The sequence below is a fragment of the Magallana gigas genome, chromosome 10 (assembly GCF_963853765.1).
Source record: "Magallana gigas chromosome 10, xbMagGiga1.1, whole genome shotgun sequence".
NCBI classification, from domain to species: Eukaryota; Metazoa; Mollusca; class Bivalvia; order Ostreida; family Ostreidae; genus Magallana; species Magallana gigas.
This window is the reverse complement of record NC_088862.1, coordinates 30,197,227-30,341,405: the sequence shown is the minus strand read 5'-3', so window position 1 is coordinate 30,341,405 and position 144,179 is coordinate 30,197,227. Positions and strand designations below refer to the sequence as shown.

Below are 144,179 nucleotides of genomic sequence, written 5' to 3'. Positions count from 1 at the left end.
TGGATTTATTAAATACTTAACAATAACAGAGAAAACTTTCCAAACACATTCGCAAGGGTGTTTAACATAGAGAGCAAGAGAGGAGAATGAGCAAAAAGAGAGATATATAGCTGTGAAAATGAGACAGAAAAGAACAAAAAGCAAGAGTACCTGTATAGCAGGGGAAATGTAAAATGAATGAGAGAGCAAGTGTACATGTTTAACGTTGACATTCATAAAAGTGTTTTTTTTTACAGTATTATTTTCGATTGTTCTGAAGCTGTAATGATTCATACAGAATGTTTAATGCTGAAAACTGAACCGTTTCAAGGTTATAACACCCTTCGATTTTGTTACCTGAAACTCGTGTCCGAATTTTGTAGTCTTAGACTGTATGGATATAATTTTGCTTTATGTGCAATTCAATCTTTAAAATAATGCATTCACATGTATATCTGAATTACATTACACCCCTGCGTAGAAATCGTAAATAAAATGGCAGAAATGATATATAGGTATGCATGAATTCATCTCAGCTCTAACAGGGAAAATCAGGAAGACAGGGGCGATACAAGAGAGAGAGAGAGAGAGAGAGAGAGAGAAAGGAGAAAGAAAGGAGAGAGAAAGGAGAGAGAGAGAAGGGAGAGAGAGAGAATAGTTTTGGGGGTATCTATATAATGGTTTCGTGTTTCTTAAACCACTGTCAGAACCATTTATTTATCCAAAAAATATATATATAGTTTTACCTAAAGTAACATATGTTCTAAATCTAAATTACTTATATAATTTGGTATCACTTTTATGGAACAGTATTTGGAGAAATGGGTTTGACATAATTGAAATTGATTGAGTTAAGACATTTATTTCATTTAACATGCAGGTTATGATTAAAGAAAACAAAACCCTCTGCACCATGAATAAAGTAGGCACCGCATATAAAGTGCTTCCGTGCTCTAACTGTCCGGGAAATAAAGAATACTATTGTGAATCGTGTCCATGTGACCTGTGTCTCAGGTGTAAAGAGAAACATGTAAAAGATCTCAAAACTGCAGACCATAATGTTGAGACATTTAGTGAAAAAATAAACCTTATCCATACACAAGAGATCTGTGTGAGACATCCGAACAAAGTCTATGAAAAATACTGTGAAATTTGTAAAATTCCTATGTGTGTTTCTTGTTATGAGGACAATTCGCACAGATTCGGAAATGGGCAAGGACTCCACCGACTTCTAGATATAAACATAAAGCGACAACAACACATGGAAACAATCCACACCATCAGGAGTGAGGCTCTCGTTAACAGACATATTCTTCTGGCAAGAATCAACGCTGATTTCAAAATTTGTCACACAAGAGTCACGTTCTTTCAATCTCAAATGATACGAAAGTCAAAAAATCTTAAGGAACTTATTGACGTTGTGTTTTGTGACTTTGATATCAAAACCAAATGTTTAAATCAGGCGAAAGAAATGACCAAACTTTTAGCCCGCCTAAAAAAATATGTACAAAGATATGAACAATCAGCAATTTGTCCGTTATCATTCATAAAAAGAAAACACCTCCCTTTTATATATCTTGAACTTCAGACCTGCAAACTATCCATGGCCAAATTACTAAACAAGGAGGGTTTGATTCAGTCACTGTGTGAAATCAAAATTAGAGAGGGAGGACGCAGGCGTTTAGGAAATAGGTTTCCCCTGAAATTGATGTCTGCTCCAGCGATCCATAAATTAATTACAGTGAAGGGTGTTCATGATTTTGAACACATATCCTGTGTGACGTCAGATCGTGCTTGGGTTAATGATCATGAAAACAATCTCATATTGACAAACACAACAGGTGTGACTTTACATTATGTGATGGATTTATGTAGTTCTGGGTATGGATCACACACAGTGAACAGTGAAAGTGAATTGATTTATATAAATAGGACGTTTAACATCCACAAACTGTTAAAGGATAGGAAAACAACAACTACAATTATAGAGAGAACAGACTATACATGGGAACCACGGTGTGTGACTTGTTCCCCGTCCACTGGGGATCTATTCATTGGGATGTGTTATATACATACAAGGACAGGCAAAGTAGCCCGGTACAACCAGAGTGGACAACTGACACAAACCATACAACATCACAAAAAAGGATGGGGATTGTTTAGACAGCCAATATTTATAACAGAGAACAACAATGGGGATATCGTGGTGTCAGACTTATCAATTGCTGTAGTGGTGACAGATCTTTGTGGAATACATCGTTTTTCCTACAATGGACGTCCACCAAATTCAAAACTACAGCCACTTGGAATCTGCACTGACGCGCTGTCACACATCTTGGTGTGTGATAGTGCAACAAACACAGTACAGATGCTGAACGAGAACGGTCGGTTCCTGAAATATCTACTTATAAGATCACCTGGAGATCTTCAACCACACAGCCTCAGTTATAATGCCAATACTCACTGCTTATGGCTTGGATCGCCGTTCAGCAGCACAACGATGGCTATATACAGATATATAGAACGCCAAAACGTTCTGAAAAGTAAGTTTGATTCTTATCTATGAAATTGTATATATATATATATATATATATATATATATATATATATATATATATATATATATATATATATATATATATATATATATATATAAAGCACTAAAAATGGCTAACGACACGAACAATAAAAAATTCGTGCCGTTAGCCATTTTTAGTGTTTTATATATTCAGTTTACCGGCTCTATCTATATATCTATTTATTAGATCCAACACTTTAAAGATGCTCAGTGTTGTTGATTCTATTCAGTGCTTTATATTTTCAGTTTACTGGCTCTATCTATATATCTATATATTAGATCCGACACTTTAAAGATGCTTAGTGTTGTTGATTCTATTCAGTGCTTTATATATATATATATATATATATATATATATATATATATATATATATATATATATATATATATATATATATATATATATATTCACTTTCTTTCCCTCTAATTAATTGCATTGGTTGTTGTGAGTGATATTTACTAATAACACGGAAGACTCAATCACAACAATTGGTGTGTATAAATACATTCAGTATTTCTTCAGTAGTTCTTGAAGAACATGTACTGACTCCTCTCTCGACTTCAAACCGGATCACTACCTGGAATTGTACTTACGCTGATTATTGTTTCATTGATGTTATTATTATTTGACGGTTAAATGAATCCAATTGATTAATTTCTTAGTATATCGAGAGTAAATTCGTGAAATTACTGAATTTTTTTTGGTGTAATTAGAATTTAAAACGCTGTGCACTATAATTTAAGTCAGCATAATTCGGCAGTCCCATTGGCTCTCCGTAATGTCGCATTACTCGTTGAATAAAACAGCTTTTTAAAAATAAATCATATTTGTGGAAAGGTATTGTTAAAAACGTAAATATAAGCATTGAATCATTGTGTTTTGAAAGATGTGGTCAATGGTGTGTGCAAACAAATTATCTTGCGCGCGTTATTCAATTTGTATGCACACACTTTTGCAGTTATTAGACCACATCTTTCATAAAATAATGATTAAATGCTTTTATATATATATATATAATCCACAGAGAAATTCACCTTTTTGGAGCTCCACCTCCGCCCCGGCCGGGGCTTGAACTCACAACCTATGGAACCCATTCTCCTAGCAGTGAGCGGCCACCGCGCTAACCACTGGGCCATCTAGGCAAGACAAAAATCTTGCTTTCGATGACGAAGGGAAACTAGCGCGCTGGTCGCTCACTACACGGTCGTTTAAGATACAGGTGGAATGCAGTTAAACGACAATTTTAGAGGATCGGGACGATACACATTGCATAGATATATACATATAATAAGCACAAACATTGCAATAACTCTCAAATTGACATATACCTGCCCATAGTGAATGATAAAGACATTTACATGTAATAGAGGAATGTATGTTGAAATGTCTGCCGTTTTTTAATTTTAACTGTTGGCCGTCATATAGGTAAGGACAGGTTGTACATCTTGTTTTTGCATTTATGTACAGCTGGTCTTTCTCCGATATTTTCAAATTTGGCAAGGGTTAAAATCTTTTTCAGAGACAGCCGTAGTCGCTTACTTTTAATGATCTGAAATTTGATCCATATTATGACCCCGTTCTTAAAGTGAAAGGTTGCGTTTTATGATTTGGAAAAACTTGTTTTTTGGGTTGTGTGTTGGACATATGGAATAAAACATTTTTCCACTTTCTGTAGTAGCCCATTTATATCATGGCGGGTTAATTTCGTGTTCAACTGGTGATTTGGGATAGTTCCTTTGTTGTAGTAGGTAGCATAGATCACCCAGTGTAGATTTTTGCCCAATATTATATAGTACACAGGCGCCTTGGTAGCAGGGTAGAGTTTTTTATGCATGGAATTGTGGGTGGGGAAACTCTCATTTACCACTCTGTTGCGGGAAAAATAAAATTTGCACCTGGATTGAAATGATTTGAAAATGACTTGAAACTACTTGTTAGATTTAAGGAAGAACTTTAAGGTTAAAAATTTTCCCAAAATAACACCCATATCTTTTTCTGGTCAAATAAAATGTGTATTTGAACCCCCTGTGCAATGTCAAAATTTTACTCATTTTAGTCCATTTAGACTCCACCTTACCGTGTTCCCTAAAGAGAGATGACCCCCCGGGACAGGGTGCAACCTGTAATCTAACGTGTCCCCTCCCTGTCAGTCTGCACCGCCCCATCTCCCATCCATGTCATTTTCACACTATTTCACTTACCGTCTGCCCTATTTTCTTCTTGCACGAAAAGTGAGCACACCTGTCAACAGTCACCGTTTTGCATCCCACTTCCAAGCGCCTCCTACAACACTATTGAACCTACATGTTTCACATCAAAATACAGGAATGACTCCCTGCTACAGCGGTAACAACGTTATTGTTGACAAGCCTATCGTGTTAAATAGTTCGTGTAACTTGGGTGATCGTTCATTTAACGTGCGGGATCGTGCGTGTATCAGAAAAATTAGTTTGCGTTTTAACCGTGCGTGATTATGCGTTTTTTTTTCGTTTTGTAACTTTTTTACGGAATGATAAAAAGTACTTGTCGTTGTTTTTAGAATAAATACTGCCTATTTGTTCTTAAAACAACAACAAGTACTTTTTTATTTAAACAATGCAACAATGTGAATTTAAAACATTTTAAATAGAAGAACATTGACAATTGTTAACATTCATGTATCATGTCAGTGCTGGTCATTTTAAACTATTCTCTCTTCCATTGTTAAATACATATAGTCTGTATTTCAACAACTGATTCAATCCTTTGTTCGGTAGAGTTAATTTTGCATACATTTATAATCAGCCTATATCAAGCATCGATTTTATCTTGACACATAATTTTAATGATATTAGCACGAGAGACACATTGAGAGAAAGCGGTCAAGCGAACCCATTCCCCGTTTAAAGCTAAACATTTATCTTCCAAGTTATTTTCAAAATGATAATATGATTCGCATTCCTCTCTGGTATATTGTTTAAACATGTTGATGGAGTCAATAAAGAAATTCGAACAAGTGAGACAAAGAAGAAAAAACAGATCTCGTGAATATGCCACTTAATTGTTATATTATAATAGTCATTATCTGTTGTAAAGATCTCTTATAAAGATTATTTTATAAGATCTAATGTTTATATTTTATCCCTTCTGTTTCACTATTCATGTCTGATGTTTGTAGATCTGAATCAAGCCACTGCTGATGTGGAAGAGTCACTTAGTCAAAATCTGACCACAGAAAGAGATAAAACCACAACAAAATACGATTGTCTACTGGATTCAATGTCTCCCTCAATGATTTTGTTTGTTTTGCTTTGTTTTGTTTCTCTTATTTTGTTTTGCTTTTTTTTTCAAATTTATTTTCCCCCAATTCCAAGTCTATAAAACAGTATAAATTCTTAACAAAAAGTTAATAAAAAAAGAGAGGGAACTATGCATAATGAAGAAGTATTGTGTGTGTATGTTTTTTGGGGGTTTTTTTTTTGTCTATTGCTCCATACTCGACCCATTAAGCCTAATCATGTGAAATTGTGTATTTTTTTTATAAACTGCCTTTTGCTTAGAACATAGTAAAAGAACAAACTTTTTCCTTGGAACTTTCATCTTATCTGTTAACTTGTGTCGCTCCCATTGCTTGGTTTCCGGTTAATTGTTTCGGCACTAACGCAGTGTTAAGTTAAACCGTTAAACTGCCTGGGACATAATGCAGCCATCAAGAAAAAAAAGGTTGAATCGACTTGATGTCCTCAATAGAAGATAATCAACAGGACATTCTTTCTCAAATGTAAACACGAGGGAAATTCTGCAGGGAATATCAAAACCTCAAAACACTTTGCGAACTTTATGATTCGATTAAATACACATAGGTACCATATAGAAGAACTAACCAGAGAAATCAAAGACGCGATGGTATAGAAGATAGACTAGAAGAGGTTTTCGAACTGGCGAATGACACATTCTATTCCCTGATCAATTTCAAAGCTTTATAAAACTTGCAAGAGAGATCAGCATATGGAAAGATTATGTGATTAAACCAGAATTCAAAGTCAGGACACAGAGACAGTCAAGACTTGAAAACGCACAAAATGAAGATCAATTTGCTATTAACGTTATAGATAAAACAAGCACTGAAGGTTCCATTATAGAGACTCTAGCCAAAACTCGGAAAGCCGAATTTATGACGGAGCTAAATATACGCGCGCGAAAAGAATGTGTACTGTCTGGTGATAGCTACTCTCTACAGAAATGAAAACAAAAATATACCTAAAAGTTTCCGAGAAGAAACTCTGTCCGTTCTTAAGTAAACTGCATAAGGATGAGGTTGATGAGGAGAGTGCATATTTTGAAGCTAAAACGTTATTCTAAAGATTGTCATACCAAAAGCTGGATTAAACAAGCGAAAAGAAAAGAACAACTTCCGGAACCTTAACAAAAACGCACCGAGAAAAACATTGGGACAAAACTTAAGGGGGAACAGGACATTGCAGTGTAAAATGATTTGTCAATGAATTTCTTTGCTTTTTTAACACATTATCATTCAGATGACAACTACAATATATTTTATTTTTATGACTACTTTCTAACCTTGCTTGGGATACATTTTAATAGGAATTATTCCCCTTTTCTGGCATTATGCATTTTTGAATAATCTCAATTTCTGCAATAATTATCTTATTTGGTGGAATTTATATGCAAATTATATTCACAAATTTTAAGAACGGAAGCAAATTTAAAATTACTTGAAAGATTAGCTTTTATGTATACCATAATCATAATTTTATCAAGTATAGCAGAAATCAACACTTCAAATTTTCAAGTTTTTTATTTTGAATTTAATCAAATATGAAAGCAAATAAAAAAAAAATTGCCGCTGATTTTTTTTATTATATTTCGTATAACAACCTTAGCATATGCTTTATAACTTATAAAATTGTCATGGCAACTTTCTTGGAATTCAAGTGAGAGACTACAATTAGAGTGTCCCCTACCCCTTATTCTGGAATCATGACCTTTTGTGACAGTGTCTGTTTTGAACCATCAAAAAAGTAATGCGCTATTTAGATATATCAACGAACATGAACATATCATTATCAGAATATATATATATATATATATATATATATATATATATATATATATATATATATATATCGTTATGATTTCAATGACCACTTTTGAGCCGCTAAGTACCCGAAAAATCTATTAAATCCTGTTCGTCGTCATAATGGATAAATGACATCATAGTATCATATAATCAAATCAATTATGACGTCATTATAGTATAAACCAAAGCATCATTGCAATGGTAGTCTTGTGATCAGTGCCCTATACCCCTTTTAAGGCGACATACTGGAATATACTTAAGATAGCAAGGTACATTTTCGGATAAAGTACCCAAGATTTTTGTAAAATTGAGAGTTGCTGAACTTGATGGCTTATGAGTGTTGCTAAAATTCATGGAATGGTTTTTAGTGAGTAACATTAGTAGTATTACTAATACTATTAAAGAGAAAAAAATCGTTTACTTCTTACGCCCCTACCGCATATTCTTTTCAAAAAAGTGTTGATGTCTATTTTCAACATCATTCAACAAACAGGGTGTATCCGGTGTCTCCTACAATATCTGTGTGTATTGAGTTTAGACCAATTGTGGCATTATACATGAGGAGTCAGTAGACGACGATAAAGGTGGCGCGAGACGGAATCTGTTACAAACCTTTACTGAAAATCACTTTTAAAACATCGCTTATTTTATTTCTGTCATTGATAAATTTACAAAATGGTTTGAAAGCAAAATCGTGACCTATCGACTTCCGCATATCTAAAATTCTGGACCGTCTGTGGTATAAGGTTTACAGATGTTTGCTTCATCCGAACACTCTTGACTAATAAAGCCGTAATGACATGCGTTTCGCTGATACAAAAGTAAATGTACCTGTAGTTTTGTGATCGGTTTTTTATTTATATTGGGATATACCTTATGCTTTTCATTTATTATGTACTGAAATAACTATTTCTTTCCTAAACACTCCTTATCTTTCTCGTTTTTTGTATCACTTGCCCTATCATTAAGGCTTGTATTACTGCTTTTTGTTGGGTATATCAGGTTTGCATAATTTACCCACAAACGTTTTATTGAATTCCTTACATTGGATTTTTTTTAAAAAACATATTCAATATATTTTAAATTATTTTTTGGTTATTTCACAAATATCTTATTATGTTGAGGGTTTTTCTGTCATTGATAAATTTACATTGTGCAAATATTTCTTTTTTACGTAAGTGCCGTCAGCAGTGCAGAAAGTTTTCAGTAACATAGTGTTTGGTCTTAGGCTGGTAAAATTATGCAATTCATTATTGTAAAATTAATGTTATCACAAACTTTTCTATAAATTGTCTATTGAATAAATGAACCCGTCAATTAAAGTTAGATTTTTAGCTCAACTGAAATGAAATCTCACGTGAGCTTCTTTGATCACATTTCGTCTGTTTATTCTGTCGGTCTGTTTATCTGTCTTTCTGTCTGTCCGTTTGTCCGTAAATTTTTCACATTTGCAACATTTTCTCCTAAACCACAATGTAATTTCAACTTAACTTAGCCCAAAACACCCTTAGGCAAAGGAAATTCAGATTTGTCTGTCCGTTTGTCCGTAAATGTTTCACATTTTCAACATTTTCTCCTGAACCACAATGTAATTTCAACTTAACTTAGCCCAAAACACTCTTAGGCAAAGGGAATTCAGATTTGTAAAAATAAAGGAAAAAGCCATTTTCTAAGGTGGGGCAATTAATGATTATCGATTTTTTGTCTAAGAAATTTACAAAAATCTTCTTCTCAAGAACCATTTGGCCAGGAGAAATGAAACTTACATAAAAGTGTCCCCAGGTACATGTAATGAGAATTAAAAGTTGTGGAAATCCATGACTCCCTGGGTGGGGGAATAACGGGGGTTCAAACTTTTACATAGAAATATATTGAGAAAATCTTTAAAAACATTTCTCTCAGAGATCAATCAGCCAGGAAAGCTGAATCTTGTGTGAAAGCATCCTTTTGTTATGTGAATTCAAAGCTGTGGAAATCCATGACCCCAAAGGGTAGGATGAGGCTACAGTGGAAGGTCACATTTTTGCTAAGAAATATAAAGAGTAAATCTTTAAACAATTTCAAAACTAATCAGCCAGGAAAGCTGAGAAATGTGTTGAAGCATCCTCAGGTAGTGTTTAAATGAAGTTCTTAAGCTCATGAACGTCTACGAATAGGAAGGGGAGACAATGTGATCAAATTTTTACATAATACTATATATCAAAGAAATCTTTAAAAATCTTCTTCTCAGATACAAACGGACTGGAAAGCTGAAACTTGTTTGGAAGCATCCTCAGATAGAGTAGATTAAAGTTTGTTCAAAACCATGACCATCATGGCTAGAATGGGGCCACAGTGGGGGCGACGTTATAAAGGAATATATATAGAGAAGAGCCTTTAAAAATCTTCCCACAAACCTTAGGAATATATAAAGTATTTTTTTTTGAAAATGTTCTTCTCAGAAACTAACCAGCTAGAAAAGCTGATACTTGTGTGGAAGCATCCTCAGTTATTGTTTATTTAAAGTTGTGAAAATCAGGACACCCCCCCCCCCCACCTTCTGCGGGTAGCGTGGAGCCACAAAAGGAGGTCAAAGTTTTTCATTAAAATATATTTTGAATAAATGTCTACAAATCTTCTTCCCTAAAACCAATCAGACTGGAAAGCTGAAATTTGTTTTGGAAGCATTCAAGGGTAGATTCAAATCCGTTCAAACCATGGCCTCCAGGAGTAAGTTGAGGCCACAATGTGGATGAGGTTACATTTTTTACATTTCTTCCAAAAAAACCGAATGGCCAAAAGCTGAAACTTTGGTTGAAGCATTCTCAGCTAGGTTAAATTTAAGTTTGTTTAAATCATGACCCCGACGGTAGGATGGGGTCACAGTGGGGGGGGGGGGACTTTTACATGGAATATTTAAGCGGGAAATACTCATAATTCCCAGGACGGTGTGAAATACTGGTACAGTACCTGCAACGTTATTTTTTACAATCCTATCCTATCGTATCGTGTATCAATCCTATCGTATCGTGCGTGTATACTGTTCTATCGTGCGTTAATTCTATCCTATCGTGCGTGTATACTGTTCTATCGTGCGTTAATCATATCCTATCGTGCGTTAATCCTATCAGGTTTATCGTTTAATTTCAACAATTCTTTCGTTCATCCTATCGTGTTAATCGTTTCGTGCCTTTTCATAAGTATTACTAAGTTGCAACTCGTTCGGTGCGCCGTATACGAATATTTATCGAACAAGAATTGTAAAATCCTATTCAACATTCCGTCAGGATACTAATTTTTAATTTTTTTTTTAGATCAAAATTATCCAATAGTATATGTAAATCCTATCTGTTAACATTGAAAATGAAAAACGAAGTTCTTAGGAACAAGGTAACATATTTACCTGTATATGGAATATATTAAATCATACGCAGAGTGTATACCTGCGTAAACATTAACTTTTATGCAATATAATTTTGTTACATCATATTTTACAGAAACAAAACTATTTATGATATAATTTATATTTAATTAAAACCCGAGTTGTATTTTGAACCCGTTATTTTCCGTGTGATATTTGATTTCAGCATGAAATGTTCTGGACAATCAGCTAGGGTGTGTGGTAATGAAAACAATCTTAACAAATCGTACGCAGAATGTGTATCTGCGTAAATATTTATTTAACTTGTCTGTAATAATTCGTTTTTAATGCACCATTTTCTTATACAGAAAGAAATGTACTTATGAAAGATTTTATATTTACTTTATACAAGAGTGCTATTTTCCGAGTGATTTAATCTCGGGCTGAAATATTTGCGGCGATCGGTTAGGGTGTTCGGTAATGAAAACAATTTTTACAATACAGAAAATAAATTGATTATTAAAGCTCATAATTTTAGTTGAAAAACAATTAACTTGTCATTTTTATACATTCTATAAATGATGCAGCGATGATCAACAACTCGGCAATTGTTACTAAAAAGAAATTCCACGTAAATCTTTATTTGTACGTGTTCTCTCTCAAATTCTGCCATTATCAGTTTGTTCGTAAATATCGTTTAAAGCGATCATACGTTTATCATGAACATCGTTTATCCTCTTTTATCGTATATCAATCCTATCCTTTCGTGCGTGTATACTGTTCTATCGTGCGTTAATACTATCCTATCATGCGTGAATCCTATCCTATCGTTTATCTTGTAAAAAAAAAAATAACGTTGCGGGTACTGTAATTCCCGGGAATTACTGGTATTTCCAGGGAAAAACTAGGAAATAAAGTATAACTACATATCATAATACTTCATACTTAGTCTTAATCAATTCTCTTGGGATGTATACAATAGTACACCTTGTCAGCAATGACATTTTATAATTATCTTTGATTTTAACAAGTTTTGACTGGCATGTAATGCATTGGTTAATATCTTCTTATGAATATTCAAAACATGGTTCATTCATACACCATTGTTATTACTTTTGGGTTTTTTAAGACTTTAGTCAGATATATTTGCATTAATACAGTTATCATAAACAATGAATTAAAATTATTTCATTTTCTGGTTATTAGGTGTATGTGAAAATGGGCCAAGCAAATGATGAAAAATAAACTGTGATTTATGTCACTACCACAGTATGCAACACACCTGAGAAACCAAATAACCCCACTCAAAGTATATATCTTCCAAAAACTGGAGCACAAAACTGTCAATAGTTAATTATTTATTTAAACATGTGTGATTATTAAATTGTTACTTGTAACACATACTGTAATTATAACAGTTTATATTGTGCTTTGAATTATTAATCTGTAAAACACTAAACTTGGGGTTCAAAAAGCTGGACTAAACTGTGTATTCTAGTATTTACAAAGTATAAACTTTGTATGCTATAGAAGCCTTTGGGAATAGGTGATCTGGTGAATTTAAGATTCATAAACTGACAGTGAAATGGCAATGTATGCTAAATTGTGTTTTGATGCTTATTGTTAATATCTTATATCCTAAATATAAAATTAACATTGAGAAAATTACAGAAATAAAAATTATAAATTTGTATTTCCCAGTATAGTGAAAATCAGTAGTATTTACCAGGACGGAAAATACCGGTATTTACCACCGGTATTTCCCAGGACTGGTATTTACCTGCCAACCCTGTTGTTAGCAGACCTATTTTTGTATTCTTATGAAGCAGAATTGATTCAAAAACTTGTACGTGAAAAATATAAATCACTTGCTGTGGCCTTCAACTCAACATGCAGGTATATTGACGACATATAATCAATTAACAACTGTTATTTCCATGCTTACGTCGGCTCGATATATCCCAGTGAACCTGAAATAAAAGATACAACTGAGTTTGCGTCATCTGTTTACTATCTGGATATTTTACTTGAAATGGACATTGATGGTAACCTAACAACAAAACTTTGTTTGCGATGACTTCAATTTTTCTGTAATCAAGCTTCTTACGTATGAAGCAATATACCTTCATCACCTGTATATGGTATTTTTGTCTCTCAATTAATTCGATACACAAGGGCATGCTCTTCGTATGAACAGTTTCTATGGCAAGGCAAGCTACTGACAAACAAGTTCATAAAACAGGATTATCAACAGTCTCGTTTGAAGTCATCTTTTCGTAAGTTCTATGGTCGATACAACGACCTTGTCAGCAAATACAATTTCCCACTGGGTTGCATACTGACTGACGTTTTTCATACTAATTGTTAGACCATAATTGATCAACTAATTGTCTACGGAGTTTTTCGGTTTTTTCCCCGATTACGACAAAGAGCATACGGCGGGTATGACCGGTCAGCAGGGGATGCTCACTCCTCCTAGGCACCTGATCCTACCTCTATCGTTTTAGAGGTCCGTGTTGCTCTGCTTTGAAATTGTATTTCATTTTATGGATGTTTAAGATGGTTGAGAGTTTGTTATTGTAATTTTTTCATATTGGGGCAATATAAATAGAGTGCTTTGGTGTCTTTGATATTTAATGGGGGTGGGGGAGGTTTTTCTGTTATTTTTGTACAGATTTATTTGTAAAGATTATTCTGAATTTTCACTTTGATTCAAGTGCCCACAATTTAGAAATATGACATCATGAAATTAACAATTTTTTAACATATTTTTAGCATAAAACAACTTTTTTAAAGCAGTTTTCTTTCAGAAAGCATTGAGCCCATGCTTGAACAAACAAAACATTTCATTAGAGATGTATCTCGCCGAAACTAATAAATTTTGCCTGTTTAAAGCTGCGCTGAGAAAAATTTCAATCTTTGACTGATTTTGATTGAATTAGAAAAATAGCGTCACTTCTAATACCATGTTCAGTCAGTGACTGCAAATAAATCAAATAAAATCTTGAAAAATATAACTTATATCAACTCTATATATGTAAAAATAAAATAACAATTTAATGTATTCAAAACACTTTAAAAAATGACAAACTATGAGGGCAAAATTTGACTTATATCATATATAGTTTGTGTCATGTTTATTCTGATATGTGAGCGTTTAATAAAAAAAAGAAACTTCCTTAATAAGAGGAAACGTTAGACTTGGTTTTCTCCCCAGTTGTTACAGATTAATATATTTTTATTGTCTTGCTAACAAAATATATTTTGCAATCCTTTCACTCTTGCTGTCAGTCTTTCAAAATCTCAGTTTCCTAACCATTTAACTGAGGCAAACGCTTAACGTTCTTACCTGATAGTTAGACTATTTTCTTTTAATCTTCACCATATCAGAATGAGGAATATGGTTAAAGATGGCAGAAGTTTAATCATCATTTAGAAGTTTGGTTAGTTTCTAAATGTGAAACTCATTAATGTTCATTAGGCAACAAATTTGAAGCAATGTACATGTACTTGAAAGATAAAACTTTTGATTAAAACCCCTTTTACAGCTGAAAATTTTATCACAATGTTAATTTATAAACGCATATGCATAGCTGGCGAGTCTCATTTCAATACAAATGCAATCTTCTGCATCATTTTTTCAGTACCCAAACCGAATTAACAAGAACGTTTTTGGTTACCTTACTTTCTAAAAAAAAAACTAGACCATTTTCGACCGAAAAATATGACGCAATATTTGAAAGAAAAAGAGGAATAATGTCCAATTGAGGATTCCGGTCATTAGGGGGCTTAGGCTGTGGCAAAAACCTGCGTAGTTTATGAATTTAGAATATTTTATATTTACTAACATAAGGAAGAAACCAATGATGCTTTGTCATTATGGACAATGATTGTAAAATTTATGGTCACAGGGTTAGAGTTAAGGAGTTATATGTCTAAATTGTATATATGATAATATCCAGACCTAAGTGCAAACTGTTAAATAGACCTTCAAGAACAAAAGTAGTTTTCAATTCAGAACTACGGTCAATGTTTTAATATCAAGCCGAAATTTATCTTTTTTTCTAATGCTTTTTACGATTTATTTCCTTTGAATTACTTAACAATGCACTGTGCAAAAAGAATCGATGTCTATAAGATCGACGTTATCAAGACCAATTTTGTAAATTCTACACTCCGCAGCGTTCTCTCAGCCCAAAATTCAAGCATTTTGTCCAAGTCCACTTCCCGTTGATAGCGACCTACTTTTGTATCAATGTAATATGTAGTTCCTGTGATTGCTCTCAACGCATAAGGAGATATATGAAGCAATTTTAGCTTCTTTCGAATCTTTGAAGGTATAAAGTTCTCTTTTAAAAATAATGTATTAGCGCATAGTTTCTGTTTTAAATGCAATTTGTAGGTACTGCTTTATACACTAATTTTAAATGAAAAAATATATTGATTAATGGAAACTACTTGTTACATTCGATTAAACAGATCGATGCAACAGGAAGTTTTTTTTAAAAGTTTGTGAGTAAGTTTCAGCTGTTTTTCTATTAAAATTATTGTCAAACGCAATCATTATTTTGAGAATCCAAAAACTCTTAATGTAGTCCTATAATTGGCACTATATGGGCTCAATCATGGAAAGCGTATGTTTAAATTAAAGCTATGCGTTGTAACAATACACATTATAAAAGAAAGAAAAAAATATAGATGTACATGCTTTTTTTTATAATTATCTCTTAGAAAGTCGTACCTCCATGCGATTGCGAAAATTATTGACCATGATGAAATTGAAAAACGTCTATTAGAACTGGGTGCATAAAATTTTTAAATATGTTTTTTGGCTATATATTTTATCACTTTTGTGAGAAATACTCCATCAATGCGTTTCACTTTGTGGGTATTCAATCAATGCTATACAAAATCAATTTGTGACAATAGAAATTTTTGAATGAATATGTGGCTTCTCTTTCAGAGTAAAAGTCACCGATTTAAACTTTTTTTTCTCTCAATATTATAATTTTGATCTAAACTTGTTTATATTTAAAATAATTGAAATGATAACATTTTAAAAAAACAAGTACTTTTCATTTTGTTCATGTTTGCTTTTCGTAGAAATCATTCTTCTGCCAATGAAATTTTGACAGGCATAAGCAAGGTTATGAACTAACAGTAAAATGAATATTATTTAAGACAAAGCAGCCATGCATGTTTCTGAAAGTGCAATTTGTCTATCAAACAATCTAGAAATGTTAATACATTACTGGTTTGGTTGACGACTGCTAATGTTGTCAACAGGGGATGTGGTCCTAGGGTCCGTTAATGTGGTTTTATTTAGTTGAACAGTTGTTACTACAAACAACAACAGTATGTTTTCCATTAATCTTTAAAATTTTAATTGTTCTCATCTTAAAATGGTAATGAGGATGTGATTTACAATTAATTTATCCCAGATACCTAATGAATAACATGAAAACCAAGTTATCTGAGAATAGTTTATTTGGCGCTTCTGGCCGCGGTGAAATTATGGGGGCTACCGCAGGGCCGCCCCCCACAAAAGCAACCAAGCAAGCAAAAGCAAAGCAACAAGCATTAAGCAAACATGATGTAATCAATAGGCAACTATGACGTAATTATGACGTCATCAACAAGCGAATATGACGTTATCAATTATCAATAAGCAAATATGACGTAATCATGCACTGGGTAAACGCAAGTGCATTAGCGTTCTACTAAATATTTTAACCTTACTTAAGCCATATACATGATATAAGCAACCTTGAATGACAAGTAAATGGACAAAAAATTTCACATGTGCATATCCATCATTATGGATTTGAATTAGGATCAACTGTCAAATATGACGTCATGAGCGTAGAATATGTGTCGACTCTTCCATTTGTGTTGAGGTGCGGTCGAAATACGCCATATGGATTTTTTCACCGCGACGTTATCCAGTGTAGCCGTTTTGATGAACCAGTGTACAGCTGCAATATAATAAAAGGAAAACCACAGCAGTATACGCTCTAAAAGATTCACATGAACATAAAATCTTGTAATATGTAATTAAGAAAATCATGCCAAGTAAGAACAAAGACCATGTGCATTCTAACATGTATGGGTAGTGGGTGGGTGGGTGGGATAAAAAAGCAAGATTATGTTAAAAATTATTTTAGCAAATTTACTACGTCTTACCTAATCCACGATTGTTTTAGAAAGGGGATTGTTCTAGAAGGGAAGTAACTAATATAAAAACAACCGTTAAAATCCAAACCGATCGTACTCAAAATTTCCGGCTAATAGTTACTGAGATAAATGCGCATATCTGAGACAAGCTCCAATATGCGATATTATCCCAGATACATAATGAATAACATGAAAACCAAGTTATCTGAGAATAGTTTATTTGGCGCTTCTGGTCGCGGTGAAATTATGGGGGCTACCGCAGGGCCGCCCCCAACAAAAGCAACCAAGCAAGCAAAAAGCAAAACAACAAGCATTAAGCAAACATGATGTAATCAATAGGCAACTATGACGTAATTATGACGTCATCAACAAGCAAATATGACATTATCAATTATCAATAAGCAAATATGACGTAATCATGCACTGGGTAAACGCAAGAGCATTAACGTTCTACTAAATATTTTAACCTTACTTAAGCCATATACATGATATAAGCAACCTTGAATGACAAGTAAATGGACAAAAAATTTCACATGTGCATATCCATCATTATGGATTTGAATTAGGATCAACGGTCAAATATGACGTCATGAGCGTAGAATATGTGTCGACTCTTCCATTTGAGTTGAGATGCGATCGAAATACGTCACTTGCAAGGGCCATAAATGCCTGTTGTCTGATGCAAATCTATTACGGGCATTTATGGAATTGCAACCACCACAATGGGAGGACCAAAGACCATTAGTGACGGCGGCAGTACCTCAACACAGATGGTCACCAGCGGCCAGAGCTTGCGCTCATTTTGTTCTCCCTCAACCTTAAGTAACGATGTAACAACCTTTTCAATGTTTTCTAGGAATGAATCATTTCCCTTTTTTGACAAATGAACACCGTCATCATGAAATAATGTTGGGTCCTTACTGTCAAACTGAGTATGTTTAATACCCCCCCCCCCATAGACGTAACTAACAATATTGCTTCCCTATTGACTCTTTTCTTGAGTCCTCCATGGCCCTAATGTCCTCTGAATACATCCAATTGAATCTAGGGAGCAGGTTTGACCATACCAATTTAAAACGAGGGAAAAGCTTGGCTATTTGCTCCAGTGTGTCTTGGAGCTTTTCCAGCAGTGATTTTAACTCAATGAGACCTAGACTATTTGCTCCGCAGTGTATAATTAATACATCTGGGTCATTCTCAATTCTTCGCAGCACACGAAGCTTGGGAAGTAACTGACTAAGGACCATACCTCCATAGCCTTGCCACCAGATTTCGGTATTAACTATTCCAAGGTTTAATCCCCCCTTTCGTTCCCTGGACGCTATGCTCGCTCTCTTGACTATAAAGGATCCTATGACCCAGACTTTATTGACACCTATGCGCACAAAACTTGGTAGATGTTAAGCTTAGCTACTATTTACTACAAATATGGAATGTATGATATAAGACTAGCCCAATAATGCTTATCATTGACGAATATATGTTAAGCTTAGTTACTACTTACTTAAAATGATGAATGTATAATGGTATATGAAACTAGCCCAATAATTCTTATCATTAACGAATATATGTGCGATAGGCATTATATTGCCATCTACCCGCCAATTGGATGACATTTTGTGTTTCGCCCTGAAGTGCTAATGTAGTAGCTGCTCCTATCCTAAAGGAGTGTGACTTAAACTTCTTACTATCAATGGATGACTTTGCCAAGACCTTAGCTAGGACCGCACTAAACTGATACCGTGTTAGTGGTTTCCCCGAAAAATGACAAAATAATGGCCCCGTAATGTTTGGGCGCACTTGCAAAAACTCCTGCATTGCTTTTACTGGGCACGTTATTCCATGTGATGCATTAACTGACAATGCCATTCCCCTACCACACTGATCGGTTTTGGAGCGTTTAATGCTTACCACCAGTTTGTTAGTTAACAGTGAAACATCTTGGCATTGGATTATGGTTTCATGTGAATTACCCTTAGATAGAGCAATTTCACCTATCCTAAGTAATGCATGGAATGCAAGGGAAATGGCAGCCTTATACAATGAGGTTTCATAATTGCTATAGCAAACAAATTGAAGGTTTGGGATAATGGTGTGTAAAATGTCCAGTATGATTGGTAACCGTGTGTCTGCTGTATTGGTGGATCTTCTCATACCTTGGAGTAGCTTTTGGGTGACAAAGTTTTTTGTGGGATCATATAATGTATGACTTTTGCATTTGAAGCTTATTGCTGCAATGTATGATTTTGCCGTCGAGTGTTTCTAGTGTTTTATTGATAGATGTGCAATAAACATGTTTAAGTGTGTGTCTGGTGGCGGCCATTTCAGTGACAACCCTTGGCCAATACGAAACTGTTCAAACGCTTGGATCCCTACCCTGTATGCCTCGCTAGTGTTCACTGACATAGATGCACTAAATAAACGCTCTATTTCGCTTGAGAGAGCAAGCTCTGGAATTGCTCCGGAATTGGCTGAGGTTGTGCGTCTGCTGCAGGTGCCAGGCTCCTGAAAGTGTCCCACTTTTTGCGGGAAATAGAGTCAGCTATTTGATTAAGTTTGCCTGGGATGTGGTTGGCTTTAAACTGAATATTGTACTTTAACGCAACCAACATTAAGGGCCTAACTAATGACATGACACGCTCTGACCTAGATGACTGTTTGTTTAAAATATGAACCAAAGCTATATTGTCTATGAAAAGGATAAGTTTTTTATTATGCAGGAGGCTTCCCCAGACCATCAATGACAACACAAATGGAACTAAATCTAGAAAAGTAATATCACGAAAAATGTCATTGTAAGCCCATTGCTCTGGCCATTGGAGAAACATCCATTGGTCCTGAAAATAACAACCACAACCTAATTCTGCTGACCCTGCACTATCTGTGAAGAGTTTCAGTGTATCTGAGGTACTCCACTCACTGTCCGGAAAGTATACCACCCCATTAAAACTATCCAAGAATTCGATCCAGGTTTTCATATCATGACGCATGGACCCCGATATCCGAATATGATGATTTGGTTTACTAGTTCCTATCATAGCATTGTAAAACCTGCGATTAAATGCTCTACTACCAGGTATAGCCTTGCTGAAAAAATTTAACTTGCCAACTAGAGATTGTAGCTCCGACAACTTAATTTTCTTCTTACCTACCCAACATTTTAATAGAGTAGAAAGTTGATATACTTTCTCCTGTGGAATAGAGACTTGCATTTTGACCGTGTCTATTTCCCGACCAAGAAACACTAAATTCGTAGTGGGCAAAACTGTTTTTTCTGCGTTCAAGGGTACACCAATTTCCAAACACAACTCCTCAAAATTTTGCATAATAAATTTACATTGACTTGTGTTAGCACTCCCTATGAAGATGAAATCATCTAAGTAATGATGAATGGTATTGAACTCTGATCTTTCCTTAGCTAACCACTCTAAGAATGTGGAAAACATTTCAAATAGTTTACATGAAATGGAACACCAAAATGGCAAGCACTTATCAAAATAGAATTTACCTTCAAACTGTAAACCTAATTATTCAAAATCCCCTGGGAATATCTTAAGTAACCGAAATGCGCTTTTTATATCAGATTTTGCAATAATTGTCCCTCTCCCCAATTGACTTATTGTTTGAATGACTGTGTCAAATGATGTGTATTTTAATGATGTGTGAATAGGGTCAATGTTGTGATAAATGCTTGCAGACGGTGGGTATGAAAGGTGCATTACCATTCGCCAACCGCCATCAGCTTTTGGAACAATACCTATGGGGGACACATGAAAGTTTAACATAGGGGGAGACTAAAAGGGGTCTGCCATTCGCCCTTCTGTTATTTCGTTATCTATTTTTTTTGTAAAACATTTGGATGCTGCTTTGCAGACATTAAATTGCTACTAAAAATTGGAAACCGGGGACCCTCATATTGCAACTTAAACCCATTAACTAGACCCTCCCTTAAAGTATGTGCTGTCTCTCTATCTGGGTAGTTAATTAAATGTTTCAGTATTTGCTGTGTCTTTAGTGGGGAAACGCCCAGTGCCCATTTGTCTTGACTGTGGTGTAACATGTCTTGACTGTGGTGTAACATGTCTTGACTGTGCTGTAACATGTCTTGACTGTGGTGTAACATGTCTTGACTGTGGTGTAACATGTCTTGGCTGAGGTGTAAATTGTCTTGACTGTGGTAAGCCTTGCCTTGGTTGATAGGTGGACTGAAACTGAGACGGTCTAAATGTAAATCCTTGTCTCCGAAATGACTGACCATTTGGGTGTGTAGGAGTTTGAGTGTCCATGTAGCGAATTAATGGATGTTTATTGTTGCATCTGATGCACTGGTGCAGATAGGCCCAATGGATTCTGTTACAAGAATCTCTGTAGTTAAAGTCAAAGCACTTGTTTGGCGAAATTGATGGACGATTTGTATTGGACTGGATCCCGGGCGTCATATACACCAGCCACAACTCACTATCTATTACCCCCCAGTTATTTGATGGGTTAATTGCCATCCGAAGCCTGTATTGCTCATCATATGTGACCCGATCCTGCGATTTTTCAGCCCCTAACCTAACGTCATGCATGTATTTGAATAGTTGGTGCGTTTTGCTAGGGTGGGCTGTAAGATATATGCATGCATAAATGATAAAGGCATCTATCCATTTCTCAATGGTTGTCAATCTATGATTGTGTTTGGGCTGGGCTATAATTTGGCCTTGGGAGTCCATTGACAATGTGGATAGTTGTAGCCTATTAGCATCACGCACAAGCAGGGTGGCTAAATTAATGTATTCCCCATTGACAATTTTTTGTTTGGTTGCATTATCTACATGGTAACCTAAATCTACTTGGGTTGATTAATAATGACAGGTTGACTAAAGTTCTTGCCAAACATTAAGGACTGAGACTGAGCACCAATGTTAGTACCTTGTGTCATTTCTGTCGATTCTTGCTGGGATGAGCCAATAGCATTTGTTGGTCCTGCCACAGTGACGGATGGCGCCACCATCATGGGTGCTGTGGAGGGCTGAGGGGAATGGGAAGCCACCATCTGATTTTCCACTGGAGGTTGCGCTACCTGCTCTGCTGCTGTACTGCTGCTTGCACGCCCTGCCCTCTCGGGCCTCTGTCGTCTCCGGTCCCCACGCTGGCTCCTCGTCGCTGACAAATCCTTTTTTTGGGGGGGGGGGGGCATTTCGCTCGGAATAATAAGAAATAATTAAAATTAGCAAAAATAGTAAATACTTAACGGATAAAATGGACGGTTTTTGAGTACATCTACATTCCGTTCTGACTATCATACCCTCACGTGGTTTTTCAGCCTGACATTAATAAAAACCATGTAAATAAATTCAATCGATCAAAAATCTTCAAAAATTAAAACCATCCATCTATATTACTTCTGGCAGCGTACAACATTACCCAATATGAGTAGAATGCTTTGTTATAACAGCCATAAAAAAAGCAAGATTATGTTAAAAATTATTTTAGCAAATTTACTACGTCTTACCTAATCCACGATTGTTTTAGAAAGGGGATTGTTCTAGAAGGGAAGTAACTAATATAAAAACACCCGTTAAAACCCAACCCGATCGTACTCAAAATTTCCGGCTAATAGTTACTGAGATAAATGCGCATATCTGAGACAAGCTCCAATATGCGATAATATTCAAACACGTGTACATGTAATAAATGGTTGAAATAAAATACAAATCTTCATCCATTACTTCAGATATGACTACAAAACTTCAGTTAAGTCGGTAAATGCATGGGATTTTTCAGAAACTTGTGATGCTATAAATTTGAACAATTTCAATTCTACTTTTAAAAAAATATCTGTTCCTTCTTAAATTCAATATAAAGTGATATACTTACATATGCCTGCTACCCCTTCTGGGGCATAAACCGCTGACAAGATTTCTCCAGATCCCTCTATCCTGTGAAATCTTTTCTACCTCCCTTCAGCTTTTACCCATTCTTTTTATGTCCGTCTCTAAATCTCTCCGCAAGGTGTTTCTTGGCCTGCCCCTCTTTCGTTTTCCTTGGGGGTTCCAGGATAGGGCTAGCCTTGTGATTTTATCTTATGGTTTGCGTAGCCCTATATATCTCCACATTCTCCTCATTATTTCTTCCTTAAGGTATCCCACTCCTCAATGTTCTTGTATCAAGAATTTCTTGAGAAGTATTCTATTGAAATCTGTAGACAAAACACACTTAAATAATACAAAGATAATGGGAGGTCAGTTTTCATCCCTCTGAGTTATGGTCTTTTTGCACCTAAAATGTGATTTCAGCCTGATTAGGATTTGTTGTCAGAATTTTTGATTAAGCAAACTCTTTTCTTAAAATGTTGTTTTTAATTATGTACAATGGTCACACTGAATAGAGGGATTACGAAAACAAAATTGCATGAAGCTGCATAAATGTTTGTATGACCTTTTTGCACTTGAAATAGACAATTTTTATAATAGTTACAATTTGATTTGAAATAAAAACATTTTGAATATCAAGAATTTTAGAAGATTAAGCCAGTTTGCCTACATATGTATTCAGTATCATTTTGACATAATAAAACATGGGGGTCAGTGATTTCAAATTTTAGATACATGGCTTCAAAGGTAAAATTATTGCAAAATTTGGCCTAAAAAAATTCAGACATTTCTATATATTTGCATGATTTTTTGCTAAACGTCTATCATTCTCTCAAAATTTAGTATAGTACAAGTCATAGAGAACCTATAGAACATGTCACAAACCTATCAAATGTTAAAAAGAAGAATAATGAATAAAGTATAATAAAAAGAAAAGTATATTGAAAATTCATAAAATTGCTTGTTTCTGTCATTTTCGACTAAAAAACCTTCCGCACGAGAAAATAGTTCCCCCCAAAACTTGTTCGTTTCTTGAATTCAAATGGATTTTCTTTACGAATGTTGTGTAATTATGAAATGATGATCTTCTTGTGAGGTTTGAATTAATAAAATCATATTCATTTAAAATATAATGAACATCTGCGCAATGAAATCAAAACATGAGGAGTGATATACCTTAATAGGGACTTGGCTTGTTCTCTGCCACACATCTTATAAAATAAATAGTGTCATTACTTATCGAAAACCCCTTCAACTTTTTCAAGTTAGATCATGTTCTTAATGTATTTGCCAAATTCATCGTTTAATATATTCAGGGTAGTGTTACAATTTTGCCTTTTTTGTACACACTGACAGAGGAAAGGCCGGTCAAGCCATATACATTGTTATCTGCTTACCTTATAACACTCGCTGAGGAACAAAATATCCATGCCTGCATTATCCTGATTATATCCTAACTGAAAAACATCTAAATCCTGGGTATCTGTATTAAATAAGCCTTATTTCGGCATTATTTACATCGCATTCCGATGATTTGTCTCCCGACATTGATCTTCTCTATCAAACATGCTTGTGACGACATCAATGTTAATTATACGTTATACAGAGAAATCGGAAAGATATTCAGTTAGAAGAGTTACTAGTGACATTTTACAACTGTAATGTTTTTTTTTATTTGGACTAGAGATAAAGTTAAAATTGACAGGTTTCTTGTGTAAAATATACCATCATGCTGCCTATTATGACGTCATATCGATCAGATGAATGTTTACTCAATCGATCCCTGAGAGTTGCCTTGTCATACCCGCGCATCCAAAGTCTTTGCAATTACGTTATTTTGTTTGCATCCTTTTATAATGGCGCTCTGGCTTTTAACAATGGTGTACATCTTGACACGTGGTTCTCTTTATTATATTTTTATCATTTTTGAAATTTTGAAATCTGATAATTGCGCGCAAAGTCCAAAATAATATAGTCCAAAATGTATGTTTAAGAACATCAACATGCCAACATAGCCAATTATTTTGAAAAATAATCAATGCTCTTTTAATATTTAGCACTGAGGAAATTACAACATATATCCTGGAAAATAAAACTTCCTTCAGCAAGTATTTCAAACATTGCAGGAAGAACCAAAACAATCATCGTGCTATTAAGAGTCATTTGAATCATAATTATTTCATTATTTCAACTTGTAAAATATAATTTTAAAAAATATTAAATATGATAAAATATAACATGTATGATAACAACTTCTAATTCAAAAACGCAAGTGGTTATGTCGTTTGGAAATGTGTCATTTCTAAACTCTCAACTTTTACCGACAATTTGTCCGATTTTAGAAACACATGTTCACCAATGTTTGCCGTTCAATTTCATTTAAAATTTACTTCTCTTTTTTTAAAATACTGACAACTTTGTCAGTGCAATATGCATGGAAACTTTAATTTACAGCCCCAATTTTTCGTCAGGTCTACGGACCACCAATCGCCCCACCCACTTAAAACTATTGTTTAATGTGTGCATCGGAATGAATCAAATAAATCTAATCATAGCCTTTTGATGAAGTCAGTACATGTTTAATAGACCCTCATGAGAGTATATCGACCTTTGACGAAAACAGACTTTTCATTCCTCTTTAGAAATGAAACTAGACGTGTCAAATATCAAAAATCTTCAACGGTATAATCATAATAATATAAAATTTATTCGCTTAAGATTAATACAGTAAAACAATGGGTTTTTGATAAATACGCTTCAATGTCGCTATTGTGATGTCACAATATCACAAGTGCTTAACCTTTCTTTTATAAAAAAAAATGAATGCTTATTTACTAATCAAAAGTGATGATTATAAATTAACTTATAGTTTGAATATAGTAATGTTTATAACAAAACTTTTTCAATGATTTTGCGAAAATAATTGATTAATCATTTGATTGTAAAAAATACAATATTATAAAAAAATTGCTGTTAATGAGGTTGTATTATCTAAGGGTTAATTGCTGTTTATTTATATGTGTCACTGAAAAATCTACAAACTTCAGTATTAAGGCATCATTAATCGATTCTCTATATTTATTTTTATAAATTCTTTTTGGATACCAGGACAGTAGAGATTTAACACATAGTAAATCACACAATAAATACAAATAATATTTTCAAATACATATAAAAACTCAAAACTGTCACCCACAGTACTTGTACAAGTACAAAGTAACAAATTAATGATTTTTGCTGGACAAAAGTTTAAAATGAAAACAATAATCAGCAAGTATAAACAATGTGATTTCTGGCGTTCGATCGCTGTCAATCGATACCAAACAGGATATGTATGATTTATTTGAGGGTATTTTTCGTGTTTTTTACTTAAAATATGTTCTCGATACTCTTTTTATAAATAAGTTCACATCTGATTTAAAAATACTATAAGCTATGAATAGAAATATAGCTATTTACAACGTAATATATACAATTTAACTGGGACGACTGTTCAAATAGATTTTATATCCTATGTAATATGTAGTTTAGAAGATTATTATATGAATTTTCTATCTGATTTAATGTTTCTTTATTTACGAGTACAATGGCCCTTGTAGATAACGGTGTAAAAAGTATTATGTAAACTATATTTTTAGAATATAATAAAAAAAATCAATAGGTAAAATAAATAATCATTCAATGATTATTTTTTGTAAAAGAAAACAGTTGTTAACCTTTTAAAAAGTCCATTTATCTATGTCATCACTCCAGTCTTAAGAATTTTATGTAAACGATTTGTACATTAAACATTTTTTAAACAAATACTATTCGTTTTGTTTATGCTGCCAAATCCTGGAACACATTCTTCTGTTCGTAAAATTTCTGACGAAAGTAAACGAGGAAATAGACAATCAATAATAGAAGAAATATTCCAGAGAAAGCAGCTATACTTGTTTTTAGAAATGTAGTTTTATAATAATGACCTGGAGCTGAAACATGTTTTGGACATTGTGTGCCGCTATTTGTATTTGTTTCGGTGCGAACGACTTTAGGTGTTGTCAAAAGGGTTTTTAGGGTTGTGTTGAGTCCGGAGCTCCGGTTAATTGTAGTCTTTTGTAGTGGAACAGTTGTTCCTACAAATATGAACAATTATATATTCCCCTTGTTTTGTAATCAATGTAAATCTATATATCATATAGTTCTAAAATGTCTTTAAAACACCGAAAAGAAAACGAAACATTATCACTATCAAGAAATTGTGTAACAGCTATATATCACTCGTCCTAAGTCTGAGCAATATTTGCAGAATATATCTGCATGCATTTATTATATAACATAGATAAATCAAAAGGACAGATTCATATTGGATGTAAATATAATAAATCATTGTAAAGCTAGAAGAAATTGACATTCGTAATCGTTGTCTTCTTTTTCTCAATGCACACTGTCTATCATAAGAATAATCTCGGTTTTTACGTACACAACTTATTCAAATTTTTAAAAAAGTTTACCTTGCAGGCATCCCATAGATACATTGCAATATTCTTTTTTGCAATCACAAATTAAATCACAGTTCCTTCCATAAGTAGGGTAAGTACATGGTGTTTTACATCCTTTGCCTACGAAACCATCTTGACACGCTAAAAACAACGGCATGATTTGCATATCAACGTGAAACGGTTATCTAATCTTTTAAATACAGTAACACAAAGTAACTATACCCAAAATTTGAAATTTCAAAAATGATATTTTATAAGGACGATTACCGATGCAGGTGGTGTTCATCTTGTCCCACTGGAATCCATCGCAACATCTCCCACTACAACCATTATCCAAATCATAATTTTAGAATTTAAAGGATTTCTTTTTTAATGATACATCCTCCCCCCATTTTTGTGATGTAAAAACATAATCATCATATGTACATGTACATGTAACATGTGATAAAGGGTTTTTGGAGAAAAAGAGGGGGAAGAGGGGGCATCCCAACTCAGAAATCATGATGTAAAACTCAAAATGTTCTTACATTAAAAAAAATTAAAAAAACATCTTTGAAATCATACAAAACAACAAGTGGTGAAAAACGCTGATTAATGTAAATAACGTTATTTACGATTGTTATGGGTACAAAAACATTAGTGCACTTGTCATACTGTAAATTTTGACGCATATTTTGTGTAGATAGAGGCGGATCAATCAATTTTTTAACATGTAAAAATAAATTTTATAAATGAACAGAGCAGAATCTTAAAACAATTATTCTATCGTTAAATCCTGTCTTTTGTGCTTGTTTTGATTCGGCATGTGATTATTTTTAGAGCGTGTATTATTTCTTTTCTAGAGTGTTTAATGTACAAGTTCGATGTGATTGACATCAGAAAGCCTATTTAAATCCGCTTTTTACAAGGGCATACACTAAACAGACCATTACATTCCTTTTGGATATAAATTAAGGCAATGTTTAATTCATTAAAAAGTGCTGCTGCTTCGATGAAATCTATAGAATGAATTGATAAATACGTTAAATTTTAAGCGAAGGTCATATAAATTCCAGCCGGAGTTTATTTCTTTGATATTTATTCTAATAAAAGATTAACTCAATAAAAATCAGCTGTACTTTTCAGAATCTAGCAAAAAAGTAGAATTTATTATTCAAATTTTTAATTCAAATACGAGCAACATATCACGTGGCTATCAATTCAGGGACCACACTAAGTGTCATTTTAGATAGCATTTACTATACTGTTTTTATTTAATATGACATTTTATATCATGATAAAATAACTTAAATAATGATATTTTCATAGTAAACCTTAACAGTGCTGCTTAATAATAGAGTGAATGACCCAATATTGAAAGGGTGCAAGACTCTGATGGAAAATAATTTTCCCATATTTGTTAACTTTCAAAATATGTTTCATGTATATATGTTTTCATAGATGAACTTAAACAAGATGGCTAGTATACATGATTTAAGATAACTCCATACTCGTAAAATTCTCTGATGAAAGTTGAAAAACTGAACAAATTTCAACTTAATAGACTTAAATTTCATCAATTATTGGAAAAAATATACATGTCATCACACTTTTTCAGATGTCAGATAAAAATGAACTAGAGCATATTTTAGCATCAGAAAACCGTACTTTTTTGTTAAAAGTAAAATATTTGTAGGCAGAAACTTGTTTATCTTTTTTAATTTTATTGTCAACTGTGTTAAAAAAACTAAAACTACAAACACATTTTAAAATTAGTTGTTGGGATTAGAAAAATTAGAAAAATTATAGCATTTAGACATACAACTGAGAGAAAAGTCAGAAAAAAAGTTATTTCCCCTTAGCATAGATAAAATCTATAAAAAATTGGAAATTTGGGATAAAATTCAGCTGCAAAATATTCTTTATCTTAACAGTATTTCTAATTACATCCATGTGATTATATTCACATAAAATAAATAAAACTATCTTGCACAAAATGTTAAGAATTCAAAGTTTTACAATAAAGTATGACATTACAGAACACTGGATCTACTTTAATTAACACAACCTCTCATTTCCAACCTCCAGGGGCAGACGGAAACTCTCCCTCAGTATCAGCAGGAGACATGAAAGGACGAGTGCACTTATGGGCCCCGGTTAAAAGTGAAAAAATGAAGATTCAAATTAAGCATATTTTTTCCCCAAACATTATCTATTGATGTCTAATCCATAAGAATTAACAAGTTTTAGCGCTGAATTTATTGTATATAAAAAGCACGAAGCTTTAAATCGTAGTAGGGGTCAGCAGACATTCGTGATTTTGTATAGTAAATAGATGACGGGCATTCATTTCAAAGCCTTTGTTTACTGTCAGCCTAACCGAGTACAAACTTGTGGAAAAGACAAAATACGCATTATACATTTAGAAAACTCCTGTGAAAGTAAGAAGTTTGTACTACATTAGGCTGGTACCTAAAAAATGAAAAACGTATGAAAATTTCAAGGTTTTTCCTATAGCAAGCGAAAGTTATTACCTGCGTGACCCATGTTTGAACCCACGCATGGAATAAATTATTTCAAACAATCACGTGGGTTCTATCCAGGTAAACGTTGCTTACTGTAAAACTTATACGTTTTAAATCACTTTCCATCATCTTTGTATGGTCAGGAATGTTTGTTTGGTCACTATGGTAATATGCTACTCCAAAGCTTTATTCATTTTTTTCACACGTAAAATAATGCATAAAGTTTAATTCTGCAAACGCGCCAATCGATCCACCAACAGAATAATGTTGATTTAAATGTCTCCTCCCTCTGATAAAAATAGACACAATTCAAGTAGGTTCTGATCGTTTTTCCGGATATAGATTATTTACAGGGACTTAAAAATCCTCAATTTTTAAAACTGTATACTAATTTTGGTAAATTTAAGCGTGCATATAAATCAGAAGTATCCATCAGAGCTTAACTATTACGAGAAAAAAGCAATTTGTTGATATTTTCTACATAAAAACGGTACTGAAAAAGGGCCCATTCTCTATAGCTTAAGTGCACTTGTTCTTTGTAAATTTGGTAGAGGGCTTCCTAGTCTACAAAATTATGAACTCGGCTTTCCTTACAAGTGTGTAAGAGTAGAGAAGATAATTTTTTAATATGATATGCATTTACACAAAAATCCATTTTGGCCATACAATGAGTCAAACCCGTACTCCAGGGGACACACTATTTACAATATTTGTAGAACTTTTCCTGATTAACAAAATTATCAAGTCATTTTTTTTACCAGATGTTTGAGAGTGAAGTTAAAAGATGTTTTAGCATAATATTCATTAATACTACTAGTATATGGCCATACTGCCTCCCCCTATGGTCTGAAACCCTGACCCATGGGTCATGAATTTCACAATTTAGGTAGAGGAGTTTGTGGACATCATAACCACGCATTCATTTTCCCCCACATCTGTGGGAGAAAAGAAAAAAGTTTTAATACATCTTCACTATATGGCTATATTGACCCCGCCTAAGGGCCTAAACCATTGACCCATTGGCCATTAATTGCACAATTTTGATGGAGGACTTTATTATCATCATAACCATGCATCTTGTTTTTAACAAATATATAGGGGAGTTAAGAAGATTTTCTATGATTAAATACATTTTTACTTTATGGTTAAATTGGTCCCATCCTAGAGCGTGAACCCCTGACCCAGGGCCCATGAATTTCACAATTTTGTTGGTTTCCTTTATGAACGTCATTACCATGCATTCAGTCACATGTGTGGGTGTTAAGAAAAAGATTTTTGAACATTTTTTTTTTTAATATTTGGCCCCAGCTGTGGCGGCCCGGGGGTGGTAGAACCATGAATTTCACAATTTCAATTCCTCTTATCATAGAAATGCTTCCCATCAGAAATGGTTATCACTGGCCAAGTAGTTTCAAAGAAGTAGTTCAAAATGTAAAATGTTAACGCACGGCGACGGACGAAAACAGATAGCAAAATGTCACCTGAGTTTACTCAGGTGACCTAAAAAAACTATTTAGTTTCTCTCTATTATATAATATGATATTCATTTTATAAATGATTTAAGATTAGTAGTTAAACATGTGAGATACATATTGATTTGAAACATATAAATTTAAAACAAGCGTCAAAAGTGAAAACGACAACGCATTTGAGATACTGAACCTCAAATTACTTTACAAAATTGGCACCAATTTACCTTGCATGTTTCAAAGATTATTTCCACACAACTTTTGCACAACAAAAAAATTGATAGTTGTCAGATTGATCCTTCTAACATGCATCCAAAATACATGCAAACCAAATGCGTCTTTTTGAAGATATGGAATAACGAACCCGAACTTACAAACTGATTGAACCCCTCTTATTATTATATTCGTATTTAGCTCAGATTTGGAACAGAATAAGCGCTTAATTTTTGCAAATTATTTTTTCCTTTCTGTGTAGGATGATTGATGGTTAATAACCTTGAAATTAGCTTAGTTAATAGTTCTTGAGAAGACAGACGATTTTAAAATCCCCCCCCCCCCCCAATTTACAGTTCCGAAGTTTTCTTCGTTTTTAATTTAAACTGGCCTTTTATTTCTACAATTCATATTTGCCTTTCTATAAGGATGCTTTGTGCCTTTGGTTGAAATTGGCAAAGTGGTTAAAGAGAAGTTCAAAATGTAAAAGTTTACAGACGGACGAACAGACGGACAGGTAAGCTAAAAACTAATTTCTGTTTATGATATAAAAGTACATTATCTTCTTGTTTTTGATAAAACTGCTTACTTTGCACAAGGTCCAGTAGAACACAGTCCATAGTTTAAAATTGTACACATCGCAACAAGGCAAATCATTTTGAAACAAATACCAAGTTGAATGTATTTGGAAAAAAGCGTTATAGTTATACAAAATTTTAATTTCCGTATGCATGACAAATGAGGAAGAACAACAAAACGTGGCATAATCTGAGGTCTTGTTCGTATGTAATATATATATATATATATTGGACCCTATCATTGTCATACCGCCTAAAAAAAATGAAGTATACGTGTTATTTGTTTTTCGAAATGAAAATCATATCAGTTTTTCAAGTAGAATATTTTTCAGTAGTTGTTATTGAAAACAAATTATATGTTTTACATGATATTGCTTGAAATGTGAATTTTCTAGTGGACGCACGATTATTGAGGACACAGATTCCTATTTGAACAAGGGCACCGTATGCGGAGCATCACCTCGCGACATGACTTGTTGTAGGGGGAAGTGCATTATTTAGGGAAATACATGTACATTTTTCAGATCAAAATTTATCAGATCAAAATAAATATGACACAAGTATTTCTAAAAACAACTTTGAATTCATAATATCTATTTTATCCCAATCCCCAAGCTTTGTGGTGTATAAGTTGGGGGAAGGGGGGTACATGTACGTGGTTGCATATTTTTCTTATTCCTAGCAGAAACTCAACACATGTACACATATGCTTTTAAGTTAAATAATTTAGATTCATTAAGAGACATTCATATTTATATAAGCATACATAAACGATCCGTATATATTATGAAAAGTAGCTGAAGATCTAGCGATCTGTAGCCGGCTCTGATGGACAATTCTAGTTTGTTGTGGTATGTCAACCCATAGTAGTAGATATGCAGCTATTATTAATATGAAACAATCTTCACGTGATAAATGTGCGATATTTGTCAAAGTCTTTTCTGAATTTTGAACTAGTTCTATTGTAAGTAATGTGGGAAATGTCCGAAAGTCGACTGCTTGTTTCGATGTTAATCGGATGACTTTAATTTCTTGCCCGCTTCAAATTTTAACATGGGATATCTTCTAACCCTCAATACAACAAGACGTTTGTTTTTTTGTTTTTTTTTTACCTTTATTAGATTAAAATCCCAATATTTGAACTGCATACGGTAGCTATTTACTTAAGGTCGTACATAAAATTACCGGAAATGTCTATTGTCGAGATGTACATAAAATTCATGTTTTAACTTTGTTTTACGATAATAATTTAAAAAGTATTGAATCAATTTACTTGGAAATCAATAGGGTTTGAATCGGTTTTAAGTTTATAAAAAATGGAATACTTCATAATCTTCTTTAGCACATCTGTCAAAATGTTCACTGCATGCGGGCGGTAAGTTGTGTTCCTGTTTGGCCGATGTAATCTTCGCCACAGTGGTTACATGTAATACAGTAACGCAGATTTTTGGATTTACACGACATATTTTCATTTACATAAAAAGTGTTGCCACATTTAAAAGAAATAGAATTTCCTTCTTTAGATAAGGCCACGTGCCGCACCTTGAATCTCCGCATTTGGAAACAACATATTTTTCTGGTGTTGAATCAAATTTTGCACTTGTTAATACTTTCTTCAGATTTGGTGGTTGTCTTTGGCTATGGAGTAGGTCAGATTTTTTAATTAGTTGTTTAAGTTCTTGATCCCGCATCTTGAAATATATTAAAATGTTTGGGATTGTAGGTTGTAAGAAAAGGAATTAAAAATGAATCTTTTTCCTTTTTTCTGGTTGTTCTGAGTATGGTCTGTGGTATTTCATTTGCTTCTTTTATGGCCGAATCTATTAGTTCTTCAGGATAATTTTGAGCACTTACATACATTTTCAATTCCATTAATCTTTGATCTTTGCTTTTTCTTCACTAACAAAAGTGCAAATTCTTTCTGTTGGTGTGCGTAGGGTGACAGGATTTAAAATTTAGATACTGATGAGTGTCCGTGGTTTTGTAATAAACATCTGTTGAAATTTTTGATTGGTTTTTTAAAACCATAATAACCAGAAAAGAAATAGAACACTCACTGAATTCCATGGTGAATTGAATATTTGGATTTAAAGTGTTAAGAAAACTATGTAATTCATGAGGATCTTCCTCGGATTCTTCCAAGAAAATGAAGCAGTCATCTGAATATCGTTTCCAAGAATGTTAAAGGTGTTGACTAATTTTTTGGTCTAGTTCCTTTTCAACATTTTGGTACAAAATTTCTTCAAAATATCCCATTACTGAAATACTGTAAGTGGGCGCCATTTTTGTCCCCATTGCAGTTTCCTTGATTTATTTGTAATAATCTCCATCAAAATGAAATGTATTGTTTTCCAAAATAAACGGTATTGAATCTAAAATGAAGTCTGGTGAAAAGTCTCTCGGGATAAGCTCTGGGTGTTTTTTTTATTCAAAATATTATAGCTTGTAATCCAAAATCATGTGGAATATTTGTATATAAACTAGTTACATTAAATGTTACTGGAAGAGAATTTGGGTCTGTTGTTTCTGGAATTTTGTTGAGGAAATCCATGCTATCCCGAATGTAACTAAGGACTTTTTCACATATATTCTTTAGTATAATGTCCACAAAATTGCTTAGTCTATGTGTTGGGTATGATGAGCCTGCAACAATCAATAATAGAGATGAATTGTATTTTTTTTAAAGAACTATGACTTAGCACATGCAGAAAGTTTGCTGGTGCTTCAAAAGTAGTTTATTTGGCAAGTTAATGAAAAATTATTCTCAAGTCGTATAAAATAAATAAATACTGTGGACGACTTGTTCGATAAAAAAAATGACAACCATTCATTAATTATTTTGTCAAGGAAATATTCTGACTTCTTCAAAATAAACACCGGTACCTGACGTTATATATCTTTGTTTACTTTTTGTTTATTTTAAACATATTTTATTGAGTAATCAAATGATTTGTGCAATAGGGAAAGCCTATGTAAACTCTCCGTAATAAAAAGTGTTTTGTCTTTATAGATATACTCTTTACCTAATGAAGGTTTTACATTTTTAATTATAACAAAAAGTACAACGTCAGGTGCCTGTCGAAGAAAGCTCTGTTGAATTGCCTGTAAGTTACTATAACCGTCAGTATAAGTTGGATATATTTATCGACAAGTTTAAAGTTTAGATTCTTTTCTAAGAGATTATGACAAGATTTTGTCACACGAAGGAATGAAAACCAAATCAATGTAAAAATTATTCTAGCCCGACTCGCCTGTTCCATTCAGAAGCAAACGGTCATCTTCTTAGCTTTATTTACATAGTATTGTAATGATAAATAAATAAACTTTTTTCAGTCTCAAAATTAAATGATTAATATCAACCTAAATTAATCAGCCACGTTTGAATATGTATCGGACAGTATGAAAATTTTAAACCTGAAACTTTCAAAATAGTGCATGATTGTACATTTATATCGTGTAGAGTAAGTTCCAGTTCAAATAAAAACTCTAAAGTTGGGTCAATTTTCAACAGGGTCAATTTTTACCGTGTCAAAGTCATCAGCGTTTGGAAAAATCTTTCTCTTGCCGTTGAAACACGACCCCGGATATACATTTTACGATTTTGGTCTCAATTTTCAACGTTGAAATATGACTCCCAGGGTTAAAACTCAACAGTAAAAATGACCCCCGGGTCAATTTTCAACCCAAATCAATATTCTTCCTTACACCGGAGCTATAAATCCTAACGTTAACATTACCACTTATGGAAAATTGATCAGTGGACTATACCCAAATGTGGATACTTAATTCACGACGTTTCTACACTTTACACACATTCCCAGCGTTGAAGTGCAGGGGATCTATTCACAAAAAACGTACGTTTAATCGTAGACGTAAGTTTGACGTAGGATATTTTCGTAAGATTTTGTTTATTCACAAAATATCGTATGTTAGACGTTACGTCAAAAAACAGTCGTAAGTTTACGTCTACTACTGGGTTGACGTAAGTCTGTAATTGATATGTTTATAGTTGAGCAATGGAAATGGCAGTTTAGGGACTACCTTCATTTTGTCATAAGCAAAGTTAAGAGAAGAAACTCCTATTTGATAACACACGATGGTTTACCATGAAAAGACAGTGCCAGAGCTCCCTTTGTCTCCAGTGTTGCAAAATATATTAATGGTGGTTGGAATTTATTTTTCTTAATCATATTTGAAGCACAATTGTAATCATACGAGCATACAACAGATAGTCACCATTCCAAACCCTACACATATAGGTATACGCCATATTTTTAACTCATGTGGTTTATCAAATGTTTGGCATAGTCAGTTTTTAAATATTGTTAACCAAAAATGGGTTTCGACGGCAGTTAAACAGAGTTTACAAGATCATTTTTTTTCAAAACTGACCTCCTATCAATATCTATCAGACCCTGACAAGTGTAAGGAGAAGTAGGATGGTTTATTAAAGCTGAACACCGCTCGTAAATAGGCACTGTCCGCCATATTTCTCTTTAATCACTGCTGTCCCTACAACCCTTATATAAGGGACAGACCTCTAAACAGTTCAAAGTACTTAGCTGTGGAGGTCTCACCTGTGTGGACGTACATTTTGCCTCGCCGTGTTACCCGGTCGCGATGAAACTATCAAATTTTACGCACTTTTTGAAGCCAGGAGAATACTAACATCAAATAAATTGGTCAATGCATTATTTACGAACAGAAAATGAACATAAGATAAGAAAAAAATGCATAAAATCTAAAGACCACGAAAGGAATTCTACATGTCGGCCACGAGGTTCAGGTGTGCAATCGGGTGTAACGAAATCGAAGGGTTTATATACCAGGTATCTGTGTGACGGTGCCTATTTACGAGCGGTGTTCAGCTTTAACTTAAAGACTGATTGACAATCCTTTCTTGACTTGAAGCTGTACCAGAAGACCATCTTCGTTGCTTGCAACGAGCTCGGCTCTAGTTTATTTGTACTCATTTAATTGAATTAAACTCAAATCGCTTAAAATCATGAGGGTTAGTTTTGTTTAATCATATTTAAGATACATGTATATTAAGGGATTTTTAAGAAATGTATAGGCCTTTGTTCTAATTTCATTAAATATAAACTGTTATGGACAACTTGAACTAGGTATATTCAGTGTCTTAGTTTAATGTGTACTTTCGAGTACATGTACTTTGACTTGGAAAATTGATCCACCACATATAATCATAGCCTCAAAGCAAAACAAAATATGATATGCGCATGCTTAGTACTCAGCGGAGATGCCTAAGGTATTCGACATTTAAGCCCTAAATTACGCCTCTTTCAGAAACGCAACTAGGACCCGACTAAATATTTGCGTAACTTCGTTAGTCGGACTGTCTAAGCCCAAATATTCACGCTTTTTTTAGAAACGGGCCCCAGGGGCTCGTTTCATAAAGGGTCGTAAGCCCAGACGAGCGGTACGCCGGTGTAAATACGAGACTAGTTGGAATATTTGCGTTTCATTAAAGAGTGCATCTCTATGTCCGACAAAAGTTAAGCCAAACTTTTACGCCATTAAATCATAGGTAGGCGGAAGCTCAGACGTACACATAAGTAAGATTATATTTTAAGAATCGGTGATTGTATCTTATCACTAATGCAATTTAATTTATTGTCAAACTTTGATACAGAGAAAAAACGATTTATACCTAAGTTCTGGAACTTGTTTGCTACCGGGTTGGTTCTCTCGACTCAAATTAATGCGCAGAGAGAGAGAGAGAGAGAGAGAGAGAGAGAGAGAGAGAGAGAGAGAGAGAGAGAGAGAGAGAGAGAAACGGATGAACAAACGGGGTTAGATATACATTTGCAATTCGAACTGATTTGATAAATACACTTTATATTTTTTCTTAATACTGGATACAAAAATGTCCCTTGAAAGTGTAACTTATTACAAGAAATGTACAATGAAATATTATGTTATGCCAAATTGTAGACTATCGCAAAATCCTTGAAAATAAAATTAAAGTGCTTTAATTTTGTTTTAGAACCCCAAAAATTCATTACAATTAAAATGCGCAACAAAGGTCAAAAACTTGTCATATTGTTAATTATGAGTATATGAATAAAATTGGTAGATATAAATATAATATTTACAACATGACAACTTTAAAATCTACACCCACCAAGTAATTTAAAAATGTTCAGTAAGATAACAGTAAAAAGTTAACAAATATTTTCGAACTTCCTGAATATATATAAATACCTAAAATGATATAGTGATAATTCTTTTGAGCACATCAAACATGTACTTTATCCAAAATAATAGTTTTTGGTTTTAAGTGAACTGTAGTGATATTTATTAAAATTGATTTGAAAATTGAAGGACGAGTTTAAGGCTATTATTTAAAAGGATTGATGGACGAGTTTAAGTCTATTATTTGAAAGGTCAAAGCTGAACACCGCTCGTAAATGGGCACAGGTACCTGGTTTATAAACGCTTCGATGTCGTTACTCCCGATTGCACACCTTAAACTCGTGGTCGACGTGTTATATTCCTTTCGCGGTCTTTGGATTTTATGCATTAATTCTTATTTTATGTGCATATTCTGTTTGTAAATTATATTTTGATCAGTTTATTTGATATTAGTATTCTCCTGGCTTGAGAAAAATGCGTAAAACATGTAACACGTCGAGGCAGGATGTACGTCCAAACAGATGAGACCTTTACAGCAATCTAAGAGGTCTGCAGTTTATATAGAGGTTTTAGGGATAACGGTGGGGAGAGAGAAATATGGCAAACAATGCCTATTTTCGGTGTTTGGCTTTAAAGTTTAGAAATACTATTGTTTAGAATTTAATTTATAGAGTTGCTATTAAAATTAGAGTCGGCTCTCTCTTTGACAATCTGGTGTTTTATTTTTTTTTATTTTGTGTATTGGTTGTTTCTGATACAGACATCGGGCAATTTGACAGAACTCGTCTGAACGTTATATCAGTTCAGGATATATATGTATTGTTCATGACAGTGTTATGCTTCCGTAATAAATTAACAGAACTGACCAATGCTATTAAATGCATTTGCCGATAATCTATACTTATAAATTAAGGCATTTTGCAAATAAACTACAAAATGCCTGCACCAGAGTACTTGCTTGCACCTTTAGTTTTTCAACACATGTGAGATGATGTCCGTAAGGTATAATTGAATTTTAACTGTTAACTGATAAGTTATTATTGTGAAATTAATCAAAAGCCTACTTTCATTTTTGATAAACAAGTCAGAAATAGCAAAAAAAAGGTGGTGGACACGCTTTGGGGGATCCAAGTCAGGGATAGTCTCGATCAAAATATATACTTGCAATTAAATAATATTGAACGATTACGGAAAGAGTGAATATATTAACTGTGAGCCTATTTAGAAAATATATTAAAGTTAAGATTTGGCAAATGTTGAATAAATAAAATAAGTCAAATCGTTTCTTTAGTGGGCGAATCTAGTTTTAATACTCATTCGCTTGCGACGACAGAGTGTTTCAAACACTGTTTGTAAAGAACAGATTATTGTATTCTACGTCTACATGTACATGTATATGCTGGCAATTGCAACTTCTCGGAAAGTTGCGATTGCTATACGATGAATGCATAAAACGGGAAAGTTAAATGGGGATGCCACCCTCTAGATTGTTTTTTCAATTATTTGAATTTTTATTTGCGAGAGCAATTGAAATTATATTGAAAATCGACCCAAATAATCAGATTTAGATAAAGATATATTAAATGCCTTGGGGTAAAATGCTGACGATGGACCCTCCATTTTGGAGGGTCCAGAGTGGAGGGGGTGGAGCTTGGTGTGTCAATCTTAATCAGGAGTCCGTTTGATCCGTCATTCCAATTATGTTACCAGAATCAGAATGGGCCACAACATTGTTTTATTTATAGGACTTTTAAACACAGGCACATAAAACTCCCCTCCCCTAATTCAAATTTGCTCATTATATACAATGAATATCATGAAAAAATTGGAGTTTATATCTGTGTAATTGTTGAAATTAATAATGGATAATGTTCTTTTAGACCTGTTAATCTATTAACATTTGTTACTCAGAGAAAAAAAAATTAAATCTCTCAACATTGAGGTGAGTTAAGTTCCTGCTCCTAGTTTCAATGGACTCAGAATAATTGTTACACAAACATAGATTAATTTATGTGTCCTGATAAAGTTCATTTTAAGTTGCCAAAATCATTAAATGTTAGGACCTAACCCCAACCCCCCATTTAAACTTCTAATAAACAACCCATATGTTAAGTTATTAGGTGCACGATGAAATTGGAATGACAGATCAAACAGACTCTTAATTAAGATTGACACACCAAGCTCCACCCCTCCACTTTGGACCCTCCAAAATGGAGGGTCCATCGTCAGCATTTTACCCCAAGCCCCTATTTACTGTTATGAAATAAATACATGTACAAAATAAAGTTCATTTTTTTTTCAAGTCAAATGCAACAAACCGGATCAAGGCAACGTACAAAAAATCGTACAAAGTATCTTTAAAAATGAAGAAAAAAGTTCAAAATATGAAGCACTATATTATAATTATGTGTACCGTATTAATTTCCGCGCTTGCGCGGGGTAACGGGGTATATCTAGTTTTGTTTGGTTTAACACTACATTCCTAAACACTGAAGTTCTCTGAATTAAGAAAAGATTGATCGAACCATTCAACTGATAAGTAAGTTAACTTACAAATATTCTAAGTGCGTGATTTTTCGATTGCTTAATTTTAACGGGTAATAAACTGGAATGCTGATCCATGTATGATCTTAACTGAATTTAATAAATTATCAAGGAGAGGGTGATCAATACAATCTGATTTTTATGTATTATTTATATTATTTTAATCAAATTGGGATTAATTTAAGATTGTATTGTTTTATTTAGGGGTCGATTCTATACAGTTACGTTTTGTAATCATTTAATCAATTAATTAAACTAGTTTCTGTTTCGAAAAAGCATGAGTTTTTCCTTTTCTTTATCTTAACTTATAAATAAAGACGTTTTTCGAGGAACTACAAAGTATCTGTACCAGAGTACCTGCTTAAACATTTAGTATATCAACACGTGTGAGATGATGTCCGAACGCTTTACTTAAATTTTAACAAATAATTTATTATTTTTAATTACTGTGAATTTGATTAAAAACCAACTTTCGTTTTCAATAGAAAGCCCGAAATAGCTTGCATATATATATATATATATATATATATATATATATATATATATATATATATATATATATATATATATATATATATATATATATATATATATATATATATAAATATATATATATATATATATATCTTTATCTATATCTATATCTATATACATATACATATGATTATATGCAAGCTGTTTCGGGCTTCCTATTGAAAACGAAGGTATGGTTTTAATCTAGTTCAGAGTATATATATATATATATATATATATATATATATATATATATATATATATATATATATATATATATAAGTACTATCAAATAATATTGAATGAATACGTAGCGAGTGAATATATTTACCGGGAACTTATTTATAGTATACATAGAAGTTAAAGGAAGTGAACATAAAAAAATAATCAAGGGCTCAAATTTGTCTGCATGATGTGTATAATGATATCTGAAAACCGTTTAGACAGAGCTTTCCTCAGTAAGAAGATATACCACTTAGAATTACTAATTCTTGCATTCCATGAGCGCTGTCACATTTATAAAATCATTACGTCCCTGCATGGATGAAAAGAATTGTAATTTTTAAACAGTGTTATTGGAGGAAGATTTTGGATCTCAGAATGATGCATTCCCACCAGCAGTTAATGTGACATGTAACTAGAGTGGAATGTCCGTGGATCAATTTTATTGTAACCTAGCTTTTCTTGCACTCGGGTATTTCCTGTTTATGAGTTTGAACATAAATAAGCACACAAGGTGCATTGCTCAGCATCCTGATTTTTAAAAAGTGTCCTAGGTCTGACAGCATAAACAGAACCGGCGTACATATCATTAAGATCTTATCTATCAAAAAAGATAAAAACAAAACAGAAAAATTTCCAGGGCATAAAAAGTAACCGTAAGAAACCCCACACAGAAAATGAAATTACAGTTTTTGTTCTGTCCAATGTTAGAGTTATCTTTCTTTAATTATTGATTTTTCATTTTAGAACTCTCTTGTGTTTTTCGGTAAAATTGTCTTACGAAGCCCGCCATTTGTTTATGCGGTTGAACACTTTTGCTCTGTATTTTTTGCTAACTTTAGCCTACCACAGAGTAAGTAATGATTTAAAACTTGTTCATTATTCTGTAAAAAGATGATTTCAACATGTTTATAGCTTTTACAGTAGCCATAATCAGTTTTATGTGTAATAATTGAAGCTTTCTTATTGGAGTGTTGTCGTCTGCAACAAATGTAAACATAGGCTTGTTTTGATTTGAACAACTTTCTGTGAATTATTTGCTTAACTTTATATTGATAGTTTTACAAGTTATCTTGAATGTTTTCTGATAGTTTTGAGCTAATATTTGTGGTTAACTATTTTTCCAAGTGTTATGCTGCAAAATTTTATTTCTATGGAAGCCCATAAGTGTCACAAGCTTTATGTATAGTGTTATTATTGATAACTATATATTAGCATCACTTAATAACGGTGTGTAAAATTTATTTTGTATGAAATTCAAAGTGTTTCATTGTATCCTTTGTTTATATTTCAGTCTTTTACCAAATCCAAATACACATTGACAATCTTCCTGGGAGTTGTTGTTAATGTACTTGTAAGAGGTTAAACATTCTGTGCAAGACCGGACCAGGGCGTCCTTACGCGACAGGGCATTTTTATATTAATCTAAATTGAGATCTACAAACAGCATTTTATTGTTGTAAACACCGCCACTTCTCCGTACAAACATCTGGAATGCGATGGTCTCATATTTCACAAATTAATTTATCTATTCATTTTTTGCACAAATCATATATAGTTATCTGAGGTTCATTTATAGAAATGTACTAAATTCTTGTCCTCTCATGACAGTACAAATTTTTTTTTTCACACCCAGGCGTATATTTTCTTCGTAACTTTTATCAACTCTTTACATAAACACTGGCCTAGTTCCAATATTGACCCAGTCGCCAGCAGCAATTTGGCTTATTTACGTCAGAGAACAGATGCATGCTGGGTAAAATGGATTACCTCCATAAACCTTTCACGGAGAGTGTTAAATTGCTAAAATCTTTTGATAGAAATAAACAAAAAGGTAACAGACCTCATTTTAAAGTTTTAACCTCAGGCTTTTAAAATTTATTAAGCAACAATTAATTTTTTCATGTTCACTTCCTTTAAGATTTGACAAAAGTTTAATAGATAACATTAGCCAATTCGTTTAAAATTCTTGAATGTGCGATTTTATTTTTGATGGATAGAACTTTACAGAATGAGGTAACCAAGAACGCGGGTTGAGTAATTCGCGTAACGGCGGAGAATGTAGGAAGAGTTCATCATGCATAGTGGAGAGAAACCTTGGACCAGACATTTTTGTTTAATAAGAATTTAAAATAAGTCACTAAATAAAATGGGCCAATTTGACCCCCTTCCCATTTTGTTTTTTCAAAAAAGTCATTTGTGATAAATATTATAGTGAAAAGATGCGGCGCACTATACAACAACTCTCTGCTTTGAAATTATGTTTGTTCATTTCAATTTTTCCTATCAGCTTCTACAAAAAGTAATAAAGCCATGAACATGTATTTATAAACAATTTCAGTTTAATAAACGAAGAAACGAAGAAAAAGAAAGACACAGTATTATACAATAATGATAATAATACATGTAATAATAATAATAGTTAGTCTAGTTTATTTCCAATTTTTGGCCCAGAGGGCATACAAGATTACAGTTATCAGAGAGAAGTGTCTAAAAGAGAGATTCTACATACAAAATAGTCCATACAAATAAATGAACATTTAACAGCCGGGCAAATGTACCTCAGATCAAACAGACTCTTAATTAAGATTGACACACCAAGCTCCACCCCCTCCACTTTGGACCCTCCAAAATGGAGGGTCCATCGTCAGCATTTTACCCCAAGCCCCTATTCACTGGTATGAAATAAATACATGTACAAAAAAAAGTTCATTTTTTTTTTCAAGTCAAATGCAACAAACCGGATCAAGGCAACGTACAAAAAATCGTACAAAGTATCTTTAAAAATGAAGAAAAAAGTTCAAAATATTAAGCACTACATTATAATTATGTGTACCGTATTACTAGTAATTTCCGCGCTTGCGCGGGGTAGCGGGGTATTATCTAGTTTCGTTTGGTTTAACACTACATTTCTAAACACTGAAGTTCTCTGAATTAAGAAAAGATTGATCGAACCATTCAACTGTTAAGTAAGTTAACTTAAAAATAATCTGAGTGCGTGATTTTTCGATTGCTTGATTTTTACGGGTATAAACTGGAATGCTGATCCATGTATGATCTTAACTGAATTTAATAAATTATCAATGAGAGGGTGATCAATACAATCTGATATTTATGTATTATTTATATTATTTTAATCAAATTGAGAATATTTTAAGATTGTATTGTTTTATTTAGGGGTCGATTCTATACAGTTACGTTTTGTAATTATTTAATCAATAAATTAAACTAGTTTCTGTTTCGAAAAAGCATGGGTTTTTCCATGTCTTTATCTTAACTTATAAATTAAGACTTTTTTCGAGGAACTACAAAGTATCTGTACCAGAGTAACTGCTTAAACATTTAGTATATCAACACGTGTGAGATGATGTCCGAACGCTTTACTTAAATTTTAACAAATAATTTATTATTTTTAATTACTGTGAATTTGATTAAAAACCAACTTTCGTTTTCAATAGAAAGCCCGAGATATACATATGATTATATGCAAGCTGTTTCGGGCTTCCTATTGAAAACGAAAGTTGGTACTATGAAATAATATTGAATGAATACGTAGCGAGTGAATATATTTACCGGGAACTTATTTATAGTATACATAGAAGTTAAAGGAAGTGAACATAAAAAAATAATCAAGGGCTCAAATTTGTCTGCATGATGTGTATAATGATATCTGAAAACCGTTTAGACAGAGCTTTCCTCAGTAAGAAGATATACCACTTAGAATTACTAATTCTTGCATTCCATGAGCGCTGTCACATTTATAAAATCATTACGTCCCTGCATGGATGAAAAGAATTGTAATTTTTAAACAGTGTTTATGGAGGAAGATTTTGGATCTCAGAATGATGCATTCCCACCAGCAGTTAATGTGACATGTAACTAGAGTGGAATGTCCGTGGATCAATTTTATTGTAACCTAGTTTTTCTTGCACTCTGGTATTTCTTGTTTATGAGTTTGAACATTATGTGTGCTACACAAATCAGCACACAAGGTGTATTGCTCAGCATCCTGATTTTTAAAAAGTGTGCTAGGTCTGACAGCATAAACAGAACCGGCGTACATATCATTAAGATCTTATCTATCAAAAAAGATAAAAACAAAACAGAAAAATTTCCAGGGCATAAAAAGTAACCGTAAGAAACCCCACACAGAAAATGAAATTACATTTTAATATTAATTTAAATTGAGATCTACAAACAGCATTTTATTGTTGTAAACACCGCCACATCTCCGTACAAACATCTGGAATGCGATGGTCTCATATTTCACAAATTAATTTATCTATTCATTTTTTGCACAAATTATATATAGTTATCTGAGGTTCATTTATAGAAATGTACTAAATTCTTGTCCTCTCATGACAGTACAAATTTTTTTTTCACACCCAGGCGTATTTTTTCTTCGTAACTTTTATCAACTCTTTACATAAACACTGGCCTAGTTCCAATATTGACCCAGTCACCAGCAGCAATTTGGCTTATTTACGTCAGAGAACAGATGCATGCTGGGGAAAATGGATTACCTCCATAAACCTTTCACTGAGAGTGTTAAATTGCTAAAATCTTTTGATAGAAATAAACAAAAAGGTAACAGACCTCATTTTAAAGTTTTAACCTCAGGCTTTTAAAATTTATTAAGCAACAATTAATTTTTTCATGTTCACTTCCTTTAAGATTTGACAAAAGTTTAATAGATAACATTAGCCAATTCGTTTAAAATTCTTGAATGTGCGATTTTATTTTTGATGGATAGAACTTTACAGAATGAGGTAACCAAAAACGCGGGTTGAGTAATTCGCGTAACGGCGGAGAATGTAGGAAGAGTTCATCATGCATAGTGGAGAGAAACCTTGGACCAGACATTTTTGTTTAATAAGAATTTAAAATAAGTCACTAAATAAAATGGGCCAATTTGACCCCCTTCCCATTTTGTTTTTTCAAAAAAGTCATTTGTGATAAATATTATAGTGAAAAGATGCGGCGCACTATACAACAACTCTCTGCTTTGAAATTATATTTGTTCATTTCAATTTTTCCTATCAGCTTCTACAAAAAGAAATAAAGCCATGAACATGTATTTATAAACAATTTCAGTTTAATAAACGAAGAAACGAAAAAAAAAGAAAGACACAGTATTATACAATAATGATAATAATACATGTAATAATAATAATAGTTAGTCTAGTTTATTTCCAATTTTTGGCCCAGAGGGCATACAAGATTACAGTTATCAGAGAGAAGTTTCTAAAAGAGAGATTCTACATACAAAATAGTCCATACAAATAAATGAACATTTAACAGCCGGGCAAATGTACCTCAGTATCATAACATATTAACAATATACATATAATATGTAGTCATAAAAGTAGTTAATAAAAATACAAAGATGGTATCATGATCTTAATAAATATTTCACTTTGAAAGCATTAATTAAAAATTCGCTTAACTTTGTAAGTATTGTTTTGTCTTCATTGGAGATTAAACAGATAAATTTGTCTTCCCTTTTTAAAAGATTAACATTATTGTTTAGTTTTGAGACATACTGGGAAACCGAATGTCTTTTTTCTTTAAATAGTACACAGTCAGTAAGAAGTGACATCCATCTTCTACACAGTTTTGGTTACATTATAAACATATCCCTTTGTTTCTTTGTATTCTTTGACCAGTATTATTTTTTACAAGTTCATACCTACCTCTTACAACTCATAAGTCGTGTGCACTTATTCTGAATCTACCAAGTGTTTTTCTTAGTTCATGGGATTGAATGAACAAAGTGTTTCCATTGTAAAAGTTTCTTTACACAAAAAATAAGTATCAAGTTTTCCAGAGTTCAGTCCCTCTTCACGTTTTAATGTCCAGTAATTTAAGAAGTGTTTTCTTAAATGTTTCTTAACTTGTTGTTTAAAACATGTGGTATTGTACTTTTTAATACAGATAGTAAAATGTTAATTTTCTTACTTAAATAGACTACGCTTTTGTACCGAGAGTTAGCATTGGATAGACTAAGATTAATAGTATCTTTATACGCATTGTGTAACAAGAAGGGAAGATTCTTTTCATAATTCTTATCTATGCCAGTATGATAAGATGCTTTGAACCAATGAACACAAATACAGAGGATATCCTCTTTTTTGTACCAAGAGTTAACATTTGGTAAACTAAGATTAATGGTATCTTTATAGGCATTGTGTAACAGAGAGGGAAGATTCTTCATATAATTCTAATCTATGCCTGTATATTAAGATGCTTTGAACCAATGAACAAAAATACAGAGGATATCGTCCTAGTTAAGAGATAATTGCACTATTTGTGCTTTATTCCAAGCTCATAAGAGTAATACACAAAATTTGATATTGTAGTTTTCCAATTTCCAAGTTCTATATAATTAACCCAAATTAAGATATGAAAAAAATATGATTTAAAATATTAAGCAATGTATTATATTGATGTGTAAAGTGTTAATGCCAGCGTTTTCGCGGGATATGATTTAGTATACAGAAATATTCATGAATTATATTAATTTGTTGGGTTTATACGCGCGAGAATTTCATTTAGGCTGCATATCACTTGTAAATACATGTATGCAATATGTCGTCATAGGACTAAAGTATCAAAAAAGGTTGTTCGTAACATATCAACGTATATATACGTAATAACGAGAAAAGCTAAAGTTTCATAGCTATTCTTTTTTACACCGACACATGTGAGAAAAAAAAATGAATGCATGGTTATGATCTTCATGAATCCTTCTACCAATATTGTTTAATTCATGACCGCTGGGCCAGGGGTTCAAGTTATAGGGTGGGGAAAATATGGCCATATTGTAAAAATGTATTATATCTTTGGGAATCTATTTTCGGATCCCCTATATATTTGGGAAAAACTAAATGCATGGTTATAATAAAATGTCCTGAAGTTTTATACCTAAATTGAGAAATTCATGACCACTGAGACAAGGGTTAAAGTCCTAAGGCGGGGCCAATATAGCCACATAGTGAAAATGTATTAACTCTTAGAGAATCTTTACCTGCATTTCCACACACGAGAAGGGTAAACTGAATGTATTGTTATGTGTCCACAAACTCTGCTACCTAAGTTGTAAAATTTATTGCACCTGGATCAGGGGTTCAGGTCGTAGGGGGGGGGGGGGGCAATAATGTTTTAAAATATTCTTCTCTACTCTCACACATCTGACATCTGTAAGATAAACTTAGTTCATGATTATGTTTACCAGGAAGCCCTCAACAAAAAAATGTAAATTGAATGTTCCCTGGAGTATAGGAGTATAGCTTTTGGCTCTAGGATGGAGCCAAAATGGATTTATACTGTTAATGCATATAATGTTTCCACTCCCACACACGTAAAAAGAAAACGGAATTCATAATTCTGTAAACCAGGAAGCCCTTTACCAAAATTGTAAATTCCATGTTCCTCGAGGAAGGGGTTCTGACTGTAGAGCGGAGCGAAAATATTCATATACTAATGTATTTCATGTTTTCAAAAATCATTTTCTTTACCTCTGCTGATACTGATTAAAACTGACTGCACAAAAAGCATAAAATGAAGCCATCTATCAAAATTTGAAATTTTCATGTCTGCCAATGTATCAATTTGAATCTAGGGAGGAGACAAAACTCTCATATAGTATATAGGGATGTGGCCAAAAGAGACATTTAGTGTTTTTGTGTATAATGTTTTTACAACGTCTACAGACACTGTATAAACACTGACTGCATATATAGAAGAAAAAAATAAAGCCGTCATCTTTAATGATATTTCATGTCACCTACATGTAAGGCAAGAGTAATTGCTGAGGGGGGGGGGGGGGGGTATTAATTTGTCTTATTAATAATATTTTATTCTGCTTAGCAATTTCAATGAAAGAAATAAGAAATGAGTAAATTCACATATCTAAAAAGAGAGAAAGAATGAAGCTATTTATCAAACTTAAGATACTGTAAAACTATTTTAAAATAGTTTAGAGGAAGTATATATGAAGTTATCTTCCCTTGCTTCTTCATAATGGATTTGTCTTCCGTTGCTTGTCAATATTAAGTAATTAATTATTGAATATAATATAGAAGTTGCATGATCAAAAGAATTATGCAAGTTTTTTATCATTTGAAGCAAAACACAGTTTGAACTTTCTGACTAAACAAATAGACTTGTTTAAAGTAAAGTAATTTAGTTGGCTGACCGAAAAACAGTTCATGTAAAATGATTTGGGTATAAGCGGCAGATGGTGAAAATTTAAAGAAAAAAAATGAATTTGAGAGGTGAGTAATACAGTCAGCTTTTTATAGCTGTTTTTTAAATGCCCACAGGAAAACTTTTTGTCTGCCCATGAGGATAAGGGATTGAATGTTGTTTTGAATAAAACTTGTATACTAGCCACCTTGTTTTAGTTTATTTTTTTAATTTTAAACCACATACCTATCTTGAAAGTTGACAAATATGGGGAAATTATTTTCTATCAGAGTCTTGAAGCTTTTCAATATTAGGTCATGCACTCTATTGTGATCTTTAAGTTTTTCTCTAAAGTTATAGTTTTCATAGTCCTTTTCGAAATTTTCAAGCAGGGAGGTGGCCATCATTATAATATCATAATGTTTCTACTCCAAAATAAAACTTTATAAATGCACATATAATACGCCTTGCCAAGTTTGTGTTTGGGCTATGGTACTCAGGTGACCGATAATGCCTACTGGCCGCTTGTTATCGTCGAAATTTGCTGCATAATTAACTTGAGACAAACAATAGTATCTAAAAAAGGAAATCGTTAATTAATTCCCCCTGCAAGTGATACACGTAAAACAAAACTAACTTTAAATTTCTTTTGTACAAAATGTTTACTTTCAGATGACTTGAGGCAATACTTGTTGATCCATCGACATGTACTTTTACACAGCGATTCAAATGCTCTTTATTTATATTCAAGTGAGTTTAACTTCGAATTTATTGTTATATGTACGTCTTTTAACTATATAATGATTATTATAATAATTATGGAAAACTTTATTTAATACATGTGTTAAAATTTTCTTTTCGTAATTTATATCATCTTTCATGAAAATATAAGATGAGTATCTTTTTCGAATCAGGTCATTATTCCATGCAACGTTGAGACTGTTGGCAATTGCCCAAACACATCTGATTCGTGGAATGCAGCTGCACAGAGGAAAAATTGTTCAGCAAATCTTTGTGGGAATAACACTGATTATCGATATCACTGTTTACCTACAGAGAAAAGCCAACTTGCAGAAGTTTGCGCACATTCAATAAACTTAGTTGGCAAGTGTCAATTACTTAAATCATCACTTGCTCTTTCAATGTTTTACACTGTGATATCATAATTAATATATGTGAGTTTAAAAAAGTCCTGATAAATATTTGTAGATACTAGTACTTGAACAAGATAAAGCCATCAACCCCCACCTCCCCCCCAAAAAAATCCCCTAATGAATTAAGTGAATTTTTCAGATCTATCAGTCCGAATTTACAAGTCATATCTGACTATTTTAGTACAGCCTCTTGTATCCCTCAAAAATTGAATGTCAATACTTTTTCTTGGATATATGCCAAATCAGTTCTGTATAAAAACTGTAAGACTATTTTGAGTTCTGTTAAAACCAAACACTGACTGATATTGTTGATGAAGCCCAGCCGAGCACAAAGGGGGAAATCTTAGCATGGGTAGTTACTGGCAAAGACTAATGACACACTCGCTGTAAGTCAATCCAAGGGAAAGTCTCTTTGTAAATAAAGGTTTATTATATTACAGCAACTTGTAAGATGAATTGCAGTCTGTTAAACTTCGCTCAATTTTATTTTTAAAATGCTAGATATCTTAAAACACTGAAGTCATTCAATGATACACTTTTGAAACAAAATTTAAAATAAATATAACATAATATCTTTCTTTTTATAGGAGTTTGTCCTTATTATGATACAGTTGGAAAATCGGTACAAAGAAGTCAAATATCATGTGTTTCTGCAAACTGCAAAGTTTACCGTTCTACAAATCTGTATAAATGTAAGTTACTTTTCGCAATGAGATTTGTATTGCTAGATTTTGTTTGAAGTATCATGGCATTAGATTCAACAGTTTAAATATGCCGTTGATTTTATTAAGTGCTTCATATATATATATATATATATATATATATATATATATATATATATATATATATATATATATATATATATATATATATATATATATATATATATATATATATATATATAATTAGATCAAGATTGCTACGTCCTAAGTCTTTATGAAGAACTGTCCCAAGGAACCACTGAAGCTTCGTCTTCGGGAGCTACAGGGTAGATTTATCTTTATGATGATATATTGATATAATAAAAAGGAAGTTTAATAATGTAGCATATCAATTTTTCTGCATCTCTTTTTTTAGAATACACAATGATGCCACGAGATATTGGATATTCATCTTTAAAGTTCTTTTTAAAGTTATCAAATGATTGTGACTGATAACGATTACTTTAACCTTTTGTTTACAAAGTATATGTTTAATCGTATCATGTATAGCAGCAGTACAGGGGCCGTGGATAGAAAACTTATATGTTAAATGTAGATTATATTTTGTGGGAAAAGCTGCATGTATTTTGAAGTCCTGATTAATGCAAAATTACTTTTTTGTCGTTTGGTACAAAGTTCGGTTTGTTTCATTGCCTAGTTTTCTTCTAATATTATCAAATAATTATCGCATCTTATTAATGCTGATTTTAACATTCATGTAGAGTTTTCATATAAGCAGGTGTTTGTAAGGAAACAAACAGCTGATATTCATGTTTTAGTTTAAAGAAATGAAACTTTTGTGTAAAACAAATTTTTTAGCTCATCTGAGCTGAAAGCTCAAGTGAGCTTTTTCATCACTTTTTGTGCGCCATCCGTCCGTCCGTCCGCCTGTCTGTCTGTCCGTAAACTTTTTACATTTTCAACTTTTCCAGAACCACAAGGCCAATTTCAACCAAACCTGGCCCAAAGCATCTTAGGTAAAGGGAATTCAAGTTTGTTAAAATGAAGGGCCACGCTCTCTTTTTGTATTAGGAATATATTGAGCGAATCTTTAAAAATCTTCTTCTCTGAAACTAATCAGCTAGGAAAGCTATAACTTGTGTGGAACCATCCTCAGGTAGTGTAGATTCAAATTTGTTCAAAACTTGATCATCCATGGTAGGGTGGAACGACAATTGGGGTCGAATTTACATAGGAATATAAAGAGAAAAATTTAAAGATCTTCTCAAATACCGATTGGGCAGAAAAGCTGTAAATTGTGTTGAAGCATCCTCAGGTAGTGTAGATTCAAGTTTGTTCAAATCATGATCCTAAAGTTAGGGTGGGGCCACAATGGGGGGGGGGGGGTCAAAATTATTACATATTAGGATATATAGAGTATATCTTTGAAAATATTCTTCTCAAAAACCGATCGGGCAGAAAAGCTGCAACTTGTGTGGAAGCATCCTCGGGTAGGGAATATTCAAGTTCCCTCAAATCATGATTCCCAGTGTAAGGGTGTGGCCACAATTTGGGTGTAAAATTTTGACATATGAATATATAGGCAAACTCTGTTAAAAATCACCTTCTAAAACACAATTTAGGGTCGGTTCACATTTACAAAAAAAATATTTAATTATTAAAAACTCTAATGTTATTATACTGTATATGGTTTTACTTTATGCAAGCATTTTGACTTAATGTTAATTCTTTAAAATTGTTCAGATTTAGGCCTCTAGTCTATTTGATATCATATAATCACTTTTGTTGGTTTTCTTAATTTTTTCTCTAACATGTTTATTTTAAATAGAGCTATAAATCTAGGAGTTTGGTTTAATATAAACTTCTTTCATATTTTAAAAAGTACGAAAAAATCGGGTTTTTTTAAAAATTAGTTTTCAATGATAACATATTAACCATACTTTATGTTTCATAGCTTAGATCAGCTGCAATTACATTTTATACTATTTTCTATCTTTAGTCTCCATAACCATGACAACGATAAGCTACAGCAACCAATTTATGGAATTTTGTCACTACTTACGTCAATATGTATCATTTTATGTAATAAGAAAGTTGTGTCTATGCGTGCCCCTATACGTATATTTCTATTTTTATTTTATTATAATAACATAGAATTGATCTTAAAACTATGTCAGTATATGCATGCAAAAAACTTGAAAGCCAAGGAAAAATTCATTATGTTTATGTCATATGTTTTTTTGTTTTTGTTTTTTGTTTTGTATATCTTGATTTTTTTAATCTTTATACCCGGTATATCCCTCATTTATTTTTTTAAGAATTGCATATGATCATTTTAACTAATTGTAAAAGTGAAGAATACTCTGCTGTCATTTGTAAACCTGTTCATTGTATATACATGTATCATTTTTGGTTACTGTCTACCTATAATATTGATTCTTAATAATAAAGAATACTTCTTTAATCAAGGAAACAAATCTTAACAAGTGGCCCATGGGCCACAACGCTCATCTGAACAGCAGTTCCTTGTAACATTCTTTTTCGTATCATATGCTATTTATATTTTGAACCCCTTTCCGGGGCCCAAGTATTGGTCCGGGGCTTATGGTTGGCTTTAACAATTTAAATTCTACTTATTGCGTAGTAATCTCACAAACTGTAGAATTGTAGTTCCGGAGAATAATTTTTTTAAACACACACACACACACACACACACACACACACACACATACGAGGGTTGTCCAAAAAGTTCGTGGACAATCGCGTTTTTGTCATTTTAAAGGGGGTTATATATACATATTGTATATCTAACTCTTTGTCATAAGATTTCAAATCAAACTAAAGTGGTTTTGAATGTTTTTCATAGAAATAAACTAAAATTTTAATGTATCAAAGGGTCGCGGAAAGTACGCACGGCCCAGCGTAAAAATTGTTCGAACATTGTAATTGAGTTTTTAGATATGAGTACTTACAGTTTTTATAAAACATTTTAAAACTTCATTATTTTCTTTTGTGATGTAGATCGTATGCTGTACGTCATTTTCATACGTCATTTGAAACTATTTTCAAACTAGCAGAGGAGTTTTAATAGATATTACGGCAAGAACATGTCTTTAAAAACGCATGAAAATGCGACGTCAGCTGACCGCACGGAACAGCGCGCAATCATAAAATTGTTTCGACTGAAGTAAATCACCGATAGAAACAAAACAAACGATGGTGGAAACAGGACAATCATCTAAATAGTTTGAGTTAAATTATCCACAAGTGGTAAAAGCGATATTTTGATAGAGTATGCGATTGTACCCTCTGACCAAACGGTGAATGCGGCATATTACTCTCAGGTAGACCCAGGACTACGACGTAATATAAACGTCGTTATAATTCACCGTCACACTGGGCCGTGCAGCCTGTATAGGCAATGTATATATAATTATAACTCAAATACAAAAATGTACATATCTCTGATTTTTATACACATACATTATTATACCCTCTATTAAAATATTATAATACATTCCTGTTAATAGCGCCATTATTTTGAATAAAATTACATGTGTCCACGAACTTTTTGTACAACCCTCATATATATATATATATATATATATATATATATATATATATATATATATATATATATATATATATATTTCTTTGCTCTCTCTCTCTCTCTCTCTCTCTCTCTCTCTCTCTCTCTATATATATATATATATATATATATATATATATATATATATATATATATATATATATTTCTTTGCTAAAATTTAAACCCCTCTTGGGACCCCAGTATGTGTCTGGTGGTCACAGCTTTAGAATCCACATTATTGATAGGGATGCTTGCATAGAAATCTCATAAATTGAAGCATTGTAATTCTCCAGAAAATGTCTTTTAAACAAAATTTCCCTCTATCATTGTATGTTATACTTTGAACCCCTTCTGGGACCCAAGTGTTACATTAAAAGTTTAAAATCGAAGATTTCTATACTTATCTGCTATAACTTCTGAATGTTAATCCAGCATATGTCAATTTTCCTATTTTTAGCATTTCAAGGAAAGGGTAATTAAAATGGGCTTTCTATGTATGTTACACACGTTTTTTTCATACTACACCGTTGAAATGTAGAGAAATTCTATGAGTTTCCAAAAAGTTCGTTATTAAGACTCACAAGTTGTACATTTTCTTTGCCGGAAGGAGTATGATTTACCTTCATTTTAAAAATGTTAGAGGGGGCGCGCCGCACGTGCCCCTACCCCCCCCCCCCCCCCCCCCCCACGCTTCCTCCAATGAATCCGCCACTGATATGGATTTTAAGCTTTACAATCTACAGTTTACACTACAAATCAAATACAAGATACGTTTGTGAAAGTTGGGTAGTATTTAAGTAGAAAGCCGAGTTGCATGCTACCCGGCTAACCAGGCTGAAGCTAGCAGCCACTAAGCCCGTAGAAGCTAGCAGCCAATAAGGAAATTCATTAAAGTACTGAAAGTACTCGAACAGAAAATTATATTTTACTTACTTATCGACATATTTTAATTAAAATCAAAATGATTAATGCTCAATCATTTGTACGAGCATTGACGACTTCCGAAACAGTAAAGCTCGCCTGGATAAGAGTTATAAATGCATCTTTGTTGGATAGAAATGAAATACGTCTATACGGGTCATAAGTTATGAAAATAATGTTATCCTGAGTGTAATCTTATTGATACAAATAGAAAAACTATATGCGTCGTATAAAGTGATATGCAAGCGTATTATGATATAAAAGACATGATAAAGTAATATATATATATATATATATATATATATATATATATATATATATATATATATATATATATATATATATATATATATATAATTAAAAGGCATCAAACGATACAGATACAATAAAAAACCCAAGCCAATCCAGTGTGGCAAGATATTTTGTTTACATCGAAGTTGAACATGTGCGTGTTAAAAAAATTTATCCTCGGGCCTTTTTACTCACCCGGAAACAACATCAATCGAAAATTAAAAAGACATCGTACTATTACGAATATGAAACAATAGAACGCTCAGCATTGTGATTTTATTCTCATAAGAAAATTATCATATGTCGCAGTCAAAAACAGCGAAAATCATCAGGTGAAATTGGGATTATTTTGTCTCAGCCATGTTTTGACTGAACCTTCGAATACAACAATGACGAAATTTGTCATATTTTAGCATTTCACAAAGATATAGGGGTGAAAAGTGGCCCATTATCTTTATTATCTTTGAAGTGTGCATCAAACGAATAACAGGGTAGTGTAGGGGGCATCTGGGGCTCAATTCCAGGTCTCAGATTTGGGCTGTAGGGGTACCACTAAGTGGCTCCCAGGGGTTCTATCTCATTTCAGGGGTTTATATTTCACTTGAGATTGACCAAAAGAACTTGGAAACACTAGGATTAGGTAGAGGACCTCAATAGGTATTCATAATAAGCGTAAAAGGGCACCTATGACCCCTAGAAGGGTTTGGTTAGCTCATCAGAACTTTGTCATATTTTTGCATTTCACAATGATATAGGGGTGAAAAGTGGTCCATTATCTTTATTATCTTTGAAGTGTGCATCAAAAAAATAACAGGGTAGTGTAGGGGGCATCTGGGGCTATTATTTCCAGGTCTCAGATTTAGGCTGTAGGGCTTACCTCAACTTCACGTTAAACTTTTTAAAAGTAGGAAATGGAGAGTATGGGAGAGAATGGGGGAGTCATGAGGACGCATGTATCATGTCAGAAATATTTTATCAATACGTAGGCATAATCAAAATATTTACTACCGAGTTGTTGTATTCAGACAAGGTATACATAGATCGTGCATTATGTAAATACATGTATGTCAATGGTCAGAATCTACATGTACAGGGAAAAAAAAGCCAGTCAGTCCATTGGTTTAAGAAATTATTATATTTGCCTTGTTTTGTTGCAGTGTATTTAAGTGTAGTTATATGGGTTTTGAGATCCATCAGGAGTTCGTGGATTACATCTTTTCCTGTATATGTAAGATTTGATTCTATGAAAAATTATACCAGGGGTTCCTAATATGAATGATTTTTCTTCTTATGTAATATGTAAACCTTCTCTGTCACATACAACCGGCTTCAAAGATTTTAGACATGTAAGCAGTCCCAAAACAGATGCAGGATAGTTTCATTATTTTGACATAAAGAACACAACTTTGTATCAGTTTTACCTATTTTAAATAAAAATGAGTTTGTTGTCAAAATATACTGATTTATTCTAAATTGCAACCATTGCAATTTAGAATCTTTGGTGTATTAAAAAGGAAATGTAAAGATATTTTCCCACTGAAGGTTTCTTAAAAAGGATTAGCCCTTTATTTTAACAATTTAGAAACCCCTTACAATAGGGATGCTTTGAATCATGTTTTAAATTAATGCTATAAAAATTATTTTAATATTGTAATTACTTTTTTATTATACATATATGGACGGCATGCGTAGGTATTGATTTTTTTACGAAAACGGATTGAAGCCATGTGAGAAAACTAGTTTATCTGTCAATAACGAACGATAGATAGGCCGAAAAACGGACGGACACAAAAGACTATAAAAAGCCTCACTTTAACCTTAGTAAAACTAAAACACCTTCAGTTGTCGTTTGGAACCAGTTTTGATGGGGATTAGAAATCAAATGAATATAATCATAAACAATATGTACATGACATTGTACAAATACATGTAAATTGAAGATCTGAAATGGTTACTCTCCCGTTCATCACTAACATTCTTTGTCGCTGATACAAGATCGCATTTGTTCATACATTTAAAAAAACTGTATTGCGTTGTTTCCATACCATGGCGGAAATTAATAAAAGATATCTATTTTACAAAAAGGGGGAAGCAGCTATGTAGAATTCGGGTTAATTGGTATGCATGAGAACATCATCTTTACTGCGTATCTCTTAGTGCAGCGGACGTTGAATTAGCCTTTAATATTTATTTTGGGGTATGAAAAACTTTGCTTTATGGCCATTTTGCAAAACAAGATGTATGTAGAGAATGGTAAAATTCTTTGATTTTGGTCACTGCTCTGATGATAAGTGCTCTTGCGTTTTTCAACGAGAATTTTTTTTTGTACCTTGGAAACGGGAATCTGATGCATGCATTGCCTTTACTGGAAGAAATGGCAACTTGGAATATTTGATAGATTTGTAAATTTACTTATCGAAATGCTGACTTTCGTAATTCACGATAAACTACATGTATTTGAAAAATAAATACTTTAAAAGGGTTCGTCAAGTCTTGGGACCCCCCCCCCTTTCCACAAAAAAAGACAAAAAAAATGACAAACTGATTGTTCCTTAATTATATCTACATGCAGCATGTGTACAATTTATTTGAACACCAACATAAGATAGTGTTTTCAATTTTCAGAATAAAAACATGTACCCTGTCTATCAGTCAATGTTTCAAAATTCCTACCGGCAAAATAAAATGCCCCCCCCCCATTATTCACACTCAGGAGAAGGTGAAATAATGGGAAAGCACACTTAATTTAGAAATCATGAGGTATAAAAGTACCTAATATAGAGAAGTATGTCTAGAATATATAGCTACTGTGCTATATTCGGCATTTTTCTTTCCAGCATTACTCTACCTCAACTGAGTTCTCGGACTCAATACATCAAATTTTGAAAATATATCATTAAATGAAAAACAAAATTTTCTTGAAAATAATATCTTTATGCTTAAATGCTATCATTCGCAAAATATACATCTAAAAACAAGAACTAAAAATATTGTTGAAAACATATACTATAAAAATGGACTTCAATAACTGAACAATTCAGACAAAATACTATATGTAAAGTACAATGTTATTTGCTTTGATGCCAGTTTATAAAATATACAACCAACAAAATTTGTGTGTAAAAATGATTCAATACAAAATACATTTCAATCTTTTACATTTGAATTAACATAATGATTAAGTGTCCCATTTTAAATTCTAATTGTTCAGAGATTCTGTAATAAAGCAAGGACATATTCTATAACAAGGAATTTTAATTTGCTCTTTTAATCGATAATACAAGTATCTGAAATACTTAAAATTGCAATCACATTGTTCTTTGGTATAAACCCTCTATACATACTGCAGTGTACATGCATCATAAATTCATAATACTTTGAGTATTTTAACAAGAACTTATCTTTGTTCATTTAAAATTAAAGTCATCACATAAAACAGGAAAATTTGGAAGCAAATTTTTACATAAACATGCATGTACATTACTTCTATATCATTCAGTCTCTTTCAATCTACATTGTTTCCACTTAAAAAAAATTATCAAGCATCAAAAGCTTTACTATGGAGTCAGACTTACTGCTCATACTTCTAGCTCATGTCCTTCAGATATACTTCAAAAGAAATGCATGCATAAAAATTATATATTTGAGACTCATGGTACACCAAGACAGTCCCTTTACAAGTGGAATATTGGTATTCCTAACCCTTATGTAAAGCATTCATCATGAATGGTTTATCAAAATTGGCTTCTTCTGCCTCATCATCATCATCTTCATCATCAACTTCTTCATCCTCCTCATTATACTCAAACAAAAGCTTTGCCAGCTGAGCCCTAGTGGCCAGATTCTGGTTGCGTCTTTCCAAGCAATGTTCACCTTGCAGGTTCGTTTCGTCATTACACGTTATATTTTGCCAGCGATTTTTCAGCGCTGGTTCTGCTGCTCTGAATATATGCAGCTTCTGGTACTTGAGAAACATGTCGATCAGAGAGAAGTGTTTGACTTCATTGGCTGTCAATGATCGCCTAGCTTTCTGGAAATCCGACACGTAAAACGAGCAGTGAAAGAAAGACAGAGGTTCGAAATGACCATATTTTTGGGTTAACTCAACCATATCTGGGTAAGGTTTTTGGTCATATGCTAAATTCGGTTTGTATTGCCAGTAAGAGATCGGGAAATAAATCTGTACGCCTGCGATTGTATTCATGCGTATCCGGTTAATGTAATCCAGCTCCAGTTCCATACCTGGAGTTACCATGGATACCAAGGTGCTGGCACTAAAGTCAGAGACAATCACATCATAGAATTCCATTTCTTTGATGGAAGACAAATTCATCTCCACACTTTTCATCATGATCTTATTGTTCGAATTTGGCTGGGACGTTATCGAGGCGACTGTCGACTTCACATTCACAAAGGGATCGGAGGAGAATTTTTCCTTCTTGTAAATCAAGTAAAGGCACAGGACAGAATTGTCTTTAATTTGGATGGCATTTCTTTGGAATTCTCCGAGGAAATGCAATCCGTCTGCCACGTCTTTTTCAAAAAGGGGAAGAATCAGGAAAACCTGAGACGTTTCTGTAACGTAGGGCATGGGAACCAGTTCAGGTTTGTTGAGGGGTCGTAGAAGGTGAAATCTTTTCAATACATCACTATTCGTGTCCTTCTCTCGTAACTTCAAATCAAGCTGGTACTCCATACCGCGCGAAGGTTCAAACCGCCGGTATCCATTGATCAACTGAAATTTGCTGAATTTGTTGTCATAAAGTCTGTTAGCTCTTTTAAAGGCTGTCTGCAGGACCTCTTGGACATCTTGCTTGTCAACTCCTACAGTAAACAAATGAAGTATAAGAAATGACTTATAATAAAGCATATACATTAACTAGGCAAGAATCACCACAAACACAAACCTCCTTTCTTAATTTGTTTTAGAATTTTAAAAATAAGAAATAAGCTTTTTTCACTTCAGTTTTATTGAGTTAACTTTTCTATTTTATTAATTTGGTATTCCAAAAAAAAAACAACAACAAATGGAAAGACCCTTCAACAAATATCCAACTTTTATTGGAAAAGCCAAAATATAACTACAGTACCGGTCATACCCAACCTAACAGAAAGTAAACCCAGACTAAACCCTGGGTTCACTTTTGGGGTTTACTCCCCGTTTACTAGAGAGGACCCACATTAAACCCAAAGTAAACCCGATCAGAAGTAGACCCCTGAGGCAGACGTTATATGAGTATTTGGAATATACAAGGGGTGGGAATTACAGGCAGTAAGATAATAAGATAAAAGATGGGTCTGCTTCACATTCAATTGATTAAAGAGTACCTTAAAAACAAACCACAAGTAAACCCAAAGTAAACCCTGAGTGGACCCAAAGTAAATCCCAACGGGACATACATTTTTCAAAAATAAACCCAAAGTAAACCCAGGGTTTAGTTGGGGTTTAATCTGGTGTTAGGTTGGGTCTGATTGGTACTGTACATGTAGGAATAGTTGTAGTTTGCACTACAAAAAGTTCATACAAGTAATTTAAATTATCTGAATTATAAACATGTATAATCACCATTCAGAGGACTCATATTGGTAAAGTCATCCTCAAAGAAGACATGAGACTCAGTGAAGTAGTTCCATCTTATGACATCAAATCTCTTTTTTGGTCTGGTGGTCTCAGGTGTACCTTAAAATTCATAAAATGAAAAAAAGAAATTGAAAAACAATCTTTTTGCAGGTTAAAATGTTTAAAGGTAGGCATATGCAGGCTTTCATTTATTGGGGCTAAAATATTTTAAACCCTTTTAGATATTAAGTGATTTCAATGATATTAACTCATCATTCTCTTCAAATTAGGAATGTTTTAATGATACACTCGCAAACACCTGGTTTACTAAAAAATTCTTATAATTCATAACTACTTTGCTCAACACGCTCAATTTATCTGAAACATATAATATTTATGAATGAAATAAATGTTTTCTTTGGTTTTAAGAGGGCTGGATTCTGGTGGCCACTTTTATACAGTATAAATCTCCTTAAGAAGAAGAGCTCTGTAAAAAGATATTGCAAAATATTCAAATTTAAGAGCCGAAAAATGTGGATTTTTCTTTACTGTTAAATAAAAGTTCATAGCTAGAGAATTCATATCTAAAATTTAAAGGTAGAAGTGATGTAATTTGTAACCATCCAGCCTCCTTATGTTAACCCTTGGGAAATTTATGTAAATCAAAGAATCCTGAAGGACATACTTAGGGTTGTCTCTAAGACCCGGGAGGCGGGGAATTCCCCCGCCTAAAGTGACGTAATTACCCAGCTATTATTGCATTTCAAACACAATCTAGCTATAAGCTAGACCTTCAGATCGCCTTCAGTAGAAGTTCTACTTTTTTATATCTCCCTTCTACTTCAATTTTTAGAAACAACCCTGCATACCGATTGGCCAAGACAAGGAGTCGATTCCATCCACGGTGTAGTAACTCAGGTTAATAATACTCTCCTTGGCTTTGTTTATCTCCTGTCTGGTCAAATTAAGCTCCAGCTGACAGAAGTATCTATTGCAAACATCAATATATAAGAATGAATTTTAATAGCTTTCGAAATTTATACCAGTTTGCTATGAAATGCCTGCAAATAAAATTTATACATGGGTAAACTTTTTTATGTCTATTTAATAAACAGTGCAAATCGAACAGAAATTGAATTTGAATTTCCAAAAAATTGTTGGCAAAAGAGCAAAGCCATATAACAGATTCGATCAAAAAACAGCATTCATGATACAGTGTATTATTCAAACAAGATTGGTTTACCTGTGGACTTTGAATAATGACAGATCGTCGGGCATGGGATAAACGGAGAACGAGGAATTAAATCGCCCGTCTTCTCGGAGTGTTGAGATGTCGTCGTCATAATCAAAGTCTTCCACCTTGTAGTGACGGTACTCCTTGTCCTATGAATAAAATAAATAGAAACAAAATTTTGAAAAATTTTGTCCAAAAATGAACTTTGAATCATCTTTCTAACTTATCAACTACAGATTTATTTCTTTGATGCTTCAACATGTTCAATATAATTAAACTTGATTATACATTTCAACACTGAGGAATTTATAGTCACTTTGATGATATGTGAAGTACTTTCTAAAATAGTTATTAAATAAAAGAGATATAATCTTGCTGAATTCTATAAGAAAACAGAAAAAAAGAGTTTAATTTTCATATATATATATCCACATGATCATCATCTGGCTTCTTTTCATATGATTTTTCCTTATCATGTTGAAACATGGAATTCATCACATATGGTTACAAAGGTGAGCAACTCTGGCAAAGTTTACCTCAAGCTAAGCTATTTTGAACTGATGTTTAACTTACAATATCAAATGTATTGTATAAATAAATAATTATAAGACTTACCCCTCCATGCTTTGAACAAGGCAGCTTAGTCGAGTGATACAGGCACTGACCAAAGATCTCGCTGGGGTTTGCCTCGGGTGAATTTGTCAGGCACCAATCTAAACCAGCAAGTACTTTCTGTAGAACTGACTGAAATAACATAAAAATGGAAAAATCTTTGTATGATCAACAATTCAATATGAGCAGTCATCATGGTCATAACATAAATGACTGTTATCAATTATTTGACCGCTATATTTAATGGCAAAAATTTATCATTCAAACTGAAAAATCACCCCTCCCAATGAAAATTCATCACTGTTAGAACTGATAAGATAGTTAAATAAAGTTTTCAAAATATTTGCTATGAAAAAAGAAATCATTTTATTTAAAAACAAATCATGAAGCAATTGTTGCTGGGTTTTTTTTAAGACTTATGCAACATTTATATACATCATGTACACTAAACATGTTAATTCACATTTGTACCTTGTATTTAAGAGAAATGAATATCAAACATGAGTATAAAATTTAAAAGACCTGTGATATAATAACACCTCCTTCTAGAGAACACATGTCAGGATTATTTTCAGCATGAATATTGACGGCGCCCATATGAATATCCTCACTGATGCTGATATGGCTGACAAGTTCAATAATCTTCTCAGCTCGAATGTACGTCCTGTCAGTAATAAACATGTAATAGTCATAAGTGTGAGAAAAATGTTCCGATATGTACTTCAGCACGTGAAGAGGTAAATGTTTGCTGTTTTTATCGGAAAAGCTAACAAGGGGCATTCCCGCTGGAACATTTCCCGATTTTGACGTGCTGAAGTACATTTGTTTAGTCACATAATGGGCTGTCGTTTTGTTGACGGCAAGGGCAAATGAATTGACAGTGTCCTGACTTGTTAACACTGCTACAAAGAGTTTCTCTCTGATTCCAAGTTCTGTAGCCACAAATCTTGGCCGAACAGGTTTCTTGTTTGGATTCGACTCAATCTTCAGCGGTTGGGGTATTTCATAATTTTTCACTTTGACAGTTGGTTGTTCACTTTCGCTTGTTTTCTCGTTTTCATAGAGTGACTTTGTTTCCCTCAATTTAACAAGTTGTTCTTGGCCTATTGTTGATGGATCACACGTTTCATCCAAAAATGGGGAAATCATCACATTGAGTGTAAATCCAAGAACTACTCCAATAAAAACTGGCAATAATGAACGAATGCCATGGTAATGTATCATACTGAAAAATGTTGTGTCCTCAAAATGATGGATGATCTAGAAGAAAACGACTGTCCACATCCCCAAATGGCAAATCTCCTCAGTCTCTTGGAAATCTTAAATATAGATTCCAACAAAACGAATACACTATGTATAGAAAAAATATTAGTATCCATCTGCTATACTATAGAAAAATAAAAAAATAAAAATTGTAGGATGATAATTAAGTCAGATAACTGAAAATTCTAGGCTTGGTAATTGTTTTTTTCATTTCGTTTTTGTAAATAGTTGAAACTGAGCGCACTTTGCTTGGTTAGCAAAACGCTTTTTCTAATAAGCATTGAATCCAGTTTATAAATAGACACAGATTAAAATAATATCCGAGAAATGATGGCAGGCGATCAGGTAAAATCTTTCGATGTCTTTCTCTCGAATGGTCAACACGTATATACCCAAAAAATGGATTAAATAGCTATTTTTTATTGATCTTATACCACTCTTTTAAACTATTGGACACCGATCAATAAAAAAGTTGAAAACATGTTTTCTTTTGAAACGCATAGTCATCCTTGTATACAACGCACTTTCGAGTTGCCTCTGTTCTCAGCGAGATGTCAGTTTTTTTAAAATTTGTAATGGACCCAATATCATTATAGGGCCTAACTCACCACCCAAAAACATGTATTTGTCAAATAGTAGCTTGCTATATTGAATGGGTTTTCGTATTTCATAACAAAGTAAAGGTTTTAAATGTTCAGTTGATGTAAGAGAGAGGACTTCATACATGTACTTTGCTGCAGTTTATAACAGGTATACCTTTTCAAGGCATGATTGGCACGTAATATCATTGACTGTTAATGTAATGCGAAAGCATTAAGGTACATGTAATAGATGCATCACAGTGTTTTGTTGATTTCTGAAACAGGAAGGCATAAATAAGCTGTACATTAGTAGGCGAATTGTATTTCTGATTGATATTTATACGCATAGGTAAAGAAAAGCGTGATTTGAATCATTTTATATGTAACTGTAAAAATGTTTTACTCTTAGCATTGCTCAGGGGAAACGCATTTGAATAACCTTTTTTTAGTAATCTACATGTAATTTAAGACTTACATTCGGCTTTCATTGCAAAGTAAATAAAATAAAACACAAGGCGCAATGCGTGCGCAATTTGTAAAATTTGCCGGATGCCTCATATGGACAGAACTGTGACCGTCCGAAGCTGATCACAATAACTCAATTTGGGAACAAAATATTAGAATTGCAGGAGTCCCAGATTAACTTTAATTTTCATGTTAATATTCATCAGTTTTTACTTGGTCTTTTAGAAAATGGAAGTTGATGGAGGTACAGCTGTCAATCATGAAGGGATCAAACAGTACTACATCAGCAAAATTGAAGAATTGCAGGTAATGTACAATAAACATCAGGGCTGTCAATCTCTTTGAATTGGGTCTGAGAAACAGACCCTTCCAATGGGAAAACCACCTAAAATTCCCAAGTTACTTATTATCTAGAATTCCAAAAATCACAAAATTTACATTGTATGTATAAAAAAAATAAACCGTTTCGTTCTTACTGATTACTCCTTGTACATTTTCCCTAAGGCCCGAAAAATTGTGCAGGAGACATTACCCTAATGATATGTTTGCATATTGAGATGCTCATGATCATATGTATCTTGCGATAAATCCTCTGCTGATATTATTTTTAAATGATTATATGAAAGCAAAATTTCCCAATTCGGCGAAAAATGTTGATAGTTTTCCTAATTTAATGGGACACAGACCCTGTACCAAGAAGGACTGTGGGAGTCCTAAACATTCACTTACCATGTTTACACAAACAGTGTAAGATATTTTGCAGAATTTGATTTAAATTACAGCTTATGTATATAAATAATGATACTTCTTTTAATTCAGCTTGTTGTCACTGACAAGACACAAAACTTGAGAAGATTAGAAGCACAGCGAAATGAACTGAATGCTAAAGGTATAGTTAAAAGACATCACTTAAAAAAAAATTTATAACATTGTTTGCAAAAGTATTTTAATAACTCAAAATGTAGGTTTTGATTCCTTGGAAAAAAAATGTATATATAGTTTTAAATTTAGTTTAAATTTTGGCTTCATGAGAACATATTTTCTTTTAAAATTTGAGAAAGGATTTATAGGTTTAGTTTGGGCTTTAGGAGTTTAGTTTTTCCATGTTTATTAAATGAAAAGCATGAAAGAGATCAAATTATATTATTATTATATTAGATGTTTTAACACATATTTTCATGAGAGAAGATCGCCTTTTTAGTATGCTGTTTTTGTTATTCTTAGGGAGAAGTTGTTAGCTTTTGATTTCTGAGTTGATTATTTTTCAATATATTTTGTAGTGAGAATGTTGCGAGAGGAACTTCAGCTATTACAAGAACAAGGCTCTTATGTGGGGGAAGTAGTCAAACCCATGGACAAAAAGAAAGTCTTGGTCAAGGTACATGTCGCGGGTTTGTTTTATACTGAAACAAAGAAAATACTTTTTTGTTTCTTTTTGATGTGCAGAAACATTGCAATCTCTAACATACAGAAATTAGTGTAACCAATGAGTAAAAAAATGTGTAATCTGTCCATAAAAAAATGTATCTACTTTGTACTAAAAAATTTATATTACTTTTGCTCATTATTATATTTAATGCAGATTTTTTACTTTGATCTGAATTTGATGGATGCACATAATAGGAATGTGTTGTCAAGAGATAATGTTGTTAAATATGCCATCCTTTTTAAAATTTCCAGGTGCATCCAGAAGGGAAGTTTGTGGTAGATATTGACAAAAACATTGACATTAATGATGTCACTCCAAACTGCAGAGTTGCTCTTCGAAATGACAGTTACACGCTGCACAAAATTCTTCCCAACAAGGTAAGTTACCAATAGAGGGAGCTGCATCTTCTTTTACAAACTCATGTTGAAGCTAGATATCAATTCAAACGAAAAATTGTGTGTTGGTTTTCTTTTAACAGACAGTAATGTGAGAATACTTGTCTTAAATTTTGGCTTTTAAGCTCAGATGTCTATTTTTAGAAAGTTTGCTATACTAAAGTGATATTAATTTTTGTAATGCACACCTCACTTCCACAGCCAAAAATTCAAACCCAATGAGAATATCAATACACTGTAATATTAAATATGATCTACATGTTCATGTAGCTATGTACTGTACTTAAATGTTTTATATTTTAATGAATTGCTAAACCAGTACACGTTTATCATAATCAATGAACTTTAAACATAATTGATATCCAATTTACGATTGATGTTTTCGTTTAGGTTGACCCTCTAGTGAGTCTGATGATGGTAGAGAAAGTACCAGATTCAACCTACGAAATGGTGGGAGGTCTGGACAAGCAGATCAAGGAGATCAAGGAGGTCATAGAACTGCCAGTCAAGCACCCGGAGCTGTTCGAGGCCCTAGGAATTGCCCAGCCTAAGGTAAGGAATAATCTAGCCTGAATTAAGGAATATTTCTGCCTAAAGTAAGGAATAATTAAGCAGAAAGTAAGGATGAATAGAATGTAGGGTAATGCATAACCAAGTCTAAGTTAAGGAATACAGTCATGTACTTTGGTATTTCTGCCAAATATAAAGAATAGCTCAGCTTAAAGCAAGGCTTAGGAATAGCCATGCCCAAAATAAGGAAAAGCGAAGTCTAAGGTATAGGTAAGGAGTAGCTCAGCCTTAAATTTGGACAATCACATCCCAATTTAACTGAATCAAAAATGATGAGTGTCGATGCCTAGAGTAAGAAATATCCACCTTAAGATAAGGAATAACCCAAAGTAAAATAAGGACATAGTCATATATCTTTATAGTGTGTTTTGCTGATATTTAAGAAGTCATATATAATTGTGTTGTAGGGTGTGTTGCTAATACACATATATACATTTTGGTTTTGAATTGTGTAGGGTGTGCTGCTGTATGGACCCCCAGGGACTGGGAAGACTTTACTGGCCAGAGCAGTGGCTCACCACACAGAGTGTACCTTCATCCGAGTATCTGGATCTGAACTGGTGCAAAAGTTCATTGGAGAGGGCTCCAGGATGGTGCGAGAGCTCTTTGTTATGGCCAGGTAACTCCATAATACAAATATACTGTAAATGAACTACATATACAATTGTCTGTGTATTTTCTTCTGCATTTTTGGCAGAAAGCAGCTTCTGCTAAATTGAGTACATCACTTAATGTCATCCAAATAAACATGTATGGTGATATTAGGAGCATACAGAAATACAATAATTCACATCCACGCTAGTTGAGCAATCATTTTATGCTAAATATGATTGTACATGCTAAATACATAGTATGTTAACTTTACAGATATCCTAGTTATCGTGTAGACTACATTCTAACTGTTATACTTGTTTGGAGGATACATGACTGTATTTTTCAGTAGAATTTTACATGTCTGTGCATAGATGTTAAAAGCAGAGAATTTGCATAATATACTTTTGTCCTCAATGAGATTTTATGTTGATAACAGTGTTAATCTTCAACATGCTCTACATGTAATCCTGGTTTTGTTTTTTATTTCAGAGAACATGCACCATCTATCATTTTCATGGATGAAATTGATTCTATAGGCTCCTCAAGGTTAGAGGGCGGATCAGGAGGTAAGGCCATTGATGGAGTAAGAAAGCTTACCCTCATAAGAAACCCTGCCCAGTCTCAACATGCTTACTGACCAGGGCCAAATCTTTTATTTTACATTTTATTGGTTTCATGAATATTCATTATTTTCATTGTAGCTCAATATCAATGAGAAAACGAATTTATCGATTTTTGGAGATATATTTTAATAAAACGGAAGAATATGTAGTTATCATGTGCTTCTGATTAAGAAATTATGCATTGGCATTATTGTGTTTTGTAAGTTCTCCAGTACAAAAATACTTGAATGAAGCGACCAATTCGGAAAAATAAAGATTTAACATATTCATGAAACTGGAGTGGAGTTGGGGGCCAAGGATGATTATTTTAAGGTTTTTTAAAAGTCATTGGTTTCTGATGATGAATGCAAGCTTAGTGATTAACAAACACTTCGTCAGATATTATTATCAAAAGAGAATTTATTGTTAACTATAGCAGTGTTTCATCATACAATGAGATTGAAGATATTTTCTCCAAAAAAAACCCCTGAACTTTATAATATGATCACTACATTCTGATATGAAGCCATAGTATATCCCCACTAGTTTTGTTTTGATCTTTAATAAGCAAGTATAAACTCTATTGTTACTAGTAAACTAGATGTTATTTATGATATATTCCTTTTGCAGGTGACTCTGAAGTGCAAAGAACAATGTTGGAATTATTAAACCAATTAGATGGCTTTGAGCCAAAGCAAAACATTAAGGTATTTACATTCCAAAGTTATACAGACCTCAGTATCTCTTTTCCTGTATAGTCAAGATGATAACTTCATGATGATATCTTGTTACGACCTGTGTATTTTATTTATTGATATCTTGAAGAGAGGTATACATGTACATGTACATGTACAAAGTTACCTCAGTATCTCTTTTCCTCTTATCTTCATAATGGTACCTTTTAACACATCATGACATGTTTTCTGATTTCTGACACGTGATATCTACAAGGTGATATCTAGTAACACAAATGTATTCTGATTTGTTGATATCTCTGACAGGTGATATCTACAGGGTGATATCTAGTAACACAAATGTATTCTTATTTGTTGATATCTCTGACAGGTGATATCTACAGGGTGATATCTCGTAACACAAATGTATTCTGATTTGTTGATATCTCCTACAGGTTATCATGGCCACAAACAGAATTGATATCCTGGACTCGGCTTTATTACGTCCAGGCAGAATAGACAGAAAAATCGAGTTCCCTCCCCCGAATGAGGAGGTGAGGTCTCTTTTTGACACGTACATTGCTGTGAATTTTCCGTTTAATAATTTTTTGTCTGCATAAAACAATGTTTTGATATGAAAAGTATGCTTGATTTTGAACTCGGATTTTTACACGTGTGATGTACAGTACTGTATGGAGGATTATTTTTTGCTCGGTGTTTTTGTCGCCCTTCTTCACTTGCAAATGGTTTCACTCCATCTTTAATTTGCCCAGACATAGTTGTCTTTAAAGAGATAATTTGAGAAATTGGAATTTACTCAGTCTTGAATTTCCTTGCTGACAACGAGGGTGAAAGGGGCGAAAATAAAACGGGGGCAAATATAGTATCTAAAATTGAGAAATTAAATGAATTTTCTTTTCATGACTTCATAGAGGGGGGGTCAAAGTTTTATATAGGAATATACTGTATAGAGATTTTTTTTTTTCAATCTTCTATGTTCTATACAACATAGTTTCTTCCTTGTTTGTATTAGACATACATCTTTCATTCTACTTTAAACAATGTGATGTACGAAAGGCTAAAATTTCTCGTTTTGAAATTGATGATTATATCTTTAAAACAGGCAAGATTAGACATTCTGAAAATCCACTCCCGTAAGATGAATCTGACAAGGGGCATCAATCTAAGGAAAATTGCCGAGATGATGCCGGGGGCTTCCGGGGCAGAGGTCAAGGTAAGTCACACAGCAGGTGAAATATACAGGTCCTAGAAACAGTATTCCATTTCCAAGATGTTTGATAAATCTTAAATTCAATTTGCAAACACTTCCAGATATGTCAAACAACTATTCTCTAAGTTGTTTCTCCATGTAGAGTTCTTTTACTCTCATTCGGATGCAGCACAAAGTATGCAATTAATAATGGTGGCGTGTTACTAGGCCACTAAAAGTAGTATGATAGACAGTTTGGGTTATTCCCCCTAATTACATACACATGTACTTACGTATAAACTTAAACAGAATTCCTAGATGTTCAGTTGAACAGAGAGATTCACATTTAAGTTAAATCAGAAATTATCTAGAATTAAATACTGTGCAATGTAACTAAAAACAATCTCCTCTACCCAGTTTGATAAAATATACATATTTTAAAAAACGCATATACCCTTGATTTACATTTGAATGGATGTTGAATTCATAATTTTTAGTCTGAAAATTTAAAGTTTTCCTTTTGTTTTGGACTGGGTTACATGTAGTTTGATTATAAAATCAGAATATCTGCAAGAAGGTTAAGATGTTATTATCGTAATTGTGTTTTATTTCAGGGGGTGTGCACAGAGGCCGGAATGTACGCCCTGAGAGAGAGACGAGTGCATGTTACGCAAGAGGACTTTGAGTTGGCGGTGGCCAAGGTCAGTAGGCTTTTTGTATTTACTGTATTCAGTTCTGTGGTTTCATCTTTAGATGTTAAAGGGACCTAGACATTTTTCAAATTTTGTTTTCCTAATTTCTAGAATGGTTTATAGGGGTTTATAGGGGTATTTTTAATGCTTCATCAAGGTTTGAAACTTAAGTCAAATAATGAGTTGCAAGCCAGATGCAGAGTTTGAAATTGTTTGTATTGTAAACAAAGCTAAACAGTGGAATGCTCAATGAAATAGGTAGACATCCAAAAAGGAAAAAGTTGATGCAGCATTCTGTAAAAATCTGAATTTCTCCGTTTTTAATTTTAGGTGATGCAGAAGGATTCAGAGAAAAACATGTCCATTAAAAAGCAGTGGAAGTAGATCTGTTTGGATCCCAGTCTTCATTTTTGTTTGTGAATGTGCATTGAGGAGGGCAACTTCTGTTACAGAGACAATAAAAGCCTCCATTTCTATCATTTCTATACACTTATCAATGTCAGTCTCAGACGATATTAAATATTCATTGTGAAATTTAAAATATTTGTTGGTGTTTTTTAAGAGAGAGATAGAGAGGTACAGAGAAAGACAGAGCCATGGGGATAAAGAGACAGAGAGAGATGTTCTTTTCTTTGTTTCAAACGTCCCGGATTCTTATTCGAAAAATCAAATTCCGACTTGAGCGCCCCCGCTCCCCCCCCCCCCCCCCCCAAAAAAAAACAATTTAAATCCACTAAAGTCGAAAAACTTAATTCACCCCTTACCCTTTCGAGATCTAGCACATTTAGCAATAATCTGCATGTAATGATGCAGGAAACTACAGTCAAACTTGTATCTCGAACTAGATGGGACTGTTTAAATAGTTCGAGATATCCGAGTATTCCCGATATTGAGGGTAAAATACTAAAAAAAAAAAGTGGTTGGGACTTACAAATCACTTCAACGTATCCATTGTATTCGAGATATTAGTGTTCGAGATATCAAAGTTTAACTATATTTTTCTTTTGCAGAAGGTGGTTAAAGTGTTCACTATTTCAGTTGTATGTACTTTTGTATAGTCACAGAAATATGTTTAACATCATTCTGTGATAAACCCTTTAAATTTGAACAGTAATTGGAAGATTTTCTCCTTTATAAAATATAAGTTATATGACTGTCAAAGTCAAAGCAAAATTTTATGAAAAACTTTTCATCCTATCGAGTGTCCACCCTTTGAAATGGTCACTATCTTAGTGTTGTCTAGTTATAGGTTTTATTTATATAAAGATTGCATGGTTTTCTACTCTGTATTCATGCCTCATAAACAACTCTATGCCTGATTTATACTCTAAAGAGAATAAAAGGGAGTGTCAATCTGTCATTGCTGTTATTTTGTTAAAATAAACTTTCATATATATATAATTTAATTCTGATTGTAACGCCTCATTTGACTGGCTAAACAAATTCATATATATATCGTATAACATACCTTGCCTACGGCACAATACGACGCGCGTGCGAAACGTATTATTCCGCTTGACGTTACGTTTAAATGTACAAATTAACATATTTTAACTAATTAATATGGGCCTTATTATCTGATTTAAATAGTAGAAAATTAAATTATAAGGAATAAATTTAATTTCTACCTATGTTATACTCGTATAACATAACTTGAAACAGTTTACGCTTTTTGGGAGTTGATTTTTAATCAACTCTCCTATGCAGTCACTCGGACAAACCGAAAGTGAAACAGTGTTTGGACCTCAGCACAAATCATTGCTTCTGACAAGACTTAGTTCTTGAAAATAATTGATGAATTCGATGTAATGTATGCTAAAGCATTGTTTTTCAAGGAAACTTATTTACAAATACCTTAAAAATAGTCAGATTTTAAATGGTACGAACAATTTAAATATTTTTTGTAGTCGTATGTATTCCTACGCCAGAGTTCAATATAGTCTCGTTCAACTCGACGCTCGGCTGTCCCCGTAAACCCTTGTCGGAGATTTACGGTGTCAGCCGAGCGTTTGGTTGAACGAGACTAGAGTTCAATATTGCTTGGATCCATACAATTTTCGAGAAATATTTCGACCACTGATACATAGTTTGATTGAATTAATTTTATCTTTAAATATCATATGGAGGTTTCTCGACATTCTAGTCGAAAAAGTTCAAAAATTTATAATATAAAAATATGCGTAATTCAAATTAGAAACTACGTATACATGTACTTGTCATGCAAAATAACATATCATTGAAAACATCGACAAAATCAACTCCCGTCAGTTCTTCAGTACTTTGATTTATAAACCGTTTCGCGGTTTATAAAGCGTAACTTTACTGTCCCAAGTTATGTTATATCGTATAACATAGGTAGAAATTAAATTCATTCCTTAAACAAAACGCGTGTTTTCATATTATTTACATCTTCCCAAGTCAAGGGTTCCTGATCCGCTCCGCTCTACATACCTTGGCTTGGCTGATGTGTAAGTTATAGAAGGTGAAATTACCGTGTGAAAGATTAAAGACTTTTTTACTGTTACGATTCAATGTATTTCTTCTCTTAATATGAAGGTCTTAAAGTTTTATAAACCGAAGAAAGGGAGAAAAACGTCCCTCTATAATATAACATTTGGGGGTTAAGCTTTGTTCGTTGAAATGTTTTAAAATACTAGAAAGATTAAATAAAATATATATAAGATTTTTTTCTGAATTCTCTGAATACCATTTTGTTGTACATATGTATGCAGGCACATGTTAATTGTTGATAATTAAGGAAATAATGATTTCTATGTTACGAGTTTGAAAGAGAAAATGTTACGGTTAAATGTTGAACTTACGGTCTAATTAAGTAAAAAATCCGAATAAAATAAAATCTTAAAAAGATAATGATGTCTTAAAGAAGAGACCCTTCGTTCTTTACAAAATTTATTTGAAAGCAACAAAGAGTAATTCTTATATTTATATTTCATGAAAATTTCACAATCATATAATATACTAAATAAAGGAATGTTCCATAAGTGCAAGCCAACCATGAACGAAATCTTAAAATAAATAACAGATTCAGAACAAATGAACTATAGGAAGCGATAACGCTGCGTACAGTGTGTAATATTAACCATGTGTTAACTTATGCCAAGATCAAGAATGTTACAACACATTGACTGAAATGGTTGAAAATTAACCCTGCAGGTCCATTTTAAATTAATACTGAAGTGGGACCTTAATTTGGATAAAATAAGCCTTGACAATGTATAATACTAATCATAAATGTACAATAAATAAATAAAAACAGCAACTTTACATTGTTTTTGGTAATTGTTGAAGATGGGACTACAATCGCATATGATGACATGAAAAAACTGGCCATGATTGGTCGTGTATTAGAAAATCAATCTCTCTCTCTCTCTCTCTCTCTCTCTCTCCAAAACAAACAAATATATCACTATTATAAATAAAACATGAAAGAGCACGTGGTTAGTATGTGTGTGTGTGTGGGGGGGGGGGGGGAGGGGGAGGAGGGGGGGGGGGTTGTTCTAAGTACAGAATTTTTATCACATGTTTGGTCTGTATCACATCATCATCACGGTCAATGAATGCGTCTATATATAACTGTACATGTTTTTATATTAAAAATGAATGACAGAAGTAGAATTGTTTTCACACATGACAACGTTATCGTTGGTAATGACCCTGTTCCTGCTCCGTTCTCTGACCCCCGGAACTCGCCGAGGGATGACGCACCACCCTCACGTTCGACCTTCGGGATGACCTTGATGAAGTAGTACCCCTGCTGCGGGGATGTGACCTAGTCTCTGTCCCCGCGTCATCGTCGGCGTCAGCAGTGCGCAGGACATCCGCCATGTCCGCCGCGCTCTGGTTCAGACGAGAAGCGATCCTCATCAAGTAAGAAGAAGCGATGGTCTCTCGAGTTTCTTCGTCGTCTTCGTCGTAGTTGTCGTCTGTTGCGTATGGCGGGGTCAGCGCAGTGGAAGATTGCAGATGGCGACGCAACCTTCCGACGCCGGAAGAGGTGTCGTCGTGTTCCTCCTGCTGATCTTCCGGAAAGTCCGGAATGTACGCGTGCGGCTGACGCGTCTCCATGTTGTCCAGTAGCACGAGCTGGTGGGCGGGGACGGGGTTACGTAGATTTTGGTCCTCTTGGGTGGTGACCTCTCCCAGTCCACTCATTTCCGCTAAAAACTGACACTCGGAAGGGACGTCAAACTTGCACGCGATGAATAACTCGTCATCGTTTGCCTCAGCAGTGACCTTAAATTGGGATTCCTTTTGCGTCACTTCCTGTTGGATTTCGAAAAGTTTCTTCAGGTCGTTCACAGATCTTGCCTTCAGGAACTGGTCGTACAGTTTCTGTAGAGAAGAACCCTGTGTAGCGATGTCAACGAACCGCGTATTGATAGCTGTCTTCTGTTCTTTAATGGAATCCTTAAGAATTTTGATCAGCGCCTCTTGTCTCCTCTCAATAAGAAGTCTGTATTCGATGAACGTGTCTTTAATGGTTCCCCGCATCTGCCTCTCTAGAAGGTCCAGTTGTTTCGAGGCGTTCGCTAGGCTGTCCGTTCGGCCTTTCATTTTGTCTAACAGCTGCTTGCTGCTGTTTTCGATCTTATCAAAACTCTCCTTGCTCTCACTCAGCGCGTCAGACACGTCCACGATGTTGTGACCCTGGTTCTCCTTGTGGTCTAACACAGTGCAGTCTCGACAGACGGGATGCAGACATTTCTTGCAGAAAAAGTTCAACGGCTGGTTTTCGTGTTTTCCACAAACATTCTGAGACTTGGCCGAAACCTGGGACAAGAAGTCCATCATTTGAATCACGCGGTGGTCCGAAGGAAGAGACTCGATCTCCGCACGTCTCAGGAAAATCTCCACTCGGCACTCGGGGCATTTCAGCACTCCTTCGTACGAGTCATCGAACCACGTGATCTGTCGTCTGGTTCGGCTGTTCTGCTGGTTGTGATCGAACACCTGCTTGAGACACGGCAGACAGAAGGTGTGGTTGCACGGCAGAGATTTGGGGTGGCGCTCTGTCTGGTCGTACTTCTCGTTACAGATGTGGCACCGCAAGAATTGCTCTTCGAACGCCGCCTCGTCTACTATTAGACTCCTCTTCACCGAGTCCGCGATGTCATCCGTAGCATTCGCCATTTTGTTATTTAGTTCCGTGAAACTACAACGATAAAACGTTCATATAGAATTAGAAACGGGCAATTTTTTTCATTACTGAGTATAGAACATGAGGTTCAGCATAAACTGTTTGCGAGAATCGAATAAATATTCTCGCAAAATAAATGTTCGTTAACTTTTTATGGTTAGAAAAATTCCAGAATTAAATGTTTCTGTTTTTCTCAACGTATGAAAGGTGCGGTGCAAAATTTGATTAAATAAGGAGTTGGGGGGATGCATACATGTGTTCAAACTGTTTAAAACTCGATGTACGATAGATATTAGTCTGTTTGACAACTTAATGTAAGCGTATTCTCGGTGGGGGTACGGTCAAAGTTTATAACCTATGTCAAAAATGTAAAAACTAATTGATGCCGAGTAAACTTAGCCTCACGCGGGGCACTCTCTCTCTCGTCTAAAAAAAAGTTATAAAAAAACTTCAGTACTAGTACATGTACTAAGTACATGTACTAGTATATTATTTTTTACGGGGATAAAAGCGGATGGCAAATGGCAAGGATACTCTTACTGGGATAAATAATTAAAATTAAAGGGGGCGTATGGATTAATCTCTTCCACTAAGTATGATTTGAATTAGTACATCTTAATTCTTATAGACTCATATGAAACTTTATTATCACAAAGGGGTAAGGACAAGGTGACGAAGCACCAAAAGGCAAATAAATCACGTTTTGTAAACAAAAACACCGCTAAGTTCATATACCTGTTGCCGATCGGTGAACCCCCTAATCAATTAATCAATACCAGTATTTGGCAAAAGACGTTGTGCTTTGTATATGTAAGGAAATGGCACAGTACTCAAACAAAGGAGGCATAGATAAAAAAAAATATACACTCCACGGCAAAATCGACACTCTGGACAACTGTTGACGGTTTCAAAAATTAAAGAAATACAAAATTTTGCTCAGATTAGTCTTGATTATTTTAACACCAGTTCTAACTGTGTGAGCATGTTAACTCTTATTCTTCGTATGACTCAGAGTTTCAATTAAAATGCACGTGAAGTAAACACGTGAAAACACATGAAATTCATGAAAATGCTCTTTCCTGTGGAACTTACATGAGGCACAAGTAGTTGTATTAACCATTATAAAAATAGATTTTTTTTTTAGAATTATATTTATTAGTAGTTTAGTTCACCCTCTCTTTAAATTCCACATGGTTTGGATGTGCTGATGACACATACAGGTCTACAGGAGAGCTCAATTCAATTCAATTCAGTACAGCTAGCGGTCAACATAAATTTTACAGAGGCCTTGTCCAACAAAAAATGTAATATTCTGAAGGACAAGAACCTCTCGTTTTATTATATTACAAGTAGCAAACGAAAACTTTGTATATAGTCTTGATATTTCTTATTTATTTGTTTACCCCCCCCCCCCCCCCATTATTACTTGTGTAAATGTATATATTTGATGTGACCCGTTAGAAAATGTATGTATGTGTTACCGGTATGTTCAATCTCTATGTAGAGGAAATAAAGTATGAATGAATTAATGAATGATAGGAAGCATAAAATCTCCCCGTCCCATTTAGTGCAATTAACACATCAGATTGTCAACATAATTCTAGGACAATTAAAGTTAATAATATCAATGTAAAGTTTGCATTAACACCCATGTAGTCAGATGTGCAGTGTATTCATTGACATAGCAGTAGGATAATTTAAAACCTCTTTACTTCCTGAAGCTAAGGCATTTTAATAACACATATCAAAACATCTTCCCAAGTCAAGGGTTTCTGATCCGCTCTGCTCTACATAGGGTTTATGCAGAGCAGAGCGGATCAGAAACGCTTGACTTGGGAAGATGATATCAAAAGTGAAATATAACTGTTATCCAACAAATAATATATTTCATAAGATTTTAAGTTGGGTAGAGAATGATGTCTTTTATTTTTTATTTATAAATTTATTATTCATTTATTTATGTATTTTGCTTCCTTTGACCATTTCGAGGAATTTATCTTACATAACATCAGATATCGTTTAATCAGATAAATACACAGATTTAGAATTATAACGTATGCAAATTGTCACATTGTAAATTTTGCATATACATGTAACTCACCCAGTATATTCAATTTGAACAAAATGCTTGTTAGCAGGCTAACTATGCAATTACGATGGTGGTTGTAGACGGATGGGGGGAGGGGGTCGAGGTGGATGGCGGAGGGGGGCACGAAGTAGATCTTAATATTATTATTTTTTAAATTTTCCCTGATCTATGTGTGTTATAACAAGTAATGACGTTACTAAATTGTGTGTGTTATGATGAAGTGGGGGTGAGTCTGCAGTGACTACATGCATTTTTATAACCTTAATACTGTAATACATCGGCCAGCTTAATCGATTGAATTAAGGTAACAATCGGTTTTATTTTTAGATTTAATTTTTTCGGTAAAGAGATTTAGAAGTATAATAAAATTTTAAATGAAACAAAGAAAGTTTGTTACAAAATTATAAAGGATTATAACAAAATTAGCTACAACAAATTGTGTTATTGTTGTTAATCATTGTTTATTTTTCACTTATCTATTTTACACTCGTCTGCATGGAATTTAATTAACATCTGTACAGAGAAGCACAGTTGCCCTCAGACACTCGACCAGAGCCGTGCTGGAGGGATTTGGTCACTGACTTTCTACGCGGGAGTGATGTTTTGGATGTACCAGCACCTGATGACAATTGACCATGCTATGGAGATCATAGAGAAACATTTGGTGCTATATACATCATTACTTTTGACGTTGTCGCCTACTTCGTGGAACTCTATATGACAGGACCATCAGGGTAATGATTGAATGTCCTATCATGTTCGGACTTGGCCAGAAGAGATCAGTAATCAATTAACCATCACTGAGAAAGAGCATATACTCTCCAGCCATCCTAAAACCTTAACGACCACAGACTGTAGAGCAACTTCTCCCGTCAGAGACTGTGTTATTTGGTATGCCTGTTGCTTGGAACGATAACTGTACCTCTATACATAATACTCTGTTTCCTTTGTGCTGTCTTACAGGATTGTGTTCCATATATTAAACATTATTTATATAAGATATAAATCTCTAAATCTTTTATAAATCTATTTTAATCATAATCTATTTTAGAGAGAGAGAGAGAGAGAGAGAGAGAGAGAGAGAGAGAGAGAGATTATCTGATTATATGAATTTCTTAATAATAAATTAAATGAATTTCTTACCCGATTTATTTCCGATGTTTTCTAGTATACCCCTCTATGATTAATGTCCTATGTTTAGGTCGTAGTTTGTTTATATGGAGGTAGCATTTAAACATGAATCATCAACGTGTATTTTTGCTGCTAGGCTACTGAAAAACATTAAATTTATTTCAATTAAAATAAGATTAACATTTATTTTTTACAGCAATAATGAAATGCATAATACAAATGTCAAAGATTATAACTGAAATAGTAAAGGACAGAAGTAAAAATTCAGGATTCAATGTTTACACGTTAATGAAGTATCGCCCTTACCTTGCATGTTAAAACCTGTCCCTCAAAAATCGATATTTCCGATGTTGACAAAATATTGCTAGACATTTAAACAGGAACGATAACTCGGACGCGTTCACGCAAAGCGATTTCCGTAAATCAACAAATACATTCTGATCGAATTCTTAAATTTTACGCAGGCACAAAGAAGTCGCAGGCCTTTTTTTTAAAATATATTTTTAAAGACAATTTTTTAAACAGTTTTATGATTGATGAAAAAGATTATTATATTTATCTTAAAAAAAAAATCAATGTAAAGTTGCTATACATGTCAAAAGCTGGGTCATCTTTTGTTTTTTGTTTTTTCCCAGAATTCCCTAATCCTGAACTCCATACATGTATATCAAATATTATCACATCAATTCAGTGAAACCTTAAGGCTATTGAATGAAGTACATTTAGATTGATATATTTATCGAGACGTAATTTGAATTTTACGAGAAAGAAGACATATACAGAGATCGCCAATTTCAATTTCAATTTCTTTAATGCAGAAGACATTCGTCTTATAGCACTGGATATACATGTAATGGTGAACAATACAAAAATATCGGCAAAAATGGACGGTCAATCCTTACAAATCTTGTCTCTTTCGTACAAACTCATATGTTTACAGAATAATTTGTATTTGGAGAATGACATACAGGTTACTGAAAAATACCCACTCTATATATATATATATATATATTGGACGGTCCGCCCTTACAAATCTTGTCTCTTGCCTACAAATGTTTACAGAATTATTTTATTATGTGGTCCTTTAATTAAAATCATAAAAACTAAAGCATTAAGTTTTAATTCAATACAATGCAACAAAAAATAAAATATGGTTTGAAATGCATAATCTCCATGAGAATAATGATGAGTTGAACTTTGTATGAGAATAATTTGCAAATCAATGTGTTCTCCATTACTCTATACTATGGCAATAATTATACAATTACCGTTACAGTAATGAACTCGACTTTTAATAATAATAGTAAAGTGTTAAATTTCAAAACGTGTTGCTGAAAAAATATTAAATTTTACCATAAAAATTAGTACAACGAAATCGTTTTTTTCTTCTTTGTGGTGTGTTTGTGGTGTTTTTTTTATGTAAACAACCAATGATGATTCTTACAACAATTATATTTTTCATTTGCTTGCGTCAGTATGTTTTTTTGTGTCTTATTTATGCATGGAGGGTGGCCGAAATCAAAGTGATTTTTCAGCGCGAAACAAGGTTACAAGAAATGCATTGATAATATCGAGAACTGTTAAATACTTACACAATGAGACATTTGGTGTGTCTTAGAATCTAATTTAGTCCTTAAAAACTTTGGAAAATGAGGAATTTAATCATATGCACATGCATATTACTATCAAATTATATAGCCATTTTATCCACACACACACACACACACACACACACACACACACACACACACACACAAAGTTTGTGACATATTTCTATAATAACCATGCTTCTCAGACAATTTTTTTGTCAAAATTTTATTATCATGCATTTGATAATAAAATACCCTTATTCAAGTTATTGTATAATTATACAAGTGGAGTGATGACAAGCGGATGACACGCTTGTAAAATCATGCCTCAGGCTCTGCCTTTACAGTTAATACACCCAAGACAATGGTATTTGTCACAGTGAATCAAAACGACAATCTGCTGACCAGTGATGCATATATAGACAGTCACATTGATTGTGAGAACTGACACTAAGCCTATCAGTCGAAAAAAAGCGCGCACGTTTCTTAACGCCATGCTTTCCAGTGCTATTTTAGCCTTATTGGTGGCTTTTGGACCCTTTGTTATTGGATACCCCGGGGAATATAGAGGAATTGGCGGATTTAGTGGGATTAGGAGCAATACTCAGTGCAATAATCACAAGGTGCGATTTATTTCATAGTGAACAGTTAATTAAGGAGGCTTGGGGGTCCAAAAAACATTTCTCCAAAATTCACCAAATTTGCAGAAATGTTTCATATAATCTTAAATTACATTTTAATATGGAAGACCACATCACAATCATCGTTAATTTTATCATTTATTGCATCTGAAGAAATTGCACATTATGTAAAAAAAAAAATTATGAAAAATATTTGAAATATAAAAAAAGGCCAAAAGCATACAAATAACATCACAAAAAATTAACACAATAAGAAAAACTAAATATTATTTGCTATAAAGAAAAATATCACAAGATTGTTTGTGACCTGTAATTATGTCCTGATGGGAGCTTTGGTCATTGGTGCTAGTTCAACATAACTTTAAGAAAAAGAGACATATCGATTCTTTTCCATTAGAGAAAGACTTCAGTTTTAATATTTTCATTTGTGAGCTTGCTCACAGTACCTCTAGTTATTATCAAATGACTATTATTATCAAAGTACATTGTATACATTTATTAAATTATACAAAACATATCCCCAATATTAATAACACAAGGCACCTTTAACGTGTCGGGTCTAATGATATCTATAGATACTAAGCCAGTAAATTGAATATATAGAGCACTGAAAATGGCTAACAACGCAAATTTTCACAATTTCAATTTTTCGTGTCGCTAGCCATTTTTAGTGCTTTATATACGTGCGGACCCATATACGAGAGTTTTTCAGTAATTATTGAGACATTTTCTCTTATTCGTTTAGGAACAAAGGTTAGCCCTTGAAATTTCACAAAAATCTAAATAAGGATAGAGTTTATTGATGTGAAAATTTTCTGTATACGGCATGATTAGATCATGGTTAGCTGTTCAACGTGCCTTGGACCAGTGACCCGGCGCAAGTTCTGCAAATTTTCATCGGGATATCATTTGGTATCATAGGGGTATCATTAGGTGTATTTGGGTATCATTGGGGTAACATTGGGGTTCATTGGGGTATCATTGGGTTTCACTGGGGTATCATTGGGGTTCATTGGGGTATCATTGGGGTTCATTGGGGTATCATTGGGGTTCATTGGGGTTCATTGGGGTAAAAAGACGCACCGCAATTTTACCAAAAATATGTATGTCATACAAATGCAAATCTGTAAAACAAAAAAAAAAAGTAGCCACAAGATTATTTCCAAATGTTAACATAATTATAATCAATACATGTGTAATAAAGATTGAGCATTTAAAAAATTTTTTTGGTGGTGAAATTAAAAAAAAAAGAAATAAAAGGAAAATATTACAAAAAAATATTTGGAGTTTTACAAGTTACCTCCTTTTGAAAAGTTAGAAAATGCTCAAAAACAGCTGAAATGATTTTTTTGCATCTTGTAACCCTTGGTTTACCATCAATTGACGCTTCAATACCATTATTTTCATTTCTTTCAAAAGACAATTTCATAACGATGTAAGAGCTATAGAAAATTAAAGTGAAAATCTTTTTTGCATAGAGATAAAAATGGTTTAAAATGGCAGCCACCCCCCAGCCTCGTTAAAGGGACTTGTACACAATTCATACATAAAAAATAAAAAATCAAATTGATCTCAAATCGTGTCCAAGTCCCTTTAAGGTGGTATGGAACACATTGAGATATTATGGAGGTTGGATGGTAAACAAATCAACCATATCCAATTGCATCAGATCTGGCTAATATTTTAAGATACGATTTGCTGAGCTATCAACTATTATTGAGTAACGGAAAAATTCATTAATTTTACTTTGTAGATATTGGAATTTTCCTCTATATTTCTATAGAGCTCTAGGGGAGGTAAATATTGTCTAAAAACGGCCCCGACCATTGAGTCCTCTAAATACAATTGAAAGAACATCATGTTTAACATATTACTTTCAAATCATTAAATATCTTAAACGCATTGAATTTTGTTATGTATTCTATTTGGCTGAATGGGGCTTTCGTAAAATCATGCACATGAACAATTATCAAACATAATATAGAAAATTTGGTACATTTTGAAAAGCGCTAATTCAAATTCATGCTAATCTGGCAAGAAAATTTCCGCCTTATTGACTACATTTCATAAAATGCGTGCACAGTATTTGACTACAAAGTTTCTGAGAGAGGTTAAAGTCAATGTTAAAGCCGAGGCACATTTGAACTTACTGTGCTATACTTTTAAAGATTATAATTTTCTCGCATAATCACCGGTGTGAGATATGATTTTTCAGTGTGAGACATATAGCAGTGTAAGATTTTCCTGTCTTACACTGTGTATTACTACGCCACTGTAACATCTAAACAAACATCGTATGCTGCAAGAAAATGATACATTATGGAATAAGCTGATCTATAATTCATTGTTTTGCTTAGTTGACTACAATTCAATCATGTTTTCATTGAAAATATTGTTGTAAGCTCTCTTCTTCACTTGCACTATTTGTAGCGCGCGGCGGGATAAACCGAGATAACACTTTTAAACGCCAAAAAAGAAAGCAGTCAAAATTGTTTTTTACGTAACATAATGCGAGAAAAATAATCATTCATTACCTACTTAATTTTACTACGCTTTTGTCCCTTTTTGACAATTATGTAGAAGCATTGCTTATTACAAATGTGAAGTCTGGGGCTTTCATTCTGCCCCAGATATAGAAAAAATTCATCTCATTATAATTATTGTAAAAACATACTTAATGTTAAAAGGCGCACCTCTAATGCAGTTATTTATTGTGAATAAGAAAATACGCATTTTAAGATACTGGATGAAATTTTTATCATAACAAAAATTGCATTCTGAATTCATGTAAGGTAACAAGGGACAGTTTCGGATAAAGTTCCCCTTCAATATTTTTGTAAAATTGAGAATTGCTGTACTTGAAGGCTTATGAGTGTTGCTAAAATTCATGAAATGACTTTTAATGCTTATCATTAGTTAGAGGGATGTCTGTTGTTGAAATTAATATTCAATATGTAGGCCCCTTATGTTAGGTACATGAGAATCAGAAGTAAAATGCGAAACCTGCGGCTATGACAGTTGTGTTGACTTTACACAGTGAAATTGCAATTTACAGACGGGAGAGTAAATAACACAAAGAGTAGGTGGATGCGAGATTGTAAACTACACACCGGTAAGTTTCTGACATGTGATGGTGCAACATGCACACGGCACAGAAGGTCAACCCTTCGCAGAGAATTGGCTGGGGGAGGTCTATAAAGCTGAAAAATCATTAAAAATGAGCAAAATATGAATTGGTCAAAATCTGATAAAAAACCAGTATGTAGAAAATTTTACAGGTTTTGGCTGGTAATTGTTTTCAGAAATTGGTGATTGGCCTTATAAAAAGTGAATTAAAGGTATTTGTGCTGAATGGGAACTAAGGACATTCTACATGTAGTTACAGAGTTCCGAAGACACACATCCCCTGGCTACAACGAAATGTATAAAAAAAAAACCTGTCTCGTGCCACCTTATGTTAATATGTATAATGAAACTTTATGTTTAAACAAATGTAAAAACTGGGCTGCAGATATTTAGAACATGTTTTCAAGTATTGACTAATACACTTTTGGGAAAATCAATTTTTTGAAAAGCCAGGAAATATTTTAACAGTCGCTAAACAACGTATTTTTGATAATTAAACTAAACTAAATATTTACAGATTGTGCATTTGGAAGAGGCATTTATATCAGCTTCAGAGAAAGAAGATGAATATCATTTTATATTGAAATGTCCCTAGTATTGTATCTTAAGAGAAAAATTCCTTAAGAAGTTTTATTATACTAAACCCTTTGTCTTTAGATTAAGTCAACTATTGTCAACACAAAATTTAAGGGTTTGTGCAATTTAGGTAAGAATGCTTGTGATCAGAAAACTTCATGTATAAACTTGCCTTTTTCAAGTGACCTGTTAATATGTATTTTGACATTTGTATATTAATTGTATATGTCTATGAGCTGTACAGCTGTTGACCAATAAACAATACAATACAATACTCGTGTGAGATAGTGACATTCCACCTCAGAGCCTCGTCCTAGACCGTGAATCTTGTCCCCTCGGTAGAATTTCACTATTCCACACTCGTAATAATGAATGAAAAAATTATTTCACAATCTGGCGGTGTCCAATATCTCCTTAAACTGTTAAATTCGCTTTTATTACATACATTGTCGTCGTCACAAAAATAAAATGATCTCTTTAGGATGACATACACTCAGAATGTAAAGTTTCAAGTGATGAAACTGAAAAACCATATATTGATTGTTGTGCTATTTTCCTCTTTCTAAAATCTAGGGCGATCACGATCTTTGAAGTGATTTGCCTTGAACATCCTTCAAAGGTTAGAATTTTACAGTACGATCGAGATTTTCTTTATTTGCAAAACATCACTAATTAAATAAATTAAGAAAGGTAGTGCAAATGAATAAAATTAACGAGAGACATTTCAGTCCGAATTTCCTGTATTAATTTTCTAAGCTATACGGGGTTTTGATTTAGTATCCCCCCCCCCTCCAAAAAAAATATATAATTTCAAAATTTAGAATTTTCAATGATAATAGTAATAATAATAATAACAAAAAACAAATAATAAATTTAAAAAAAAACAAAACAAAAAACGGAAAATTGATATCAATAAAATACAGCACCCCCCCCCCCCCCGGCCAAACACCCTTTGAAAGTAGAAACATTTCTATAAAAAACCATTAAAGATCACAACACTCGAACATCTAAACTATTTCAGTTCTTGAATTGACCTTACGTATACGTTGCTTGCATTGAAATTATATAAGGTAATTGATACTTTAAAAAAAGAAGATCTTTGGTTTTAAAATAAGTTAAACTTAAGTTAAATCTTTCTCTGGACCAAGAAAGGCGCATAAGCCCAGTGCTTGTGTCTTGTTTATCCTCTCAAAAAGAAAATAAGAATATTAGGAGACATTTTCCCCGAATTTTCTCTGTTTGGCTTCCAGTCTATGTTTGTTTGGTATTTTCGATTGATTAGATTAAATATATCTTATTCTGTGAATACCATTACAGTGCCTATCCTATTTTGAGAACTTAAACCCCAATTTCGTATTACAAATTGACATGCAATAATTTCAATGACAAACAAAAAAATTAAGTGACTGACTCTCTTAATTTCAGATCGTGACATCCGGGTATCCTAGGATAAGAGGACCCAGGACGCTAGATGACCGGATAGTGATTGTGGGTGCGGGGATTGGTGGTGTACACATGGCTTCCTTACTCAAGGTTTGGATTGAAGTTTGGATTGAAGCTTAACTTGAACTATAACTGTACCTTTGCTGTTAAATTAGTTATAAAGAATTGTTTAGTCATCATCTAATAAAACTCCTAACCCTCAACGACAATTTTTTAAACCTTACTCGGGTGTTTCCCCTATACTGCAGGATCGTGGCTACAGGAATGTTGTTATATTAGAACAGCGACCAGAGATCGGCGGAAAGGCTTACTCTCAATTCTACAGAGGAGTCTGGAACGAGTTTGGAACCGTGTTTTTTTCGGACATTTATGATCAAACAGCGAACCTAATCAAGCAATACACTCCAAGTTTTAGAATTAAATCCAAAGCTGATTCTTCTGTCAGGCTGAACGACAATGGTATGTACACTGTATAAATTTAACTGTATAATTTTTCATGGAATGAGGTTCTGGCATTCAGTAATATGAAATGTGACTTGTATGAATTTGAAGGGGACTGAATGGCATAGCGCGACCATTGTCTCACCTTCCGCACTTATCTGAATGGCATAGCTTTGCTATTCTCTCACCTTTCGAAACATTACTGGTTAGCATAGCTTAATCATTCTCTCACCTTTTCAAAAATTACTTAATGGCATAGCTCTACTATTCTCTCACTTTTCGAAACATTACTGAATGGCATATCACTACCATTCGTTCACCCCTATTACATGACTGAATAGCATAGCTCTTCTATTCTCTCACCTTTCCACACATTGATGAATGGCATAGCTCTGCTATTCTCTCACCTTTCTATACAATAATGGATGGTATAGTTCTTCTATTCTCTCACTTTTTGAAACATTACTGAATGGCAAAGCACTACCATTCTTTTACCCCTCATACATGACCGAATAGCATAACTCTTCTATTCTCTCACCAATCTATACATTACTGAATGTCATAGCTCTACTATTCTCTCACCAATCTATACATTACTGAATGGCATAGCTCTACTATTTTCTCACCAATCCATACATCATTAAATGACATAGCTGTACTATTCTCTCACCATGCTAAACCTTACTGAATGGCATAGCTCTGATATTTTCTTACCTTTCTATTCATAACTGAATGGCATAGCTTTACCATTCTCTCACCTTTTCACACATTACTGAATGACATAGCTCTGCTATTCTCTCACCTTTTCATAAATTACTTTATGGCATAGAGCTACCATTCTTTCACTCCTCACATATTACTGAATGGCATAGCTCTGCTATTTTCTAACCTTTCTATACATTACTGAATGGCATAGCGCTACCATTCTATCACCTCACACACATTACTGGATGGCATAGCGCTACCAATTGTCTCACCTATCCACACATTACTGAATGGCATAGCGCTACCAATCTCTCACATTTTCACACAATATTGAAGATCAATAAACATTTACTACATTAGACTAAATGGCAGAGCTTCATCCTGTGTTAGCTTACCTATATTCAATGAGATACCTTTGCATTGTATTTTAAAACTAACTTTGTATAAGAGTTCTTAAAAACAAGAGGCCCATTGGGCTACATCGCTCACCTGAGCAACAATGACTTTATATGGGCTTTCAAAGGATATCGTGCAATATGGCTCCTCGGTAGAATTACAAAAAAATAATACCGTCAAGTATCCAACTTTTACACTTATTTTTGCATACACTTAATCTTTGACAATGTAAATGTATGAAATACCATTTTTACCGAAAATAAGAAGATTCTATGCAAGATATATAACTAAACGTTTGGTAGAGGTACACTGTTAACACCCAATTCCCTCATTTTCGTTCTGCACCACCGCCCCCTTTCCCCACTTTGTAAAACGATCGAAATATATGAGAGCATAAAGGTACATTTTCCTCCTCAACTACTAACTAGATATTGTATTTTTAAACAAGATATATTATAATAGTTACTGTATTTTATTTTTAAAAAATCTTATATGTGAAAAAAGAAAATTTTATCTCAATGCTCTCAATTCCTCAGTTTAAAATCTTTCAACAATTTATAAGGTCCTCCTAATTATAAACGCCTGTTGTTCACCTGGCGTGAACTCGTGTGACGTTTTCTAACCTTACTCACTTGATCGATGAATACACTCATATATACGTTATACGTTATAGAGCTATTTTAGTCAATGTATTGGCAGGCATATCACTCTTTTGACTAAGGCAAACCCAATATTTTCAAAAATTACAAATGGCTACAAACCATGGAAGATGATTTCGATATATCTTTATGGTTGTTAATGGGCTGATTTGTAATGTTCTATAAATAAATGGGAAAAAATCTTTACGACCTTAAAGAAATTCATATAGTGTAAAAATGGTGACGACTATTCCGCCCTCTTAAGCTTGTAATTTTGTTAAATTCAAAATATTTCACCCCATAACTAAATGTTTACAGAAAGAATTGATTTGCATGAATTGATTTGCATTTGGCGGTGTGAAAAAAAAACAACCGAAATGATCCAAAACGACATATAACAAATTGCAATCAATGAGTACGCGTGTTTGTATGGCTTGCAATACGGTATTTGTATTTAATGTTATCTTTCTGCTCCATAATACGTATTAGTAGTAATTTACTTGATTTTATGTGTTTTAATATAGGAAAACGCATTGTTACAGAAGCATATTGGTAAATGCTACAGTTTTCTTAATTTGTTTTTATTCCTTTTACTTTTTATAATTATCAATGTAAATTTGCACAAGGAATTTTAGAATTTGAACCAAACTGAAATATATATTAATAAAGTAATGACAAATTAAGCAAAACAAAAATGTCTGTTGTCGTCCATATAAATAATTATCAAATTCTGTTTTTAAAGTAAATTAGAAATTTTTGACGAGGTAAAATGAGCATATCATTTTTTTTTTATATTTGCAGAAGGGGGCGAGGAACATCTATGAATATAGGATGTCTCATGATTTGCGATGGTATATGATTTTTATCATATATTTATATTATGTGTTATCTATCTACGAGTCTTTGCGAGGGAATATAAAACACACAACGAGTTGAATAAAAATCACACACCATCGCAAATCATGAACGAGTCTTTTTATTACGTTTTTCAACGTCTTTTAATAAACCTCAATTTTTTAAAGTAAATAATATATTTGTCAAAATTGTCCACCATTACCAAGGTCTTCCTTTTTTGGAAATTATTAGAAATGATAAATCATTTTGTTGGTTGAAAAATGATAAAATACTAATAATTTTCCTAATTAATATTTTAATACATTGTTTAAAACTCTTATTTTGAATTTAATTTAGTCCGAATTTCCTGTATCAGTTAAAGAAATTCTATCAATTTTTGAACGAGAATTACAAAAACTGACTATTACATGTAGGAGCTTTAAAATAATGGATCGCCTAAAACTCTTTTTACTGTCTGTATTATGTTGACTTTATCGTTTTACAAGGTCCTTTCTGCTACAGAAACTTTTTAAGAGAAAAAAGTAATAAAGACAAAAATAGTCCAAATTTCCTCTGTTTCAATATAAATCAACTTTTTGTAGCATCTTCCTAAAATAACCAAAACATGGATATCAATATCGATGTTTCTTTACATCATTGTTATTTTTGTTATTTAAACAATGTTTGACCTCAGATATTGAACTTTGTAAAACTATTTTTTGACAAACCCTGAGTAAACTTAAACCATCTAAAAACTTTACGCAATGTGCCATGAAAAAAACCCCTTTCATTTTAGAACATGATATTATCAATTCATGAAAATAAATAAAAGAGCATTAATTGCTTCACATATTTTAAGATTATTCTTTTTCTTTACTTTTTTATTCTACGCCAATCAACCGCCTAAACCCATGTAATGTTAAATTATGACGTCATGTTGGGTAGGAATACACAGTGTTATTTTAAAGATGTATTACATGAGTGATATTGATCTTATATTGTGCTTAACATGGGATAAATACCGCTAAATGACAAAAAAAAAACCACTTTGTGATGATAAAATAGTCCATTTAATAAACATTATTTATGAAGTAAATAAAGAAAACATTTAATCAATTTGAAGAAAAATATTTCATTTTCAATTTATTTATTTTTTTGTCTTTTCAAAAGAGGAAACAACGTGGCAAAGAATTTTGCTTCAAAATACCAGAGAAACCAACCCTCAGGAAGGCCTTCGTAGAATTGTTGCTCAGTTAGACAGATATGAACGAATACATCGCTGTTTGTTCGGAAATTACTCCAGTGAACTTATGCCTCGCCCGACACCCGACGTTATGTACGAAATTCGAGGGACAGTTTTGGAGTTCTTACAGAGAAATGACTTACTGCTATTGGCTCCATATTTCCGAGTTTATCTTACGACCAATGGCTACGGATATACTAATGAAACTGCAGCTATATATGGACTAATGTGGGTTCCCCCACCTGTTATCAGAGGAACGCTAACACCTGAAAACGGATTTTGGCTTCTTGAAGGTGGATTTCAGGTGATTGTAAAGGAAATTGCAAAACAAAGAAATTTGGATATTCGTCTTGGAGTGGACGTCGTTCAAATTCAGAGAAAAAATGGCCCATCGGGTGTATATGTAACTTATAAGCCAAAGGGAAGTCCAGCAGTTCTAACTGATCGTTTTGACTTTCTTATACTTTCTCCAGCAATGAATTCGTTGTTTGATATTGTTGACTTTCATCCAAAGGAGCTGAATATTTTCAATTATCTGGTAAATGCTAATTACGTCACTTCCTTGGTGGAATCTGATATAGGTAGACGTACTCGTGATCCTCAAGTGTATTTCAATCAAGAAATAGATCAACTTTCTTATTCCATGTATGCATCAATTTCGTTTTACCATGCCAAAAATAACATAACTGGCGATGATTATCGTCTTGGAATTCGAGAAAATGGCCCCGATGGTAGGTCCAAAGAAACAGCCATGTACTATCAGTACGGTCTTGAAAACCCCTGGGCAAAGGACATAGATTCAATGATTCAGTCAAAACTGTTTACGATTCTTAAACGATTCGATAAAACTAATCCACGGGTTCTCGAACAGATAAAATGGGGATACTATTTCCCAAGGTTTCCGCCCCCAGCGGCAGATAGAGGATATCTTTGGGACATTTTAGACATGCAAGGCCAATTCAATACCTGGTATATTGGTTCATCCGTCTGCTTCGAAAGCTTTGAAAGTGTGGTCGAATACAACAACTTGTTGATGAAACTTAAACATTAAAATTATATCATATGCATGTAACTAGAGATGTCGCTTAGCCGCGAATGATTTGATCGTTCTTTTGCTAATTGCTGTTATTGTTTGAAGTCAAATCTAATGATGTATACAGGGTTATTTTCGCCTTAATTGTTTTTTACCTCTCTTCAATTGCAAACGAATTCGGCTCGTCTTAAAGTTAACTTAGTCCAGAAATTTATTTAAATCAGGGATAGTCTTCGACATTTGACACCCGTTCAGTTCAAAATTTGCCCGATGAAAACGAGGGTGAAAGAGTAAAAAATAAAACCGGTGCGAATATTTCCCTGTATACAGTTCTGCTATAATTGTAATTGAAATTTATATACACACTTATGTACAATTTCAAGTTTATAATACAGAATGAAAAAAAAACAGATATTTCCTTTTCAAGACATGTAAGTAGCTGCAATTGTTTCATAGACAGTAAGTCAAGGGAAGTAGATTTTTTTCCAATCAACTCTAATTTGTCCACATTGTAGATTTTTGGTCTTTTAATGGCTTGTATATTTAAGAAATAAAGTACGAGTTTTCGTGAATGTTGCACAATAACCTCAAAGGTCGAGAAATGTTGTTTTGAAATATTAAAGTGGGGCTTTGGCCGAGGCTTTTATATTTCAAACAACATTTCGAGATCAAAGAGGTTATCCTGCCACATTCACATTAACAAAAACGTTCTTTCTATTCTACTAACAGCCCAGTATTTCTACAGATCGTTTTTTCTATAGAGAGACAATCTAGGTCATTTTGACGACTGTTCGTGTAACCCTAAAGGTTTTGTTAGTAATGTTTACATATGTATTGATCAAAGGAATCACATGCAGGTGACATAATTTTTCTTTGGATTTTTAATACTCTTCACTTAGTTATAAACTATCTTTGGATTATATTCCTAGTATTTAAAGGACAATTTAATATGATTATTACTACTACATGTTATATATTTTATGTTAAAACACGCAGTGAAAATGTGCTAGGGAGGTCCTAGGAACAGCCGCTTTGATCTCTTAAAAAACATTTGAGGCAATACACATCGTTTTGACTGAAACTTACAAGTGAAATTTACATGGTTTTAAAATGTTTTACAGTTTGAAGATGTACTTTCATGATCAGTGCGAGATAGATAGGTATTTCTAATCCGATAATTTAATGATGACGTTCGTGTATTTTGGAGAATAATGTCCGCAACATCTCTTTGATCTCGGCAATAACTGTTGTAGATCTAGAATTCTCTGTATTTAGAAATAATTATGCCAAATCTACCAAAATGTTATGACTTTATGCAATACTATTTTGTCTACATACATATAAATTACATTAATTATAATAATCTTTGAAATCTTTCCACTGTCTTTGACAAAGTCTGAGTGAATGATGATCAAATGATGAACGATTGATAAGCTGTTAGTGATTTGTAGCCAGTAATCAATCACTGAGGGCGCAAACAGAGCTCAGTGTGAACGACAAACGCACGCTGAACACAAGTTCAACAACTTGTTCGGAAAACTAGTAGATTAAGCGTTAATTTCATGCTGTGTTTATTAGGGATTTTGAACAAAACCTTAAATCATCATTAAGATAGATGTATTCATCAAAATTGAATTAAGATATAAAGCGTCTAATTACAATATGTTGACAAGCGACATCACATAATTTTGAATATCATTTATTTGGAGAAATTGGCCAAGGCATTGATATCCCATTTAACGTTTAAACATGCATGTCAAATAAAAACGGGTTCATGAAATAAGATTTTTATTTTATTTTAGATGACTTTGTGTAGGATATATTTGATTGTTTCGTTTCTTCATTTTTTATTGTTATTGTAAAGGACATCTGATCCTACTTTTAACCCAGTTCATTAAATAATTAGTTTTGAATGAATTATGTTTCTTGTATTGTTCAATGTGTTTTTTCTCGTACATCTGAAGGATGAACGTATGGTCACTATACTGAGCGTGCAAATTGTTCGACGGGTCTTACCAGTCCTGGCTGCTGTGATTAAAAGTGGAGCGAGAAATAATGGATTTGCAGTTGTTGATATGTCAGTATTTAATTACAAGTCCATTTAGTTGTAATGAGGTGTGAAAACCACCAATCATTTTAAAGACAGTTGTGTGTACCCTGCTGAGAGGTGGCTTCTACCGTTTACGTGTGTCATTTTCTTAATTAAGTCGGTCGAGCGTGAGATTCAGTTATAAACTGTCGCTTAGAAGAGATTATACACTGAAAACAAAAGGCTAAGATGATTTCATTGAAAGTTTACCCAAAAAACTGTCGCATTTAATTCTTTAAAAATCTCAAAATTCGACAAATGCTGGGGACAGCGTGAGCGCATATTTTATTTGCAAGTGTAACGTAAATTTTCAGTGACATCTGGCCGTAACTGTTTAGGAAGGAGTCTTTTCTGGTTTTCGACTTGTCAAACGTAAATATGATTATTTGTTCATTAAATCAAGATGAAAAGAAATTAAAAAAGTATATTTTTCTTTCTTTATTAATATCATACAACTTGGCATAGAAAAGTATTCAATGTTTAGAATCCAACAAGGACTATATTTTTGGCGTAATATTGGCGTAGGAAAATATCACATGTTTCGCAATTCAGAATTGCTGCAGATAAATCAGTCTGTTTTAGCATTTTAAAAACAATAACAATAATGTTGGAATCTTTTTTACTTATGCGAACTAATGATATGATATTTAGATTTCAGAATATGTCTTTAAAATATGATTTGCCTACCAAATTACATTTTTATAAGCTTTCTAAAGCGCCCATTCTATACATTGATTTTTGTGAAAAAAATCACTAAAATAAGTTTTCTCTCTTATTAAATGGTCAATATATTAGCTCTTTTGTCAATTTATATCTTGTTATAAAGTCTTCATTATACATAAAAATCAGAAATATTTTATTATTGGAAGCATAAAAATATAATCAAAATTTCTTCAAATTTTAAGAAAATTAGAGGAAATGCGGGCTAAGCAATATCAATTTTAGTATAAATATTCATTCCAATTTAGTTGTATAAGCTGATAGACATTCTAATATTGTATCATTTCGTTGAAGAATAGAATCTTCAAATCTTAAACAAATGTCTACAGAACTACAAGGAGCTACACTTATTTTTATCATCCTTTACGTTGAGGGAAAAGGAAGTGACCTTGACCTGACCTTTAAGCGAAAACAAAAAAGTCAAATTTGATTAAACTGATGGAATCATTTGGTAATATGATATGTTTGACTGTGTAAAAATTTTATGAATTTCTTATTATAAGAAGTACGTTTGATAACGAGAGGAATCCTTCCTTAAGTGGTCGACCGTGAGCTGCAATTTTTGCCAATGAGAGTTATTATGGCTTATGTTAATAAAGTGAATGCAAGCGCAACAAAAGACAAACGAACGTTTGACGTGCAAATCGTAGCTGTCACAGTCCTTGCATAAGCATAAATACAGTCATTTCATGCGAATCTTTTACAAATTTATGCTATGCTATGGTATGCGATTTTAATGATATGCTATGAGATTTGTATGCTATGCTATGAGATTTGTATGCTATGCTATAAGAAATTGAAATGAGGGGCTTAATGATATGGTATGCTATGCTATGATATGGTATGCTATGAGATTTGAACAAAAACGCCTCCATACACAGAAGAGTTCCACACATTTCGATGTAAAATAATAAGAAGCCAATGTTTACCACAAATCTATTATGTAAACTATTATTTTTTCAAATAAAAACATTTAAAACCGAGTTAAAAGAATGTTGTATGCTATGCTATGGTATGCTATGTTATGATATGACGAATGCGATTCTATGAGATTGTATGCTATGGTATGAGATTCCAATGCTATGCTATGAGATTTCAATGCTATGCTATGAGATTTCAATGCTATGCTATGCTATGGTGTATGTTGTAAAAGATATGCTTGAACCGACTGTAAGTCAAGATTGTTGAGGGTTCAAACTTGGCTTTTTGTATTAAGAGTTTCGAAGACCCTGTAACAATTGTATAACATATATCAGGTATAAAATAACATAAAATAGACATATATTACTATACTTGAATTGTGATATACAATATCAGTATAATAATTCAATCAATTTCAAGGGAGATAACTTTACATCGGCATCGGGCGACATAACACTCCAGGGCTTTTCTGTCACCTCGGGGCAAATATTCTGGTATGTCGCCCTCGAAGCCATGTAATATATGTATAATATTATATATAATGATTCTGCCACATTCTCCTCCTGGTGCAAGAATGGCGTCCACGCCATTTAAGGAGCCTAAAATCATCTGCAAAGTGAAGCTTGTAAACAAAAAAAAAGTTAAGCATAAAGTAAATCTATATACAATTAAAATCTTATTTTCCAGCAATGATGCTGACTAAAGCTTTTGTTACCTGTTTGTCATCTGAACTAAGCATACCACTAACCATCAACTCTTGCAGATATGCAGCTCTCTGCAACCATTCTGGTGATGAAGGTCTAGTGATCGCTTGTTCTGACATGACGTAATCTTTAATCCGTTTTGGCTGGTGTGCATTTCTGATTGACCTTCTAGGAGCTGGCTCTGGAACTATAGGGTCTTCCTCACACTGACTATGTTCTGAAGGTTCTGTCTCACTAGATTCTGTGTCAAGATCTGTGACATCCTCAGATATCTCTGGTCTTCATCTATCGTCTCCTCTGACTCTTGATCATCAGTGGATAAACTGATATCAGGAGCGTCCTCCTTCTGGTCTGAGTGAGTCTCTACTGTGGTGGTACCGGTACCTGCATGTACAATGAGGCCATCATATATATCATCTTCATAAGACTCTTCCTGCGAAATACAATCTGCCTGAGAGAGTTTTCTCTGTGTATTCGGAAGTTCTGATTTATTAGACTGGACCCTATATCTAGGTGGTGGAACTGAAGATGGAAGTTTAGATCCAATAGGGAGGAATAAATTTCTGTGCAGTTTTTTACACCTACCCTCTCCATCTTCCCTCTTGACCTTAAATACCGGAACATTGGTGTTAGGTTGCTGCAGCACAACATATGGGGTATCTTCCCATCGATCAGCAATCTTATGTTTGCCGTCAAAGGCTACAACCTTTACCAATACCCGATCTCCTTCTCTTAAACCAACTCCTTTTGCCTTCTGGTCATAATACATCTCCTGTCGATACTGTATGTTCTTCGATGCTGTCTTCGCTGCTTCATAAGCACGCTCAAGTCTTACCTGTATATTCTCAATATACTCTGACAAAGTCTTAACTTTGTCGTGTTTATCTAATCCAAAGACTAGATCTACTGGTAATGTTGGATGACCAAAATAAGAAAATATGGAGAGAAACCTGTTGTTTCGTGCTTAGTAGCATTGTATGCATGGACTAATGACCCTATGTGAGTCTTCCAGTCAGACTTCTGATCCTGTTCTAATGTTCCCAGCATAGAAATGGGGGTTCTGATAAAAAGTTCAGTGATGCCGTTGCCCATTGGATGGTATGGAGTAGTGCGGGATTTAGAAATAACTGTTAAAAAACAAAGATCTTGTATTAACTTACTTGAAAAATTAGCACCTTGATCTGAATGAAGAGTTGTCGGAATACCATATAGAACGATAAAGTTGTGAAACAAGGCATCAGCTGTTGTTTTGCAAGTCTGATTCCTAGTAGGCACTGCAACAGAAAATTTGCTGAAATGGTCTGTAATAACTAGGATGTTCTGGATTCCACCTTTACAAGGTTCCAGGGTCAAGTAATCCATACACACAAGTTCAAGTGGATAGAATGTCTTAATGCTGACTAGTTCAGCTCGCTGGTTGTCCGGAGTCTTGAACTTCAGACACCTATCACACTCCTCAATTCAGGTTGCTATATCTCTCCTCATCATGGGCCAATAAAACCTGTCAATGACCAGTGACGTGGTTCTGTCTCTACCAGGATGTCCCATGTTATTGTGCAGGTGTCGTAAAATGATAGGGATGACTTCCTTAGTAACTACCACCTGGTACTGTTCACTACCATCATCTCAGTGTATGACTTTGATAAACAAGTCATCTTTAATTCTAAACTTTGTAAAGTTTCGAAACATGACTTTGTCATTGTCTTCTGTCAATGAATCCTTCTTTGGTCTAAGTCCACTCTTGACAGACTCAGCCCATTTAGAGATCATGGGATCTTTCTGTTGTAATTCATGATGGTCCAAGTGGTCAGGCGTTTGATCCAATGATGACACTGTACAACCTGCAAAACAACAAGTTGATGTTTTTCGGGAATGACTCTATTAAAGGATGACCCTGATCCGAGTCACAAATAGCCTTTACTGTGTCCACGCTGAGTGTCTGTGGCAGCCTCGACAGCGCATCAGCATCCGTCTTACCTGGCTTGTACGTAATAGAAAACTGATACGCTGACAAGGCTGCAACCCAGCGGTGACCAGTAGCATCTAGCTTAGCAGAGGTTAATATGTATGTTAAGGGATTATTATCTGTATAAACAGAAAAATGTTGACCCATATCATAATCTGAGAACTTCTCGGTAATGGCCCACTTGAGTGCGAGAAACTCAAGCTTATGAGTGGGATAGTTCTTCTCAGACTTTGACAAACCTCTACTAGCATAGGCTAAGACTCGGTTATACCCCTGTTGTTTTTGGTACAAAACCGCTCCGAGCCCTGTACCACACGCATCTGTGTGCAGCTCAAAGGGCAGGGAGAAGTTGGGGTATCCCAAAATAGGGGGTGTAGTAACTTATCTTTTAGGGCCTCAAAAGCAGCTGTCTGCTCTTTTCCCATTTCCACTTAGTTGACTGTTGTTGCTTACCCCTAAGTCTCTTACCTGTAGCCATAACATCTATAAGGGGACGGGCTATTTTGGAAAAGTTTTGGATAAATTTTCTATAATAACCAACAAACACTAAAAAGGATCTAACTTGATCTAGGTTTGTGGGTGTAGGCCAGTTCTTAACCTTATCGATCTTATCGGGGTCAGCTTGTACCCCTTGTTCAGAAACTATATGCCCGATGTGTATCACCTGTTTCATGAGAAAAGAACATTTCTTAGGGGATAATTTCAACCCATAGTCTTGTATTCTGCTGAATACTTGTCTTAATCTGGTAATATGCTCATCAAAGGTTCTGGAAAAAATAATAAGGTTATCTAAGTAAATAAAGCATATTTTCAAATGCAAATTACCAAGACATAATTCTTGTAAGCGCTGATATGTAGCAGGCGCAATAGCAAGACCAAAACTCATTTTGTTAAACTCAAAGAACCCTAATGGTCCTACTGTTAAAGCAGTTCTCTCTTTGTGTTGTTCTTCTATTTCAATCTGATGGTTACCTGACTTCAAATTTAAAACAGTAAAGTATTTGTTACCAGATAAAGAATCTAATATGTCGTCAATTCGAGGAAGAGCATAATTGTCCTTAATGGTTCTAGAGTTTAATTGTCGGTAATCGACACACAATCTCAAAGCACCATCATGCTCATCCTCACCAACACTACATTTGATGAGAAAGAGAGTGAGAAGGACGTATCACTCCACTGGCTAAGAGTTCCTGTAAATGAGTTCTTACCTCTTCAATCACTGATGGAGAAATTCTTCTGTATCGCTGTTTGAAGGGTGTCGTATCCTCTAAATCAATGCGATGTTTAACTTTATCTGTGGTTCCAACATCAGTATCATTCTTGGAGAAGATATCTGAAAACTCCGTTATCAACTCTTTATACTGCTGCTGCTCCCTGGTTGTGATCTCCGTAGAAATCTTAACCTTATCAAGGACAAGCTGTGCATCAGGTGAAATTGCAGACTCTGGCAGCACCGTATCTAATATGGTGACAGGTTGCTATTCACAAAGGATGGCTCTGGGAGACACTGACACTGTGCTTGTGGTCACATTGCTGATCTCGACAGATATACTGGAGTTATCAGTGTAGCTGTAGCGGTGTAGGGATGGTGTGATATCTAAGTCTGAAGGAATGCTTGACTTGGTGGTGGCTTGCAGCATAGCGACGACCTGATGATAGGGGAATAGTGATACGCTCAGTCTCAGCTGACTTGACGATTCCTAGCCTATGCCCATTTCTCCGGAGTTCTCACTCTCTCAGGGTCATGCATCTAAATGCCAAATACCATGAGGTATGGAGGTCGGCATCTTGTAAAAATCTGGAACCAAATTCTTCCCTCGTAACATCAATCAGTCTTGAAATGATGGTTGTTCCAATAAAAAAAGGTACTCTTGAGTTCAACTGACTAGTAGGAACGACGAGAAATGAACAACCATGCAAACTGTCGATGGGCATCCCATAGGGTGTAATAGAAGTACAAATGTACCCCAAATACGGCTTTACCTGACCATCAGCACACTCAATGTGTAATGCTTCTGACACTGGATGTAATTCTATGTGACATAAATGCTGCTTATAGAATTCTTCACTTATAGTGGACACTGTGGCTCCAGTGTCAAGAAGTGCTGGACAGGTAATGTTATCTACAGCGATGGTTATTTCATTCGGAATTCCTATTAGTTGGTCTTTGTTAATGGGCCGTTCCTCTGCTGAGCCAGATCCTGACCCCAGGATTTGGCCTGCTGAAGTTTAAATGTCCTCTCCTATGGTCAGTGCGCACACGGCAACAAACGGCAATGTGTCCTTCTTGTCAACATCTGTAGCAAGTGATCTTGTTGGCATGCTGTTGTTTGTGTGTCCCATCATCTCTTGACTCGGAGTAGGCAGGCATGGGTTTAGATGGTCGATTCCATCCTCTCCCTCTTGGAGTTCCTCTGCCTCTCTGGTAACTCTGTCTTGGAATGAATACTCGTTGCTGTGGTGCTTGATTCATGGAATAATGTTGATTCATCATTACCACTTGGTCAGATAGTTGAGTAAGCTGATCTTGAATAGTGTCTAAACGCTCATCAGGAACGCAAGCAGCTTTCACTGTCGCCTGTCTTGATTTTGGTACTGGTTGATGTTCTAATTCTAATTTGCGAACAGCAATGCGCAACTGGTCAAAATCAAGAAAAGTTTGAAAAAGATGTCCTGATATGTCTCGTAAATCTTGTCTAAGACCTTTGTAAAACATGGTACGGAGCGCCTCCTTTGCGTCAATCGCACTTACCTTACCCTTGGTAATAGCTCTGTTTATGAGGTCTTCTAGCCTAATACTCCAAGTAGCACAATACTCTGTATCTTTCTGCATGGCACTGTAGAATTCTGCTAGAATATCTTCTGTACCAAGTATATTGCCATATATGCTGTCAAACTTTTGTAAAATCTCATCTATATTGTCGACAGGACCTAATCGCATCATGACAGTTGCTGGCTCACCTTTAAGTGACCTTTTAATGGCATTCAGGATGATCTCCTTGGAATATCCTTTTTAAGGCAAGTCACCTGATAACGCCATAGCTCATATGCTGAATCACTTGTTCCACCAGAAAACAAAGCTATTCGCAGTGGTTGTTTGTATGACGTAGTAGCATCTGCCGTCTCTTTCAAAAATAGGGCGAAAATGGCTCCGTCTTGATTGGCGTCTTAGGGATAGCTCCTGTCTCTTTCAACAAGTTTCGACATCCATCCAAGCAAGTCTGCTGGGGTGCCAGCTTTTGGTTTGATCTTTATTGCAGACAGAGTTTTGACTAACTGTTATATTTCCTCCTTTGAGATGAAATCCTCTCCAGTTGCTCCATCCTCAGCTTTATTCCGTTCCGTGGACATGACTGATAGTAAATAAAGCTGCAATATTACTTAGGGAAAATGGGGATAAAAAGTATAGGGATATAAGGAGGATAGTCAACTATTGCCTAATGTAACAGGGAATGGAAAGTAATACTGACAGGTGGGTAAGTTCTGTATGAACTTCTATATAAGTAAAGGCACGTACCGATGCAGTTTCCGTGTAGTTATACACAACTGAAATGTATCAATATTATGAAAACGACGAACAGCTGGAAATCTGTGTTGTAATGTATAACTAGTAGACACAATTTTTCACAAACATTTAACCTGTAAATGTAAAATAAGCTAGAGCATATTAAACTAAATGTAGCACCGAATGCTTTGTTTGAAAAATAAGAATAAATGAACCAATAACTTAACTAAAAGTCTAAATTGATCGGTAATCATTGAAAACGGAAGCCGGTAGTATTATTGCAAAAATTGGAATTTTGAGCACGATCGGAAAAAGAAAAACGATCCCGATGACCGGAAGGTACGCAATGTAAACAAAACGTGCCTGAAAGTGAAAGTAGGACAATGTCTTATTACAAAAAAAAAATTAATGGAGATATGATAACTAAAGGTAAATAAACGTTGTACTTAATAATCAGATAAATTATCTACGAATTTACTAGAACTTATATACTACAGATCAATAAATCACGGTAAATAATAAACTAAGGATCGCCAACTAACTAACACACACTGTAAACTTGCGAGCATATAATGATTACCAGATTCAACCTGACAAAATCTGTACGCAACACGAAATCACTGTAAGGATTCTACATAACTCTACACCTGACCTCAAATGATAACCACTTCTGAAAACTTGTCTCTGTCTTGTCAGTCTCAATGTCACATGTTGGTCAAAAGTATTGTAGGATTTATAATTCATAATAATTATATAGACTAGTAATATGTAGGTTCTTGGTGGGAAATAGCAGTGCAGATAGGATACTTGAATTATATACTCATTCACTCACCGACAGACAATATAAATAATAAACAGTAATACTCTGTGCTGCACAATATTCAATTCAAATGCAAAAGAAATAAATAATATATCTGCTTCTCAAAATAAATATGTGCCGGCACTACAGTAATTAATCAATTATGAATGATTGATTAGCTGATTTTTAAATAGGCCTTGTTTTTACACAAATATTCAAACAATATAATTAATATAAATTAATTGTAGAGCAAAGAAAAAGTAGTGATACTGAAGTATATATGTATATGAATCAAATATGAATGAATAATCTTGGATACACTTGTATAAGTCTACTGCAATAGTCACAAAGCATCACACTGCAGTCGCTTTGGAAATGGTCCAGTGGTTGAGCCTCAGTTCTCTTAATTGATACAGTTTTTGCAAACAAAACAGTTCTTTTCAGTACGACTCACCACTCACTGATTGAATGTACCTCGAGTCATCAAATGTAAATCACAAGGCTGATGTGGTGATGGTCTGCGATGAAATTAGAAGGTCAGTTGTTGCCAAGTCCCAACTTGGGCGCCATTTTGTAGCAGTCCTTGCATAAGCATAAATAAGTCAAGACAGTTGGGGGTTCAAACTTGGCTTTATGTATTAAGAGTTTCGAAGATCCTGTAACAATTGTATAACATATATCAGGCATAAAATAACATAAAATAGACATATTACTATACTTGAATTCTGATATAAAAATCAGTATAATAATTCAATCAATTACAAGGTAGATAACTTTACATTACATGCATATATATATTATATACAAATATAAGCCTCCCAATATAAGACAATTACATAAAAATATATTAATCATACCATTTTGTGGGAAAGGGTCTTTATCAAAAATCGAATTCAAAAGTGCATGTATATTTGCCTTGCAAATACAAGTACTAACATCCGGGTCTTGTACCTCATACCAGTTCTATAGTCTATTAATAGTTATCCCGATGACTATAAAATATTTGTTTCAAAATTCACAATCATTATTAATTTGTTTAATATTCCTTTAAATTCAAAAGTTTTCTAGTGGACCTTCTGTTAGTTAGTAGGTAAAGCACCAAAGATTCAATATCCCAATAATTGGTAAACAAATTTTATACTAATATATGAAAGCTATTGAAAAAGTCATTAAATGGGGTGAAATATTTTTTAATCAAATGACATTATCCAAAAAAAAAAAAAAAAAAAAAAAATCATAGTTGCTTTTTATCCAATCCCATATCGTCCGTAATTTAATATAATAATGGATATATTTACTTTAAAAAGAATTGAAACCTGAAATAAATTAAATAAATTTCTTATACTTTTTATTTGATGATCAATCAATGATTTCTGCTGAGAAAAATCAACAACCAGGTTTGAATATGTGAGTGGGTTATATTTTTGTCAATTAAATCAATGTTTTACGAAACCAGATAATGAGATTTTTGTAAATGAATTTAGCATTTACCCGAACAATATAATAAAATGACACGTTTAAACTGAAAATAACCCTACTGCACCTCTGCATGCATGGAAATAAAAAGCTGCACAAAGTCATACACATTCGATTTGTTCTTATCCAATAGCTAGATGAATAGCTTTGACGAAATTTTGTCTGGGCGTTCACAATCTACAGTATAAACAAGAAATCATCTTGACGCAAGCGTCAAATGGGCCGCAAAAAATATAATTGTTGTATGAATCTTTGGCTGTTTTCATAAAAACACACCACAAAGAAGAAAATAAAAGTTGGTTGTACTAATTTTTATAGTAAATTTTAATATACTTTCAGCAATTTGTTTTGAAGTTTAACATTTTACTATTATCATAGAGAATTTCTAACGGTAATTGTTTGATCATTGTCATAGTATGAAGTAATGGAAAACACATTGATTTGTACAATACAAAGTTCAACTCATCATTTTTCTCTTGGAGATTCATGATATTTTCTACCACATTTTACATGGAAATATAATAAATACACACACAAAGTCATTTTATTTGACACGGCACATAGAAATTCAAATATAACATTTATTTAAAATTTAATGACATTCAGGTCTTAAGTATTTCAAGTCTTTAGTACATGTATGTCCAGCATAATATTAATTCTGTTAAAAAGAACTATCCCGCAGAAACGCAGTAACAACATTTAAATGTGTATCAAATAACGGACCGCTTTCCGGCGGCCCGTAATGACACACCTCAATTAAAACAAATCGGTGAATAATTTGTTACATAATATATACCTGTGACAACTTAAGTGGAAAAACCGCAGATTTCTTTAATTTGGAATATAAAAGTCAAGATTTTGGCTCGGTATCGAGACATTCTGTTAAATTTTTAACCAGTTAACACTTCTACACTCAACATGGACTTCCATGCTTTTCTTGCTTTACTGGCAGCATTTGGGCCTTTCGTTGTCGGGTCACCATGGAATTTAAGAGGTTTAAGAAGGTTTCAAAGGAATAGAAGTAATGATCAGTGCAAAGCTCACAAGGTGAGAAGCATTGCGAAAATGGGGAACCATGAAATATTAATGTTAGTCAGTCATATTCAAGTATATTAGCCTTTTGGGAATATTCAAAGATTACAATCAATTTTTATTTAAATTTGAATATCATTAACTACGACGTTTTATGTTGCCTTATTATATTATAGACACCATAGATTGTAAAAACAAATATTACAAATAAGGGAAAAGTTTACAATAATAGTTTTCCAACTCAAATGCATAAAATATTAAGATCATTAAAAGTTCTCGCGATCTGCATTGACTATACCAAAAATAAAACCAATGGCATTTAGAAGTTCCTCGTAATTTCAGATCGTGACATCCGGGTATCCTAGGATAAGAGGACCCAGGACACTAGATGACCGGATAGTGATTGTGGGTGCGGGGATTGGTGGTGTCCATATGGCTTCATTCTTTATTTCCTTCATGTAATTGTATCTTTATATCAATTATTTTTAGATTTAAAAATTATTTGATAGCCTGATTTCTTAAGAGTTGTCTCAAAAGTCATAAGATTTTGTTATGGGGCCATATGGGAAGTTGTAAAAAAAAAGTGTTAAATTTGTTTTCTCCTTAATTGTTTTTGTTGTAATTCTGTCCTAGAGATTTTTCTCTCTAATAAATTTTGTATAGTTTTAGAAATGTTGGATGCATACCAAATTTAAAAAAATCAGACATATAAAATCAATTTCTTAAAGCCAACAGCTTACACATATCAAAACCAGTATTCGATATTTGAAGATTACGACAGGTAACTGCTATGAATAATAAATAATTGTTCAATCAGTAATCTAAAAAAAATGAAAAAAATACTTGCTGACCCTAACAAATGCAGAGCGTCCCACCTTTGCATCAAAACTAAAGTTTAAACCACTCCTAAAATCACTATTACAGAAAAACACAGGGCTTTGTTAAATAACCCTCCTATTGCATGCATGCACTGGCGCACACCAACATGCATCTCGTACCTATTTGCAGGAGTGACCGAAAAAAACGTAATTCAAAATGACAGAAACAATTACCGGGTTATAAATGTCTTCCGTAGCTTTGTGATTGATATAAGTAGACGTAACAAATCTGTGTTTCAAATTTGAATTTTCAAATTAAAATTTATCATCGCGTACAAATTATTGCTTTATGCTAAATAACTTTTTTTTTCTTATAAAATGAAATGCCAAGTCTTTGTCATATTTACATATACGGTTACAGTTATTGTTACAACAACAACAAAAACAACAAAAAATCACTCCCAGCTGGTCGAAGACTTTGTTTTTGGTATAAGTCGGTTCCATCCTTAACGTTATATTATATAAATAGTGCCTGTTTGGGAGGGTAACAGTTGAAATTGACACCCCGAGAAAACCATTGTCAACCGACGCGAAGCGGAGGTTGACAATGGTTTTCGAGGGGTGTCAATTTCAACTGTTATCCTCCCAAACAGGCACTATTTATTTTGTTATACTGAATGTCTTTTTTTAAATTTTTAAGAAAATTTTACTGCTTTTATATAGGAATAACGTGAATTCTACAGCGAACCGTACGCGCATAATTTTCGCGCATGTAACATTTTTTAATGTTACCCGTTGCCAAGTGCGTTGCTAACGCTGAGGGTAATAGTAAATATTATTAACTGCGTCTTAACCAATCAGATTTCAGTATTTAACATGAAAGTATAACAATTGTAATTATCATGGACAATGTACATATCAATAATATATCATTGTCTGAATTTGAATCTCAGCGTTTTATGAACATAGCCTGTTGCCAAATGTGTTAGAAATTAGATGCATAACTGTGTCAAAACATCGCAAGCATTTATAAATAAAGGATCCAATGTGTCATCTTGGAGAAAGAAGAGAACGTAAAAAAAGACAGTCTATCATTTCCTTACCCTATTTAAGACAGACCCCAATTTGTTACGAAGGACTTTGTTCTAGGTTAATCAATTAAAGTGAAACAGATCATTTTATGCATCGCGAGCTGCTTTGTTCCTCTTACATGTACATACCTAAACAAACATCAAATAAAAACCTTTTGATTACTAAGAAATCTTGTTTGCTCGAGGACTAAGAAAAATACTCCTATTTGAATAATTCAACAATTGCTTGTTTTTCATTTATTAATCACTTCCGTTTCCGGCGATCAGTGCCTCCTTGACTCCTTTTTGCATTTACTGTTTGGTACGTTAATTTTATAATAGATTTATCAGTTTCAACATTGTTAATTACTAGGTGCTTTTCCGTATACAATAACTGCATAAATGGAATGTAGTGTACTAATCAAAAATATGGCAAGTGTTCCGTAAAAAAAATATCAATTCACATACGCGTCCAATCGAACATGCATGTATAGCGTGACAGTGTGTAGTGTTCAAGGACATAACAACAAATATAGTGGTGCATTTATCGCTGTTTCTTGTTTTTTTGTTTTTTATTTTATTTTTGATAGTGATGTGCAAATTCAAAACTTATTCTAAATGCATGCAGTTAAGAAATGACACGTGCCCATCAAATGACAAATTACAAACTGTGAACTAACTGTATTTATCCAACTGTGTTAAAAGCTATTTGTTTATATGTTTATGGTTTAAAGAAATATAAACTTAGAGCCATATTTTTACTTACACAAGATGTTATTTCAGATATGAGAAACAATGACCGGTTTTATGCAACATTTGCATGCAAAAAAGTGGAAAATCAAAAAGGGTCAATATCTGATTCAACTGAATCTTTGTTGAAAAATTAATTTACAGTTGATCATTGATGACATTCGACCAGCTGCAATATGCAATTTTTGGGGTTGAATTAATCAATTCTCCTATGCAATCCTTCTGGCAAAACGGAATTGCATTGATTTCAAGGAAATTTAATAATTATGAATACATTAAAAATGTTTAGCATGCGAGAAATTTAGATATTTTTTGTATTCGTATGTATTTTTACGTCAGTATTCAATAAGCCTGGTTTGTTGTCGTTGATTACCAATCGTCATTTCTACAGCGGTAGCGTTTCAACGGCAGACTATCCAATAAAAAGATAGAATCATAAGCTAGACTTTATTATTATCATTTGTTTGTTTAAGATATTTGGATACATATTCTAACGTTAGCTTCCTTACTGTGTCTTTAATTTACATATGTGAAAGATAAAAACCTTATTTTTTTAATTGTTTGTGCATTGTTGCAGGATCGTGGCTACAGGAATGTTGTTATATTAGAACAACGACCAGAGATCGGCGGAAAGGCTTACTCTCGATTCTACAGAGGAGTCTGGAACGAGTTTGGAACCGTGTTTTTTACGAACATTTATGACCAAACAGCGAAACTAATTGAGAAATACACTCCAGATTTTAGAATCAAATCCAAAAGTACTTCTTCTGTCATGCAGAACGACAATGGTATGGATGTTTCAGAAATTTTTTAAAACAATGATACTGTAGCATTACAAGATACAAGATATATATTCAAGTATTTTTTCATGATCTGAAATTAGGGGTGTGAAATTGATAGCCAAAGTTAGCAATAAGAGTTACCTCTTTATAATATGATAGTTTACGATATTTCATTTGTGCTTCTTCTTGATAACGGTTGACTTGACTTTTTGTGCCTTATTCATGTACATCCTAAGTCAATTAGCCGACATACATTTACCACACGTGGATGCGTCCAAATAAATTTGTTTTCGATCTTTTTTAACATAATCATCATTATATTTTATCTTTTTAAAAGAGGAAACATCGTGGCGAGAATTTCTAATCCAAAATACCGGAGAAACCAACCCCCAGGTCGCTCTTCGTAGAATTGTTGCTCAGTTAATCAGATATGAACAAATCCATCGCTGTTTGTTCGGAAATTACTCCAGTGAACTTATGCCTCGCCCGACACCCGACGTTATGTACGAAATTCAAGGGACAGTTTTGGAGTTCTTACAGAGAAATGATTTATTGCTTTTGGCTCCATATTTCCGAATTTTTCTTACAACCAATGGCTACGGCTATGTCAATGAAACTGCAGCTATATATGGACTGCTGTGGGTTCCCCCAGTCGTCATTAGAGGGACGTTTACACCGACAAACCGATTCTGGATTCTGGAGGGTGGATTTCAGGTGCTTGTAAATGAAATTGCAAAGCAAAGGAATTTAGATATTCGTCTTGGAGTGGACGTCGTTCAAATTCAGAGAAGGAATGGCCCATTGGGTGTATTTGTATCTTATAAGTCAAAGGGAAGTTCAGCTGTTCTTACTGATCGTTTTGACTTTCTCATACTTTCTCCAGCAATGAACTCACTGTTTGATATCGTTGATTTCCACCCACAAGAGAAGAATATTTTCAAGAATCTGATGAATGCTAATTTCGTCACTTCCGTGGTGGAATCTGACATAGGTAGACGTCCCCGTGATCCTCAAGTGTATTTTAATCACGACCTAGACCAGCTTTCGTATTCTATGTATTTATCAATTACGTTTTACCACCTTAAAAATAACATCACTGGCGATGATTTTCGTTTTGGAATTCGAGAAAATGGCCCCGATGGTAGGCCCCAAGAAACGACCATGTACTATCAGTACGGTCTTGAAAACCCCTGGGCAATAGACATAGATTCAATGATTCAATCAAAACTTGGAGCATTTCTTAAAAGATTCGATAAAACTAATCCACGAGTTCTCGAACAGATAAAATGGGGATACTATTTCCCAAGGTTTCCGCCCCCAGCGGCAGATAGAGGATATCTATGGGATATTTTAGACATGCAAGGCCAATTCAATACCTGGTATATTGGCTCGTCCGTCTGCTTTGAAAGCTTTGAAAGTGTGGTCGAATACAACAACTTGTTGATGAAACTTCAACATTAAAATGAAATTTTGTTGAAAACACGAGATAACAAAATATTTTAATTTTCCGTGTTGGAAAAAAATCGTTTTGTTATCGAAAATTGCTGTAATAATAGTAGTCGAATGTTACACTAGTTTTTCAACTGATTCAAATTTACATATACATGTAGAAAATACATTTGTGAAAATTACATATATAAAATGGCATGGTTTTTGAAATGAAAACTGGCATTATAGACGGTAAGTTAAGCAGTAGAGTTTTAAATGTGACTTTTAAATTTTCGTAATCTTAAGTTTTGTCAAGGGTATTTTTTTTTAAATATTCCATATCGTTTACCATTTTGCATTGTTGTGGCATGTATTGTGTTTTCAATTAAATTGTAAATATAAGAAACTAAATAAACGGCGTATTTGTTTCTTTTGATGACCTTTCAACAAATTGACAGTTCTGCCTTCAATAGCCAAATATTTGAGAAATCGTCTTCAAACATTCACATACTACTTCTTTTCAAATATGATAAAGTCAAATGACATTTTCTTTTCAATTATCAAAGTGTAGAATTTAAAATAAAGGTGTTAGTCAATATCACTTATTTTTAAACACAAATCCCAGACGCCAGGGAAATGAATACAATAGTCACTGCTTCACATGCAATTTCTATTTAATATAAAAGTTATTAATCAAATTTTCACTAACTATGTATATTTATTGCACGTACTAAACTGAAAAACACTCATCTCATGTTAAACGTACAAGTAAAATAATCTATAACATACTATGTCCAGGTGACAACTAACGTGCGAGAACCACAATTTTGACTAAGAGGATCCCCACCCTCCCGAATTTTGGCTGGGTTGGAAGACAGATGCTCTAAATGTAAAACAGTTTACACGTGTCCGGTTGTCGTGCATTGCAAGGATTTTACAGCTTTACTGGCGACCTTTGAATCTTTTGTTTTCGGGTATCCATGGGAATATAATTGAGAAACTTTATAAAGATTAGGTAGGATATTAGGCAATGAACAATGCGATGATCACAAGATGATAGGTAAGGTTCTGAAAATGGGAAACCTTGAAATATAGATGGAGTTGTATCTTATCAAATTATAATTACTTCTGAGATTCTTAAATTTCACAGAATGCTTTATAAACCAACCCTTGCAGATGTAAACATTGTAGACATTGTTAAAAAATCTGCGGGTCCTGAATGTAGATCAGTAACAACATATATACGATTGTATCTCGTATGTATAACGATTTATCCTATTGTGATATTGTAATGAAACAAAATGAATGCTCATGATGATGAGGACTGTATGGCCGCGGTCATATTTAGACAATATAATAATATCCTTATGAAAAAGTGCTCTGAATAAAAAAGGAACACATTCAAATTTTAAAATCATAGTTTATGTAATTTTTCTTTATTATATGTGAAATTCAGAGCTTATATATACAATGTAGCTAAACAAATGGTTTTAGAAATTTGAGATAAATTTGAGGGTTACTTTTGCTGACCACCTACATGTAGGTAACCTCCTTTATGATAAATGTTATTGTATTTCTTTTAAAGAATAAAGTGTGTCAGAATATTGAAATGAAATATACCTCTTTGAATTTGTATTAAATCTACAAAAAAAATAATTAAAAATAACACGTAGCTGATCCTCGTAAATTCGGAATAGGACATCCGGATACCACAGAAGCAGGATAGGATTGTAATTATGGGCATGGGGATAGGCGGTGCTAACATGGCTTCAGTACTCAATGTTTGGATTGACGTCGTAACCATTTTCAGACTATAAACACCTCCTTAAGAGGAAGATCTTTCCATAAAGAGATAGGACAAATGCAAAATTTTATATTAAAAAAAAATAGGATTTTGAAATTAAATAAATTAGTAGTTTAAAGCTTATAAAACCATTTCAAAAAAAATAAGGCAGAATAGATGGTTAGAGTGTTGAACAAGCAACTTAACGAACAGGATACAAGCACTATACGTTAGCATACATACAGGACAGGGAAGGATTAACAATGTTTATTATAAACGAATTGTTAGGTTAAACGATCTACACGATTAACCTGATAATCCCAGAATTTGATAAACAAAACATGCAAAACAAGATGTAAACATAATGTAGTTTTTGTTTACGAATTTAGTATAATCAAAAACAGCTGTGTCATTCAAAATCATAAGAGTTAAAATGCTTAATTATTTGTATTAGGAAACACTGTTTTCATTTTCTAATGTTCACACATAACTGTGTCTTTGTCTGTGATGACACTGCACATCGACTAATTTATCTTATAAATGACTTTTTAAATATATATAAATTGAAATTAAAATCGTACAGTTGCTGTAAATTATATGAATACAAGTAATAAGGAATCATTATTTGATTATTTTTAGGTGATTAAATATAAGCGTGCGTGTTTAAATCAGTTATAAAGCCTTTCGGGCTTTATTGCCTTTGATCAACCCGATGCTCAAAGACTTTTAAAAAAATCCAGCTGGTCAGGTGCCACGACAAACCACACTAAAAAAAGTGGACACAAATACAACGCTTGTTATAAATGAATATTAAATCATCCTGAGTATAACATTTTTTTATGAAAAAATATCTTTTAAAAATAATCTAATCAAATCAGATGCATACAAGTTACGACGCAAGACATTTTCCGAGTTCTACTAAATTTGTCGGACATGCATGTACATGTAAATGTTTTACATTGGTCTTTCTATGTACAAATAAATATTTCATTTCCATAACTAAGAGAGATAATTAGTTTCTTTCTTATATTTGGTCCTATTAAATTAAACACATGAAACTTAACCATGTAAAGAAACAGGGCGGTATGGAACTCTTGCAACACAGCACGCCAATAGAGGTTTCAGACCGCAACATGTGGAAGGCAGTTGTCCATGCCTTATGTGCCTCCTGGCACGGAAATAATTAAGGGTTAATGTTAAGGTAACTTAACCTTCTTAAACGTATAATCGTTTTGATAAAATCCCTGTTAGATCTGGACAAAAAAAAAAAAAAAAAAAAAAATAATACGATTAATACGAAAGAATAAACGGGAAATAGATTGAATGCAAAACCTGATATGATTAATGCGCGATAGGATAGGATTGATGCACGATAGAATAGAATTAACTTACGGTTCAATCAGATCTATAAACGGTAGGAAGAGATTTGTAAATAATAGATGTCGCAGGTCACTGTACATATTTGATGTAGAGATATTATGACAAGAAACAATATCCCTTAGAACAAACAGCTTTCAGTATTTTTTTTAATGTAGTTTACAATATGTATCATCGCATGTATTGTCTAAATATTTAATCAAGAACCTAATTGAAAATAAAAAAGCTCGATGGCTCTAACGAATCCAAAAGTATTGCACCTTTGCATCAAATGACCATCTGGTTTATTTAAAGAATCCGGATAAATTCAGCTGTAGTTTTGGTGCGAGCTACTAAGTTTGAAAATTTTAATTTGATCTTTTTTTTCTTCAAATTTTGCTTGGTAAAATATCTTAATAATGTCATGGTTTATCATTTGCAACGTGTATATTTAATTATTGTTTTATACTTAATAACCTTAAGGTGATACATATAAAATGAAATACTAAGTCTAGACTTATTGACATGAACTATCACAGTTATTGTTCCAATTATGTACCAGATTCCCACCACGTGGGGTTAGACTTTTTTGCCACAAATCTATTTCAAATAGTTAAGTACTCGAATCTTACCGAATAACCACTTGCATTTAAAAATGACCAAAATATAAAAAAAAACATGGAAATTAACTAATGGTTTATAGATATATAAATATAGATATGCTTACAACAAATTTAAGAATTGTTAATCCCAAAAAACATTTTGTTTACGGCATAAGTCGATTCCATCCTTAACGTCATATTAATGAAAATAAAAATAAAGAAAAACAAAAACAACTGTATATCATTTCCTCATCTATGTAAAAAACATATTAGTTTGTAATAAAAGACTTTCTTCGAAAATTAATATGTAGATTTAATTTCCGGACTCCACTTACTACGACTATCAATCAATAAAGTGGAACCTATCATGTCAATTGTCGCGTCCTCAAAAGCAAAAGTCCAAAGGGAAATTTCAAAACAGTAGCAGAGGAAAGACGGACCTTATAAAAAAAACAGAAGTAGGATCAAGCGCCATGGAGGAGTGAGCATCATCTGCTGACCGGTCACACCCACCGTGTGTTTTTTGTCGCTATCGGAAAAAAACGGAAAAGTCCGTACACAATAAGGTGATTACTTATGGTCTAACAATTAATATGACAAACGTCAGTCAGCATGGGATGAATATGAAACATTAAAGGACATAGAAAAGGAAATAAAACAAGATGTATGTTTAATTACCGAAAGTTAAAAAAAAATAAAACATCGCACTAAGGAAGAAAAAAATCAAATAAAAGCCAATTGGTTCTTTTTGGTAAAATGCAATTGTTCAAGTAAATTAAATAAAAAAAATAAAAATTAAATTTAAATAATGATTGAACCCGCTCCCCAGTTTTCGATATGTGTCACGCGACATAATTAAATCCAATAATCAGATTAAGTTTGAATTTAAATAATTCATGAAATGAATTTAGGAAAAAAAATAATTGTCTAAACTACCAAATCTTGCTAAGTTTAGAAATAATGTATCAGAGAAAATTAAAGCGTCCGTCTGCTTCGAAAGCTTTGAAGGTGTGATCTAATACATTACAACAATTTGTTGATAAAATTAATGCATTAAATTGAAATTTTGTTTGAAACAAACCAAGAGATACGGGTGTTACGTGCCGTATTCCCTTTATTTATTATGGTAACTACAGTTCACTGTTTTTATTTAATTCTTATAAGCCGAAAACTGTCCATTTTGTCGGACATTGTACAGCCTGAGGCGCGTCACATACCTTAAACATTTTCCTCTTCATTGGCAATTTGGGGCTTATAACTTATACATGGAACTTGTTGTCTCTTTATTGACAGTTTATGGCTTATAACTTACATAAAATATTTTCTCTCTTCATTGCTCATAAACAGTCTTTGTGATTGTACTGTTACATTTCGTTTACCCGCCTTTATCCACTTAATAAACAATAAACATTATGCCTAACACAGATCATTTTGCTTTTTGGTATATAATATAAACTGAATATTAAATAAAAGAGCACTTTTAGTCCACATCGCGCACGTTCAACTTTTAGTCCACGACCATTGATCATTTTTGAACAAACAACACAATATGATGCTCTGTTTCTGTAAAATTAAACTGTTAATATATGAGTGTATGAATGTCCGTCAAAAACGTTTTTATTTTAAGACTTTCGTACAATAGGTCGACGTTAATCGAGCTCTGTATATAAAACTCAGTACCGAAAATTATTCACTGCAAACCACATTATCTTCGGTAAATCACTATAAAAAATCGTCGCCAAAATAATTTGGTTAACAGTAGTAAAAGTTGTCCAACACAATAAGTTGATTTCTAAATTTTATTGTGTTTCAATGAATTTGAAATTTTAATCTTGCTGAACTGTGATTTTTTTTTTCAATAATTCCAGAATCGCTTTAAGCTTTGAAACCACACTTCTGTTAATGTTGATATATGACTGGATGGTTCTTGTTCTAAAAATAGATCCCATGCAAACTCAGATAAAAACAGGATATCCAGTTTTTTAAGCAAAAGTACAATATAAATGTGCAAGTTTAAACAATGTTCTCAACAAATGATTGTAGAGAGTACACCAATAAGTTATCTATATAATTTTTCACAATTTTTAATCTTTAGAATAAGTATTCAGCTGCACAGATATACAGCTGTTTTAAGTGATAAAAATAATTCTCCTGTTCTGGTATGGGTAATTTGCAGATAAAACAACACTTGAACCTCATATTTGTTGCTTTTGTGTCTTTTGATAAAAGTTTTGACAGTTTTGATAGGAGCAAAACGGTTCACGATATGTTTATATCGTGGTTTTCATATGCATAAGATTGCTGCTCATCTCCTTTAAATTCAAACATTCACACACATTTTCAGTGCGGTATAATAAACAAATGACAAGTGCACTTGTGGGCCCCGGTCAAAAGTGAAATAAAAATTAAAGATTCAAATTAAGCATAATTTTTTATCTCACATCATCTATTGATATTTAAACCATAAGTATCAACAAGTTTTAGCGCTGAATTTAGTGTATATAAATAGCACGAAGTTTTACAAGTTAAACATAGTAGGGGTCAGCCGAAATTCGTGCTTTTATTTAGTCGAAAAGTTTTAATCGAAAACAGACATTCAATTCAAAGCCTTTTTTTAGTCAGCCTAATCGAGTAAAATTTGTGGACAAGATAAAATACGCATTGTACATTTAGAAAACTCCTGTGAAAATCAGAAGTTTGTACAGTATTAGGCTAGTACCTTAAACATGAAAATTTTCAAAATTTCAAGGTTTTTATTTAGCAAGTGACAGCTATTACCTGCGTGCCTTTTTTTGAACCCAGGTATGTTAAAAATTGTTTCAAACAGTCACGTGGGTTCGATCAAGGTAGTTTTGTGAAATGTGCTCACTGAAAAACACTTGCACTTTTTAAATCGCTTTCCATAAACTGTTTGTTTGATCACTATGGTCATATGTAACTTCAAAGCTTTATTTCTTTTTAGCTTTCAGACGTAAAATAATGCCTAACGTACAATTCAGCAAACGCGCCAATCGATCCACTGATTCAAATGTCCCCTCCCTCTGATAAATCAGAAGTATCCATCAGTGTTTAAATATAACGGGGAAAATGCAAGTTGTTGATATTTACTACATAAAAACGGCACTGAAAAAGGGCACATTCTCTATATCTTAATAGCACATGTTCTTTATTCGTTTCTATTTTAACCTTTTCAAGTTAAGATATATATATCTATTCAAGAGAGTCAGCTTTGTAATGACAACATTTTAAAATATTTAAAAAAAACACTAATTTTTAAAATACTGTAAAAGTGGTTATTTACGCTATTGGTTAAGTACTGGAACTGTTCCAGTTATCAGGTAAGACCAGTTATCGGCTAAACTGAGAGTTCGGGTTTATAGCACACGACAATCAAAGAATTTTTAATCCAGTCGTCTCTTTCGAATAAAGAAAAGTTCGTTTGCTTGAAAACTTTTTTTTGAATAAGTTTTATGCATAATCACTGTTTACCACTGATTTACATCTTTGCTCTTTCAGCAGTAATAAGTTAAAAATAGAAAAATACCCCTTTTTGATACGTTATTACATGTATATCCCTTCTTTGATTTGACAAATAATATCAATACATGTAATATATATAAACAAAAGGAATTCTTTAATTTCCGAGAGATTCATAGAGCAATTGAACGCCTGATTGCACAATTATGTATTGAATAGTCTACAATTTTGTGTATTATCGTATAATATTAAACAAATAATTTTATGAATTTGTTTATAATGTATCATAACCCCGATGACTTTAGTCTGACCCCACAAGGGGCATACATCAAATTACATTAAGCAGAGTATAAAATCAACATGTACAAGGATTTTACTACGTTATAATCACGAAACCGATAACCGGTACAGTAAATCGTAAAAAAATAGCAAATTCGAGGCGTGCTAAAAAACACAAAACAAGATATTTTGGGTTATAAATAGTTATATTATCTAACAGATTGATAAAATAAAGGAGATCACCATTTAAAGTATGTCAAGTTTTATCAAACAATATCAAGAAAAAGGAAATACGAAAAGTAAACTTTAAATTTTAGCCGAGAACTGGTACAGTGCCAGTATGCGCTTTCTATTGTAAAAAAATACGATTGGGTATTAAATACACGGGTACAAAATTTACCACTCTATATTGTTTAATATTTCATCATACGCGCGGGTTTTTTTTTCGCGGTTTTCAGCGTACCGCGTAACTAATGTAAATTTCCCCCACGCATACATACCTACTTTTACGGTATCTAGTTTCAAAGAAACTATCAAAGAAAATTATCTATAGATTGAGCGTAACTTAAATGCAATGTTACATGCAGTGGATACATGTAATTCAACCTGTATCGATGTCATTTCGTTAAAACAATTTATCACACAAATTTACAATCTATCTCTCTCTCTCTCTCTCTCTCTCTCTCTCTCTCTCTTTTTCTCGTAACACGAAAATTACTAAAAGATGGGATACGCTATAATGTTGGTAACCACTTGACATTTCTTCAGTTATATCAAACTCAAGTATTTCAGGAAAAAGCCCCATTTAGGATACAGAACTTAAGAAAACGTATTGACAAATGCAGCTGTTCTCGACTGGCGTCTTGCATTATAAACAACTTTGCTAGCGCTGTTTATTAGAATTCAAGATTGCTTTCAAGAGGAATACAGTGAGTATAAACATTATTTAATAAAATCATATGATGATACATGTAATGAAATAAATCATCAATCATTTTGTCCAAAACTTTTTTGGACAACTTGATGAATCTAATAACGACACTTATTTTTATTTTCAGAGGCTTTCACTTCAGTGTCCTGGTATTTTTATATGACGTGGGAATGTTCCAACGGTCAAAACCACAGGAAATGTAGGAAATGTTCATTTTTGTTTAAACCCAATAAGATGTAACTAATACACAAAAAGATAACCCGTCACAGACATTCGTTTCCGTAAAATGGCTGTCAAGTTTATTTCTGAGTTAGCGTATCATGTGATGTGTCACAAGATAGGGACCGATCAAGAAGTAAGCTATAGAAGAGACATGTTGGATATTAGAGAGTTCCTGAATAATCAATTGCAAACAAGTAATCAGTGCAAAATTATGAGAAGTGGTAGCCACAGAGAAGGATTCCGATTACCCGAATCAGACATAGATGTAATGTTTATAGTACCTAAGCACTGTGTAATCTGGAATATGTCCCAGTCCGGGTTGTATAACAAAAACAGACAAATTCTGATCCTGTGTAACACTTCTGAGAGTCCACCAGGGTTCACATTACTTCATTTAACAAATGGAAACGCTCACGAACATGTTGCATCAGCATGTGTACCCATAAATGGAGTGCTGTTTATATCAAGCACTAAATTCAGAGAACTCAAACGTTCCGTTGTAATACCTAATTCCACAATGCATGGACCGTGTAGTAGCACATGTGACGGAGGAACGATGTACGACTTTGCCCATTGTTTTGTCAGTGACTTTTGGCCCGCCGCTGCTTCCTCATGGATAGACAGATGTCACTCATGGCCCCCACATCATGTTACTGACGACATTGTCCGAAGTGGGTGTCACTTTGTTCCGATAGGACACAAACTGGGAAACCATCCAGACAACGAATGGCGAATATCTTTCTCCCAAGCAGAAAACAAACTTGTCTACTCAATGAACCATACGCAATTTTTAACTTATGGTCTGCTTAAATTGTTCCTGAATGAAGTGATAAATGCTGGATTAAGTGATGAGGAAAAACTGTTATGTTCGTATCACATGAAGACAGCCATTTTTTGGGCCATTCAACAAAACATGCTATCTCAGTGGTGTCCAGAAAATATCCTGGCCGGTTTTTGGGTCTGCTTTAAACTTGTTCTCAAATGGGTTTTTTTGGGCGTTTGCCCTAATTTTTTTATTCCACAAAATAACTTATTCTTAAGTCGTATTTATGGCGAAGCGCAAGATAATTTATTTAGAAGACTCTATGAATTGTATGAGAAAGGTTTATCATTGGTACTACACATTTCGACTACCAGACAGTTTATTCTTCAAGGCCTAATTTATCGAGGGCATATAGATTATGAAGGTTGTACTTTGAGCTCAGAGATAGAGTTTGATACTAGATTTAATAGAGAAATGGAAAGTAGTGGTCCTTTAAAAACAAGCAACCTACAGGACTGTGCAAAAGCCCTCCTAATAATAGAACACTTGATTTGTTCATCTTTGACAAGTAATCAGATTGTATCATTACAGAGGCTTACAGCATCAATCCTACGAAGTACAGCTTTTATACTACACGACAAATACACTAAACCAAATACAAACAAAAACACATATACCAGAGACAAAAAAGCTCTCCACTTGCTTAAATTATCAGCAATGTTTGGATATTTGTCGGATATGCTGTACATTGCAATGTTTTATTACAAAACATTCAGATACAAGGAAGCTTTATATATTATAGAGATATCAAAAGTGAAGATGTCAAAACCATGTGTCATGTTCAAAGGAAATACACAAAGTTCGGCGTATATTGAAGCTGTTGGGGGAGAGTCCTGGTCTACAAAAATGAGACAGGCAATAGCAAACAACATTTGCCTGAACGATAGCATTTGTTATATCACGGAATTGCTACTAGAACAGGAATCTTGTAAAATGAGCGACATGTTATGGATTCGGATTTCACCGTTTACTGTGTCAAATATGCTAGAGTTTTTAACTTGTAGACATAATGACACATTGAGAGCACAATTGGCTCTAGGTAATCTTAAAGCCCTTGTCCAACATGATCAAAGTGATATTTCTTGGAATATCCTGGGGATCTGTCAACAGATCCAGGGTGACATTCAGGCAGCTCTGTTTTCTTTTCGGCAATCTCTCAGAGAGAATTCATTATGTAAAATACAGCATGCAACCAGGCTGAGAATTCAAGACATAGACGACCTAGCAGTAGATTGACTGTCAGTTACGTTATTTGATTATGTAACCAAAAAAAAAAAAAGAACAATGTGTTTACCAATCTAAATAATAAACACTTCACATGCCAGTTTATGCTAGAATGTGTTTTGCGTTATCCAATGATTTGTCATTGCTGTAAAAATGAGATTCAATACTAAATAAGGAATAATTTATCTCTAATTCACTTTAAAAGGAATAATTATATAGATTTTATATATAAGCTCTTTACATGTTTTTGCTGTAATGCCATTCTTTACAATTTTCGTGAAGATTTATAACTAAATAAGGATAATTAAACACTCATTTATTTAAAAACAAAATATACATACAGGTTGGTTATGTGATAAATTCCAATAAATTTATTTGCTTTTTTTCCCTTTTCTTTTTGATTTTTTAGTGGGGAGCCTTGTAGTTTTAATCAAGTACCAAAACGTCTTTTTTTTTTTTACAATGTTTATTAGTTTAATATGTGATTGTATGTACGTGTTGATTTGATATATTGTAAAATTTAAAAAAAGAAAATAAAATTATAAAAGTACAAATCTTGCCGTTATTTATTTGAAAACAAAACCATACTAAAAAAGCGTATGCAGTCTTTTATAATAAAATATAGTTAATAAATGGTGTTTGTCAAGTTCGAAATGCTTAATACCTAAATTTTTAAAGTCTGGGTTGCCGGAAGGCTATACTATTAAAGCGTCGTGCAAAACGTAGGACGATTCTGTTTCGGTGAGCCTGATTCGAGTGCGGTCGCCATACCAACTCTATATTACTTTTGCACCTATAAAAATATCACATTGGCACAGATGTTAGCGCGAGGGGGTCATTGGGTTGGGAAGAAGCCGGAGTACCCGGAGAGAACCCACGTGTCCAAGCGGGCGACCGCCATACCCTATCACATACAACCACTGTCGATCACGGGGATCGAATACATGTAGGAAACCTCCATTAGAAATTATATTTATTTAATTTCTGTTTTTTTAAATAAAAAAAACCCAAAACACCAACACAAATTCAAGCAAATATTGCGTTTTTATATTGCTAAACTATAGAACAAACATAAAGATTTAAACCCTAAAAGGAATAATTCTATGATTTCTTTTTGTGGAACCACTTAACGCTTTACAATATTAAAAAAACCACTTCACGTCTGATCAAAAGGAAGATATTAATATTCAAATAGTACATAGTGCTTGACATCTTACTTTATATACATAGATAGTTAGATACAGCTCAACCTTCTAAAATCGGAAGAGCTCTGTATAAAAATACATAAAAGATTTCATTTAACTAAATTGAAAAGGACTGATTGATTTGATTGGTTGTTTTTCGAAAACCCTGTCATCTTAAAAATAAAATTTGCACGAGTCCCTCTCCAAATTATAGTTTAGAGTTAAATGTTATTCACAATTTAAGTGGCACCTCGTTGTAAAAACATCATATTTTGATTTTTTTTTTATTTAATAACATTTTTCAGGAATTATATATACTTCAAAATACACACCAATCAGAAAACATCTACTGTACATTTTTTGATTGGTTAGATGATATATGTTGTTAACGATCCTTAAACAGCCCATGCAAATTGCGTAAAACTCCACGATCTTCTTGCTAAAATTGGAAATTCTACATCAATTTAAAAAAAAATGATAATTCAATGCAAAATATAAATTCGCCAAAATAATCGTAGAAATCAATTTTGACATTGTTTTCAATGTTATGTCAACTCTCGGTGTACAAGTTCAACAAAATTGATAAACACTGTTATTATGTAACAACATACATTACAATAAAACTGATAATTTCCTATTACAATATAAGTGGAAGTTGCCATCACAGGGCGAAAAACAATCTTTAAACAAGTTCTTAAAGGTGGCATAAAGGATATACAATCTTTAAGCCATCTTTAAGTCACCTCTAAGATGAGCTTATAGGTCCTTAATGTCCAAACTTCTTTAAGTCACCTTTAAGCCATCTTTAAGTATCTTTTAGAGGCATTTACGCTCCCTTTAAGTTGAATATAAACCATATTTAGGTTCCCTTTAAGTCAAGTTTGATCAAACTGAACAATAAAAACATATATTAAATGCAAAAGCTCTTTTATAGGGATGGGAGGGGATGATCAGAGTGGTGATTTAATTTCCAAGAAAGGGGGGGGGGGTCCAGGCTGTTTTAATTGTCGCTCCATTAAACACAGATCGCTATTATCAACGCCGATCCGAGGGACACAGATTGCCGTTAAAAATTCTTTATAATTTTTTTTGGGTTTCAAAATTATTCACAATTATTGTAGGGATGAGCGCACTCTCTGTATCTTAATCTGTGCATGAAATTATATTTAAGTATGTTTGTTTCCTACTATATATTAATCGGTAAAAAAATCTCTCTCTCTCTCTCTCTCTCTCTCTCTCTCTCTCTCTCTCTCTCTCTCTCTCTCTCTCTCTCTCTTAGTTCATACGGCTATTTAACAAAATAAAGATAATAAACCAAAAATGCATGATTTAATTTAATAATCGGTTTAAGGTATGTATTTTTTTCAATTTTAATTATTTCTAGGTCTAATTCTAGATATGCTAGAAACATGTTAAAGATGAAAAGACTCTCAACTGCCTTTGTTATATCGGGCAGGATTTTACTGCTTTGTCTAGTTTTGTTCGTTTGTGTATATCTAACTAGAGTCTATTGTTTGCCCAACTTAAATAAACACCTGGAACTAACACAGACATATACAAGATATACACAACGTGTGTGCCGTATGCCCAGGAGCACATCAGGGTTTCTTAAGGCGTTGAAATCCTAGTATGTACAAGTATACGATAAGTCTAGTGAATAAAATGTTTATCTTTATTTGTAATTCATTTTCAAAGTATTATTTCCTAACTCTGGGTTTTAAAAATGTTACGTCTACAATTTAAAGATACATGTATGTAAGAGTAAAATCTAGAGGCTAATTATTTACTGTACCGGTGATCATAAATAGGTGTTAATTATTTAAATATATGTATAAGAGTAAATATGGTACATACCCTGCCTGGTACATCATACAATTGTATGTACAAGTATATGTATACATCATCTGCAATTGGCACATGCAGTAAATATGTCACCAGTTATTGGTAATATTGTTTGCTATAGAATTGATAGTCTAAAAATCCAAAGAAATAGGAACGGCGCCGTGATCATGAAAACCGGGAAATTGCGTAAAACTAATATCCTAATAGTTCCAATGCATTAAAAAAAAAGAAATATTTCATCTTCGTCCTTGCATTTCATTTAGCTATGAATTAGATGAACGTGTATATGCTCGGTTTAAATTTATTAACTAAGTAGGCCTACTAGTAAGCCTAACGGTTTCCATTTATTTTTTTCACTGAATACAAAGTTCCGTATTTTATTCTAAATACATGCATGTAATTTATAAATTACAGACCCTGAAACGTGCTACTACACCTCTAAAACGAACCGTACCGTTCTGTGCAAGAAACGAACCGTACCGTTCACAAAACGAAACATACCGTTCACAAAGCGTACCGTACCGTTCACAAAGCGAACCGTACCGTTCACAAAGCGAACCGTACCGTTCACAAAGCGAATAGTACCGTGCAAAAAGCGTGCAAGATAATTTATGCAAGACCCGCATCCAGACAAAAAAGCGTACCGTACCTTGCAATAAGCGTGCAACATTCCATATACGGCTTGTTGACCTAATGTCATTCGATGAATACAGACGGAGATTATAGCTGACCAGATAAGTTAAATATTTTTCTAGATTTTTTATACGGGATTAGATAACACATACTAAGATTTAAAACTGTTATTCTAATTAAAACAGTCACAAAAATATTTTCCTTCTTAGAGAGATGTTAATTAACATGTTAATCGAATCGTTATAAAAGTAGCGTATGTTTAAAAATATATATACACTATGGCTAAACAAGGGTTGAAATATATATAATTTTATATCCTTTTTAAATTAAAAATAAATGTCGACTTAAGTTATGCAGACCCAGAAAATGTAAATGACAACCACATATTACCCACCCCTGGGAATGTGTTCGGAATGTTTTCATTATCGTTGCTAAGTATGTAATAAATCCAGAGGTGCTCGAATGAAAGTTCACGAGACTTCACCGAGATTTGTTCAGTCCCTGTGAAAATTTGAGCGGATGTATGAGTGTTCGGATAATATTCTCAAAATACGTAAGTACTGGTCGATTTTCATATCATATTCTACTTTGATTTATGTTAAAACATAAACATCTTTTAATATGTATGTCTTATTTCACCATTTAGCGGTTTTTTAAATTAAACGATGATATTCAGAATAGAGTTATCGTTCGTGTTCAACCACGTGTAAAGTGGTTGATAATATAAACATTGGATTGCTTAATAAAATCATAGCCATGTTTGATGCTTGTGGTGTGCAATATCATGTTTTTAAAAAAAATAATGGGTGAATGTTTTGCATAAAAACTTAGTATATCGAGCCATTTTCAAGGAGCATTCTGCATACAATAGTACAGTCTGTTTCACTATTGATGTTATTACTATAGTCTGTCCCAAGTTATTGCTTCCATCAATTTTTGATGATTGTTAATAAAAATACACATACCTGTGAAAGAAATACAATTGAAATCGATGAAAGGGAATATATCCTCATTTATCTTCATTGAACAATTATCCATTTTCACTCATAAAATTTCACAGGAACGAAAACAATTTTTTTACGGAGATTTGTAATGGGAAATGTTTACATCTTTTCTCCATTCAGAATACACTCGGAATACATCGCGCAATTTTTTAACATTATCATCCGGGCTTATTAATGGCTGATGCAATGCAAAATTTCCGTAGACTTTCAATTTTTGGATGTGTACTGAAACCTGAAGCGGTAGAGGGGGCGTTTCAAAACAGATAATCTGGACATTTTTCATATTAGTGGATGAACGTAGTTTGAGCACAAAGGTATTTACTATTATTGAAATATCAAGCAAAAAGTGGTGGAAGCAAAAACTCGGGACAGAGTATAGGTCAGGCGCGGATCGAAAATTAAATCTTAAGGATGATCTCTACTACGCATGTTAATTGTCGCAACAGCAGAAAAATAACTATTTTTTGTATTGTCACATTTATTTCTAGAACACATTTTATCCACCAATTAATGAAGATAAAGTTTAAAATCAATAAACCTCTAGAATTTATATTTGACTACAAGTACCTAGATTCTCTAAAATAGACTATAAACACGAGGCACGATTTTTACTGCGAAACTGAGGGGGTCAAATAAAACCACGTGGTCTAAAATTTAAATGACAATAACATTCGCAGGGGTGTTACCGGTGACTCGAGTGATTTGTTCTTGACCTATTTATGTACCAATAAATAAACAAAAAATCACTCATACATGTATGATAAATTGTAAATAATATATACATGTACAAAATCTTGATAAATTAAATGCAAGCATTGAACGGGAAAAAGTACACGCATTCCATAAAATAACTTTTAACTTTATTTCCCGCATAGCTGGTAATGACGTCGTGATTTCACATGAACAAAAATCACTCGTGCGAAACACGTGTACAGAAGCTGAAGCTTTGGTTCTATACACAACAGGCGTTATTGTCTTTCTTTGGTTTTTAGCAGTTATTGTACTTTACAACTAATTCTGTATATTTGGACGCTTAAACAGGTGTACACGAGATGCCGATATTCACACCTTTCCACGGACACCATCATGAATAGTTGAATGAGATAACAAGTACATGTAAGCACAAACACAGCTCTTTTAAAATTTATTTTCAATCTAATATGTGTGATGTGAAATAGCGTCGACATTTTAATCGTCGAGATCAATCTACATGTACATCGTCCGCTGTACAAACTTTTAGTCATTGTGCTGAAATCGTTGTGAAACCATGAGTCTAAAATAAATGAATTCACATACAAATAGAAATCTAATAATTCCAAATGGTTTGCACACAATCACATACACCCTCAGAGAGAGAGAGAGAGAGAGAGAGAGAGAGAGAGAGAGAGAGAGAGAGAGAGAGAGAGAGAGAGAAAACTTGTGTGTTGACTATAAAGAAAACATAAAACCTAAAGCGAAATAATACTTTAAATTAAAGTTTTATTTCTGAACTTTATTATTTCGCTTTAGGTTTCTATAGTTGGTCATTTGAGCGGGATTTTATCTCAGGACTTTACGTGCTTCGCCTGCCAATCAGTTTAATTATAACCGTACAGATCACGCCATGCGCCGCGTGCTACTTGGTTCCTCCTATATGGCTAGAAGAAAATTATCGAATGAAACGTTTTTGTTTTATGTTTTCTTAAATCCCTATTGAAAAGAGTGTTCCTATTTTAAATTATTCAACAATAATTTCTCTCCGATTTCATGATTATAATTCATGTACCATGTGTACTGGCGATCAGAGTCGTTTTCCCTCGCTGTCGTATTATTTTTGTTACTAGATAAATTTTTATTTATTTATCACTTTAAACATTCATGTGTTGATTACTGGGTATGTTTACGTGTCCTGTTTACAACAAGTATGTGTGTAAAAAGGTTAATAAAATATAAACAGGTTAGTCAGCATTTGTAAAACGTCAACTAAATCGCATGCATACAGTGAAGAGCGGACACTTGTTCAACAGAATGATAAATATCGCCATTATATAAATAAAAGTTATTGGCTTGTTGTTTATATCCAGTTGTGTACATATCGTATGAAATATGTTACATAAACATGTATAGTTTAACGGAAAAACAAAAACTAATAGTCATATTTTGACTATGCACGCGATCTTAGTTCAGATAAGATAGGTGATGACGGGTTAGATGTAGGTATGATCTATGTTTACAAACAAGTGCAGAAAATCATAGAATCAATATTTAAATGAATAAAAATTCGTGTAAAAAAAACTATGTAACAGTTGATTTCAAGATTTCTTATCTGAAATTCATTGTTTATCTTATCATTAATTTTACATCGTCTTCACTAGGGCAATCGGCTATCGGCAATAGTACTACAGTAGTACGCAATAAAGAATGGTCATTCGAATTATGAATAATAAACAACTAGCCGAGAATCAAGACAACGATAAAGGAAACTAAGAAAATATCGGAAAAAAGTCGAGGTAATTTATCATAGCAATTTTAAATGGATTAGAAGTATTAAATGACTTCAACTCAAGTACATGTATAGAAATAAAAACTTAAGATGCTTTGTAAAATTATCGACAGCTCGCTGAATTAACAAAAATATATCGGATTAAAGTCAAACAGTTCTTTAATCTATCTTAATGATTACATTAATCTAAATTAAATACTAATAATAACAGACTGATCAAAATTAAAATAACCTCCGCTTCCCGGTTGTCACTGAGTAAACGGTTCACGCAACGTATCAAAAACGAGGGAACGGATGGACATTCTGATTTTAAATAGATCGATTGAAATACTTTTGTAATATATCATATAAAATTATAAAATTGTTATAATTACCACCTTGCTGAAGTAGATCGGGCAAAAAACTAAACAAAATTATATCGAAAAAAAAAAAATCAAAGCGTTCAGGCCACGCCAACCTCATTAATAAAGCGCGCAGACCGTTCATAAAGCGTGCAGCTATTTTTAGCAAAGCGTACCGTGCAAGAAGCGAACCGTTCCGTTCACAAAGCGTACCGTACCGTTCACAAAGCGAACCGTACCGTTCACAAAACGAACCGTACCGTTCAAAAAACGTAACAAACCGAACCGTGCAACTGGTGTAGTAGCACGTTTCAGGGTCTGTAGATATAATTTATTGTTACAATCTGGATGGAAGTCAAAATCTTTTTAAGTAAAAAATACACATTCAATACATTGATTCAATATTCACTGATATATAGGATATAAAAACCACATAAAATATGTAACATGCCGTGGCGCAGAGGAAGTGAGGTAAAGCTGGTAAACGAATGGTCCCCGGTTCAATTTTCGTCTAAGACGTTTTTATTATTTTTTTTTCATTTTTTTTTTCTAGAACAGAAACCGTTTTTAATACCCTTTCTATCATTATCATATTGTTAATATACTTTGTTGGTCAATTAAGCACAATATTGAATTAAAAGATTTTTAATGATTTAAAAGCAGCTTAAAGGTGGCTTAAAGGTAGCTTAAAGGTGGCTTAAAGAAGTTTGGACATTAAGGACCTATAAGTTGTCCTTAAAGGTGGCTTAAAGGTGGCTTAAAGATAGTTTTTAAGCTGCCTTTAAGGCATCTTTACGCTTTCTTTAAGCCAACTTTAAGCAACACATATAACTTAAAGGTGGCTTAAAGATCGTCTTTAAGCTATTTTTAAACACCTTTAAGCTTTCTTTAAGGAGAACTTAAAGATGGTCATTCATCCTGTGCATAATATATTAACACCAATAGTTTTAAATAGTTAGTAAATTGCATTATACAATGCAGCGGTTGAATGATTATATATCGATATTATTCCTAGACTGAATTTTCATTTGAGAAAAAAAAATATCAGTGTATAAGTATGATTACCACACATTTAAACTCTTTTTTTTTCCTACTTTTTCTGCGCAATTGGAAAAAACATATTTTGTTGTAAAGAGGGTTTAATGATATGATGGCTAATTTAGACTGTTTTTATTCATTATCCATGTGAAAAAAGAAGTTCTATATTAAGCTAAATAGTTTAAAGTTTTTCTTTACTGTATGACAATTTAAAGCTACGCGGGTATGATAAGGCAACTCTCAGCGATCAAATTCCTCTGATCGATATGACGTCACAATAAGCAGCATGATGTCATATTTTACTCAGAAACATGTCGATTTTAACTTTATCTCTGGTTTAAATTATAAAAACTACAGGCATAAAATATCACTAGAAACTCTTCTTACTGAATATAGCTTCGATTTCTCTCTATTACGTATAATTATCATTGATGACGTCACAAGCATGTTTAATAGAGAAGATCATGTCGGGAGACAAATCATCGGAATGCAGTGTAAACAATGCCGAAATAAGACTTATTTAATACAGATACCTAAGGTTTAGATGAGTGTCAGTTAGAATATAATCAGGATAATACAGGCATGGATATTTTGTTTTATCAGCGAGTGTTTTAAGGTAAGCAGATCGACATTTATATGGCTTGACCATCCTTTCCTCTGTCAATGTGTACAAAGAAAGGCAAAAGTGTAACACTACCCCGGATATTATGAAAGATGACTTTGGTAAATATCAACGGTATTTTACCTAAACTACTAGAAAAGTGTTGCTAGAATCCTGTGCTTCGTTGTTTTAAATGAAAAATACGTAGTATTTTCAATGAAATTATAGAAGTTGAGAGGGTTTCCGATAAATATTTACAATATCTTTTTTTATGTGATTAACAATAGGATTCTAGCAGTAATACCAATAAACACGAACTAATTGCCGATCGAATTATAGTTGCAAACATACAAATAAACTTCGGGGAAGTGTTACACTTTTTCGTTTTTTGTTAAGGTAAAAAAGTGATCTATTTTTAACTGTCACGTGATACCATGGCTCGGCAGCTTCAAAGATCGAGTCGATTCCGAAGTAGAAAAATGATATCTTTGGGAACACATTCACTTGGTATTCATATTCAGCACTGTTTTCATAAAAATAAACATAATTTTGACATTCATTAAACTCGTAGTTGCCTTAACCTACCCGCGTAAAAATATATCTAAAAATAAATTGAAAATCTTATTGTTGACCACTGAACCTCCTTACCAGTTTCACAGCTGTGAAATTTTATCAAACTCAAGAACTTCAGGAAAAGACAAAACATCCGGACTTTGAAGCAAATAAACAAACTATTTACCAAGAGAAAGAACGCATTAATTAGAAAGCGCCTTGTATGGTTAACAGTTATGTGGTAAGTAACTAGACAATTTTTTAAAGACGAATTTGTGAGAAAGGATTCTGATTTCATGTAGTTTAAAATTGTCAAGAATATGAAACCGATATTTTAGAATTTGTGAAAGATGCTTTTAAAGATTTTATGCAAATATTATATTCGTGTTTGAGTAGGAATTTACGATATTAAACAAATGAGAGAAACACAAGGGCTGTTGATTATTTAAAAAAAAAACATTATACATTTTGCTAAGGAGTACTTATTATGATTATTTATAAATACAATTAAAAAAATCAATTATTTTCAAAAGCTTTCTTCACTTCTTTACAGCTTCGTCCATGTACAGCGTGGTAATATAATCATTTATTTACATTTTCAGAAATCACACACCTATTGCATGAAAATGTGCTCAAGCACAACACCACACACGTAAGTCAATTTGTATTTTAACTTTACAAGGTAGAACTCGCAAACCGATATTGAACTTATTTTCAAAATATTTTTCCAGTCAGTTGGCTTTCCAGTTAATGTCTCCGTCAGTTTATCATGGGATGTGTCACATAATAGGGACCCCAGAAGACTTTAACTATAGAAGGGATATGGTGGACATTAGCGAGTTCGTAAATAATCAACGGTGTACAAGTAATCGTTGCAAAAAGATGGAAAGTGGTAGCCACACAGAAGGATTCCGATTCCATGAATCAGACATAGACGAAATGTATATAGTACCTAGGCACCGTGTAATCTGGGATATGTCACAATTGGGGTTGTACAACACCAACAGACATAATACAATTCTCTGTAACTCTTCCGAGAGTCCACCAGGATTTACTTAACTTAGGTGCTTACGATTAGAAAACACATACAAAAACGTCTATGATGCTTGTGTACGAAAAAAAAGGACATTTGTATACATCAAGCTCTCAATTCAGAGAGATCACATGTTCTCTAATAAGACCTAATTCTACAATACATGGACCATGTGGTAGTGGACTTGTCGGAAGAAGAATGTTTGACTATGCCCATTGTTTTGTCAGTGATTTTTGGCCTCCCACTGCATCATCATGGATAGAAAGATGTCATGCATGGCCTCCGCAGCATATTTCTAGCGACATTTTCCGAAATGGTTGTCACTTTGTTGCGATAGGACACAAACTAGGAAACCACCCAGACAACGAATGGAGAATATCTTTCTCCCAGGCAGAAAACAAACTTGTGTACTCTATGAATCATACGCAATTTTTAATTTATGGCTTGCTGAAATTGTTCCTGAATGATGTAATTAATGCTGGAGTAAGTGATGAAGAGAAAATGCTGTGTTCATACCACATGAAAACACCCATTTTTTGGACTATTCAACAAAACATGCTACGTCAGTGGTGTCCAGGAAATATAATGGCAGGTTTCTGGATCTGCTTTAAACTTGTTCTTAAATGTGTGTATGAAGGGGTTTGTCCTAATTTTTTTATTCCCCAGAACAATATGGTATATATGGCAAAGATCAGAAAAATCTATTTAAAAAACTCAATAAATTGTATGAGAAGGGTATATTCCTGTTGTTACACATTTCACCTATCAGAGACTATATCATTAACAGCCTAATCTATCTTGGATGTATAGTTTCTTACGAATACACTATGGGCTGTGAGCTTTGCTTTGATTTTACTTTTTTGGAAGAAATAGAAGATTGTGATTCTGTAATAACCAACAATCTACAGGACTGTGCAAAAGTCCTCCATAAAATAGAACAGTTGATCTGTTCACCTCTGACAAGTTATACGACCATCCTGTTACAAAAGCTTACAGCCACAGTCCTTCAAAGTACTGCGTTTGTACTACATGACAAATACATTGATAAAAATGACAACAAAAATACATATATCAGAGACAGAAACGCACTCAACTTGCTTGGATTATCAATGAAATTTGGATATGTGTCGGACATGCTGTACATTGCAATGGTCTATTACAAAACATTCATATACCAGGAAGCTTTATTTATAATAGATTTATCAAAGGTCAAGATGTCACAACCATATGTCTTGTTTAGAGGAAAGGGACAACGTAGGGCGTATATTGAGGCTGTAGGAGGACAAACTTTGTCTACAAAAATGAGACAAGCAATACCAAACTATCTACGGCTTGACAATGAGATTTGTTATATTACTGAATTGATGCTGGAACAGGAGTCTAGTAAACGGAGCAACAGAAGTTGGATCCTCATATCACCATTCACTGTTGCAAATATGCTAGAGTTTTTAATCTGTAGACATAACGACACATCAAGGGCACAAGGGGCTCTAGATAGATTAACTGCTCTTGTACAGCATGGCGAAGGTTTTGTGGATAAAGATTCTGATATTTCGTGGGAGATTCTTGGGGTCTGTCAAGAGATCAAGGGCAACATCCAGGCTGCCCGGTTTTCATTTCAGCAGTCACTTGAACAATATCCATATCTTGAAATACAACTTGCAACCAGAGAGAGAATTCAAAACTTAAATGACCAAGAAGTGCATTGACCACCAATCACGTTAATTAATAAGAACAATTATTTGTGACAAAAAGGGGAAAAAACAATATGTTAACTAATCCAGATGATAAACATTTCATATTTCAGTCATAGCTGGAATGTCACCTTTGTTCTCCAAAGAGTTGCTATTGATGTAAAGATGCTATTTATTACTTACTAAGGAATAAATACTCATTTATTTTCTTTTAAAGGATTATAGATATGGATGTGTTACAAAATAAAATTCCAACACTTTATTTAACATCTTTTTTTATCTATCTTTGACAAGTAAAATGTTTTATGGTGTGACTGTTGGGGCGAGCGCAGCATGTGATCAAATAATAAATTATGATAAGTCAATAAAAATAAAAGTAGCAACGTAACGTATATGAATTTGAATGAAACATACTTATTTTTTCAGTAAATTTTCATTATTAATAATTTATAAATTTTTTTTCATTTATATTTAAGCAGAATTTATCCCAGATACAATGTTGTTAAATAATAAAGATTTTAACATAATTTTCATTGCAGTTTATTTCCTCTTTTCTTTTCATAAAACTTACATATAAAAAATTGACTTATCATAAATCATGGAGTTGCCCCCACCCCCGATTTAAAAATAATAATTATCTTTTTCTAAAATTTACATGATCATATGAGGAAAATGGAGTCCCCCCTCCATTTGGGAGGATGTAATAAATGGAAGTGAAAATAAAGATATTATTGAGCAGGTAAAGAACCAAAGGCATACTACACACTCACCATTTTTCACCCCATATTAGAATTTTCCTGATTTTGAGAACATTTTTTTTTTTGCTTGTGAAGATTTTTTCAATGAGGCTGCCAAGCCCCCTAAAAAAATGTTCCTGGAAATTGCCGAAAGTATAGTGAATAAAATAAATGTGAGCATTCATTCAAATGAGAGCAATTTACAACTGTATCCTATCTCTGAAGAAATGTTCGCATTCGTTAGCTCTGCAAGATTTTCAGAAGATTTTGGTATTTATATTTCAGCAGATTTAATAATAACTAGTTAGAGTAATTTCCCCTTATTATGAAGTCAAAGTTACCGTCGCTCAAGTGTCGTCTGTCTCTTTAAAAACTACCCTGAAAAAGAACTACGCGAAACGTACGGCCATATTTACTTAAAAAGCATGATGTTCTTGAAATTACAAATTTATTCTGTTTCTCAAAAGTTTTAAATTTAATTCTCGCAAGAATGTGAGGTTGGAAACCATTGGTACTTTGAATTGTGGGTCAAAATTTACAGACGCCGAAAAAATCTATCGGATCAATGTATAAGCCTTTGTGACTGCACTCGATTATTTTTGATTGCGAGAGTATTGAGATGAACTTTAGAGGTGAGATTATTTTGTCAAAGCCCTATAGTTGTGTCGACTGTATGCCGTATACATCGTTATTGGGTTTTTTTGCCATGATTAAAGGGAACTACTTGGACGATTAAAACAAGGCATTACTGGTCCGATTTACTGACGCAAAAAAGCCAAAAAACTGACGATGAATGAATATGCAACAAGTCTGAATTTTCTATTCACATACGCGTTGCCAGTATAGCTTTAAACCATGTTCAAAGTGATATCTTTAAAAAAAACCAATAAAAAGCGTCTTATGTACAATTTATGGAAACATGTATGTGTTGATAAGTTATATTGTAAAATATTAGCAATCAACTCTGTGTTTTTCCATTAAATTAAGGTACCTATAAATGCTTTTACATGCAATAGCCTAATCACTGCGCTTGAATTTTCTTAATAGTTCAATAATTAGTTCTCAAACAATGATCTCTTGAATATCGTTTGAAAATATATTCTAAAAACGTTTTTAAACACCATGTTTTACAGTTATTTAATAATAAAGTTGATTTAATAGTTCAAAAAAAAAACCCAAGAGTTCTTAATCATGGATTATATTTTTAAAGCTTATCTCAAAAGTTTATTTGAATCAATTTTACAAAACAGGTGTTCTTGCTCTTAAGAATCCATCCCCTCCGTGATCTAAATTATATACCAATTATTAAATAAAATAACTAATTTCATGAATAAGGAAATACGAATATAGGCATTGCATGGTTTGTTTTACACATCGTGGTGTCTATAAATGCCGTTAGCTGAGCAGAAAAAAATCATCAATTTGTCTGTTCACCTGACTTATCTCTCTCTCTCTCTCTCTCTCTCTCTCTCTCTCTCTCTCTCTCTCTCTCTCTCTCTCGCTCTCTCTGTGGTTGGGGGGTTCTGTATTTATCTTTCCGTGCAACGAATGAGAATTAATCATTGAAATTATAATGTAACACAATTTCATATGTCATCATATTTTACAACTTGACTGAACAATTCCTGTTGCTAGCCTTTAGGTAATCTAAATTATAAAACTGGCTTTATTAAGATAATTACAAATAAATAAATATATTGTATAGAGAATTCCTAACGATTTGATGTTATCATATTCAGAGATGACGCAGCCTCTCCCATCAATTATATTGAAATCACCTCTATATGGCCCTGAATAGTACTTCATTACTTAATCTGGAAATTCTCAATACTAGCTCGTCTTTTCTTTCGTTATATGTCATCCTATATCTTTAAAGCAGCATGGTTCGATTTAGACTTAAACACATTGTTGGTCATGCTCAAATAAAAAGTCAAGCGATATGAGTCGAGCTATTAAATCATAGGACCAGGAAGCAATAAATCAAACGATATTTTAAAATTTGTCATCAACATTTTTCATAAATTTAATCAATGCCAAAAGAGTAAAAAAAGCAAACTTCATTTTTTCTTCTAAAAAATGATGCATGTAATTAGACCATTGATTTATCTTTATTTTGTTTAATATACTTAGAACCAAATTTGAAGCAAAGTTAACGGTCTACCCCCTTCCTATCGATCATGCTACAAACAGGAAGTAATCAATTATTCATATAAAGGCCAAGATAGACAAAAAAAAACAATATTTAACCACCAATGTTTTTTGTCAGCATTTCATTTTTCTTTTTTGGAGAAAATAATAAATTAACGGCACAACACATGCCTGATTAAAAGAAAACACTGGCTTATAAAAAGTGCATATTGCTTGACATCTTTCTTTATGAACTTTAAAGTTAGAACAGCTGTTCTCTGGGGGTCTTAAAGACGGCTCAAACTTGAAAATGTAAGGGCTCTATATGAAAATAGAATAAAAAACCCAGATCCAATTGGAGCAGATTTAAGAGGACTATAAGAGTGTTGCCACTTTAAGACTATAATGATTTCCTTGACTAAAAGAGGTCAATACAAAGATTAAGGAAACTATTGAGGTCAGTACAAAGATTAAGGAAACTATTGAGGTCAGTACAAAGATTAAGGAAACTATTAGAAATTTGAATCTTGCAAATATGAAATTTTGCTCGACCAAAAATAGTATATAGCTTAAAAAAATAAATAAAGATCATATGGGTAATTTTTAATCTTTTACCTTAATCTTTATGAGTAGATTTTTTTGTGTGTTTGATACCCAAAAGTATAGTAAAGAGTTAAAATTTAATCTAAAGGTAAACTTTTTTTTAATTTTTGTGTAAAGAAGATCACACTAAAAATTATCGATTATTAATGAGAATAAGCGAGATAACTCGTTCCCATATCCCGAAATATTTTATTTGTACCATGAAGTCCAGCATTTATATTTTTAGGAAATTTTTTGTCAAAGAAGGAGAATATGTTACTAGTTAGCAATCGAACATGAAGGGAAACTTTCAACGAGCTAGAGACAAGAAAGGTCGGTTCAAAAAAGGGTTCACTTGTTTTTCCACTGGCTGTGACATAAATAACATCGATGTGAACAATAATGAAACTCAGACATACGTAGATGATGTAAATTCTGGTTTGGAGTTGGATCACTGTAAAAAATGATAGCAAAGAACTTTCTTGATCGATATTTATTAATATTTTTGATGGGCGACGGATCGTAGATTTTTCAGTTTTGGTTGATCATCTAGAGCGAGGATGTGTTGTGTGCCATAAACCACTAAATTTAGCAAAGTGTGTAAAAGAAAGACTGTATGGACTTGCAAGCTTATTAACGACACTTAAAAAAGTCGAGTTATATAGTTTTAATGAAATACCTTTATTAAAAAGTACTAGGTGTAGTCTTAACCATGAATCAAAATTTTATTTAGGATCACCTTATCAAAAGAGCAAAAAAGAAACATTTAATAAAATTCAGAAGCCCTAGATAATTTACAACCGCAATGCTTTGTAGTGTTTACGTGCTATGATAGAGCTGGCATAAGCACTCAGAATATGAAATGAAAATGATAGAAATGATAGCGCATTTACTTGAAGCACTTTTAAATCTCTACAGCTGTCACTGGGATTTAAGAATGTATGTATAATGTTCTTTGAGAGCAGTCCATTCTATCGAAGACTGGCGATGCATCCGGAACACATCTGGTCTTTAAGAGAAAGAAACATATAAACAAATCATCCGGAACACTTTAAACCTTTCACAGAAAAAATAAATCTGATGTGTTTTATTCTGTGAGATTAAGTCCTAAGGTGTTACGCATGACTAGTAAACATACAGAAACTTGCTGATGTGATATGAAAGCTAAATGTGTTTGGAACGGGGAAGTGTCAGACTAATTCATAAGTAACAAACTTTGGTGTTCAAAAAAGAGAGGGAGAGAGAGAAAGAAAGAAAGAAAGAACGAAAGAAAGGAAGGAAGAAGGAAAGAGGAAAGAAAGAAAGAAAGAAAGAAAGAAAGAAAGAAAGAAAGAAAGAAAGAAAGAAAGAAAGAAAGAAAGAAAGAAAAGAGAGACCTTCATATCACATTTACATTTAAGGAACGAATTTAATTTCTACCTATGTTATACGATAAAACATAATTTGGGGCAGTTTACGCTTTATAAACCGCAAAGCAGTGTATAAAAAAGCGTAAACTGTCCCAAATTATGTTATACTCGTATAACATAGGTAGAAATTAAATTTATTTCTTATAATTTAATTTTCTACCGCTAAAATCAGAGAGAAAGGCCCATTTTTTTTTAGTAAAACGACGTTAATCTGTACAAAATTTAAACGTAACGGCAGGCAGATTAATTAGTTTTGAACGCACGTCGTATTGTAACGTTAGCAAGTGCATTCAATTACAGAAATTGAACATCTACCCTCATCGAACACGTATGTAAAAACATAAGTTAATTTTTAATAAAAAAAACCAGTTGTGTCATAATATATAGGTGTTTAAACAATTTAAGAAATTTTTCGCAAGGTAAGGTGAACCATTTCACCTAAATTTATTTGGTGACGAAATCTCGATAGACTTATTAAATGGTTTCGCAGGAAATAAGAGTAAAGAATGCAAAATTGCAAGGCAAATTAACACTTTAAAATTGCACCATAAACAACCTTAACATGTGCAATTAATTTCATAATAGTTCATCGCTTCTTGAAATCTAAACTTTTCCTATACTTCATAAATTATTTCCTGTTATTGCGGTAACACTGAGGGTGCTCGTTAAGACTATGAGGTAAACAAAATTTTCTTATTAAAATGAAAGCTAAACATGACCCACTGCTTTCGAAAAATTTACAGACAAGTTTTTCATCAGCAAACATCCGTCGTAAGGGTCGATCATTATAGCACAATGATGAATGGCGTTCATTGTTCCACTCTTATTCAAATTCATGATTATGTCCCTATTAATGAACAATAAGCTTGTTATAAATGTAGCTGTGTATGAACGAAAGGCAATTTTGAATTTTAAACCAGGTGTTTGGATCGTTCTTAACAGATTCAACAGATTCATTACTATAATAAATCCAGCGAATGGCTGCTACTGTATCTTTTCAGTATCAAACGGAAAGGATACAAGCATAATACGCGCATGTAAATTACAAGCAAGATTTATAGTATTCGTTATTGGCATTTCACGTTTACAGCATTTGATGTCTTCATTCAACCAATAAAATTCCTCACAATGATCTCTGCTGCACACGTTTAAAAAATATTCCGATGGTTGTCCTCATGAAACGGTCTTTAGCGATCTAAAGACTTCTGAACAAATGACACCAATTCACCGACTGTATTTCAAACGCAAAACGTTTACAAGTCACCTACAGCATCATATAGTTTTCTTAAATTTGATGTCTTAAATTTTTTTTAGAAGAAGAAAAACTTTTGCATTAAACAGCTAGATATTGTTTTTACCTCCCAGTGGATAACTTCTTTGTTTTTAGCTCACCTGAGCTGAAAGCTCAAGTGAGGTATTCTGTCCACATTTTGTCCGTCGTCCGTCTGTCCGTCCGTCTGTCTGTCCGTCTGTAAACTTTCTACATTTTGAACTTTGAATTTTGAACACCGCTTGGCCAATTTCAACTAAATTTGGCACAAACCATCCTTATGGGAAGTCAAATATAAATTGCAGAAATGAAAGACCTATCTTTATTCAAAGCGGAGAAAACCTTGAAACTATAGAAAAAGTGGGCGCAATTTTTAAAATCTTCTTCTCAAGAACTACTGAGTCAAATTCAACGTAATTTAGCATAAATCATCCTTATGGGAAGGAAAATATTAATTGCAAAAATTAAGGGCTAAATTTTTTTCAAATTTGAGTAATTAACGAAAATAATAATAAGACAAAGAGAATGGGGGTCAATCAGTTTAACTTCAGGCTCGATTTTTCATGAATCGAAAACCAGTTTAGAGGACCAGTCAATGTTAGAAGCAGCCATCTTGAATGGAAATGAATTTGCTTGTTGTGCAACAGTTTACGTGCAAAGAGAATATTTGAAACATCCAAAATATATTTGTGACGTTTAAATTAAACGTAAATTAAGATTAAATATTTCAATGCGTTGACATTTTCATTTGTGGTTTTAGCTTGTTTTGATTTTCGTTTAGCATGTTTAGTTTCTTTTTTAAATTATTTTAACTTGAGAGGAACCATCATCTTTATTTTAGAAATGTTTACGTGTAGACCTGTAAATCAGTTAGCTGATTATTTACATGTACCTGTACAAAATGAAATGAACGAACAACATATCATAAAATACTATAAATCATTATGTTGGTACATGTACTGTAATTCGGTACGATCTCTACGTAATGGTTGATTAATGCAACATGTTTTATTTAGATACTCAGCAATTTCAATCTAAACGGAGAATATTCTCGCTGCTAGAAATATAAGTATATACATGATGAAAAATAAGTTTTTTTCTTTGTTTTAGTGCATTTTTCTCTTGTTTAAATTGTTTACACATTTCTATTTACTAATCTGAGAGTCAAGCTTCGAGTTAGAATCAAGATACAAAGCTGTGCGCACAATGCTACTGTATGTTTTAGACAGAGCTGAGGTTATGCTTTAGTTCGTTTATATTTTAAATGCAACTATGTTGAATAGGGAATACCATGTCTTAAATCTTAAGTTGAATGTAATAAACTCGTGTGAACAAAAACATGACTCAAACCAAGCTATGTATCTTGCTTATAATTCTACTTTTGATGCTGAAATTTTGGTTGATCAATAAAGATGTCTTGCTAAAAGGATGATATGCCGTTTATTACTTTCTGGTGCTCCTTCTCAAACGATGAATTGCATAAAATCTACACAATAGATTTTCGAACACAAATAAATATCAAAGTACCGAAGAACTGACGGGAGTTGATTTTATCGAAGTTTATTTATTTTAAAATCAATGATACGTTATTTTGCATGACCATTCTTTATATTTTTCACATTGAGTTTCAGCCAGTGATATACACACTGCTAATAATGTAATAAAACAACCACAAAATGTGTAAAATAATGTGAAAAAAAAACAACGTAGAAACTTAACTTTTGCAATCACATTTCTACAGAAACTTTTTAAGAGAAAAAAGACATTACAAAATAGTCCAAATTTCCTCTGTTTCAATATAAATCTATTTTTTCATAGCATCTTACTAAAATAACCTCAACATGGATATCAATATCGATGTTTGTTATTTTTGTTATCTAAACAACGTTTGACTTCAGATATTGAACTTTGTAAAACTATTTTTTGACAAACCCTGAGTAAACTTAAACCTAAAACAATTTTACTCATGGAAAAAAAAATCATTCTAGAACATGATTTTATCAATTCATGAAAAAATAAATAAAACAGCATTAATTTCTTCAAATATTTCAACATTATTCTTTTTCTTTACCTTTTTTATTCTACGTCAAACAACCGCCTAAACCCACGTATTGTTTAAGTATGACGTCACGTTGGGTAGGAATACACAGTGTTATATTTTAAAATGTATTACATGAGTGATATTGATCTTTAATTGAGCTTAAAATGGGATAAATACCGCTAAATGACAAATTAAAAAACACTTTGTGATGATAAAATATTCCATTTAATAAACATTATTTATGAAGTAAATAAAGAAGACGTTTTATAAATTTGAAGAAAAATATTTCATTTTCAAATTTATTTTGTCTTTTCAAAAGAGGAAACAACGTGGCAAAGACTTTTGCTCCAAAATACCGGAGAGACCAACCCCCAGGAACGCCTTTATAGAATAGTTGCTCAGTTAGACAGATATTAACGAATACATCTCTGTTTGTTCGAAAATTACCCCGGTGAACTTATGCCTCGCCCGACACCCGACGTTATGTACGAAATTCGAGGGACAGTTTTGGAGTTCTTACAGGAAATGACTTACTGCTATTGGATCCATATTTCCGAGTTTTTCTTACTATCAATGGCTACGTATATACTAATGACACTGCAGCTATATATGGACTAATGTGGGTTCGCCAACCTGTTATCAGAGGAACACTAACCCCTGAAAACGGATTTTGGCTGCTTCTTGAAGGTGGATTTCAGGTGCTTGTAAAGGAAATTGCAAAACAAAGAAAGAGCTAGAGCCACGAAGCATCAAAAAATGCCCTATCATTAAAAATTACCATATTTTGGTAAAATATAGGGTAAGATCTTAGCTTTTCATAACTCTTTTTCTTTTTTCGATATCTATCATACTTTTTTATCAACGGAGTTTACAATATGGCATTGTTTTGATGAAAAATGTAGAACAGACGTCATTTTTGTTAAGTAACGTCATGAAATGATAAAACTACGTATGACTTGAATCTAATAAAATAAACAAAAAAACATCAATAAAATTATCATGTAGACATTATAATTAATTCATGAAAATAAATTTATTGATGAAAATAGCATGAAAAGCTTATTTACAATATAGTTTAAAACATATTACAGGGACCAGTGCTGAAGGTCAATATAACGGCGGTACATTTATATATGTCAGTGTCTTAAAAGTTCTTTTTTCTGCAATTTGAAACTGCATGAAGTAATGCTGATGATGCGCAATGTATAACTGAGGATTAATCATTGAATTCTACCAATGTAATAATAAATTATTAAAAATAAATATATAAATATGTCAGAGATACGGTAATTGAATTTAATAGAGATATATGTAATCTCGAATTTTGATGCATTACTGTAACAGTCTGTGTACATTATTCTACATGATTATTTTACTTGTTTCAAGGCTTCGATATTTTCACCCAATCCTGGCGCTTTACAGCAGTTAGATGCC

The 144,179-nt window shown here is 33.3% G+C and overlaps 5 protein-coding genes and 1 long non-coding RNA gene across 8 annotated transcripts; 4 read left to right on the top strand and 2 right to left on the bottom strand.

Moving 5' to 3' along the window:
- The first annotated feature begins 40,849 nt into the window (after positions 1 to 40,849).
- LOC136272495 (uncharacterized) lies at positions 40,850 to 53,048 on the top strand. 2 transcript variants are annotated; one of them, XR_010710502.1, is made up of 6 exons: positions 40,850 to 40,950; positions 50,550 to 50,627; positions 50,792 to 50,981; positions 51,619 to 51,723; positions 51,941 to 52,019; positions 52,109 to 53,048. It is a non-coding gene; the product is annotated as an uncharacterized lncRNA (long non-coding RNA). The 2 variants fall into 2 exon arrangements; XR_010710503.1 differs by lacking the exon at positions 40,850 to 40,950 and adding an exon at positions 44,563 to 44,659.
- Positions 53,049 to 60,076: 7,028 nt separating this feature from the next.
- LOC105334242 (chondroitin sulfate synthase 2) lies at positions 60,077 to 65,223 on the bottom strand. Its single transcript, XM_011437609.3, has 6 exons — positions 64,423 to 65,223; positions 63,904 to 64,032; positions 63,298 to 63,437; positions 62,924 to 63,042; positions 62,061 to 62,174; positions 60,077 to 61,318 (listed from the first exon to the last, which is right to left on the bottom strand). Exons 1-6 carry the CDS (start codon positions 65,122 to 65,124, stop codon positions 60,192 to 60,194), a joined length of 2,331 nt encoding a protein of 776 aa, XP_011435911.3. The 5' UTR covers positions 65,125 to 65,223; the 3' UTR covers positions 60,077 to 60,191.
- Positions 65,224 to 65,396: 173 nt separating this feature from the next.
- LOC105334244 (26S proteasome regulatory subunit 8) lies at positions 65,397 to 72,916 on the top strand. Its single transcript, XM_011437610.4, has 13 exons — positions 65,397 to 65,508; positions 66,435 to 66,515; positions 67,029 to 67,098; positions 67,490 to 67,587; positions 67,890 to 68,015; positions 68,424 to 68,585; positions 69,059 to 69,222; positions 69,687 to 69,763; positions 70,430 to 70,506; positions 70,929 to 71,027; positions 71,597 to 71,707; positions 72,298 to 72,384; positions 72,706 to 72,916. Exons 1-13 carry the CDS (start codon positions 65,491 to 65,493, stop codon positions 72,757 to 72,759), a joined length of 1,224 nt encoding a protein of 407 aa, XP_011435912.1. The 5' UTR covers positions 65,397 to 65,490; the 3' UTR covers positions 72,760 to 72,916.
- A 2,390-nt stretch (positions 72,917 to 75,306) lies between these two features.
- On the bottom strand, positions 75,307 to 81,178 carry LOC105334246 (E3 ubiquitin-protein ligase TRIM13). The gene is made up of 3 exons (XM_011437612.4): positions 81,060 to 81,178; positions 80,766 to 80,893; positions 75,307 to 77,548 (listed from the first exon to the last, which is right to left on the bottom strand). The coding sequence occupies exon 3, from the start codon at positions 77,524 to 77,526 to the stop codon at positions 76,033 to 76,035; it is 1,494 nt and encodes a 497-aa protein (XP_011435914.3). The 5' UTR covers positions 77,527 to 77,548; positions 80,766 to 80,893; positions 81,060 to 81,178; the 3' UTR covers positions 75,307 to 76,032.
- Positions 81,179 to 82,713: 1,535 nt separating this feature from the next.
- Positions 82,714 to 111,912, top strand: LOC117680405 (uncharacterized). 2 transcript variants are annotated; one of them, XM_066074121.1, is made up of 4 exons: positions 82,714 to 82,965; positions 88,111 to 88,218; positions 109,846 to 110,056; positions 110,388 to 111,912. In XM_066074121.1, the coding sequence occupies exons 1-4, from the start codon at positions 82,837 to 82,839 to the stop codon at positions 111,509 to 111,511; spliced, it is 1,572 nt and encodes a 523-aa protein (XP_065930193.1). In that variant the 5' UTR covers positions 82,714 to 82,836; the 3' UTR covers positions 111,512 to 111,912. The 2 variants fall into 2 exon arrangements, with proteins under 2 accessions (XP_065930193.1, XP_034309230.2); XM_034453339.2 differs by lacking the exons at positions 109,846 to 110,056; positions 110,388 to 111,912 and adding exons at positions 88,377 to 88,587; positions 92,313 to 95,343 and having other exon boundaries at positions 82,725 to 82,965.
- Positions 111,913 to 120,039: 8,127 nt separating this feature from the next.
- On the top strand, positions 120,040 to 122,404 carry LOC136272364 (uncharacterized). The gene has a single exon (XM_066073841.1). It carries the CDS (start codon positions 120,193 to 120,195, stop codon positions 122,185 to 122,187), a length of 1,995 nt encoding a protein of 664 aa, XP_065929913.1. The 5' UTR covers positions 120,040 to 120,192; the 3' UTR covers positions 122,188 to 122,404.
- The last annotated feature ends 21,775 nt before the right edge of the window (positions 122,405 to 144,179 follow it).

Excerpts from the sequence above, each read along its gene's own strand:
- LOC105334242 (XM_011437609.3), bottom strand. The coding sequence starts at position 65,124 with ATGATACATTACCATGGCATTCGTTCATTATTGCCAGTTTTTATTGGA. Across the intron at positions 64,033-64,422 it reads GAGGTGTTATTATATCACAG|TCAGTTCTACAGAAAGTACT; the intron begins GTCTTTTAAATT and ends ATGTTATTTCAG. Across the intron at positions 62,175-62,923 it reads CTCCTTGTCTTGGCCAATCG|GTACACCTGAGACCACCAGA; the intron begins GTATGCAGGGTT and ends ATGAATTTTAAG.
- LOC105334244 (XM_011437610.4), top strand. Across the intron at positions 69,223-69,686 it reads GAGCTCTTTGTTATGGCCAG|AGAACATGCACCATCTATCA; the intron begins GTAACTCCATAA and ends TTTTTATTTCAG. Across the intron at positions 69,764-70,429 it reads GTTAGAGGGCGGATCAGGAG|GTGACTCTGAAGTGCAAAGA; the intron begins GTAAGGCCATTG and ends TTCCTTTTGCAG.
- LOC105334246 (XM_011437612.4), bottom strand. The coding sequence starts at position 77,526 with ATGGCGAATGCTACGGATGACATCGCGGACTCGGTGAAGAGGAGTCTA.
- LOC117680405 (XM_066074121.1), top strand. The coding sequence starts at position 82,837 with ATGCTTTCCAGTGCTATTTTAGCCTTATTGGTGGCTTTTGGACCCTTT. Across the intron at positions 82,966-88,110 it reads CTCAGTGCAATAATCACAAG|ATCGTGACATCCGGGTATCC; the intron begins GTGCGATTTATT and ends TCTTAATTTCAG. Across the intron at positions 88,219-109,845 it reads ACATGGCTTCCTTACTCAAG|GATCGTGGCTACAGGAATGT; the intron begins GTTTGGATTGAA and ends GCATTGTTGCAG.
- LOC136272364 (XM_066073841.1), top strand. The coding sequence starts at position 120,193 with ATGGCTGTCAAGTTTATTTCTGAGTTAGCGTATCATGTGATGTGTCAC.